We start from the raw sequence: 144,179 nt of genomic DNA, 5'->3' as shown, positions 1-144,179 counted from the left end.
ATGGCCTATACCTTTTTATATACCAATCGATTATAATTGATTTTGGTTACAATTTCTGGAAGAACAATTTTTATATTTTCTCAAAAATAGACAAAAGTACGTAGAACTACAGTAATTTCACTTAGTTGACAAATAACTTCAAGTATTCAAATCTATCACCTATGCAATTTATACACCAATCGTTTGTAATTGATTTTGGCTACAATTTCTGAAAGAACAAATTTTTATATTTTCTCAAAAAAATAGCCAAAAATACGTACAAGTACAGAAATTTCATTTAGTGGGTAAATAACGTCGAATTCTAAGGGATGATTTATACTTTTTTATACACCAATCGATTGTAATTGATGGCGGCTACAATTGTTGCAAAATAAACTTTTTATATTTTCTTTTAAAAAACGACAAAAATACGTAGAAGTACAGAAATTTCGTTTGATTGGCAAATAACTGCAAATTAAAAGGGATGACCTACACTATTTATACACCAATCTATTGTAATTGATGGCGGCTACAATTTCTGAAAGAACAATTGTTTATATTTTCTCAAAAATTAGCCAAAAATACGTAGAAGTACGGAAATTCGCAGTTATGTGCCAATCAGACGAAATTTCTGTACTTCTACGTATTTTTGTCGTTTTTTGGGAAAATATGAAAAGTTTAACTTGCAACAATTGTAGCTGAAATCAATTACAATCGATTGGTATATATAAAAGTGTAGGCCATCATTTTGAATTTGACCTTATTTGCCAACTACATCAAATTTCCGTACTTCTACGTATTTTTTGAGAAAATATAAAAATGTGTTCTTTCAAAAATTGTAGCCGCCATCAATTACAATCGATTGGTGTATAAATTGCATAGGTGATAGATTTGAATACTTGAAGTTATTTGTCAACTAAATGAAATTACTGTAGTTCTACGTACTTTTGTCTATTTTTGAGAAAATATAAAAATTGTTCTTCCAGAAATTGTAACCAAAATCAATGTGGTGTATAATCGATTGGTATATAAAAAGGTATAGGCCATCGCTTTGAATTCGACGTTATTTGCGAACTAAATGAAATTTCTGTACTTCTACGTACTTTTGGCTATTTTTTGAGAAAATATAAAAATGTCTTTTTTCAGAAATTGTAGCCGCCATCAATTACAATCGATTGGTGTATTAAAATGTATAGGTCATCGCTTCAAATTTGAAGTTATATGACGAATATTTTAAAATTCTGAACTTCTTCGTATTTACTGAATCGTCCTAACACACTCTATTATTAAGTAACTTACATACAATATTGTGTTTCTCCACGTTTGTGCAAACATTTTGATATAATAATATCCATGTATAATATGTAGAACTATTGAGTAAACAGGTAATTTTCAAACCGTAAAACTAACAAGTCGCAAAGAATTTCAATGCCGTATGCCACGTACATTGTAAAAATGTTATCTCCTAAAAACTCGAAAAAGTATAGTAATTTTTGAAAATCTACTATTTATTGCATATATTACAAGTCTAGAAGCTCTAAGGATTGCATTGGTGTAAGGAAAATTGAAATTGGCTGACAAATGGTCGTGATACGATTGTTTGAACAGAAAAACTCATTTCGTCTGCACTGACTCTCAATTACTTTTTTTACAATTACTTCAGATATACAAATTGGCTTTCCATCATTCTTTGTTCACTGTTTTTTATAGAAGATTTACCTATCCAATGGTGAAGAAAGAATTAAAATTGGTGAGCAAACAGCTAAGATATGGCAAGTCAAAGAAGCGTTCCCATTTTTTTTCTCACTGACTTTGTTATTCTCTTTTTACCGTAACTTACTGTAGACAACTCTATTCTTCTATTTTTTTAATTCGACATGTTCACAAAAGATATACCTTTCTATTGGTGAAGACAGATTTAAAATCGATTATGTAACGGCTGAGATATGACCGGTCAAAGTAAGCGTTCCCATTTTTTTTACCCCCTTGGTATTCCGAGTGTTAGTGTTGGCGCCGAGACACCACCAGTCGTGGGTCATTGGGGCAACCTGGCTGGTTGGCTCGGTTTTGCGAGAGCTACTCTCGCCGGGAAACCCTCTGTCGGGGTAGGCTAGATCCATCGTCGGGGACTAGACCAAGTGATTCGCGAACCGATCGGAAACTCAGTGGCTCAACGGTGAAGTGGTGCTAAATGGCCCGAGAAGAGAGCCAGAGCGCTTAAAGAAGTTGCAGTGCTAAATGGCACTGAACAGGGACCCAACGGGTTTAAGAAGTTTTGGTGTTGAAAGGCACAAGAAAGCCGCAGGACTCAGTGAATTAGACAATCTGGAGTTTGCCGCCCAAATTGTCCTCGTAAGGAAAGACCCACCCACTACCCAATCCGTGGTACTTATGGGAGTGACACTGAGTCTGGGCCTTCCGTTAAGTAAGTTCCACATCAACACTTCCTTTCTCATCCCAAGTTACGGTAAAGATGGTCGTGGCCCGCAATGGTGGGTCTCAGGCGAAACTCTCGCTTGGACTGGATCAATTGTTATTCCCAAGCAATGCTCCTCAAGTAGTCTTGCTGGAAATAAGAGTCATCTGTCTGCAATCTACGAAGTATACCGTGCTTACGCAACGCAACGCAAATTGTCCCCGTAAGGAAAGAGTACTTTATCTCTACTTACAGCTAGCTTTCGTAAGGCCGCTCGAAAATGGTCACTTTATTTGAATAGTCGAAAACTGATAGTGCGTCGAGGAGTGGTGCGTCAACCCTACCGAAGAAACTAACTGCTACGTAGTTAGACTAGTGTGGGTGCTATGCACATAAAATAACTTCTCCCCGAAGTAATGCCGGGGAGAAACCAGGTTCGGCGGCGGTGCAGTTGTTTTAGCGAGTCGAATAGCTGCCCAACCCCGTTTCCTGAGTAGGTTTTTGAACATTTTTCTTTACACATACTTACACAGACATCTTTGACCTTGGTTCGACAGCTTCCCAAGTCGCAAATCCGATGGCAGTAAACATTCTGTCACGTTTCTGTCGATCCTTGGTTTATCATCCTTGCCAAATTTTTGCGCTCATCCTGTCGGGACAACCAAAATCTAACAGGAACCGAGCAAAACCCTGCCATTTTCTTGTTAGTAGAACTATAGCAAAAATCGGCCATTTGTTGAATTTCTGGCTGGAATCGTACTAAAACGCTAGTCGTACAATTTTGTCTAAATTCTGGATGAATCATAGCAATACCACTGAGTTTGGCCGTTTCGGCCAGAATTGGTTTTTGCTTCTGAGTTAATTTTCTGCAAGAACTTTGGTAATACACATACAGAATGTCGACTGAATTCTGTCAGAACTGAACAGAACAGAAGTTTAGAGGCACTAAAGGTCACTACAATAATGAAACTTTTAATTCTTTTGACATGAAAATTGTGTGTTATTTTGTGCGAAAAACGCCAAAACGAAGTAAAGATAGGGTCTTAGTTTCCCAGGACATGTCCTGGTTTTTCACTGACTGTCCTGGTGTCCTGGGAAGTCAAGGAAAACGCTTGATTTGTCCTATTTTTGTCCTGTAAGCCTAAAATATTTTTCTTTACTAAGTCTTCGCTTTATTTTCTCTGGTTCAAATCGCTGTTATGACCGATCGCAACCATAATTGCAACAACACACTCAAGCAAAATACGACAAACAAAATTTTAAATACTCGAATCCCTCAATTGTACCATCCGATGTCTTTTTTAATCTCTCAACTTTCTTCTCTTACGTGGAAAATGAAAAGAAAAAGCATGAGGCGTTTGTACATAACATGTGAATGATCTGTACTACCGTGATAAGCATAACAGTCCCATATGTATAGAAAATCGATAGTAAATGGGACTCCCATGCGTATCACGGCAGTGTGATCCGTTTTCAAGGAAATTTGGCAGCCGAACAAATCGAAACTATAGCTTCTTCCCGGCTTAAATTGCCTTTCAATCCAGGATCCAAACAATTCCTTTTGGCGCTCCTGAGAATATAGAAGACGTTTTGGTGACTTTGCTTTTAGGGGATGATGGGGTAAAACGCACCCCCGGGGCAAAATGCACCCCTTGTTTATATCGAAAACTGCTGAAAATTTCTAGAAAAGGGTAAAACCAGTCGGAAGTCCTTCATAGTTAACTTACACTGTCAAAGTTTGATAACCGTTCATCAATTGCAACTCGAGAAGTAAACAAAAAACAATAACGTGCTTTTCTCGTGTAATTATTGTGGCTCGTGCAACAAGGATTTTCAGCTCTTATAAATGCTGTTTTACTATTATATCAGTGCATTCCACTTCTATTTATACCGTTGCTCATTATTCAGTAGAACTATATATGAAAAATCTACTAAATAGTTCACTTTTTGCTAAATTTATATCTCTGCTCCATCAGGGGCAAAATGCCCTCTTCTTTAATTTTGCTGATTTTTTAATCGAAAACAGAAAAATCGTTCTGAAAACATGCTAATTGCATAACCTTCGTCTATTTAATGGCACACTTTTGTGATATCCCGTTAGAAAACAAAACTACTTTCTTGTTCACCGAGCATTCTGCCCCGCTGTTGCAGTGCATCCTGCCCCGCTGTTGCGGTGCATCATGCCCCGTTGTTGTAGTGCATTATGCCCCGTTGTTGTGATGCATTTTGCCCCCGCACAGGTGCGTTTTGCCCCGCTTATTTTTGAAAAGGTAATTTTCAATGATTTTGAAAAATTGAATATGTTTCAAGTTTCTGAATACTTTGCAAAGCGTTATGAATGTGATTATAGAGGAAAATGTTGGCTAGACGATATCATTAATTAAATTCTTCCAATTGATGTTGTATAGCTGAGTTATGATCATATTTGCTTAGGGGGTGCGTTTTACCCCATCTTCCCCTACTTGGGTTCTCTTTCCAGTGGTATTTTTTCGTCTTACTGGAAATCCGCGAACATTTTTCCAATCCATGAAAAGGGAAATGGCTAAAAATCAATAACTATAGTGGGATAATTTCATTGCGTGCTTTCTCTAGCTGGTGATTATGGAACCACTTCAGAGTCAATGTTAGCAGTACCTAATCCACGATTGACATGGCTTCACTGGACGCTGAACAGCGACTATCCTGCCGAGTCTAGCATCCTACGTAACAGGGAGTATGGAAGGTCGCGCTCAAACTGATATTATTTACACCAACCAATGCGCTATTTTTCATATAACAATTGATAAACTGGACGTGTTTCTAATCAATGGTAGTTTTTGCAGCTGTTTTGATATCATTGTTCTCAGATCGTGAAATAATGATTGTCATTGGAGATTGCCAGCTACTTAACTTAAAATCAAGAATGGTGTAGGGAAGTTACTTTGGACCGTTGATGTTTCTACTTTTCTTCAATGACCCCTCGCCGGTGCTGCACAGATGATTTCACAATATTTCGTATCATCCGCTAAATTGGTGATAGCCGATGTATCCAACAACATCATGTTACCTTTGCTGATGGTAATGTAACAAGAACTGCGTGTGTGTAAATCCGAAAAAAGAGCTCGGTGATCGAATTCTCATGCAAGACTTTTTGGCTGAGCTATGTCTGTAAGACCCCAGAACTGTTTTACTGCCGAGTAGAACGTTTTAGCTACCGAACACGTAGGGAGAAGGCACAATCGATTAAGAGGTGATGAAGGGTGGTAGTCCCTTTTGGACTGTCCTGGTTTTTCACTCTCTTGATATGGTCACCCTAAGTAAAGATGACAGAAAGAACGCAATCGTATCTGTTCAAGATGGCGCCAGTATTCGATCATACTCTGAACAGGCCAAGGTTCCGTTCGAATCAATACATACTCGTGGAAAGAAAAGTTCTCGTGATCAATGAAAGCGCATCAGATATTTCGCGAGCGTTAACAATATAATAATTTAAGAGGTTGTTGAAGTAAATAATCGAAAAAAACATGATCGAAAAAAAGGAATTTAAAAAATGCTTCGAAGCCCAAATGGTGCCGTCCCACCACTAAGCAGCCACGAGAGCAGGAATGCACAACTTCCAATCCACACTCTGGCGACGACGAGGACGTCTAAGAAGTCATTCGCAATTACAAAACCAGACGCAGCTGCCGAAAAAACATGTTTTTTTTCAACATTACCTTCCGTGGTTTTGAGATTTTTCACATCATTTGTCACGTTCTCATTTTCTTACCTGAATGACGTGAATGGATTATTTGTGTTATTAATTTTCAACTAATCTGCAGTAGCTCTTCAAATAAAAGTTGGACCGCTAATTTCCTCTGCATGTATATTGTTTTATTTAACCTATCGTACCCCCAGGTTTTAAAAGCATCGAAACAAAACCTTTGCCTTATTGGATTTAGCTTCAAAAATATTTAGCCAAGCATAAAATCGCTATTGTCAAAATGTTATCAGATGTATAACCTATCCAACGAGTGCGCTTGTTTGTCAAAATCAGTGTAAAAATACCATCGCAGGAGCTCGCCAAAAAACTAACCTACTTGACCTTACTAATGATTTATTTTTGTGACTGAATCAGATATGATTCGGTCTCAAAATTGAACCAGTTTTGCTCATCTCTAACCTACACACTTCGAAAAACTCTTGTAATTTTACGTCATTTTTACAGGACACCAAATTATTCAAAAACGTAATTTTACATTATGCCGACAGTAAAATTACGTGCGACATGTAAATTTACAAGAACGCTGTGAAATTACATTTGTCTAGTAAAATTGAAGTAAAACTCATTTTCAACCTTAAAATAAAATTAACCTTACTGCAGTTCGTCACGTGCTTCTTACCAACAAATAATCGACCCATTATCTATTATCGTGAAAACGGAAGACACAAATAAAATTCAATTACGCATATTTTCACCAAAATTCAGAATGGGTCCACCATTTACTGGGTCGAAGCTTCGTGGAATTATAAGTCAAGAATATGCTGAACAAGTTGAACGATTTAAAAATGACCCCAAGGTGGTTGAAAGGGCACTCGAACTTCTTTTCTTTTTTGGGTAACCGAACATGCTTGATAAAAAACTCGACGTTTTCAGCGGATAATCCGCAGAACTTGCAATATAATTGTATTGTTATCTTAACGATTTTTGCACAGCCGACGGACCTTGAAGAATTTTTGAGATAAATACGCGCTTCACTTCGTTTGATGCGTTTTTGATTCGGGACGTGTAATTTTAATGCATCTTACACTGAAAACTTAGTCATCGAGTTCAAATTTTATTTCCTACACTTAAAAATAGTGCGTGTGACAATTGTTTTTGTTTAAAATGACGCAGTATTGAATTTATTAATAAAATATTATGAATGCGTCGATTATGACATAAAAATAGATCACATTTAAAGTTGCGTCATATGCAATTGCGTCAGATTTCTAATTGAGTCATTATTAATATTCAGATTTATTTAGTGTGTAGACCTGCAAATTCAAGTAATGTTGCATCCGTTTTAATAAAGTTTGCATGTTTTTGATACCATTTGCCACTAAGTTTTATATAAATCGGTTCAGCAATCTCTGGAAAAATTGTGTGAGTTTAACACATACACACAGACATTTTCCGAACCTAACGAACTGAGTCGACAGGTTTAGGACACTCGGGTGTCTGGGCCGGGTTCAGGTTAGCCAATTTCAGAGTGTCTCCACAATCCTTCTCTATGAGAAAGGCTAAATTAAGTAGTTTCCAATTCATCAAGTAAACTAGAGAGCATCCTAGAATGTTCGATTCGTTCAATTTATTTTAAATTCATTATGAAAAATTTAGCTTAGTATTGAATGATGCAGCGCTCATTTTTTGTGTATTCCATTTCACGCATATACCAACGACTTAATGGAAAATGAGATTATACACGCTAAAAAGACAAATACACACACGCGCCCAACATGCGGAAGCATCGAAACTTTTATTAATCTCCAATCGTCAGGAATTTGAAATCTTCCAACAAACAACTTCTCGGAGAAAAGACGATTTCTCCGCAGCAAGTTTTTGGACAACTTATAACTTTATGACAACCCCAACAGCCAACAACAGTTTCCAATTTCAGCGATGTTGTTCCACAGGCGGGTCCAGTGCGCCGGTGACAAGTGTGCCAGCCAGGAGGAACGGAATGTGAAACCTGTTCCCAAGAAGATTTTCTCCTCCGCCACCACACACTGGCATCCGCTTCGCTTTTCGCTCTTATTGAATATAGGTTTCAATCTCACAAGTGCCCTCGGGCAACAGATCGGCAAGTGGCGGTCCGTGCTTCCAAGTCAGATACCAACTATGGCAGCAGGCAACAAAAGCAGCAGCAGCAGCAGCAGCAGGGAAGTAGGCAGACGGGGGTCTCTTTCTTGAGGACCGCCGCACCGCAAACGAGCACAAGCAACCGGTCGGCACAAAACTACCTACACGCGAATCATTGATGAAGCGTCCAGCTAACGAAAAAGACTCATACACACACTGAAGGCAAAGCCAGGGCACAACCGTTCAAGAAACATACCAAACGACATTCCAGAGTGAGCTTGACTGTTTGGCTCAGGAGTGCTAGGGGCCAACTGATAGGGTGGTGCTAAATGTAAAGGAATTGTTTGACGATATTATACCTTAATATAAGAGGATTCAGGAATAACTCACATGAAGACCACCCTCGGAACCAATCCCAACCAGGGCACGTGATATCGCGAGATGGCGTGAGAGTGAGGTCCGTCCGTACAATAATAGGATTTCGAAAGTTGTGTGGAAGAAATTTTTCCCCCCTTCGCCTCGCCCATTGCCGGACATTAAGGTCTCTCAGGGCAACCGCGGCCGGCATCATCGGTCGCCGTGGTCCAACCGTGAGGTGATAATGATTGCGACCCGATGATAATTTCGGTTTTATTGGACCTGTTGCTACGAGTGGGGCAACTTCAAGTGGGGGGAAAAAAACAAACGCTAATCTGTATGATAATTCGAAGGAAACTGTAACAAATTAGACATTCGAATGGAAGTTTCTCCCGGAATCTGTTCGGGGTTGAATCGAAGTCTCTAAATATACGAAATTAACGTTTTAGATTAGCGAGAAATGATGCAAACGATTTTTTTTCTTATGTAAATATTTGGAACCTGATTTCATACGAACCGATCAGATCCAGTGTATTCGTTTGCATAATTTATCTTCTTGTTTCGTTTTAGAAAAATTTCATTTATTTTTAAATAATTTTTAAACTCTTTGGGTCTGGACGACCTGGTTGGTTCACGTTCCTTATAACCTACTATTCGTATTGGGGTTCGACAACATTGCAATGTTTTAAAATGAACCAGATTAAAGCTGTTATTAGCTTATTTTCGGTTATATTTAATTCTTAAATTATGCTTCAGCTTTTGTACTAGTATATTTCAAAATGACACATTGTACCTATGCCATGTGCAATTTTCAATATTAGTTTATTTCACAACAACAAGTTGATCTATATTTTGACTAAACAAACTATATTTGGAATGTTTATTTAGTGATTATTTGACAAACTAAGAACTTTATCCATGAGGCGTTATATATGCGGGAGAAATGTGCATGGTATTGTCTGAGTTGAGCGAGTAACTGTTGCAGCATTGATGAACGTATTTATTACTGGCGTGCGTGAGAGTGGCAGTGGGGAGAAGGAGGTAGACTCTCAATTCGCTCTTAATGTTTTAGTACATTTATTTTAAATCTTAAAATAGTCATAGTTTTACTCCATACTTTTAAAAATATACGTAATTTACTCACTGTTTATCTAATATTGTTTTTGCAGACTTAGCCAAGTATGCTTCAGGTAACTTACTGGTTATTGTGGTATAAATAATTTAAATAAATAATTTGATTGATGGGGAAGGGCATTACGTAGTTGGTAAATCGATTGCCTTGTACGCAGCTCACCTGGTTTCGAATCCCAACCACGCACATAGGGTTAGAGATTTTTCTTAAGAGATTTTTCCAACCCGAAGAGGTTAAAACCTCTATAATCGAAATAAAAAATGGTTGGATAACACTAAACTTCTAATTTCCGCTCCGTCATTTTCTTCAAAAAAATAGTCGCCTCCAAACGATATATTGTCTCGACAAGAGAAATAAAAATTATGTCAATGCCAATTACATTGAATATTATAGCTTTTAGTATAAGCTTTAAATCGGCCTTTAGTAAACATATGCTCGGAAAGACCTATCGTGAATTTTATTTTAATGCATAGTGATACGTTTAAATTCCAATCATGTGCAATGACCGAGAGGGAAATTTGCTGACAGACAATGGTGGCTGCTAGGTTGAAAGAGTATTTCGAGGTTTTGTTGACTGGCGGAAGTGAAAGTGTATCTAGGAACAGGACAAGCATTGAAAATGACGAACAAGCTGTTGATCCACCAACAGGGCCGGCGTCACACTTTTAGCCCAAGTGGGTAGTAAGCATAGGGTGAGGGTAATATAATAGGAATTTGTCTCACTTCCGCAATACACACGCTTACGTTACATTTACATTAAGTCACTTGCGGTGTGTTTGTGCAAATTGAATTGTCGTACATCGATTTTTTTTTCAAATGTGTGCCGGAGATACATTCGTGGCCGATTTCAAATTTAGGAAAAGGTCTAAAATTTCGAGTAGGTAATTACCCACTCGGGTATACTACCCACACTATCGGCCGGCCCTGTCCACCAACACTAGACGAGGTTGAGAACGCTATACGTGAACTGAAAACCGGTAAGAGCGGCTACACCAAATAATCCACCGCATTATTCTAAGAATATGGGCGGAAGAAGAATTGCTTGTAAGTTGGTGAATGGGCTCATTTGCCCCACATACAAGAAAGGGCACAGACTGGAGTGCGCTAATTAGAGGAGGATATCTCTCCTGAACTCGGCGTACAAAATACTGTCGCGTATTCTGTTTAGCAGACTGAGACCGCTTGAAGAGTCCTTCGTAGGCGAGTACCAGGCTGGTTTTCGTACGGGCCGATCAACGACAGCTCAGATGTTCAACCTTCGGATGATCCTAGACAAATTCCAGGATTACAACTTGCAGACCTACCATTGATTTTAAGGCGACGTACGACTCAGAAAAAAGAAATTTGCTGTAGCCGATTATGTCAGAACATGGTTTTCCGGCGAAACAGATTATACGTGCGACGTTGGATAGGTCAAAATCAAATATTCGGATTGCAGAAGAGATCTCAACCTCATTTGTGACCTTAGATGGACTGAAGCAAGGCGATGCACTTTTAAACTTGCTATTCAATATTGTTCTTGAAGGAGCTATAATGAGAGCTGGTGTGCAAAGGAACGGAACTATCGTCACTAGGTCGCATATGCGCCTTGGTTTTGCGGACGATATGAATGAAATTGGAATCGATCGTAGAGCAGTGAAAGAGGCCTTCGTGCCTTTTTAGAAGGAGACAGCGAGGACAGGCTTAGTCATCAACTCAGCCAAGACAAAGTACATGGTCGCAGGTAAAGAGAGAGGCAGGTTTTGTGGTTTTGATTCCGAGGTAGTGCTTGATTATGACGTTTTTGAAGTGGTCGAAGAATTCGTTTATCTGGTACACTTGTGACATGCGACAACGAAGTTTTCCGTGAGGCAAAAAGACGTATTGTAGCAGCCAACAGGGCCTTTTACGGCCTATGTAACCTGATTAGGTTCCGCAACCTGCAAACGTCAACAAAGCTCGCCTTATACAAGACACTGTGTTGCGAACAATACTCGGCGGGATATGCGAAAGTGGACTGTGGCGAAGACGCATGAATCATATATTGTTAAACAGATACAATACAGCAGACTGCAATGGGCAGGTCATGTAATACGAATGTCGGAAGAAAGAATTACGAAAACAACATTCAGTATGGAACCAGGAAGATGATGCCGACTGAACGTGCGGGGGAACTGGAAGGACGCCGCTCAAGACCGACAAAGATGGAGCTCTACGATACGCCTGGCATTGGCGAGATAACGCTGTAGCCAACAAAGTATCAAGGTAGGTACGTCCAATCATGAAATGCTACGTTGTGGCTGGGTAGTTTACCTTTTCGAATTTCGTCAGGATCGAGAATTCCAATGAGATTCACTCACTTTTAGGTGACAAACACTTTGCAGTAAATCTCAGACTTTGATTTTTTGGAACTCTGATCATCAACGACCCAACTTTGTATACAAGATTATTGTCTCACTGTGATTAAGGTTATCTAGGACAAATCAAGACAACACTAGAAATTCGGTTTGATAAGCTTATTGCACAAATGGCACAAGCTTTGAGAGAATCCGATAAATAAAAAAATCATTCATGTTTACTATGCCATATTTCACCCTAAGGAGGAAAATTTGGTAAAAACCAAAATTTCTCGCTAGGGTGAAAATTTGTTGGTAAAAACCAGTCTTTGTACAGGAGGGCACAAATCCTTATTTCATACTGTGTTGCGTTTCGGCTTCGGCTCATCAGAAACCAACACTAACTTATTGTCGGAATAGACGCATAGGCCTGCTAAGCCAAGACAAGTTTCGGTTTCACTATGTCTCATCGGCATAAACAGAACTTCTGCTCGAACGGGACATCACGTTTGATCAGTCGTTCGATTGAAACACAAAGTGTGTTTTAGTTTTAAGGGATTTGCGTCAAGCCGGCGCTAATCTATTCCGACAATAAGTTAGTGTTGGTTTCTGATGAAGCGAAGCCGAAACGCAACACAGTATGACATTCATGTTTATTTTGCAGCTAAAAACCGTTTATTAATTTATCACACACACACATCAACATGCCGCACTCGGCCCCAATGATGGAAACTTAAATCATTTACATCTAAAAAACTGCAGGAATCGATTTCTTAATGATATCCGAGACAAATCAAAGTTTAACAGGTGCGACACACGATTGAAGAGGCGTTGTAGTCCCGTGATCGCGGCATTAGCGGTGCGAATAGTTCGTCGAAATGGCATTCTCAGAAGAACGTTTCAGCGTAACGCTCTGGACCTTGCTTGGATGTTGGCTCGCTCTATTAAATGTGGAGAATCGATCCATCCTGACAGAAGATCAGAGATGAATAAGGCTCTTGCAATTCCTCTACGACGCTGAAGGGTATCGAACTGGATGAATTGACACCGACTCTCGTAGCTTGGTAAACGAAGAGGATCACGCCAAGGCAGGCGTCGAAGAGCATACCGTAAAAAATTTTCGCTAAATACCTTCAATTCGATCGCTGCTGTTCATGTAAATCGGGTTCCAGACTGCCGAACAATACTCCAGCATGAAGCGTTCTAAAGAGCAGTAGAGGCTTTTGAGACAATAAATGTCTGTAAAGGATTTAGCCGTACGGAAAATGAAGACTTCGTGATGCTTTACCAAGAACATACGAAATGTGATTCTTAAATGTAAGTTTCGAATCTAACAGCACTCCAAGATCCTTAACGCAGCTCACCCGGGAAACAAGAGCTCCAGACAAGTTATATTCAAACTCAATAGGATCTTTTTTTTTTCTGGAGAACGATATCACAGAACATTTCGCCGGATTCAGAATCATTCGGTTGTTTTCACACCATCTGCTGATAGTGTCAAATTGCTGCAGCAAATAAATAAAGTTCGTCCGTTCAGTTCTTAGATCTGTTGAAAATTTTTAGGTCATCTGCATAGGTTAGAGATAGTAGATTCGTCGACGTCGATCGATTCGGCATGAATCCGTGTTGGTCTTTAGAAATATATTCCTTACAGTGAAAAAACACTGACTCCACCACGACTAAGGGTGAAGCCAGAGTGGGCGCGATGCGTAACGCGACACGATGCGATGCGAACTGCGCGCGATTTCCAACGCGAAATGATAGCCAGAGTGAACGCGACTGGTAGCGATGGCCATATGCGTTATACGTAAACAAAAGTTGTTTTGACGTGTCGAAAAGATTGCGAGTTGAAAAGTTTCTATGAACATAGGCTCAGACGAAAAATATTTCATGTTCGAAGGCGTACGCGATTTCTTTTTAGAAATAAAGATTTTTAAATTCATCCGATCCATAGGAAAAGAGGATACGGGGAGTATCACCCTGTACCAATATGTGCTAAATGATCCAAACAAATGTCGCAACTGTACCCGTATGAGCATCGAAACATTCGATTACAATTTAAGTTATATTGAAGTTGTCCTTACTTAAGAGTGGGCCAACGTTATTACAACTCCAAAAGAACCACAAGATAAGCTTGTAATCACGCTAAGGTAATTCTATACCCCTACGTTCCACGTCGTAGTATATCTTCACGAATTTCGGAACAATCTGCCCTCAAAAATGATATCGAATTTGTATAATACCACAAATTAATTCTACAATCCCTACGTTCTATCGTGACAACATATTAGCAAAATGTCATAAACTATTTTTGGATTGAATTATTAAATATTTTTATTTAAATATCAATATAGTGTAATATTTCTAGGTTTTTCGTTCAACGCACTATCCTACACGTTTCGCAGTGGAAGATCTACAGCCGCTGAAATCGTTAAGGAGACCTGTCTTGCATTATGGATAAAGCTTTAGCAAATTCATATGCCATAGCCAACCCAACATTGATTTAACCAAAAAGCGCAAGATTTCTGGATTTTGTGGAACTTCCCCCATTGTTGTGGCAAGCATAATCGGGTGCAATGTCCACCACACTCTGGGACAATGTTCCACAACTACAAAAAGGTTTTTTTGTAGTACTTGATGGAACCGGGACAACTAGGTATTCCACCAGGTAGTAATCTCCCCGGAACAAACATATTCATGCCATATGTGTTTCTAGCTGATGACGCTTACCTGCTATTAAAACATGTTTTGCGATCATTTGCTCGACGATATATCACTGTTTCAGAAGAATATTTTAACTCAAGACATTCAAGAGCAAAGAAATCGATCGAGTCTGCTTTCGGGGCAATAAAGACTGCTATGAAAACAATTGAAAGAAATGACCGTAGATATTATCATAGCTATCTGTATGTTGCACAATGTTATCATTGATAGGGAAGGATATAGATATGTTATTAGCGAGGGGGAAGATTTCTTACAAAACATTCAAATGCCTACACATAATCCTGTCTATTGTAGCACAATTCGAAACCGAAGCTTCTTTGGGGTATCTTATTTCTTTACATGGGTAGCAGACTATCAAAGAAAGCTTCATCTTCATCCTTGTCGCGAGATGAAGCTTTCTTCGAGCAGTTCTAGCTTTCTCTGCTCAAACTCTAAAAGATGTTCTGCTTGAGCGCTCTTTTCGTTGTTCTTTTTATATCGTTTGGTGGGAAGCGGGACAGGAGCACTTGGTGATCGCCCAGTGGAACTATCAGCTGCCTCGACTGCTTCTACTTGACTAGTTAGGATTTCCAATGCCTCGACGTCGTCAAACACTTTGCTTTGCGGCTTGAGAATGCCACTTGTTTGCCGGGGCTTCATTTGTTGACGCAAAAGGTAGACTTTTGAAATGCGGTCAGCTAGAGGAAACGATTTAGTGGGCAGCATCTCCGAATCTCAACACCGGCAGCTTACGCAGTTCGTGACCAAAAGTGTTGCGCAAGTTTGTACACCTTTTCTTTGAAACATCGCCTGAAATTTAAAAAAATATAGGCTTTGTGAAAAATCAACTCGATCACTCACAGTACCCATTAAAAGCAATTTAAAAAATTGTTCATAAATTTTACTTACTAAGTATTGGTTCACAAGGTTCCGCTAATGGCGGGATTGTTGGTCCCACAGCGCACACCTTTGGAAGACAGGTCCAATGAGTGTTGCGACATCGACAAAAGCATCCTCATCCGTCATAGTGAAATGAAATTTTGAAATTGATCGCCTCATTTCGCGCGAAAAACCTGTGCATGTACTGGTTGGTCGCGCATCGCGCAAAAAATCGCTTGGCGCATTGCATCGCGTCCACTCTGGCATATACTGTATTATTTTGCAGGAATCAAATGAACGAAGCTCGTTCGTGCGTCGTCGCGCGATGTGTTAAAAATCACTTCGCATCGCGTCGCGTCGCGAATCGCGTTCACTCTGGCATCCCCCTAACTCAAAGAGCTTGGAAATGGCACAGAGCGCCGAAATTCCTCAATAACTATCAATGTTCCTCTTATCACCTTTTTTGTGGACAGGAAAGATGAAAGCTATTGTGGAAAGATGAGGAAAAATCGCGGTTGTCAGTGACATTTTGATTAGTTGACAGAGTGGTTCCACCAAACCAGATACACACTTTTCAAAAACACAGCAAGGACACCATCTGGCCCGGAAGATGACGATGCTTTAAACTTGGAGGCTGCTCATACAATATCCGAGTGCTCCGCACGAATCTCACTCACTGACCGTTCGAGTTGGGCCACGCCGCTAGCTGCAACGTCAATCTGCTGCGAGGACAGAGTCTCACTGACGACCACACTCGCAAATTTAGAGGCGAACAATTTGCATATGTGAATCATCCCAACTTCACCATTCAAAAACTTTGCAAGCCGGTTTCTTTCCGCTGCTCAGGGCCGTCGAGAGCCGCGCCGGGCCCCGGGGTTTGAAGTACTGACGGGCCCTTCCATATATGACTTCTTATTTCAATATCGATTAGAGAAACTATACGGATGCAACCGTTTCAATTAAACTATTTTTTATGAATATTGTTTATTTGACACGATTCAATGCGTTAGCTTAACAGAGTCGTCAGTATTTTAAATAAGTAATAGATTGAAAAAATAAAAATAATAAAGGAATATTTGTGGCTGGCCATTAGAATTACTTGCGTCCGATTTGCCATTGCGATTGGAAACCTTTTTTGCGGCATTGCCATACAGTCCATATCGCCATCGTTCATGCTCCCTTGACGCACGTTAATGCTACCATCGTTAATGCTGCCCAGAATCCGAGCGTAGAAAAATTGACATCCCTTTGTGAGCTTGAAAGAGAAACAAAATTCAATTCATGCCCGCCGCGATGAATCGAAGGTTTGTTTGTTTCCCTCGTTCTTCGCTTTTTCGGTACAACGCATATAATCGGTTTCAGGAGCAAACTGAATTTTGTTTCTATACTAGCTCTGAGACCATCAAGCAAAAGTGCACCAGATATAGATTATGCAGTTCAGTTATGCTCGAAAATGTAAAAAAGATGGGTAGGTAATGTCAGAGACATAACCGAAGTGAAGTAGAATACACATAAGCTGTTAATTCGAATGCTGCAATTTTTGCTATCTTCTGCATTGAAATCAGCTATTTCGATATTTGTTATGATGTATTATGTCCCGTTGTTGTGCATTTTACCCCTGCACAGGGTGTATTTTATCCCATCTACCTCTACATACGCTTGCATTACATTCACATAAATCACTTGCGACGCGTTTGTGCAAATGGAATCTTGAACATACCTCAAAAATTTCAAACGTGCACCCGAGACACATGCGTGGCAAAATTCAAATGTTAGGTTTGTTCCAAAGTTTCGAGTGGATAATTATTAATTACCAACTCGATTATTTTAAAGTGGACAGTGCTACCTTTTAACTACTCGCATTACCCACCGGCCCTGATTATTGAATATTTCATTACACATATGTATAGTGGGATCAAAATACATTCGTCTTGGTGAATATTTTTATAAATAGGCCACTTAAAAGTATGACATGTACAAATAAAGTAAATTAAGGGCCAAATCGGATAAAAAAAAGTTTTTGGACTTACTGTAAATTGTACTTACTCTACAGTTAATAACCAGCAGAAGGGCATTTGCGCGTGGAATGTCAGCATTAGAGAGTTAAGGCGAATGCCGTATACATATGTTCAAACCTTCACCAAGCAGGTTTCTTAGCGTGGAGTTTTCGCAATAAGCCTGCAATTGTCACGAATGATAATATCCCACAACGAATGTAGTGCCAGGCAGCGATGCCACATGTTTTTATGAAATGTCTGTAGAAGAATTATTAAAATGTTTGTAAATGTCTCTAGATGGTTGAGTAAATCCTAGTTACACTAGAATATTAATTTAAAAATTGATTGAAATTAGAATACTATTAGTGAAGGAATCACTCGTAGACGAATAGTTAAATTTTGCTAAATACTATTACTCTTTTAAAAGTCTGTAGATTTCCAACTACGTCTGTAGGAGGATATCAAAAGTCTGTAGAATTCCTGTTCCTTATTCCTGAAATGTCTGTAAATCTGGTATCGCTGGTGCCAGGACATTACTTTTAATGGAGCATTTCACTAGTTGAACTGCGAAATAAGTAAAATCATTTAGCTGAACATAAAATAAACCGATCTTAATGTGGATGTACAAATCCCGTCATACATGCAGCAGTTATACAATTAAACTGTGTTTATAACAGCATATACATAGATGATATGTAGAAAGTTATCCCAGTTTGCCCCAAATGAACGGCAGAAACATATTGTATCAGTATCCAATAAGCCAACATCATCTCCTTCACACAACAACCAATGCTATTAAAATCGTCATCGTCAATCATACTACCGCTTACCAAAAGAAAATTAAACAAAATCATTTAATGATGAATTTATCTGAGCCCGCCACGCATAATAGAGCAAGAGAGCGCAGTCTTTCGCACTCAACCACCCCTTCACACGCGCACACTTGCAATCCGCGTATTGAACTCCGAAAAAGAGCGTTCTGCCTTTTCTGCGATGTGCGCTGATCATTGTATGATCATTGCATTGGATGGAACGAAGCCTGGAGGCAGTCATTGAATATATTCCAACCGAAGAGTTTGAGCTGACACAAAACGTAGCAGCTACTACGAGGTCAGAAAGCAAACTGACAAATTTTCTCTTATGTGCCGTTTTTATACCTGGCGAAGTTCATTTCATAAAAAAAGAGGCAGTCTTAGCAACGCTCGCTGCTTGGTTGAATTGTACGGACCAATCAACGCAGATAATTACCACCTTAACAAATTACATTATTTTTGTTATCTATAATAGACGTACATTTTACGGGTTCAAATACAATATACGTGCACATATTACCGATCGGATAGTGCAAAAATATAGCGATTTCGATCAGTACAATGGAAGTTATTCGCATTTGAAAACTGGGAAAATATCTCAGCAGAAATTTTTGAAAAGGGACCCCCATATTGAAACGTTAGAAGTATTCTACTTCAAAAAACTGCCTACAAACTGTCCACATAATAACAAATGAATGCTTTGGTCAGTTTGGCAGTGAATTAATGAGGGAAGCATTGAAACTGAATGTTGAATTCAGCAAATTATTCAGAAATAGGCAACTGAATGTGAAATTTCGCGTTACTGATGCTACCTTGTTTCTTGTTGTTGGTACATGTTGTTGATTTTGAGGAACTGGATGCAGCTATTGCAGTTGTCAATATGACCTGAACGAATTTTCTTTATTGGTTTCTGAACATGGTAAAATCGGTTTTGGAATCATGTTACATTTGCGCTGACATTCAGAGAGAAAACATTCTGAATGCGATGACTGTGATCCAACAGCGAAGTCTGCTGTTAGAAAGACTGAGACAGAGAGTTGTGAGAGAAAGAGTTTCGACTTTTGGTGGAAACTAATGGGTAGAATAAGTATCTAGTTAAATTCCCATATTTTTCTGCATCACACTGGAACCTCCATTTACGAACCAAGCCAAAGGTTCGTAAATTGAATTAGTTCGTTTTTTGGGATTTAGATCGTAAAAAAAGTTCACTTCACATTCTTATTAAAATTCGTTGGTTGAGTAACATTATCGATTACCCTAACAATATGGGTATTTCCGGAACGGGCTTGACAACTACATGATGAAAATGGAAATTTAATACCTTTTGAAATCCAGGATGGAGACTTCCGATTGAACAATAATCTCGCTAACCCCAACAATTTGGGAATTTTTGAAACGGGCTTGACGAGTAGATGATAGAAATGGTACTTTGGAGCTATTTCGAACAATATCTGTATAAACTATGAGGGTATTTTTAAGCAGGTTTGACGAATAGATGAGCGATGCCCTTTTGAAGGCCAATATAGCGTCTTCTGGTTGAGAAAAGTTTTCTATAATCATATCATCCGTATCACAAATCAATATACCTATATCTCTACACAAACCTCTAAGTACCACCCCCTGGTAATTACGTAGCTTGACGGTAATTCCCCCCCCCCCCTTGTCAACGTAAAATTAAAAAAAATAAAAAACGATGTTAGTTATTCCCCTTTAAAAAAGCTACGTCGCATGACCTGACCCACTACCTCCCTGTCGTCACACATCATCACAAAATACAATATTCCCCCTCCCCCATATAATGCTACGTCATTTATGGATGATCCCTTATAGAGATGTCTTAACTAGAATTCGCCATCTTGGTTTTCAAAATCGCTTCATTCATAGATTTTCGTCATTTACTCGTCAACCCCATTCCGAAAATATCCAACTTTTATTAGTAACAGTTAGCTAAGAATATGATAAATTGTATACAACTTCATACTGTACACTTTGACAAACACTTGCGATAAATGAAACCAGAATGGTTCAATTGCACTGTTAAATGAATTTAATTGGGTTACGTTCACGTACTTCAGAAAACCATTGGAACGATTGGAACGTAGTTATATAATATATTTGCAGTGTCGACAGAAACAATAAACTTCAACAATTAAATTAAAATAAATTTAATTCAGTTAAAAATGCGGGCCCCCAAAACAGACCCGGGCCTCAGGGTAGTTGCCCCCCCTGACCCCCCCTCTCGTCGGGCCTGCCGCTGCTCATTGACGTATCTCCAAAACGATTTAGGATCCGATTTAAGCTTACGTTGCATTTTTCGTTGTTAGTTTGAAAAACAAAAACTGTTCAGTTTTTTAAAATCGTTATTGAGCCTATTTCTGCAATTACCATAGTGTAATGAATCACAAATATACATTACCATCTCAACAGCGTGTCGGTCTTACCCCAACAGCGAACATTTTTTCCAAAAAAAAAACAAAATATGTTGAATTCCTCAAACTCGTCTTAAATACACCCACTAATACTAATACTAAAAAAGCAGTGATTTGCAAAGCTTTTGTTAATTTTTTTGCCTTTCATATATTTTTCAACTTTGCACCCGACAGTATAACTTAGGATTTCATGTTGAATCGCAGTTTAAACCGCATCCCTTCCATATCCGTTTTATACACTGGAATTATGGCTATGATATTTTTACAGTGTATTTCATATGTTTAACATTTGAACTCCATGTCTCTCCATACGCTATAGTCGTGCCGTATCGTGCAGCTGAATCAAATTGAAGTTTCCATCTTAACGATTGAGGTGTGTGTTACCCGGTTGATCTAAAGTTTTTTAGTTTTACGATGGAGTGCAACGTGGATTCCCTGCGAAATGTTCTAAAACGTAAGTAATAATAGTTTGGTAGAAAAAATTGAGAATGTAATGGCAAAAAACCATAAATTTTTCAGAATACGGAATAAGTATTGACGACAAACCCTCCATTATTAAATTTATAATGGCAGCAGGAAGGCAAAATCCCTCACAGGTAACTTATTTGTTTGGTTGTTTATCTATTAAAATTAAGACTAATATATTTGGATTCTTTGGCGTTATATGTGACTTATATTTATAATTTTGTACCCTTTTTACAACTTCAGGCGAACAGGACTTATTATAAAACTTCGTAAACGCCCAGGAAATGCAAGCAGCGGGGCAGAGTTCCACATTACGGAATACATATCTCCGGAGGGCTTCAAGTTGGAGGAAAATCGGTCCACCTCAACAAATGAATAGGTATTAATTTTTTACCCCATTCTGATTCAACTCAATCGTATCCAAACGTTTCCATCATGTGATTGTTTTGTTTATAACGACTAATTTTGCATACAGACTATACGCTCTTACCCAGTTAAACCCACTCCAAAATAGACTCGAAATTCTGAATGGAATCCAACTCAAATGCAACAACCAAATCCGAAACTGTTTGAATAGGAATCGGTTGTTGCATTTGAGCTGGAATCCATACAGAAGCCAGGTTTCGGAATGGGTGTAACTGGGTAAAATTGAGATGTCATATTAAGTAAGGTGCCATTTAACAGACTGTAATAGGTGGTATGAATACCACCAATTGTTTCGTTTATGAGAAACAGTATTACAATAAAATTAAATAAGTAATGAAATTTGCGTTCCGACTTCGTCTCATTAAAATCCGACACTAAGCTAGCGAAAGGACCAAGCTAGCGCCGGATTGACGTTAGCTCCAAAAAACGGAGACACTGTTGGTGTTCCAGAGCAAACCCCTAGTCAAGCGTGATGTCCCGCAGGAAAAGGAGCTCATTTTAAACTGATGAGAACTAATGAAATCGAAACATTTAGTTTGGCTTAGCAAGCCAACGCAAGATGCACTGTGCTATATTCCTTCTTAGTGGAGAATAGCTTAGGTAAAAACTAGTTTTTCTCCATTAGGCAGACAATTGTTTAAAACTATCTTTGTGCGTAAAGAGCTCAAAACCTTTAGCTAAATTAGTTATGAACCACAGAAAACTCAGCTAAATTAGTTATGAACACTCACAAAACGCGACGCGAGACAGGACACAACACTTATTGTCCTTACTAACTTTAAAAAGGATTAAAAAATTACCTTTTTGTCGACCGGTTTCGGGCTCGATGTTGCCAATCATACTGCGTGCAGTACTCGTCGAGAAGAGAATTAAAAAAAAACACAAAAATTCACTGAATTTTCAGGTTTGTCAAGTAGAAAAGAGGTGATGATATTGGGGCATCGTCCTTGTTCATAAGCGCGTGTTCAGCATTGATTCCCATGCTTTTAGGTGTGCAGCTTTCCGTACAGTTTTCACGAGTTTCATGCTGTCCCAGTCTATTAGGGGAAGATGGGGTAAAACGCACCCTCTACGGAAATATGATCATAACTCAGCTATAGAACATCAATCAGGAGAATTTAATTAATGATATCGTTTTGCCAACATTTTCCTCTGTGATCACAATCATAATGCTTTGCAAAATAATCAAGAACATGAAAAATATTCGATTCTTCAAAATCATTAAAAATTGCCTTTTGAAAAATAAGCGGGGCAAAATGCACCGGGGGTAAAATGCACCGCAACAACGGGGCATAATGCACTACAACAACGGGGAAGAATGCACCGCAACAACGGGGCAGAATGCTCGGTGAACAAGCAAGTAGTTTTGTTTTCTAACGAGATTTCACAAAAGTGTGCCATTAAATAGCCTTAGGTTATGCAATTAGTAGGTTTTCAGAACACTTTTTTTGTTTTCGATTGAAAAATCAGCTAAATCAAAGAAGAGGGCATTTTGCCCCTGATGGAGCAGAGATATAAATTTAGCAAAAAGTTAATTATTTAGTAGATTTTTCATATATAGTGCGACAGAATAATGAACAAAGGTATAAATAGAACTGGAATGCACTGATATAATAATACAACTTGCATTTATAAGAGCTGAAAATCCTTGTTGCACGAGCCACGATTATGACATGAGAAGAGCACGATATTGTCTTTTGTTTATTTCTCGAGCTGCTATTGATGTACGGTTATGAAATTTTGACAAAGTATGTTTACTTTGGCGGACTTCTAACTGGTGTTACCCTTTTCTATAAATTTTCAGTAGTTTTCGACATAAGCAAGGGGTGCATTTTGCCTCGGGGGTGCGTTTTACCCCATCTTCCCCTAAGTGATTGTGAGCTATAGTGTGTGCTGCCACACTGGAGTCGTTGCCTCTTTCGTGGTCGACAGCATGTTTATGTTCTCGAATGCGGACTTTGAACTTGTCTTTTAGGTTACACAAGAGGTCTTTCAAGGTGTTACCACTTTTGTATGCGACTTGGTAACCATGCTGTTTTAGGACGGTTTGAACGGGGTTAGTAATTTTGGGGTAAAACGGCAAGCAGATTCTACGTTCCTGTTTTTTATCCGGCTCTAACGTTGTCGCGTTTTGTCTGTGTTTTTTCGTTTTGTGTTTCCTTAGAATTTTTTCCACAAATCCTTTTTCATACCCATTCAATTCAGCAGCTTTGTATATTTTATCTTGCTCGGCCTTGAAGTCATCATTTTCCATCGGTACATTGAACAGACGATGGGCCATGGAATGGAAGGCTGATTGTTCTTGAGCGCCGACATGGTTAGAGTCGGAAGCTATGTATCTGTCTGTGGATGTCGGTTTACGGTAGATCCCGAATTTTAGTTTCTTGTCCGCTTTCCTGGTTATCATCAGGTCTAGGAATGGCAATTTTCCTTCTATTTCCTTCTCTACCGTAAACTTTATAGTGCTGTGTCGGGAGTTCAATATATCAAGGGTCTGCGTGAGGTAGCGTTCTTTCACGGCTGCGAAAATGTCGTCCACGTAGCGTCTCCAAACTCGATAGAAGAGCTTTTCTTTGCCTAAAGCTACCTTGAAATCGCTCAAGAAAACGTCTGCTAGTAGAGGCGAAAGCTTGTTTCCCATGCTAAGACCAAACGTTTGCTTGTAGAACTTCCCTCTAAACGTGAAGTTCTGTTTCATGCAACACTCTGCCACTGAAAGGTAAGCTTCGACCTGATAGGGTAACAAGCGGTTTCGCTCCAGATGTCGTCGAAGACTTTCCAATGCGTCAGTTACTGGTACGTTTGGGAATAAAGCAGTCCCAAACGTACCAGTAACTGACGCCTTGGAAAGTCTTCGACGACATCTAAAGCGAAACCGCTTGTTACCCCATCAGGTCGAAGCTTACCTAGCTGTGGAAATGAAAAAGGATTTGTGGACAAAATTCTAAGGAAACACAAAAGGAAAAAGCACAGATAAAACGCGACAACGTTAGAGCCGGATAAAAAGCAGGAACGTAGAATCTGCTTGCCGTTTTACCCCAAAATTACTAACCCCGTTCAAACCGTCCTACACAACATGGTTACCAAGTCGCATACAAAAGTGGTAACACCTTGAAAGACCTCTTGTGTAACCTAAAAGACAAGGTTCCAACAGATAAAAAATCGGGGATCTACCAAATATCCTGCAAAGATTGCCCCGCAGTATATATACACTGATAAAATATATTCGCAAATCGATAGGCATTAGTTTCGTACAGAATATTTTCATAAAATATGCGAATTTTTCGTACATATCATGAATCGTTCGTAGTTCTATTGAAACACATTTATTTTTTATTACTAATTTTTCGTGAAAACCACGAAACGACTTTCGTTGGCTTATTACAAAACAACTTCGTTCGGCAAACGTATTGTTCGCTGTTACATACGAATATCTTTATTATATTTACGAGCATTATTCATCGAACCGTCCACGTCAAAAAGCTTCAATATGGAGTTATTGTTGCTATACGTCAGATAATTGTAGATCATAACGACGGTCTCGGTCTGACTATTTAGTAACCGTATCCGTGTTCGTCGGTTTCAGGAAGATTTCCTGAACCTCTTTCGCTTCCAGTTGTTCCAGAATCCGGAGCAGTACGGATTCAGTTGAGCCATCGCGAACTGCTCGTTTGTTTTGTATGAATTAATTTGAGCTTTCTCTGTCGGAGCAAAGCCAAAATAATATGCTACTTAATACGAAAACTTCTTTTAGATGAACGAAATAAATTCGTGCGACCGACGAGATTGTTCGTAATATACACAAACGTTTATTAAAATAAAACATTTCGTTTCATTCACGAAAAATAATTTCGTTTTCAACGATAACATTCGTGCAATATACACTAAATAAGTAAAATTTATAAAAACTTTCGTTTATCAAGCGGCCATTTCTTCATACCACAATAAAATCGATTTTGCCAGATCTGTTTTTTTAATTAAAAAAAATCGGTATTGCCAAACATCGATCCTAAAAGATCGAATGCAAAAATAAGAGGAAAATAAATACGAAAACTTTTCTAATATGAACGAAATGAATTCGTGCGACCAACGAAGTCGTTCGTAATATACACAAACATTTATTGAAATAAACGATTCATTTCGTTTGATTCACGAAAAATAATGTCGTTATCAACGATAACATTCGTGTCATGTACACAAGATAAGTAAAATTTACTAAAACTTTCGTTCATCAAGCGTCCATTTCTTCACACCATAATCTTTCTAGTCCTCAATAATGATGAACATGTTGAAATAGAATCGAATTTACCAGATCGATCCCTTTAATTAATAAAAATCGGTGCTGTCAAACATTGATCCTAAAAGATCGAATGCGACCAACGAAATCGTTTGTAATATATATATAAACGTTTATTAAAATAAACGAAACATTTCGTTTCATTCACGAAAAATAATGCCGCTATCAACGATTACATTTGTTCAATGTACACTGAATAAATAAAATTTACGGAAACTTTCGTTCATCAAGCGGTCATTTCTTCATACCACAGTAAAATCGAGTTGGCCACATCGATTTTTTTAAATAAAAAAAAATCGATGTTGTCAAGCATCAATCCCAAATGATCGACTGAAAACAATAAAAGGCTAATAAATACGAAAACTTTTCTAAGATAAACTAAATGAATTCGCACCACCAACGAAATCGTTCATCATATACTTAAACATTTATTGAAATAAACGAATCATTTTGTTTCATTCACAAAAAATAAAGTCGTTATCAACGATAACATTCGTGCAATTTAAAATAAATAAGTAAAATTTACGAAAACTTTCGTTCATCAAGCGGCCATTTCTTCGTACCACAATAAAATTGATTTGGTCACATCGATTTTTTAAATTAAAAAAATCGATGTTGTCAAACATCGATCCCAAAAATCGACTGAAAACAATAAGAGGATAACAAATACGAAAATTTTTTTAAGATGAACGAAATGAATTCGTGCGACCAACGAAATCGTTCGTAATATACAGACACGTTTATTAAAATAAACAAAACATTTCGTTTCATTCAAGAAAAATAATGTCGTTATCAACGATGACATTCGTGCAGTGTACATTGAATGTGTAAAATTTACGAAAGCTTTCGTTCACCAAGCGACCATTCTTGTATATGAAATGAACGAAACCTACTATTTAGAATGCACGAAAATACTTCGTTGCAGAAAACGACGAATGAATTCGTGCGTTGCATGATCGATACGAATATATATTATCAGTGTAGGACAAACTCGCCGAAAGTTCAAAGCCCGCTTTCGAGAACATAAACATGCTGTCGACCACGAAAGAGGCAACGGAGAGACTTTAACTCGCAGCAGTAAACTGCGTTAATAAGACCCAACGACGGTAGTTAGATGTATTTTTTTCCTTCAGTTTCTTCATATTGTAATTGTGCGATAAGCATGTCAACATACAATCGCTTACGACCTGTGCGATCATCCACACACACCTATGCACGCAATCTCGAAAGCATGAAGACACTCCTGTGATTAAGTGAACCCTTGAGCACATATATACTTATAAACGTGGTCTCAATCGAGGTAGTAGGCACTAGGCACCGTGTTCGCGATGTATAAATCACGTCCGGGAGTCCCTTCCTCTACCTAGTTCCATGCCTTCAGCCGATCATAAAAACGACTACATGACTGGGAACTCTAGTGATATGGGAAAGCTTCTAGCATCTGAACCGCACACTGAAAATTAAATATCAGAATCATAGGCCGCGCGATGATTCAAGAACACGCGCGAATATTCAAATGGCCACACGGTTATAAAATCGAATTCATACACGCGAAGTTACACACACACTAGCACTCGCGACATATCATATGATTTCGAAACCATCAACTTTGAAGGTTTGCCAACCTCGAAGAATGCTTTTCTACATAAAAAAGTGTATCTTTTGTTATAATATTTTTTATGATTAAATCGCCTAGATGTCATTATGGAGCAATAATTATTCAAAAATAGTAAGAGACTTGGTGTCTTCAACAAAGTTGTTAATAGTGTCATTTTAAAAAACTAAAGATATGAAGGCTACATAAATGATATGAAACGGTGTTTAAGACAGTTTCTTAAAGCCAGTTCATTTCAAGAAATCTTTTTGCCTTTCTCAATAGAAAGGTGCTCCAATTGCTCTGAAAACCGACTGTTTGACGGAGGCCCGGAGGGCCGAGTGACATATACCATTCGATTCTGTTCGTCGAGTTCGGCAAATGTCTGTTCATGTGTATGTATGTGTGTGTATGTGACCAAAAATGTCACTCATTTTTCTCAGAGATGGCTGAACCGATTTTGACTTAGTCTCAAATGAAAGGTGCAACGTTCCCATAGGCTGGTATTGAATTTTTAATGGATCCGACTTCCGGTTCCGGAATTACAGGGTGATGAGTACGATCACGCAGAAAATGTCGAATTTAATAAATTCTGCAATGAATATATATAGGTGAACATTTTTCCAACATATGACCACAACTACTTCGATTTGTAGTTTTGGGTCATTAACAGCCATTCAAAGTCTCTTTGGTCATAATGGTCACCATCATCGGTTCTGGAAGCCCCGGCGGAAGTATCTAAATTCAGAATAACAGTCACATCGGTTTCTCGGAGATGGCTGGACCGATTCAACCAAACTTAGTCTCAAATAAAAGTTGTTACGCCCCGTAAATGGCTATTAAATTTCATCTCAATCCGACTTCCGGTTCTGGAGTTACAGGCTGTGGCGTGCGATCACATAGCAAATTTCGATTCAAACCGATACGATGAAACCAAAAAAAGGTAAAAATTTTGCTAAAATTTCTCTCAAACGACTTAAAATTGCAGTTCTAGGTCATCGACGGCCAACCAAACACTCGTTGACTACATTGACCACCATAGACGGTTCCGGAAGTACCCGGGAAAAACAACCATCTTTCAAAATTAATGAACTCACATCAGTTTCCCGGAAATGGTCGGGCCGATTTTCACAAACTTAGTCCCAAATGATAGCTATAATATCCCCACAAATGTCTACAAAATTTCGTACGGATCGCTTATATGGGTCCGGAAATAGAGACTAAACTGTCCGGTCACATATGAAATTCCTATATAAGCCGGAATTCAATTTTTTTTGAAGGGGGACCCCATGAAATTTCAGAAATCGAATTCGTATTTTTGATGCAAAACATCTTTAAAATGCATGAAACCTCGAGATTTTATGTTATCTCGAAAAATTTTTTTTATGAAAATCGACTTTTTAGACTTAGCCGATTTCGCTCCTTTTTGCCTTACTCATATAAAGAAAGGCTATGCAATCACTCCAAAAATCGATTTTCCAACCGAAGCCCGGAGGGCCGAGTGTCATATCTCATTCGATTCAGTTCGTCGAGATCGCAAAATATCCGTGTGTGTATGTATGTGTGTGTCAAATAATGTCACTCAATTTTCTCAGAGATGGCTTAACCGATTTGCACAAACTTGCACTTGCACTTCAAATGAACGGTACAACGCTCCCAGAAGACGCTATTGATTTTTTAGTTGATCGGACTTTCGGTTCCGGAGTTACGGGTTGAAGAATGCGGTCACATAGCAAATTCCCATATAAACTGGTAACCCTATGATGTCCGAATGATGTAATACATATTGTAATACGTTTAACATTACTTCGATTTGCGGTTCTAGATTATTAATGACCAATCAAAGTAGTTTTGACCGCATTGGTCACCTATGACGGATCTTGATGCCCCCGAAGACCTCGCCAAGCTCTCGAGCTAATGTCACACCTATTTTCCTGCAACTTCTTAACCGATTTTTACAAACTTGATTTCAAAAGAAAGATTTAATACTCCCGATGACACCTATTCAACTTCATTCAGTTCCAACTTTTGGTTCTGGAGTTACAGGTTGGTTATTGCGGTCACATAGTAATTTCTCATATGAACCGGTACAATCGTAATACCTCATAGGTTTAAAATCTATTGAATGTTCATTTACTTCAAATTACTTCGATTCGCAGGCCTAGATCACTGATGGCGAATCAAAGATTATTGGAATATATTGTCCACTATCGATAATTACGGAAGTCCCGGGTTCCGGGCATATTTCGGTGAGGACTGAACCAATTTTCACTTATCTAGTCTCAAATGGAAGGTATAATATGAAATTCGGTGTGGAACCCTCCATCTATTCCTATAGAATATATATATATATATATATATATATATATATATATATATATATATATATATATATATATATATATATATATATATATATATATATATATATATATATATATATATATATATATATATATATATATATATATATATATATATATATATATATATATATATATATATATATATATATATATATATATATATATATATATATATATATATATATATATATATATATATATATATATATATATATATATATATATCCTTTACCTAAAACCAGGCTTGTTATTTGCTCACACAATGAGCCACAAAGAGCGAAATACACCGATTAAAAATGGAGCAGCACATAAACACTGCGATGTGCGCACAAAGAGAAACTTGAAATCAAAAAAGAGTAAGATCTGTACACCAATAGCTTCACAATTTCGTTCAAAGAGTCACCTTGTAGAGCCACTTTTTTGTACCTCCCCTCACTGGGAAGCAGGTAAGAAGGCGAATCAAACTACAATTCAGATAAAGTTTGATCGGAAGAACGTTTTAAAAATGTTTTTTGGTTACCTTCTCTACTTACGTGCGCGTGGGACCAAGATACACACTAAAGAGCCTCTTTATTGCTACTCTTTGTGGCGTGCAGCCATGGAGTAGAATACACGTGTGGGAGCAACACGTATCGGAGTGAAGAAGTATATTGTGAAAGAGAAGAGCGGTGGTTCGCATGAAAAGTGCAAAGAGCGTTTGTTATTCTTCTCTTTATTTGCTCTGAGGTGCATAACATCCCTGCCTAAAACTTAATTCTTTCTTTAAGATAAATACTCACAGTAAATCCAGCCATCGTTAAAATCCGAAAACGTATTCACAACAATACAATTCAGCGTCAAACGTGTTGTCCAGTTCGTAATGTGTCAACAATCCATTTATTGACAATAGTATTCCCAGCCAAAATCTGACCTTATTCCGATTCTAAGAAAACAACAGAATTCGAGTAATAAGGCTCAGAGTGTCATTGCTTACATCTGCAATAACCACTTCGATTTCTTTGAGAGGACGTATGGGCGTATGGGCTGCAAAACGGTGAGTCGACAACCTGGAAGGAGCGTCCAACATAGCTCTGGTCCTCACAAGTCCCTACCTCATGTTTCCCCGGGTCATATGATTACAACGACCGCCAGCTAAGAGTTGTGTGCTCAGCTGGTAGTGCAGCCTGGGCACCGTTGTCCTTCTGACTTCAGCTAGATTGAGGAGGTACGTCCCGAGCGTCTGTTCACCAAGAAGGTGGGGCTCAAACACCGTCTGTTCTGGCATCCAGCGGCTGAGTATGAAACGCTGTATCGCGTCAGCTATACCTAAGTTGGTAGCCCCACCAGCACGATGTAGGTAGCGCGACCCCGGTAAGGTAGCCTACCGAACCCTTCCACTTACCACGAAAAGGGAAGAAGAAAAGAAAGATGAACAATACTTTCCGCAACCGACCCGGCTACGAAATAAGAACAATGATTGGAAACTCGGAACATGGAACTTTGAATGAACCCTGACGAGTGAGTCTTTTGGCTCGCGAACTGCAGACGGTTGGAGTGAGCGTGGCTGTGATTCAGGAGATGCGGTGGCCTAGAACTGGAGAACGTGAATTCCGGGCGGTGAAACCCATCGCCAACACTTCGTTCAAATACAACATCTACTATAGCGGCGGCGAAAAGGCAGAACAAGGAGTCGGTTTCATAGTGATCGGTAAGCAGATGAAGCGTGTTATAAGGTGGAAACCGGTTAGCGAGCGAATCTGTGTATTGAGGGTACGGGGCAAATTCTTCAACTATAGCTTGATCAACATCTATGCACCGACAAACGATAAACCCAATGACGTGAAGGATGTGCCCAAAGCATGACGTGAAAATTGTTATCGGGGACGCCAACGCTCAGGTCGGTAGAGAGGACTTTTTCCGTCCAATCATTGGTAAGGAGAGCCTTCACTCTGTAACCAATGACAACGACCTTCGCTGCAGCTATAGGGATGGCCATCAGCAGCACATACTTTGCACGCAACGACATCCGTAAGCACACCTGGCTGCACCCGAATGGCGAAACTTGCAATCAAATAGACTATGTCCTGGTAGATGGCCGACACTTTTCGAATGTTATAGATGTGAGGACCTTCAGAGGACCTAACATCGACTCTGATCACTATCTCGTTGTCAGTAAGATTCGAGCACAAGCGATCTCAAGAACTCAGCGAACGTTGCGTTTCAATATCCAGCGCTTCTCAGCAGAAGATGTGACGGACGAGTATCGCCAGAAGCTTGATGAGCGGATAAGGGGAATCAACGTAGACGACAACCTCAACAATCTGTGGGAATCAAACCACGGAGCGGTGAGCACAGCAGCGCGAGAAGTAATGGGTACTGCTCAGAGACGACCCAGAAACAGTTGGTTCGATGAGGAGTGCCAGAGAGTGACGCATGAGAAAAATGCTGCCAGAAGCCGGAAGTTAGCGTCTGGTACCCGGCAAAACAGAGAGCGCTACAAGGAAGCAAGAGGAGCCGAAAAAAGAATTCAACGCAGAAAGAAAAAGCAGTATGAGGAGAACGTCATTACTGAGGCGCAAAACAGTATGGAACAAAATGATATGCGGAAATTTTACGAAACTATCAATGGCATACGGAGAAAAACAGCGCCGTCTCCCGTCATGTGCAACGACCGTGAAGGTAACTTGCAGACAATATAAAACTATGGTAGCAGCCAGGTGGAGAGAGCACTTCGAGACATTGTTGAATGGAGAGAATGTTAGCGCGTCAACGAACAGAATAAGGATAAGTGACGATGGACAAGCTGTGGAGCCTCCGACGCTAGAAGAGGTGAAAAAGGCAATCAAAGAGCTGAAAAACTGTAAGGCTGCTGGAAAGGACGAGCTCCCAGCCGATCTTTTCAAACACGGTAGTGAGCAGCTGCACGAAATACATCACCGTACTCTTTTGAAGGTATGGGAAGAAGAAGAACTACCTGCTGGCTGGCTAGAGGACCTCATTTGTCCCTTATACAAAAAGGGACACAGACTGGAGTGCGCCAATTATTATAGAGGAATATCGCTCCTCAATTCGGCGTACAAAATTATGTGACGTATTCTGTTCAACAGATTGAGGCCGTTGGAGGAGTCTTTCGACGGCGAATACCAAGGTGGTTTTCGTGAAGGCCGATCAATAACGGATCAAATGTTTACCCTGCGGCAGATACTAGATAAATTCCGGGAATACAACTTGCAGACACACCATCTGTTTATTGATTTCAAAGAGGCGTACGATTCAGTGAAAAGAAACGAGTTATGGCAGATAATGGTAGAACATGATTTTCCAACGAAACTGATTAGGCTGATTCGTGTAACTCTGGATGAATCGAAATCAAGTGTTCGGGTTGCGGATGAGATTTCGACGTCCTTAGTAATCTTAGACGGATTGAAGCAGGGTGATGCGCTGTCAAGGAACGGTACCATCGTCACTCGGTCGCATATGCTGCTGGGATTTGCTGACGATATTGATATCATTGGAATCGACCGCCGAGCCGTGGAAGAGGCATTCGTGCTTTTTAAAAGGGAGACAGCAAGAATTGGACTCACAATCAACACCAGCAAGTCGAAGTACATGACAGCTGGAAGAATACGCGGGTCTAATAGTGATCTGGTGGTGAAGTGGTGTTAGGTGGTGATAAATTTGAAGTAGTGGAAGAATTTGTGTACCTTGGAACTCTAGTGACGTGTGATAATGATGTTACACGCGAGGTAGAAAAGGCGTCTTCCAGCTGCAAATAAGGCTTTTACGAACTTCGTAGCTAGCTGCCGTAGTTTGCAGACGAAGACAAAATTCGCGTTGTACAAGACATTGATAGTTCCGGTTGCCTTCCCGAGCAAACGAAAAGCCCATAATACCTCCATGCTCATGGGGTTTGTCATGGGTGTTTGAAATGGGCTCAACCCATGAAAACACCATCACCATGGTCCTGTAAATCCCATATAAAATACCATATGTTGGTGTATTTATGGGTTATTGAGACCATTTTATGGTGTCTTGATGGTTGTGAATTTTGGTACGGACCATGTTCAAGGTCTTTTCAAGGGGCTATGTGGTGTTTGAACCCATGAATATTTGCTCGGGTTGTACGGCCATGAAACGTGGACGTTAAAGGAAGTTGATCGTAGAGCGTTCGGTGTCTTCGAACGTAAAGTGCTGCGAACAATGCTCGGCGGTAAAGAAGACAATGACATCTGGCGGTGTCGCATGAATCACGAGTTATACAAAGTATATAAAGGAGGGGATATTGTCAAGCTAATAAAAAACGGCAGACTGCGGTGGGCTTGTCATGTGGCACGAATGCCGAAAGAACGACAGGCGAAGATAATATTCAATAGAGAACCGGGAAGAGACCGACGACTCCGTGGCAGGCCGCGTACACGATGGCTGTTTGCAGTGGAAGAGGACCTAAGAGCACAGGATGACTGGAAGAGATTGGCCCAGGACCGGGTCCAGTGGAGGAGAATTCTTCACCCGGCGTAGATTCAACAAAGCGAATTGTTGCCCATCAAGCATCAAGTATCAAGTAAGTATGGGCCACCACACAAAGCGTTGAATAATATTAGCTAGATTGATTCTACATGTGCCCATGATAGAAATGACGCATTTAGCTATCTGTCAAAGTCGCTTCACTAGCGCCACACTCGGTAAGATGGCACATTATTCATAATTTAAATCGATCTTTTTTTCTTTCGGTGATGAATACTCGTCTCGTGTTACGTCTGTTTGTCTGTGGTTAAATCATGGAGTCTCACACTATTATTACATCGAACGGCGGGTAGCCTAGAACAAAGTTTTAATAGCTTTCCGCTCGCCAACATCAGGTCAATCCCAATTCCCCTTTAAAAAAGCTACGTAGCATGACATGACCCCCTACCCTCCTGTCGTCACACATTATCACAAAATACAACCCCCCCCCCCTCCCCCATATAATGCTACGTCATTTATAGATGGTCCCTTTTATTTTGACTGATTCAGCCGATAACATCCGCAGGATAATTAACAACAGTCGTCAAACAACTTAAAGTTGTCAAGTCACGTAGAATAAAATTGTAATGCATACATTTGAAAGCTTTTAATAAATATAAGAAACTAAAAAATTCTCGTGTTCATAATTGAGAAAGGCACAATTACACCGCTAGGTAGATTAAAACAGGTTTTTTTCGTGTAGCAGCTCAGGATCGGTTTTATAAGCATTTGATTTTTGTAGTATTATCAATTATAAGAAAAGCCTCTAACTAGGATAGGAATTAATAAAAATATCCAAATGTTTCAAGTTAATGGTTATTAATAATTAATATTTGAGTGCTGAATTGAATGACGTAATAAAATTTCGTACTATTACTTGTTATCAAGTTGTGAGCTAGAATAGTGAAAAGAGTAAAATAAATGCTCGAAAACTTGTTTAAGGTCACGAACACATTCATTCGAAACGGTCAACTTTCGATTTTAAGTACCGTGGAAGAATTATACAACGTAAAACAGCACATTTTCTAATAAATATATTTTGTGTTAAATCGTCCTAGAAGTAATTATAGTGAATTTACTCTTCAAGCAAATTTAGCTTGAGACATAATGTCTTCAGAAAACTTTTCGAAAATGCTATTTTGAACAATTTTGTTGAAGACATCAATACTCCATATATTCAGGGTATCGAAATATAGTAGACTATATACAAAAGAAAACCTTTAAAACAAGTTATTCTGATAGTACTGTATTTGATAGATCTCTTCTGTGGTTTATAAACAACAAAACTCACATTGCATTCCAAGTATGAATCTGTAAGGCTTACATAAAAAAGTAATATTCAAGAGAACTGGCTCTATTTTTTTTCTAAATAGTCTTTTTTATGCCGATATGCTTAATTTATGTAGCTATCATATTTTCAACAAAATTGTTTAAAATGACCTTATCAACAGCTTTGCTGAAGGTACAAAGTGTCTTACTATTTTTGAAGTGTTAGTACTCTATAATTACTTCTAGGAAAATAATGCACTGTTTTATGTTGGAAAACTTCTTCAAAGTTGTTAGACTTTTAAAGTTGATGATTTCAAAATTGACCGTTGAAAAAGTTTTCAAACAAAAATTCCCCTTTAAAAGTTCACATTCTTTGACTTCATTGACATATTATACAAGAAAATGATCTCTAGAGGTTTTAAAACTGCTTCATATTGATTCTCCTTGTTTGTAGACTGGAATGGCATCAGTTAGACTACTAATGTTCATGAATTTTCAATATTTTATCGAATTCGCAAAAAAAAATTGGAATTTTCAAAAAGTTAATGATTTTAATCAAACCCGCCCACGCTGGCTATGCCACTGAATAATGACAATGACAACGACTGACGAGAATAGAGTAACCCGATTTTTGAAATTGAGCCCAAGTGCACAAGAAGCGCATGCTAGAGCCACGAAAACATAGAAGCGGCACTCACGGCATTTTTTCTACAATTTTGTTGCTTTGAAGAACATTTATGCAACTATAACCATTATTTGACCCACTTTGGTTTGATACTTACCACAAATCCATTATCATACAAACCTCTTAGTCGAATTCGTTTCTGCTGACCATAACCTCTCAAAGTTACGTGATTCCTCTGAATACGCACATAAACGGTGAACAGTAATGATAATGGAAAATCGATAGCAATGGAGGTACATCGACCAAAAAAAAAAACGAACTCGACTATTCGACCCGAAAATCGTAAAATTTAAAGCTTCACTTATTTTCGACAAACCACCCATCCATTTCAAGCACTTGACTCGCTGGCTGACAACTTACCAAAAACCGCCGCCTCTGCTGCAATAGTCTCGTTTCCGTACGCAAAAGCAAAATCGAGTTCGTTGATCTTCGAACGTGGGTCATCCATCTCGCTACAAGTAGGTGCCATCGGGTAAGTGCGAAACGGATGCATTAAGGTACCATTCATAAATTACGTAATACAAAAATTGGTCAAAATTGATTTTCTCCTTCCCCCATGTAACAAACTGTCACAAATTTCTCACAATTTGTCGTTCTACCTCCCCCCCTCCTAAAAACGTTACGTAATTTATGAATGGCCCCTTTCATGGGGAATTTCTTTCTTTTCCATTTTGATAAGGATCCATCGGCGCGGTGATAAATCCATTTGTACACTTACCGAATGTTTACAGTATGATAATAAAAATTACAATTTATTAAAATAATTAGTACAGACGGGGGAGTTATACAGATTATGAGTTATTAAAGGTGTTGGTTGTTGGTCGGTTTTTTGAAGTTTTTGCCTGCACCGCGAATCCGGCTTTTCGGATGTGGCGATTTCATTTGCTGCGCTCGCCATAAAACAAAATTTAAGAAAGGCAAAAACGTGGTGGAAGAAACGGTTGACTCATGTGTTTTCTTTTATTCGATTTGTTTTTCACTTGCAAAGTAATGCGGCAATTTAAGGAAGTTTGACTGGTGGCCTCCGGGGCTAATGTTTTTGTTAGGTATTTTCGGCTGTCCATCTGTGGCATGCTGTTGATAATTGTCGGTACAACTGTCATGTTATCATTTTACTTTCTCCGATTTTTATTTTTTGCCGCACCCTTTTTCCCGTTTCTCTTTTAGCAAAATTACCTCTTGGCTGATGGTTGACGTTTACTTCTTTTTTTACTAGTGTGTTAAATTTAAATGTACAGAAATAAAAATATCAATAATTTCAACCGTTCGCTTTCGTTATATCTCTTTCTCTATCGCTCACTCTACCGCTTCAATCGTTCATCAATCTAAACCGTAGGTATTTATTGGTTATGTAAACTTTTTCTACGCGTTTTTTTTTCTTATCGTTCGTACATTTATTCAACTACCGCTAAAATAACTCCATTCTGAGGCGGCGCCTTGTGGATGCCCAACACGTGATTGTTGTAAATAATTAAATTATCTAATTACTTAATAAGGCACATAATTTTTCTTCGTTTCTTCGACTCGTTGTTTCTTTTCTCTATTTTCAATGTTATTCACGTAAATCTACTTGCTTACCCATATGTGTTGTTGTGTATGTATATTTGATACTCCTATATATTTATAACGTTAAAACTCATCGAATTTGGACGGCTGGTGTGGCTCGAGAACCCGACGCGCCTGCCTGCTGGCCGTTCTGGTTGGAAGCACTATGACGGATCCCGCAATGATTGGCGTCTTAATTGATTTTTAATAATAGAATTTTCCTGTTAGAACCTACTCCGCATGGGGCCTTCGATCGTTGGTTTTGCTCCTCTGGCTAAATCTAACCTAGAAGATGCATGGTTAAACTGTTTCAATTTTTTCCATCCAATTTACGTTTTTTTTGTTATCCCTAACACAATGACAATTATAGCACACTTTGATCGATTAAAAACGAGACTGGTGGAAAACGGATTTCCTGAGCTATGAGAATCAAGATTGGTGAAGTTATGAAAATGGCGACCGAGCAAAAAACAGTTAAGAAATGATAATTTGGAAAACTGGCACTCGAGGACTCAATTCTACTATTTTGATTAAATCGATTACTTTCTGTTGACCATAAAACCCTCTTTTGACAATCACAAGTGGTTTACTGAAAATCGTATGTAGTTTAGTACTGTAGCAGTGTAGAACACCCGAAAAATACTTTTCGAAGCATCACTGTGAACATTCTTTAAAAAGTCTATAGACAGACTTTTAAAACGATCTTTTCAAATTAAAATAATCGAGAGTAATATAGTGAATAAAGCTGTGACAAGATGTATTTTAAAAGATGGAAAATTTGTTTCACTAAACAGACATATCAAACAAGATTCTCACCCCTCCATCGACCCGTGTCCGCCATCCACTATACACCCCCTACCTTACCTCCAGCTACACCAATTGCATACACCCGCTCTCTCAGACTCATGGAATCCCTCTCGAACGCTCCTACCACCGCACTAATATTATGAAAAACAACTTGTTTTCCGTAAAAAAAAATCTGTACACATACGGCACCTCCCACTTGCCCGCTTCCCCCTGTCTTCATCACCCTCGCGGGGGCCTTGCTCATCTCCGCGGTTTACCGAACGTTCCGGACGATCCGGCCATCACCTCGGAGCGCCTCCGCTGGAGCGTCGACTCGTCACTCAGCTCTAGCCCGGCAACCATCTGAGCAATCTCCCGCTCCTTCTTCATATCGGGTGGATTGAACTGTAGACTAGCTAGCGAGCCGTGACTTCGGCTCCGGTGTTCTTGTCGGATCGAGTAGCTGAAGGCCCGCTCGTTGAGGTGTCCCTTGCGACGGTAGATACCGGTGCCGCCGGGTGATTCCGCTCCCGAGTTACCCGATTCGTCCAGTCCGGCGGCGGCGGATTGTGCTAGTTTTCGATTGCTCATCGAGAGCGGCCGGGGCTCCAGGACCGATCCGGGCTGGGGCGGGTAGGCGAAGATCGGTGGCACCACCGGAACGCCAATCGGAATGCCACCGTTCATCTTGTTTTTGTCTTTCTTCTTCTTGCTGCTTCGAGGATGCTGCAGGGTTGCGTATTGCTGAGGTACCATCGCCAATCCCGGATGCATTCCCGGGTGCATTTGAATTTGATGGTGCATCATCGGCGGCATGCCGGATCCGTTGTGACTGCGATGACCTATGGTGTGGAACTGGCGCCAACCGTGTGGCGGTGGGGGTGGTGGACCTAGTGAGTACATCATCATGCCCGGATGACCTCCGGGACCTCCGATTGGTGGTGGGGGCGGTCCGGGTCGACCTAGTGGATTCATGTGCATTGGTCGGGGTCTTATAAGCGTGCCAGATAGACTTTGACTTCCTACCTGAATCTGTTGTTTGGACTGTTTCTTCGCTTCTTTCTTCAGCTTCTTCAGCTCTTCCTTCGGCGGCGGTGGCACCGGTATTGGAGCACTGATCTGTCGTGCCCGGACGGGGCGTCCCAGCGTCGACCCGGTCCCGGAGTAAATATCATAATGGCCACTGTCACCCACGCCGATTCCATCGATCTGATCGGTTGAACCATTCCAAACCTTGTGGTTCTCGTCACCATTGTACAGCGATCCTTCGTCTCCGTCGTCCACCACTTCGAGGTCGGCGCTACTAGCATATACTGAAATAGAATGAGAGAGAGAGAAAAGCACACATTAGCTTCAACTCAGATGAAGAATCCCACGATGACCAGTCGAACTTGTGGAAATCATTCGCATTTCCACAGGGTTGAAATCATCGGTGAGCAGCAGAAAAAGAAAACAAAACTATCTTCACATCACATATGTGTAAAGGCAAAAATAATCACGCAACAGGGTACTTCCATCTTCCTCATTGATTGCCATTTCGCTAATAGGTACTGCTTTCAATAATTAAACGAGTTTACCAATCATCAGCAGTTCGGTCGGTTCGGTAATGATTGGCCCAGTTACCGTGGCGTTGGCGTTTCTAGTTTCATTCAGTAAATGAGCCACTTGGGAGCCGGTCGAAAATTGCCAAATTCAAGAGCTCTTCAAACGTTTAGTTTTTTTTGCACCAAAGATTGGTTAAATTTCGGAGTGATCAAGTATCCTAAAAGAGTACCCGATCTGAAGGTTCGTCGCTTGTCTTGTTCATGGTCCAAGTCTTTAGTGCCCGACACGCCTATTTGTGTCACTCGTAGATTGCGACAGGCTGAAAACTGGTAGCAGATAAGGTAGCGTCGTTGGTTCGTGGGAGTTAGTTGCAATGAATGGTGAAAGTGTTGAATTGCGAAAAGAGTTTAGAAGTGTATTTCGGTCAGGTGTTGAACTTGGGAGGCATTTTTGTTGAGCGTAGCGAAACTACTTAGAATTAGGAGCAACTTGGGAGTTCACTTAAGGTTGCACAGAGAATGGACAAAAATCCAAAACGAAAAAAGCAGTTTTTTTCCACACCGTTGGTTAGATCTTCATAAAAATCAATCAGCTTATGTAGAATATTGCTGCAGTACTGCTGATTAATTTTTATGAAGATCTAACAAACGGTGTGGAAAAAACTGCTTCTTTCGTTTTCAATTTTTTCCCATTCTCTGTTCAACCTTGCTCGGTCTGAAATTTATGGTTCGTTGTGCCTCAAATTTCATTGTGCAGTATTGCCACAAATATTGTCTGTGGTATTACGTTCGTAACCGTAGTTGCGGTGCGGAAAATAAGGGTTTGACTAATCTTTATTTTCCGCACCATATTATCGCAATCCTTACCATTTCCACGTCAGATTTTCAACAATTACCAAAAATAATTGACACGCATTTTTATATTTCGATATTTTTATTTTAATAAACAATTTTAAGCACGAAATAGAAACTTTTGGAGATTATAAAATTAAATATTATTCAATCACTGATAACTCGTAAACTATTAGATTTTTTTCAAAGTTGCGTTCTCGTACGAACACATTGGAAAAATTAATGCTGCTTTAAATATAGTTTGCTGTGTTTTCGACTGTTTATGTTTTATTTCTTTAGGTTAGGTATCGGCGTTTCAGTCTGTTGTTTAATAAAGAACTCCTGTATGTTCTCTTCTTCCGAGGTTTCGGTCCTTATTAGACCTTTCTCAAGGAATCTGCGAATTTTATTGTGTCCATTAAGCTATTCTAAATGACAATTCAAAAAACTTTTACCGAAATTTTGGTGTTCTCTTGTCGGTTAGTTCTTGCTAAACGCATAGCTGTCAGGTTCTGCCTAACTGTAGAGTGAATCGGTACATTATCATAAAGTTGGCTAGTCTTACGATCCTAATTTTATCGTGCACTTACGTTTCTGGTTTCGGCTTATGAAACCCCTCGTCGTGCGAAAACTGTTTAAATCAATCATATAATTTTGGACCACGATTGGCGTCACTGCACAACTTTATCAAGATGTCCGTTTACTCAGATTGTGTGTATGTTATGTCGTGTTCTTATTCGGTGTAGTTGGTGTGTGTGTGATCTCGCTCATCTGCTTGCTAGTTTTTCTCTCCCTATCTGTTTTGATTCTCTCTTCTCAACGAATTTAGCAGTCCGGCATATACAGCATGCAAGTTGTCCGTGTCTGTTATAAACTAATTAAATGTTGTTTTAACATGAACCAATTTGATTGCTTTTTATTGTAAATATTAGAAAGATTGGGCAATAAGCTCAATAATTTAGATTTGTTAAAATTTTCATTGGAAACATGATTAGAAGATTTTTTTTATTTCTACTACTTTTTGCCACTTTTGAACAATAAACATCTTGAAAAATGGCGAGGTAAATTTAAAAAAAACCTGGCGGCAAATGGGCCAAAAATAATAAGCACCATAGTTTCGAGGATGACATTAAATTCTCGATACGCTACATAATAAATCTTGAATCACGTCAATTCGTCGATACTTTTGGTCGTGACTACGACTAACCTTTTCAAAATATTGCATAAAACAAGGATGTAAGATTTTGAGCGTTAGTAACTTTCATTTCACAAAACGGAATCCCACCGTATATGTCTCAATCAGTTGGAAAAACGTTCACCAATTTTGTATTAAATATTGAAGTATGTCTGATTTCTGTAGAAAACGCAAAACACTGATTTCTAGAAAATCATTCGGTGGAATCAAATTTTCCCCATATATTTCAGACAAAGCCGTCACCAAGGAGCATCCAAGAGGCTCAATCGTATGTTGGGCAATTATATAAGCCTTTTCCTGTTTTATCGGTGCTATTGAAGAAAAGGTTGGAATAATACACATCCAATAGCATAAGCCGAAAGCTCAGCGGTTGGCAGATCAGGGAGCGACGGAAAAGAATTTTGTTTTCTTACGGTGTTCCAAAACGATTGCTAACCACAAATTCAACACTCGATGATATAAGGCAGTTTTTCGTCAAGAGCCATATATTATATATGTATATTATGCAGGCTTGTGTGCAAAAAAATGTCAAAGGAGGGGGTGGGTTGATATTTTACGATTCTCATAGAAGAAAGTTGTACAAAACCCCACAAACTAATTTTTTTTCAGAGGCCTAGTGGGTCTTGTATACTAATCAACTCTGCTCAACAAATTGGGACAATGTCTTTTATCGAATCTTCAACAGATATCACTGCCTTTTGGTTCGTCGGATATTTACTGCAGTGGTTTGTAGTTAGCCTACCTGCTAATCCTAAACTTCTTGTTATTCACAATCCGTATTCTTTCAGGATCATCGTTGAATATTACTTAAGAAGAGATTGTGATCTTACTCTTTGTGTTCTGTGTTAATCGTTCTTATTTTTCCATTGTTGCTGTTTCTTCCTTCGTGGTATAACTGATCTGCTCAGGTCTGCTGCAAACATCGTCACCTACCGAGATGCGATGCTAGACAAACTCGTTATTCATGGACAACTTGTGCGCTGGTTTCGATCCAACCTCGATGGAAGGCAACTCCAAATAAGCATTAAGGACTGTCTATATGCACCATTTCTCGCTACATCCGACATCCCGCAAGGAAGCCACCTCGTCCCAGTAATATTATTGCTCTATTTTAATGAGGTCAACATCAAAGTACAAGGACTTTCTTCCGCAGATGATATGATGATTTTTTGACGAATATGGGATACAGTCAATGTCGAATTTCTTCAAAGTGAACTAGACAACTTTAGTGCGTGGTGTGATCTAAGCTTAATCATGTCTGTCGTTGATGTAAAATCCGGCATGTAGGTATAAGGTATAAGGTGAAATTTTAAATTTATTCTGAAAATGGTGATACATCATAGTAATTAAACCTCTTGCAGATATTTCACCGCAATAAGTAGGGATCAGGACAAAATGGTTCAATCGGAACGGGTGTTTGAAAATAAAATGCCTTTTAGATGTAGGATTTTAAATTGGTTAATATTAGGTCATGAAAATTTAATTTTCCGTGACAAGTTTTTTTGCTTACGAAATACGCTTATGTATGCAATGATCCGCTGGGATATTCGAATTGCTTGGAAAATGCTTTCCAACGCTAAGCACTAGAAGATATTCATTTTACCACAACCACATGTTCATTTTACCTACGCGCTATAAACAGGTCTCATTTCAAACATGTTTGAAATCAAGAATAATATTTGAGAAAATGTGTTTATGTCAAAGTATTTTCACCAAATATTTACAAAACATGCCTAAAAAGAAATATATAAGGTGAATGTAGTATCTCGATTACTTATTAGTTAGAAAGTAATGACTTGGCTTAACGTGTTCATTTACCACCAGCTCCCTTCCTGCATAAACTCGCTCTATTGCGCGTTGATTCGCTCCGATTTCAGCTGCTGAGCTATGAAAACCAGCATCAGTTAAGGAGCCCTTCCCCTGGATTCGGCAGAAAATCAAGCAATATTTGAGAATTTTGTGCGGAAAAATGAAAAGACATAGGAACTTCGCTTTTGATCTTTTATTCGTTATTTATAGATAATAAGAAAATGACACATTCTTTCGTGACGTTACAACGATTTGGTGAATCTTCGTACGACAAATATGTTATAACTTTATCAAATGAACGCCTACATCAAAACTAGTTACAGATTCAGAAAGTAGACAAAATTTCACGAAAGATCAAATCAACATTAACTGAATATACTGGAAGAGGCTTGTTTTATGACCGATAGTGTAACGTGACGTTACAACGCGTGACGAATTAGAACTTTCAACGTATTTCAATAAAAGAAAAATCATCAAATTCTAGTATTTTTAGTTTATGTTAATTGAATCTTTCGTAGAATTTTGTCTACTTTCCGAATCTGTAATAAGTTTTGATGTAGGCGTTCATTTGTTAAAGTTATAACATATTTATCGAATGAAGATTCGTCAAATCGATGTAAACGTCACGAAAGAATGTGTCAAATATTTTTGGATGGAAAATTCAAAATGGCGAATCTCGTCGGCCTCTGCGCGCAAAACATCGTCCTACTTCGTCGAGTACAGGGCCTCTCGTTGTTAACCGAAATGAAGAATTGATATGATTTTTAAAATAGATAAAATTCCCTATGACTTGTGCCTAATTTCAATGAATTTAGACGAAAAAAGTCAATTTAATAGACTTTATAGAAACAAGGTGAAATTTGTCTCTTTGTTTTACTGTAATCTCGTTTAAAATTATAAATAAATGTCATACAAAAAGTATGTACTTCCACAGATTTTTCGAATCAAAGAAATCAGATCAATATAACAAGCCCTATTGTTGCAGTTAGAAGAAAAAAACTACAAAGGGGGTTGCACGAACTATCGAAACTATAAATATACAAGAATCGAAAACAATTTTATATATGGACAGGGATGCCACACACAAATCTGTGCATCAGTCAAAAATATCTTTTTACTATCTGTAATAACCAACATAGGAAAAAAATCTGTGAAATTCTGTAATAAATTTCCGGAAAATCACAATATTTACAAAAATCTGTAAAATTTTCAACAAAGCGTCAAAAATCTGCCATCTGTAAAAAAGAATCTGTAAACAAAAATTGTGAAAAAAATCTGTGAATATGATAACCCTGCTAAATTAGATATACCTCGCCTCAAACATTGAACCCAAGCGCACTAAACAAAATGAGTCAACGCTGACGATGATGGGTAGAGCGAAAGAGACTACTAGTACCACGACACTATGTTAATCGTGTTTTCAAATGTAGCTCGAATGTACAAGCAATTTTGTGTACGAATAATTGAGTTCGAGATTGTACATAAAAGTGTGCTGGAAACAAGCACAACACAAAAGAAAGCATAGTGTTTGAACGGACAAGCTCAGTCGCGTGTTGGACGGAACTGGGTAGCGTCCCTCCACAGCCAGTGTAACGGACTTCTAACTCAGCTACACTGGCTGTGAAAACACACAGCGCAGTGATCTGCTCCGCCTGCCGTTCAACAGGCAACTGAGCTTGTCCGGCCATATCCGTTCTTTAAATAGTCGATGATGACGTCATTCATGGAAGCGTAGCGCGCTAGGTACACACGGACTTGGGAAGTGCTATCTTCTGTGTGTAAATGCGCGATATTTGGACTAGGTTATACAAAATCAAAGAAGAGGGCATTTTGCCCCCGATGGAGCAGAGATATAAATTTAGCAAAATGTGAGCTATTTAGTAGATTTTTCATATATAGTGAGACAGAATAATGAGCAACGGTATAAATAGAACTGGAATGTACTGATATAATAATAAAACAGCATTTATAGGAGCAGAAAATCTTTGTTACACGAGCCACAATAATTACATGAGAAGAGCACGTTGTTGATTTATATTTCTTAGAAAAGAAATCAAGATTTTTTCCGAGGTCCGGAGGGCCGAGCCTTATATACCAATCGACGCAGCTCGACGATTTGGGACAATGTCTGTGTGTGTCTGTGTGTGTATGTAACGGACAAACTCTCATTCGTGTTTCTCAGCAATGGCTGAACCGATCTTATCCAAACCAATTTTAAATGAAAGGCCTATGGTTTTTGATTCTGATGTTTAGTTTCCAAGATATGAATGTTTGAAGGCGCAAAATCGCGTTTTTGCAGTTTTTTTAAAATTTGCTACCGCAATTGACTACATAACTAAACAATTTATATATTTTTAGAAAGCAAATACGAATACCTTTTCAACAAACTATAATTTGTTGAAATCGGACTATTATCAAATGAGTTATTTAACATTAAATGCGGAGGAAAGTTTTTTATCATTTCCCATAGCCAGAAATAAGACCAAAAACATTCAATGTATTATTACCGACAAAACGGAAAATTTTAGGTCAATACTACTTTCGTAGCATTTAAAGCGTACAATATGCCCTTTCTTTTGGTATTGTGATTTTAATGATTAATGCCCCTAAGAGTGAGATATTTTCATAAATTTTCTTGGAAGTGATTGTATTGAAAAACTGCCTTCAGCAAATTTATAGCTCTTACTTTTGCGAATAACTTTACTGAAGACATCAAATACATATTTCAAATACTTTAAAAGTTATGGCTTGTTGTTTGTCGATTACTCTTTGTCACCTATTTATTATTCAATATAGTAATAATCCATTTAAATGAGCCAAATATTGTTTCGATAAAACGAATTTCGTGTTTCATTTTTCAATCTTTAACCGCTAGAATAACCACCGAACAATTCCAAGTTCTCTAGATGAAACTTTATTACTTATAGGTGCGAAAATTTTCATTTGCGCGAACCTTCTGACTTATAATCATCGGATCGATCTGAAACATATCTCGTGCAATGAAAAGTGAAATGAACAGTGGTGTAGCCAAGAGGATGCTTTGGGATTTAACCCCCCCTCCCTCACACAAAAAAATAATTGGATTGAAGTTAAAAATTTATTGATGCTGACTGATTTAATTCAATATTACAATGAAAATTATCTGATCAGTACATTGATAACCTTTTGTTTGAAACATCATGAGGACCTTTGAAAATTGTGGGAATGCGATCCTGATCTGTAACTGATCTATTGGTCTTGATCTCACAGTTGTCTAATAACATCAATATCAAATATCTGCCTAAAAACATTCTAATAGAAACTCAGTTCTGAAATCAATCATAATCGTATTCATAATTTCCTATCATATTGAGTTCAATTTTGAGTTCAATTTTGTGGTGTACAGTAATATGGATTAGGGTCTTTTTTTAATAGGAAGCGAAACTGGAATTGCTTTAATGTCTATGAAACTTAATACTGCTCACCGGAAAATTGCATTACTTCCAACATTTACTGAAAATGATTTTATTTTGGGAATGCATCGAGTTGAGACGAAAACGTTATAGAATTAATAACGAGAAAACCTCCTGCCAAAAGTAGGGGAATTATTGAAAAAATGGCGTTTTCCGTTCCGCCAGTTTCGCAGGTTTAGTATCTTCAATGAATTTTACAAACGTTAAACAACACATCATTTGATAAAATAATTTTAGCGTTATATCCTCCAAGAAGGATTTATGGCGAATTTACTCTTCAAACAAATTTAGTTCCAGACTTAATGTCTTCAGTAAAATTTTGGAAAGTGCTATTACAAACCACTTAGTTGAAGACATGAAGGCATACATATTTTAGGCCATTTCTATTTAATTTTAAAATAAATTATTATGATTTTACTGTTTATGATAAATCTCTTCTATTGATTATTAACGATAAAATTTACTTTTTATCCAAAGCTTGAGTTTGTGAAGCTCACAATAGAAAGTTATTTTAGAAAACACTTCGTAAATATCATTTTATAACTCGATATACTTCATATACGTAGTATGCATGCCTACAATAAAGTTGTTATAAATTCAAGTCTCAACAAATTTGCTAAAGACATGAACTCTGTTACAATTTTTTTGAAAAACTTATTCACCATAATATTAAAACTTCAAAGATGGCGGTTTCGTAATTATGTAATTTGGACAGTAAGTTAGATTTTCACCAAATCCCCACCAAACCGAATTTCTAACTACCCCTCTGACTCCAAGTAAGTAGAAACAAAGTCGTTCTACACTCGTCCACAAGAAACTTCTTCGAATGCCTATCTATTATTATACATTGAAGACCCGATTTGAACAGCCCCCATTTTTATCAGCCTCATACGAAAATATGTTTGATGGGCTCTAGCAGACAAACAAGGCTGAAATTAAGTTAACCCTTTCTTGACCATGTTTTCTTTATCTTTTGCGCTGGAAGACTATATAAAATATTCAGAAATAGTTATTAGACTATATCAAGGGAAGGGAAGAATATTTTAACAGCTTCAGTTTATTATGAAGAAAAAAAAAATTAACGCTATTTAGTCAATGACCCCATTTTGTCAGCCTAAAATACACTATGGATATGACAAGAACGGGTCTTTACTGTATTTATTATTCACAGAAATACGTACAATCTTTCAATTGCATCGAACTAGACTAATTTTTAGGTAGATTTCAAAGGGTTATTTTATCGATTTCTTCCAAAATTCGGCGAACCTATTCCCATTCGGGCGATAGTTTATGTTGAAAGGGTATCCTAAATTAATTGGTATACTTAAGGGTTTATATGTTGAAGCTAGAGAAAATTCATAAATTTTCAGCTTTTCCTACACAATATTACAACAGCTTCTTAAACAACTGTTCCTAATAAGATTATGTAAATTACAAGGTATTTGAATTTTTTTAATAGAAGTGACGGAAGGTTATCGAAAAGTTTCGTGAAAAAGAAAATTCCAGTGATGATAATGATTTTCCCTAACGGGTTTCGAGAGTTTTTATTTGTTCTTTGGCATTAGGATTAGCGATAATAATTCAGATCAAAGATACTACTGGGAAGTCATTCTTAGAAAAATTCGATATCGAAGTAAAGTTTGAACTATGCACGCATGCACATCAGAGGTAGCGAGATAACAAGAGCTGAAATTTCAGTGTTTAGTTCTCAGCCGCGTTGGGAAGTTGAGCAAACGCTATTGAGAGTATGAACTTCAAATCCATTCGATTCGAAATTTGTTTTTCGGATTTTTTGACTCAGCACAACATATATAACACCTTTAGGAAAATTCAGTTTCCCCTACACAATGCATTGATTGAAGAATTCAGATATGTTATTAACGGAGCATTAGCAATAATTCGTTTTTATTTCTATTTGGCCTGTGTTAAGCCAAAGAGGACCAAGCGCCATTTTGAGGTACTTTATCTAAAATCGCTTTAACATCCAATGTAACACCTGGAACTCTAATATCTATTATGTTTTGGGAGCTCAAATAGCAAACGAAAGCAAGCAAGTGTTCTTTGACTTTCTACGTAAATGGTAAGTTATCGAAAAATGAATTTTGGTACGAAAAATACACGAAAAAAAATTATGGCGCTTAGCTCGGTTTGTCTTAACGCAGGCCATTTTAGGGACCATTTTTCCGCTTTTCCATTAGATTGCTTTAACCTTTGAGATTTCTTGCACTGATATTGTCCTATGCTAATTTGAGCGATTCTCTGAGTCCTGCCAGTATCCCATGTAGTATGTGTTATCAAAAACATCGCGAAACATCAAGTTCTAAATTTTCTCAATGGATATAATACCCGAAGAAAGTGATAAGAGTTATAAGAAATGAATCATCACACTGTTAGGTGGATTAAAAGCGTTTTTTGTTTATCTCTGGAGTTGCCGTTGATGTACGGTTATCAAACTTTGACAGTGTAACTTAACTATGACGAACTTCCGACTGGTGTTACCACTTTTTAGAAATTTTCAGCAGTTTTCGATATAAACAAGGGTTGCATTTTGCCCCGGGGATGCGTTTTACCCCATCTTTCCCTATAGGTCTTAAAATCTTTAAAGCATAAAAGCTTGTTTGTATGCATAAACTCTCGATGCACAAGACATTTCCCATTTGAAAAAAGAAACATTTTTTTTTGAATTTGAATTTGAAAAAAGAAACATTTTTTTGGGCAAAAAACTTTTGGAATGTTCATTGTTTCCATGGGTATGAAAAATAACTTTGGCAATGATTTACTTATTTTGTTCGCGTATCTGGTTGAAACGATAGAAAACATTATGTTATGCAATGAATGTTTAATTGTGATTCCTATAATACATTAAATTTTCTCATATTTGCTATAAATATTGTGAATTAATTATTTAAAAAAAAATCTATCCGCTCCATATACATTATATGCAACTGTCATTTTCGCCTGTCCAATGGCTCACCAATACATATGCGCTCTGCAAGCGCCCTATAGAGTCGTGATTACTTTTTTAATGCGAACGACTATAAGCACATTGCTATATTGAGCAGAAACGAAATAGGAGGAAAACACAATTTGTTCTGTAGCGCCATCTGGTGGGCAGATAATCCCCAACCAATAGCACACAAATACGCTCCATAACAAATGCCCAATTGTCTAGATGTTGAAATTAATTGATTAAATTTTCATTTGTTGGATTAGGTTTATGAAATATTTTCGTGTTTCAAAAGATTTATTCCTCTATCTGCTCCAAATTTTGGAGGATAACTGCAATCCTGTGATTAGATCCTCTTAGGTTCTTCCAATTACTAGACTAGCTGCTGCACTACGGTTTTTGCTGAAGGGTCCTACCAGACGGGGTGTGGTAACGATTTGTTCGTTGGACTGACTCAATCGTCCATTTCAAAAACTTTGTCAGCTTTTTTAAACGCTATGGAGGAAATTTTGGGTCCCTCGGAGATATAATTTTCAATGAGTGAAGCAGAAAAAAAAATGAAATAAATCAGGAATCAGGAATCAGAATATATTGGCTCAAATGGCACGTTCCCCGTACATAGTCGGGGATTTGTGCCTTGCCGTGTGTTTTCATCATTTCCTGAGCGGAAGGAAAGGACAAGGAGGTGTGGGGAAGTAGACTTGGAAGGGTGGGAAAAACAGCACAAAACAAAAAATAAACAACAGGTAAATTAAACTCACAAGTAGTTCAACTTGCCTGCGAATAAGCCTAAAGCTCTTTACCACATTGGATAAGAAACTTTAGTATGTCTCTGAGTTTCAGTCGACCAAACATGGTTTCGTCTATATAAGGACGGCTGAAGACTCGTAATCGCAATTGCGCTAGCGCTGGGCAGTTGCATATCAGATGATATGAAGTTCCGTAGTCGGATTCACAAAGATCACATGAAAAAGACTCAGCGCGCTGAATAGTTGCCATGTGATAATTGAGTTTTCAGTGGCCGGTTAAAGCCCTGGTCAGCATGCCGCAGTGGAGCTTCGAAAAATGTAAGAGATTTTTCGAAACCACTGGGCATGGTTGTTCTAGAAACGCCTTTGTTTGGCGACATGTTTGTAGATTTCTCCAATAATTGCGGTGCTCGGACGAAGCCCAGGACCGTATTTTTTCCCTTATCCAACTTGTCGAAATTGGCAGCGCGGGCTCAGGACCAATGAAGTCAATCGCTGAACCTGCCCTGGCCAATTCGTCAGCCCATTCATTTCCAGTAATACCGCAATGTCCGGGCACCCAGACAAGGTAGATAGTGTTGACAATGCTTAGTTCTTCGATTTGGGTTCGGCACGCGATCACTAGCTTGGACCGGGATTTGTCTGAGCTAAGGGCCTTGATTGCAGCCTGACTATCGGAGCAGAAGTTTATAACTCTGCCGGACAAACTCAGTTGAAGGGCCGATTGCACCCCGCACATAATCGCAAAGATTTCTGCTTGGAATACAGTACAGTATCTACCTAGTGAGTGAGATTGTTCCAGTCTCATTTCACGACAGTAGACACCAGCACCAGCACGTCCCTCCATCAGAGAACCGTCAGTGTAACAAACCACTTGCGTTTGTTGTTGTCTTTCCATAAAGCCAGACAACCACTCCTCTCGAGAGGGAATCTTAACATGGAATGTCCTGTAAGGAAAACTACAAGTGAGTGTAATATCGCTGGGAGCAAGAATATCTTCACCCCATGTAACCATTTGTGACCACAATCGTGTATGACTGGTAGCAAGATCAACATGATTACTGTTCCAAAGCCCAGTAACCTGCAGTCTGTATGCACATGATAGTGCTTCTTGTTTTAAGTGTATGTGTAATGGTTTGATATTTAGAAGTGCCTCAAGAGCAGCAGTCGGAGTCGTGGTGAAAGCACCAGTCAACGCCATGAGCGCCATTCTTTGCAGATGGTTTAGCTTTGACTGGACTGTCACCACCTCTCCCCTCTGCCACCACACAAGGCATCCGTATGACAGTATTGGACGTACAATTGTCGTGTAAATCCAATAGATGTATTTAGGTTTGAGACCCCAGGTCTTTCCAAAAGTTCGTCTGCACTGCCCGAAGGCCATGCACGCTTTCTTGACTCTGAACTCAAATGTGAGCAGACCAATTCAGTTTGGAATCCAATATGACTCCAACGTATTTGACTTGATCTGCACACAGCAGCTCAGAATCAAAGAACTGCAAGGGACGAACCCCGGTTGTTATTCGCTTCTTCGTGAAAAGAACCATTGAAGTTTTGCTTGGGTTAACTGATAGTTTGACTTGTCGACACCACTGTTCGACAGCTCTTAATGCCTGTTGCATTAAGTCAAAGATTGTTCCGATGCAAAATCCAGTAATTAGTATTTGGTAATCGTCAGCAAACCCGTAGGTTGGAAATCCAAGCTCATTGAGTTTCTTCAACAAGCCGTCAGCTACTAAGTTCCATAACAAAGGTGACAGAACGCCGCCCTGAGGACAACCGCAAATACTCAACTTCCGTATCTCAGCCTGTCGCAGTGACGAGCAAAGTATGCGGTTACTAAGCATTGCGTTTATCCAACCTGAGATACATGCAGGTATCCCATGACCGCGCGTCGCTTCCAGAATAGACTGGAAGGACACATTGTCAAAAGCACCCTCAATATCTAGGAATACACCCAAGCTAGATTGCTTGAGCGAGAAGGCTTTCTCAATGTTGTAAACAACATCGTGAAGCAGAGTGATCGTGGATTTCCCACACTGATATGCATGTTGCATTTTGTGCAGAGGATATTCAACTAAACTAACGTTCCTGATGTGATGATCGATTATCCGTTCCAAAGCTTTCAGAAGAAAAGAACTTAAGCTGATAGGCCTAAAACTCTTGGCTTCTTCATAGCTTGAGCGCCCCCCTTTGGGAATAAATCTAACAGTTATTTCTCGCCATGCTTTCGGGATATACCCGGTAGCAAGACTGGAAAGCCAAATCTTTTTCAAGACATGTTTAAGAATATCAAATCCCTTTTGCAGTAGCACGGGAAGTATTCCATCTTTTCCGGGTGATTTGTATGGAGCAAAGCTGTCAACTGCCCACTTGACCGATTCAGTGGAAACTAATGTGCGTGCTAGCGCCCACGAGTCCGAATCACCAGAATGAGATCTGTGAACATTGATCAACTCCGGATCGATACAACCTGGAAAGTGTGTGTCGAAGAGACAATTAAGAACGTCTTTTTCGTCTGTCACATAAACACCATCTCTGGTTTTCAAGGAGTTCATCTGAAAATCATTCGATTTGGAGAGAATTTTATTTAATCTGCTAGCCTCGTTCAGACTAGAGACATTAGTGCATAGGCTTTGCCAGCCAGCCCGTTCTGCAGATCTAAGACATTTCTTATATGCACTACGAGCTGACCTGAAAGCCCTGGAGTCATCACGCTGACGCCGGTTCCAAGCTCTTCTCATAACTTTCTTCATTCTATCAAGCTCAGCCCTCCACCAAGGGGTTCCCCTAGTCGATTTAACAGTACGAAGTGGACAAGCTTCTTCGTAGGATGCTAATATGAATGAGTTTGTCGTATCCACGACGTCATCTAAGTCGTCTAGTTGACTAATTGTTGGAAAATATCCATGAAATTTAGTCGCTAAGTTTTCCAAAAAGAGGTCCCAGTTTGTAGACTTAGGATTACGATATGTCACCACATTGAAGGTGACATCAAAATGCTCGAAAAATATATATTTATGATCGGATAGAGACGGTTCAGTTTCATTTGGAACCTGCCAATTTCCCAGTTCATGCAAAATTCTATCAGAGCAAAGTGTTATGTCTAACACCTCCTCCCTCCCAGACCTCGCAAAAGTTGGTCGGTTTCCCACATTCAGAATATGGAGATTTGTACTACTTATGTACTCCATCAGTTCAGAGCCCCTCAGATTGATGTCTGAGCTGCCCCAAATGATGTGATGAGCATTCGCATCACTGCCGATAATGAGCGGAAGCCCATTTCTGCTACAATATGATACAACGCTTTTGAAATCATCAGAAGGAGATGATTCGTTATGCGGTAGGTATGCTGAACAGTATATATATTTCTTGTCTACGTTTCCGACAGTCAATGTAACTGTGACAACACAGATATCGCGAGTTGTGAGCTCCGATATGAGACACGCGTCAATAGCCTTATTTGCAAGAATGCAAGCACGAGGCATTTCACGTGGGTTAGTCATGCCTGTCTTGTTGTAAGCAATGAAGGCAGTGTTAAGTAACTTTCCAAAATAGAAGTTTCCTTTAAGGAAATACGGTTCTTGAACCAATGCTATGGAAGCTTTACCTTCCTGCATGAGTCGAGATAAATTCATAGTTGCTGTACGTTTATGTTGGAGATTGACTTGTGCTATTCTAACCATTGTTGATTAGAGAACTGTACATTTCATCTCCAACACAAATTGCACAACAACTAGAGGACACCAAGCGAGTTGGGATGTTAACGCATTTAGCGAGCCATATCAGGTTTAAATGGGACATGATCATTTGATTCCCACGATTTGCGAAGAAAATAATGGTCCACTGTGTCAGAGATTCGCATAACACAGCAAGGGCAAAACCCAAAATGCTCCGTGCGCGACTGGCATATTTTAGACCCTCCAATCATTAAGTCCTCGGCACGGAACTACACCTTGACTTAGGGTCTCCTACTTTCAGTCGCCTCCTACGACATGGCAGCAGGACTCCAGTGGCTCAATTCTAGGCCGGATACCACACGGCCTCCGGGCAGGTTCATCTGTACACATCGAAATTTGATAATCGAGACTCAACAAAACTTCACCGAACTACCATCAGCCGAGAGTCTCTGCAAACCCCCAGCCAACAAAAATTCGGCAAAATTAAGTGGATCATCGGTGAAAAAAATCGGTGTGTAGAGTGAACGTTCCGCTGCGTAATGCAGCGTACTGGGGAGTTCGCCCGACTCTTCCCAGGCTCCGTTCGCCATTGAGAATGTTTTAAACCCCCTCAACAATTTTACCCATAGCACGGGTCGCATGACACTATGGAATTGGGGTTCCCTGTATGGTAGATTTTTACCACTGAAACAGGTAGTCCGTAGTGTAATTCTTAGCCGGTTGAAACAACCACTACCGACACTACATGGCTTATCTAGGCTGTTCGGTGAAAGAAGCTGACATTGAAGAACAGCTTCCATATTTAGATGGGCGAACAGCCGCAGAAGGAAGGAAGGAAGGAAGGATAACGGGAGGAGAGGGATTTGGGCTAAGCGCTTATTTAAAGGCGGCACTGGCTCGCCTTGTCACGGCTGCTTTAGGGCATGTGGTATTTAGGCCTAGGACGTATAGGGCCCACTACCTCGTCCTACCACACCCGCAGTCAGCCCCCGCTGCTGGTTCGGGTCGCGAATCACAACTAGTTGCTATCGCGATTAAGCATTATCCACCACCTATGACCCGCCCGGTTGCTTGCAGCTCAGCTTCCCACGTAGCGTTCCTCCACCACCACGGGCTCCAAATTTTGGAGGATAACTGCAATCCTGTGATTAGATCCTCTTAGGTTCTTCCAATTACTAGACTAGCTGCTGCACTACGGTTTTTGCTGAAGGGTCCTACCAGACGGGGTGTGGTAACGATTTGTTCGTTGGACTGACTCAATCGTCCATTTCAAAAACTTTGTCAGCTTTTTTAAACGCTATGGAGGAAATTTTGGGTCCCTCGGAGATATAATTTTCAATGAGTGAAGCAGAAAAAAAAATGAAATAAAGGCTGTATTTCGCAATAAAACTGGTTTTCCGGAAGTTGCCGGATGTGTTGACGGTTCTCACGTAAGAATAATCGCGCCACCGAGAGACCAGCATCTGTATTATAACCGTACAGGTTTTCATTGCTTGAACGTAATGTTGGTAAATATAAATAAAATAATTTCATACTTTTAAACGCGCAAAATTATATTTACAGCCTCAATCAATTGATCTAACATGTAGACATGTGCAATGCATATAAAAAATATTTTGTTTTCAATTTTTAGGTATGTGATCAAAATTTATATGTACGCTTTGTTGACGCCAATCATCCTGGTTATTGCCATGACTTCTTTATTTGGAACGGAAGTGAGTTGAACGCGCTCCACGCGAACGGCGAAAAGCGTACGTGGTTACTTGGTACGTATTTTTTAACAGGAATATCGTTCGCTTTGAGCAGTTTACTTTGTATATTTTTGCAGGAGATGCCAGATATCCTTTGAAACCATACCTAATTACACCATTTAGGAGAAGTTCTCATAGTTGTTCTGAACAAGAAGCAAGGTTCAATGAAATCCATTCCAAGACTCGAATTACAATCGAGAAAACGATTGGTGTTCTGAAGAACACATTCCGCTGCATTTTAGGAGCACGACAATTGCATTATAGACCAGCAAAGGCTAGTCAAATTATCAATGTATGTTGTGCCTTGCATAATTTAAGACTTAAGTTAAAAATGAACGTGGAGGACCAAAATATCGAACACGGAATAGAAACTTTTGAAGAAGCAGTGCAAACGAATGATGCGGTGGGAGCCTCAGGGAACAGCATAAGACAAGAAATAATGAGTTACCTGCTGTAAAAACAAGGGCGTATCTTTTAGTAAAAATAATGTATAACTTTTGAACCAGATAAGATAAAATTTTTATTCCTTTGCCCCTGATCATGCTCTAAAAGTCTGAGTGAGAAAAATCGCACTAAAAACTGTACGGATAAAACTGCTTTTTTGAGGGATACAAAGTTAGCATATTCAAAAAAAAGGAATAAAGTTGCTCAGAATTGATTGCTCTAGAATATGGCAGAAGGAGGTAGGGGAAAGTCCGCCAATACCGCCACGGTCGGTAAGATGGACACTTTGCGTTTCTCAAAAACAACAAAATTAAACAAAACTGTAATGAAACGGTAACAATTATAAGAGATTTTAAATGCTTCTGAAAGATACTGCAATAATCAAGTATGAGAAATATAAGATGCACGAGCAAAACAATTTTTTTTTCGACAGCGGGGTACTGGACATCATTTCTTGATAGTAGAAAATAACGATCAAAACTTGAAAATCGTTGATCTCGGCAAATATTTCTAATTGGGCATGAGGTACTAGGTATTTAACACTTGATTGGCGAAAAAACAGATAGGGTGTTGAGCCCATTTTCACCATGTTTCTATTATCACCCTACCCATTTGAAGCCGTTGGTTAGAGCAGTGTCTGCCATCTTTGTTCAGAGCATTGAGTCAAATGGAAGCGCAACAATAGGGGCACTCGATTCGAGTTTCGTTGCGCTCAAACACGAGAATCGTTTTCAGTGCATTTGTGTTATTATACTGGATCTTAACAACGAAGCAAAGCTGTTGATGACAATTTTTACGCATTCTATTGATTGTAGGCCGAGAAATTAATGAATTAGTGAAGCACCGTGCTTAGTATGGTAAAAATAGGCCCGTTACCCTACTTTACATATTCACTCCGAATGTAGACATATTTTTTTTAAATTTGTGTCGAGTTGGGTATGACGGACACAGTAGGGCCGGGAAAGATGGACATATCTCTTACGCCAATACAAAGAAGAATGCCGTCAAATTGCATACTATTGGGCTATTTTTTGTTATCGCTCGTTTGTGATGTACTGACAGAAAACAAAATTTATTGGTCGAGAAGCGTCTCACTCTAATCCTATGTCCAAATTTACCTACACTGCATGTTCATATCACCCACCCCAGGTGTCCATCTTTCCCATACCACTTTTGAAATGACGATTTCGGGCCTCTTTTTCAAAACTATTTTAAACATATTTCTGTTTGTAATTTTATTTATTTATTTTCGTCAAGCATATGTAGACTACATAGAATGGTTTTACAATATTTACTTATATACTATAGGGGAAGATGGGGTAAAACGCACCCCCGGGGCAAAATGCACCCCTTGCTTATATCGAAAACAGCTGAAAGTTTCTAGAAAAGGGTAACACCAGTCGGAAGTCCGCAATAGTAAACATACACTGTCAAAGTTTGGTAACCGTACATCAATAGCAGCTTGAGAAATAAACAAAAAAACAGTAACGTGTTCTTCTCATGTACCTAATTATTGTAGCTCGTGCAACAAGGATTTTCAGCTCTTATAAATGATGTTTTACTATTATATCAGAGCATTTCATTTTCATTTATACCATTGTTCATTATTCTGTCGCATTATATATGAAAAATCTACAAAATAGTTCACTTTTTGCTAAATTTATATATCTGCTCCATCGGGGGCAAAATGCCCTCTTCTTTGATTTGGCTGATTTTTTAATCGAAAAAATAAAAATCGATCTGAAAACCTACTAATTGCATAACCTAAGGCTATTTAATGGCACACTTTTGTGAAATCTTGTCGGAGAACAAAACTACTTGCTTGTTCGCTGAGCATTATGCCCCGTTGTTGCGGTGCATTTTACCCCCGTACAGGTGCGTTTTGCTCCGCTTATTTTTCAAAAGGTAATTTTTAATGATTTTAAGGAATTGAATTATTTTCACGTTTTTGAATATTTTGCAAAGCGTTATGATTGCGATTACAGAGGAAAATGTTGGCTAAACGATATCATTAATAATATTCTCCCAATTGATGTTCCATAGTTGAGTTATGATCATATTTCCTTAGGGGGTGCGTTTTACCCCATCTTCCCATCATGTTTTACCGCCGACGCCGGCGGTAAAACATGATGATGAGTTATGTTCTACCATAGACCATGCGGTAGACTTGGGTGAAACGCCCAACTCCTACTCTGCAGAAGGCAAAGAATTCTTCACATTTCCTTTCGATCATGCCCATATGAGCCTGCCTAGTTCTAGTTTTCCGTTCTAAGTTTATAACTGATTCGCTCTAGAATGCCTATCCGTCTTTCAATTTCATTGCTTTCGTTTCTCTTAGTCTCAAATTTGCCGAAAGTAGCCAACAAAATCGATACAGTAGAACCTTGCGGCAATTAAAACATAGTAACATTTATTTATTATTGTATAAAAATGTTCAACAAATGTAAGTTTGGAGTCTAAGATTACGCCTAAATCTCGTACAATTTTGCATTTTTCTTCTAGTTGGTTGCCTAAGTGTATGTCTATGGGCACATTTGAATTTTTTCTGCTGAAGGTTATTGAGTTGCATTTCTTTACGTTAAGTTGGAGTAGAGTTTTGCTACACCACGTGTAGAATAGATTGATTTCGTTTTGGAATATTTCAGTGTCTTTGACATTTCTTATTTCTATGAAAAGTTTCATGTCATCTGCATATATAAGCACTTTAAGATGTTTGAGTATAAAGGTAATGTCATTTACGTACAAAATAAAAAGAACAGGGCCTAAGTGGGAACCCTGGGGTACGCCAGAGGTGACAGAAATTGGTTCCGAGAGTATATTCTGAAAGCGAACTGTTTGTTCACGTTTCGTTAAATATGATTCGAGCCATTTCAATAGTTTATTTTCTATGCCATATTTTTGCAGTTTGAAGAGTAATAAAGGTATGTCAATACGGTTGAATGCTTTACCAAAGCCTGTGTAGAGTGTTTCCACGTGGTTGCCATTGTCCATTGCATTTACAGTAAATGTTACAAATTCTAAAAGGTTCGATGTTGTTGAGCGGCCTTTATAAAAGCCATGCTGCTTGCTTGTTATTTGATTTTTGATTTGCTGAAATATTTTGTCATTTGCTAGTTTTTTGAATAATTTTGGAATGCATGATATAATGGCAATCCCACGATGGTTTCGGATGTTAGATTTAGTGCCTGATTTAAAAATTGGCACTAAAAAGGATGATTTCCATATTTCTGGGAATGTTCCATTTTTCAGTGATATGTTGAAAATATGTAGCAATGGTAGAGTGAATTATTCTGCTAGATTTTTTTAAAAATATTGGTGCTATTCTGTCCGGTCCTGGTCCTTTTGATGCGTCTAAGTTTTTTAGTGGAGTGGTAATTTTGTGTTCAGATAGTTCGTGGACGGAAATGTCATTTGAAAATTCAGGTATAAATGAAAAGTAGTCGCGGTCTGTTTCGGAATATGAAGTATGGACTTCTTGAAAGAATTTTCCAAATAAATTGCAAATTTCAGTATTTCCTACATGTCCCTCAAAATGCATTTGGGATGGAAAGTTGCTACTTTTCCATTTCGTTTTCACGTAATTGAAGAAATTCTTTAGACAGGTCTTGATTTCAGTCTTGATTTTACGATTATATTCTTCATGTGCAGTGTAAATGGCTATGTCGAGTTGGGAGCAAATATCCAGATAGTTTTGCCGATTTGTAATGCTATGTTCTTTCTTGAAAAATTTCATGTGCCTTTTGTTTTCTATTTTTTAAATTTTTCAGATGTTGGTTGAACCACAGAGAACAGACGTCCATCTTCAGCATTCAACTTGTGTAAAATCTCTAACGGGTTTGAAGGTAGTTGGGATATCCAAACCAGGTGCGCTACTGTCGTCATGTTTTTTGTGGCTGAGTTCGACAGAATTGACAGCGGTTATTCCTCTACCCAATCAAACTAGTCCGGAACCGGTTCGGACTTCCAGCATGAATTCCAGCTCAAATGCATCAACCGATAGAGTCGGAATCGGTTGTTTTCTTTGAGCAAGATTCCACACTGAATCCATTCAGGATTTCGAACCGGTTCCGGAATGGATTTGACGGATAGTTGGGATAGGTTGGTGTGGCGGCGTTAGTGTTTATCGTATATTAATTCAAATTTTTACACATGTTTTTTAAATATTTTTGTTCGATCATGGATGTCTGTTCTCTGTGGTTGAACCATACAGGCTGTTGACCGCCATGAGTTCTTCTTCTTCTTCTTTTTACTGGTACTGTTTCAGAGATTAAATTCGTTACAATTAAATAGAATTTAGTCACTGCTTCGTTGACATTTCCTTCTATACTCAATACAGTTTGCCAATTTATTCTACAAAGTCTGCGTTTGACTTCTTTGAAGTCGATTTTATGGTATTCCGGCACTTCCTCATACTCCAAGTCGTTCGGGAAGAGTTTTGATGAAAGCAAATTGAATATTTGATTGCTGTGTGAAATACTTCATTTTTACATAATGGAGTTAAAGATGCATTAACACAGAAGTTTTCAGTGCAGTTCGTGAATAAGAGGTCTAAATATAAATTTTCTTTATTTTTTACATGGTTGATTTGGTGCAGGCCAAATTCAGATATTTTGTCAAAGAAGTATTAAAGTGTTTCATTTTCGCCTACGACTGGGAGTAAGGTAGATTCGTTCTCAATGTCTACGATGAAGTTAGTGTTACGTTGATTAAAGTCACCATAAATATGCAGTTTTACTTCAGGTTCCATGTTTGACATGATAGATTCTACAGTTTGACAAAATAGTTCAAATGATTTTTTGTGAGCATTTTCAGGTGGAAAGTACACAGAGGAGAACATATATATTCAAATTCTATATGTTTCATGGTTTCTATTTCTTCTGAAGGAAAGTCTGCGTTTATGGCTATAATGACTCCTCCTCCAGACTTTTTCTTACAAAGAGACAAATTACGGTCATGCCGAAACACATTAAATTGATTTCCAAAATTTTCTTCGCTTCTTACGCTTTCATCCCAGCTACTTTCTGTTCCAAGAATTATATTAAAAGAAGATGAAATTAGTTTTTGTTGGATTTCTTTCATTTTGGCTGGGCTTTTCATTCGATTAAAATTGTGGCAATAGACTAAAATTTCAGTCGAATTCTGTTGTGGATGCGAAGAAGTTTTTGGAAGATTTAAATTACTTACAGTTATATTTTCTTCCTCTATAGAGGGCGTCGCTACTATTGGTAAAAGTTCTTATAATGATGCAACACGACCTCAAATCACGGTTTATGTGTAATTTGCGAGCAAAGCATACATGGATGGGTCGAATTTGCTATTTAACATTAAGGTCTCCGTCCTTGGCACCATTCCCCTATGTATTAAAGAGGAGGGTGTATAGCACATTGTAACAAATGGGAGTAGAGGAGTAAGCTAGAACGTGACGTAGCATGTTTTACTGAAGATTAATAGCCTGCAGTATTGACACATTACCCGCAGACCATTACTTCATCGTCTCGGATAGTCTGAGTTCTATTGACGCTATTTGCTCGATGAAACATGGAAAGCACTCCTCGTATTTTTTGGGGAAAATACGAGAGCTACTGAGTGCTTTATCTGACAAATCTTTCCAGATTACCTTGGTGTGGGTCCCTTCTCATTGCTCCATTCTGGGCAATGAGAAGGCGGACTCCTTAGCTAAGAGGGGTGCCCTAGAAAGTGACGTTTTTGAAAGACCAATTTGCTTCCACGAATTTTTCAGTATTACTCATCAGAGAACCCTCGAAAGTTGGCAAACTTCGTGGAGCAGTGAGGAGCTAGGAAGGTGGCTACATTCGATAGTCCCTAAGGTATCGACGAAACCTTGGTTCAAGGGGAGGGATGTAGGTCGTGACTTCATTCGTGTGATGTCCCGACACAAGGCAAACCATTAAGCGCTGGATGCACATTTCCGGCGTATTGGGCTCGTGGATAGTGGTATCTGCGCATGTGGCGACGGCTATCATAATATCGAGCACATTGTCTGGGCGTGCACCGAGTACAGTTCCGTCAGGTTTTGGCTTATGGACACCCTCCGGGCCCGAGGAAGACCACCCGACGTCCCGGTTTGAGATGTGCTGGCAAGCCGCGATGTCGTCTATATGTCCCTTATATACACCTTCGTAAAAACCATCAATATACAAATTTAACTGCCCCTTCTTATTATCATTCTCAGAAGCGCTCTCTTCCATCTGTACCATACACCCACGATGGTTTAATGCGACTCCAATGCGACACAAAGCATCTTAATAAGGGGCCGTACACAAATGACGTAGCTTTTTTTCGACGATTTTTGTCCCCTCCCTCCCCCTTCGTAGCATTTGGTCACAAAATTCAAACCTCCCCCTAGTAAATAACGTAGCATTTACCTACCCCCCCCCCCCCCCCTCTCATCCTGTGCAATGCGGCCGGAGGATAAAAAACAAATACATATGTTTTACAATTATTTCAAATCCATGTTCTTTCAAAATGTTGTACGACTTTTATCAATATTTTCATTATAACAGCAAATTGCGTACAAAATAAACCCATTTCACGACAAATATAGTGTTGATAGTTTTGTTTTGAATTTTATATGTCAAGGGGAGCATGAAGAGAAGTTCTCTCAGGTCACAATCCTGCAGCTGCCAATGATTCTAACAAGCATAAATTACAAACATAATTTGTTTGGTTGAATCCGAAAAGAAAATTTAATTCAGCTACCAAACTAAGTTTACTTGTTAGCAAAATTAACTAACTAATGCAGCAAATTAAATCGGCATGCAAAATCTTTCCGTATTTTTACAAGCTTGTAATTCCACGAATCGCAAAATTTACATCATGAAAAACTGCATGAAAAGTAACTTGTGTGAACTTAAATTTATTTCTCTTGGGAATGGAGGAACATTAAATGTTTTTCTCTAATCAATGGGTTTTGATGCCCGCAAAAAAATTAATCGTAATGCTACGTCGCACAACTACTGACCCTACCCTCTCCCTCATCACACTTTGTCACAAATTTGGTATACCCTCCCTACCCCCCAAAATGCTACGTCATTTATGCATGGCCCCTAAGCCAACAAACATGCGACCTACAGCACGAACATCACACGCACAACTCGAAATGTAGCCGATCCACATCTGAGCCGTACTACGAAATCGTCTGGAGAAATCCCTGCCAACTTGAGGAGGACCACCCGGCGCGTCCCAGTACATAATTCTTCCTGATGAAGGCCACCCGGGTCTGTAATCCATCTCTTGATCTCCCGCTGCCTGATACTGAAATAATTTTCTCCCCCTGCCATCTTTGTCCACCCTCCCTCCCGTGACTTTTATACACAGAAGTAACAGCCCAACCAACCCCCCTCCAAATATCTTCACGAAGCATTTAGCTCTTTCTGTCTCTTCTAGTTTTAACTATTATATTTTATAATCTCGTTGAAAGTGCCCAACTCTACTGCCACATAAAAATAACTCTAAATTATGTCCCCGAATCTTTACAAAATTCAATCACGCCCGCTAGTTATTTCTACTTTGAAGATAGTCGTGAAAATTGTCCCCCCCCCTTAGTTAAACATTATTTGCTCCAATAATCTCACTGCTAAAAATGCCAAACCATATACATTAGCTATAAAATCTTATTAGTTTCATTTAAAAAAATCATGTAATCCCCTAGTTTTAAGTAATTTAAAATGTAAAACGAAACAAAATTGGTAACTTTAAGCTTTTCAAATAAACGAATTGAATAAAAAAAATAGCCTGCAGTCCTGAGATGAGTCGACAGTGTTGACAGATTAAAATTGATTCGCAAATTATATTGCACGCTCTTGAAAAATGCTACATTTTTAATGTCACCGTAGTCGTGTCCTGTACATAACCCTTTCAATTTTTTGTTGGCAATGACTTGAGTGCGGTATATGCTGTTGTACGACCTTCATTTGAATAACTTAGAAATCAACACCGTTTATTTGGTTCAACAATCGAAACCACCCTTCCTCCTACTGCAAAGTACTATTATTACCGTTCCACACCACTGACGACACTTTCGATTAGTTCAATTGCAACAAGTGTCAATCCGGCTCGGGTCGGGTAGGTAGGTAGGTAAATGAAGGGGGTGAATCGACTCGGACGCGTGAAGTAATACGTCATTACACGCCGACCACTCCGGTTAACGGAGCTGCTAGCACGTGGCTTTCCAAAACCGCCCAAGCCGGCTGACATCGCGGAAACCCTAATGGCATTTACGATCAGCTCGTTAAGTATATGTAGGTACTTTCCAGACCCACAGCGAAGTGTAATGAAGCGTGAAAAGCTTTTCGGTCTGTGCTACGTGTGTTTGAGGGACACAATGGAAAATTAATCACTGTGGCGCAGTGGCATTCGTGTCGAGTCTTGCCGGGGCTGGCATACCTACTACCGGTTGCGGTAGTGCTGAGACGGTGGCAATGTTGCTTAAACGATCGGAAGGGCTCCGTCGTTTGGGCTCTTCATTGGTAGGTTGGTTGCCGTTGAAAGGGGCCCGTGTCGTGGATAAAGCAATCCGCGCGGCAGTTACTTTATTGGGTATCTAGAGGAAATCGAAAGTTTATCGTGGGTGAAATTTGCTTTAAGAGTTATGGTCTATAGTTTGTAACTAATGACGCTGGGCAGGTGGATGGTCGGTCGAAGTTGGGGTTTCATTGGGTTTATTCAAAAGTAATACTTTGTTTGCTCCGACAAGAAATCATTCTAACGTATCATGACGATTTATATGAATTGATATTTTTTTTACAATTTTGTTTAAAGACCTTAGGGTTATTCGCCTCTTTTCGGGTTAGAGAAATCTCCTTTGGAAAAATCTCTAACCCTATGTGCGCGGTTGGGGATCTAACCCAGGTGAGCTACGTACAAGGCAATCGATTTTTAAATTACGGTATGCCCGTCCCTCAAATTGGTATTTCTGATATATATGAGGATGTCTCCAAAGCTGCTAATTTCTTTAAAAACCTGTGTAAACTTTCAAATTGATAACCATTGGAAATCTACGCAACTGTTTGCTACACGTGTTTGACAGTTGCACTTCAACTGCATTGCTTCGATCACTGCGCCACCTACAAACGTTTGCCGAACGTGTTTCAGACGTTTAATTTATTCAAAATTTCAGTTCTTTGGATAGTACCAAGAACGTTACTAGCCTAATGTCAATAGCCCTTGCCAGTTTTTGTGAGAAAAACTCGTGTACACCAAGAATTATTGTTTATAAATAACATTGACATAAAGAGATATAACATTTGAAACCTAACTAATAGGCGCTGCTTATTAGTATTTCAGGAGCGGATCCAGAAAAAAATTTCGGATGGGGTCCAAAATTGCGACTTTAAAATGTTCATTGTACAATACGTAATATGTAATACCCTCATTTAATTAAACTCAGCTTTGGTAATCGAATCTGGTTTGCAAAGATTTTGAACTTAGAATGAATTTTAAAAATTCTCAAGATGTTAAAAATCTTCGGGAGGGGTCCGGACCCCCAAGACCCTCCCCCTGGATCCGCCACTGTAGTATTTATGTCTTTGGCATTGATAGTTTACAATTGCTGTCAACTAGTCTGTATAATTGAGAAATATTTCAACATCGATTAGAAAACTACTTTCAAAATAATAATATTTGAAGCAAACAACCATGCCAACTACCTAATTTGTTTCAAGTGCGTACAAAGTTGGACTCGACAAGTGCAGCGAAATCTGTTTTATTATATTGCATAGTTTCACGACTGACCTCCTTTTACATGCACTGGTGCCTGTGGACTTAAACTTTTTACCAAGTAATGAAAAATTACAAACAAAACACGTACCAACTGCACTACCAACAATCGACACTGATCGATCCGGCAGACCAGTGCTAATATCGTAACACACCATGTACAATATTCACACCTTTTCGTCATAGTCACCACAGTCTTCGATGCTTAGTTGCGATCCGTTTTGAGAGGTTTGTACCTTTCAAAAAAATTTAAAACAAAAATCAAGGTCACTTCAGATAAGATAAGCCGGCATTCCTTTCCCGGCGCTTATTGTTGCCAGTTGAATTATTGAATTAGCTGTCCTCGTTTGGGCTGATTCGGAGTAAATCTCGGTAGCAATTACCGCAGATTACTGCACATCATTTTAGTAAATTATTTCGTCTGATCGGTACGATGAGCAAATAAAAGATGACTATCGCCATTAGCGTTACGGCACGGTATGGGAACGGAACAAAATTTGCCGAGTTGATTAAATCATGACTGTGAAGATTTTCTGTTCATTGAGCTGGGCCGGAACATATCAGGTTGTTGTTTTGAAGGACTAGATGTATGATGGGTTTACATAAATAGTTCACACACTTGAGCGGTCGTTTTCCACCTAGGTATCATTTCCTACTTATTTTTACGATCGTTCGTTAAGATGTCTACATATCTCAGTCTGTTGCACACGACAAGATCATTCGTGGCCCTTGGGCACTGTTGAATTTGGCCACAGCAATTTCAAGCATTTGACGGCTGCATAACGCTGTTTTTGCGCAAAGAAAAATTAACGACATACAGTAGCAATGAAACCGGTCACGGTACATGGATTGTTTTTCTTTCTCGTTGAACACTACGAGTAACAGTCCTGCACGTTCACTACTTTTGAAAATACCCGATCAGAGCGAATTCGTATATTGCGGGCTATTTTGGGCACTTAAAATGTCATTTAACAGAGCTCGGTAACACTGCAATCCGTTTCTGGTACACATATATCTCAGGATTACATTGATAATACATATAATACATATAATTGAAGATAATTATGTTGTCTATTGTTTGAAGTAGGCAACTCTATTTTATATTCTCCTTAATGTAAATTATCAATGAAACGTTTAACTGTTCAATAATGAAAAAAATAATTAGAATCGGTCAACAAACCATTGAGATATGGCCATTTGAAGTAAACATTCCAACTTTTATTCATTTTTTTAGTTTCCACATTATATTTAACGTTTGGTAGACAACCCTTTTTTCATATTTTTTCAGTGCACCATATAAATAACACCTTTAGTACATTATATTTATGTAATTAAATGGTAAGGTTTTCCTTTAAAAACCGCGACACGTATAAACGATTTAAATAGTCAATGAACAAACATGGATTCACGCTTGAAGGCTGGTAGAAAACCCATCCATGGGGCCATGCATAAATGACGTAGCATTTTGGGGGGTAGGGAGGGTATACCAAATTTGTGACAAAGTGTGATGAGGGAGAGGGTAGGGTCAGTAGTTGTGCGACGTAGCATTACGATTAATTTTTTTGCGGGCATCAAAACCCATTGATTAGAGAAAAACATTTAATGTTCCTCCATTCCCAAGAGAAATAAATTTAAGTTCACACAAGTTACTTTTCATGCAGTTTTTCATGATGTAAATTTTGCGATTCGTGGAATTACAAGCTTGTAAAAATACGGAAAGATTTTGCATGCCGATTTAATTTGCTGCATTAGTTAGTTAATTTTGCTAACAAGTAAACTTAGTTTGGTAGCTGAATTAAATTTTCTTTTCGGATTCAACCAAACAAATTATGTTTGTAATTTATGCTTGTTAGAATCATTGGCAGCTGCAGGATTGTGACCTGAGAGAACTTCTCTTCATGCTCCCCTTGACATATAAAATTCAAAACAAAACTATCAACACTATATTTGTCGTGAAATGGGTTTATTTTGTACGCAATTTGCTGTTATAATGAAAATATTGATAAAAGTCGTACAACATTTTGAAAGAACATGGATTTGAAATAATTGTAAAACATATGTATTTGTTTTTTATCCTCCGGCCGCATTGCACAGGATGAGAGGGGGGGGGGGTAGGTAAATGCTACGTTATTTACTAGGGGGAGGTTTGAATTTTGTGACCAAATGCTACGAAGGGGGAGGGAGGGGACAAAAATCGTCGAAAAAAAGCTACGTCATTTGTGTACGGCCCCTATGACCGCATACCACATCCAAACCGTTATAAATTTCGATTCCGTGAATGAAATATTTTCAAACTTGCAGGGGATATACTTGATTACTATGTCTTTCGAATGCCATGTACTAAATAAGTAGACAAAAAAAATTTTGTTTGTAGAGATAGGACCAAACCCGTGGGTGTTTGCTGGTAGCCCTATGAAACGTGTCATACAACTTCAAATTGCAATTTCTCTCGAATCCCTCGATGGATCATTTTGAAATTCACTGAGAAGATGCTTGGATACTGTATCTTTCGAATGCCGTATGGAAAATTTATGGTAATTTTTTTGATAATAACGGGTTTAGGAACACCGTGTAAAAAGGCTTTACAGAGTTCTGGTGGAATATTGGATTCTGGTTGAATCATCTTCATGTTCTAATAAAATCATGAAAGCAGGATATTAGAACTATGGCAGCATTCTGTTCAGTATTTCGGTTTAATCTTATACACAATTCTGATACTCTCCCCTTTAAAATTGGGACGAAAAGCTGCTCAGAATTTTCACGTTATTTAGCTCATGATTCCAATGAAATCCTGCTCAGAATACTGATGGATACCGCTTGCAGGGCTACCAAATTGTTTGAAACCAAATTAAGGACACGTTAACCCTTTCATGCCCAACTTTTTTCTAGTGCATGCAGGGTTTCAAAACTATTTTTCCTTGTGAACGGTGGGGTCAAGAAACACGAAAAGCCTTTTTCATAAAGATAGGTGCTTCCTTTGCAGTGCTAGAAGCTGCTCAATTTTTATCTTCCAATGCTCAATACAATTCTCCTAGAATATTTACAATAGTCCAATTGCGTGGAAAATGTAGCCAAAGACAGTCTAAATTGATAAGTTTTATCAATTTTCAATAATATTGCAACATAATGATGATATATGAAAAATTCATTTTCCGTCGTCAACGCAAACTGTTCCTGGCAGCACTGCTCCATCGGAATCCAATCAGACTAATTGCCATAACTTCAGTTCTAGAACTGGTCCTTGCAACTATTAATACTCAAATGAAAGGCAATAGTCACATTTATTAGCCTTACTAGTTTTTGTGAGCAAATTTTGCCTTAATCAAAAGTTATAGCTGTTTAAAAACGTTGTTGTCCACAAATAACGTGGGCATAAATGGGTTAAGTGTCGACCGAGACAAGTTTAAATACTGCAGTTTCAATGCATAATGAAGCGAACCCGCTATCTCAACCCCCTTATTGAGCTATTTATCAAATGTTTAAGGGTTTATACATGTTGAGATGCAGGAAAAAAGGGAAGAGTTTGAATTTTTATAAAGGTATGTAGCCATATTTTTATGAAATACTTGTTATACGTTTAGCGTAGTACAATGTCCAATTTGCAAAATCCACTTGAGAAAATAAAAAAATATTAATAATTGTCGAAGCTATAGCAAAACGCGTTTTTTTTCAAAGAGGTTTGCCGTGACTACGATCCCAGTCCAACAGCTCAACATAAACCATCAAACTAAAAAATATCATTAGTATATGTACCTGTGGTGTCCTTGAATGATTGATTAAAAACAAATTTCTTCTTTTTGGAAACGGGGACGATTTTTCCATAAAAATCACTATTTTCACCTAAAAAAATTATTAAAAAATTCATAACAATAATATGAAAATATTGACGAAAAAATGGAATGGTTCAGGGACACGGCAGTTAAATTACGAACAAGTAAAAAAAAAAGTTTTGAGATCGGTTGAAAATTTTTCCGGCAATCGTAGTCACCGCAAAGACGCTTTTGGGAAACATGATTTCGAGATAATCGCGTTTAAAGTTTCAAGTATAAGCAACACCTCCATACGGGAGCAAGATAAAAAAAACGCTATAACTTTACGTCCACTGCTCCGATCTCTACAAAAATTTGAGGTAACATTCGTAAGAACCTGAGCTTTACGATAGAAGAATAAAAAAAAATCGATTTTTTGGCCGACCTTAACATATATAAAACTTCTTAAGCCTCTTGCACTTAGAATTCGTATACTATATATATTCTGTAGCGCATCGACTTGGAAAGTTCTGACTGCTAATTTCTTGGAAAATGCACGTGTTCCAGTGGTGAAAGTTATGTTTGGAAACAATCAGTAAACAACTGTGCTAGATGGAAGACGAGAGCAGAAAATTGATCGAGAATATCGTAGTTGGTAAATCGATTGCCTTCTATGCAGCTTGCCTGGGTTCGATTCCCAACCCCGCACATAGGGTTAGAGTTTTAAAAAAAAAGATTTTTCTCTAACTCGAAAAGAGGCGAATGACCCTAAAGTTAAAACCTCTATAATAAAAATAAAAATAATGAAAAGAAAAAGAAAATTTATCTTGCGCACACCCACGACGAAAACCCGTTTCTGCAGGCTCTCGGAGAAAAGTGTTATCTGGCTACAACACGAGGTCCCCAGAAAATTCAAACTTGTTTGTACTGATAAATTTACTCAGAAACGGATGATCTGGCAAGGAATTTGCAGTTGCAGAATTAAAACCAAAATGTTTATCCTAGAAACGATAAACAGGAAGCTCTATAAGCAAGAGTGCCTAGAAAATTGAATACTATCATTACGGGTAAACTGTGTTGCTGTCGACTTCTCGAAATGTCCGTTAACATCATCGAATCGTGAAATAGAGCAAATGTTGAAGGTGAACATAAAGCTCAACGTAGCGGAAGTTAATGCTGTGCAATTTCACCATCTACGTCATTCGGTACTGATTATGTCCAAAAACATTTGTCAAGTAGAATTATTTGCTTCGCAGAACAACATGAAACATGTCGTTGAATGTAATGACTTTTAATACAGCATCCTTATGTATATAGATAATGACAAAATACGGAGAGGTGTTAAGCAAGATACTTGCAGGAACTTTCTCCCAGGACTTCGCGACGGCGTTTGTGTGGTGAGAATGCTTCTGACAAAACGGATTCCCTTCTCCTTGACCGCTCCATGCAGATCAGTCACTGCACTGGTCACTTACCCAGGGCAGATTCCTATGTGCCAATACTGTGGTCAGTCGCTAAACCACGGAAAGCCTTGCGCCGAGGCTGCTAAGGAAATTCCAGTTGTTACAACTAAAACCAGTATAGAGTCGTCGTATGCCCCACCGAGCCCAATTGCGTTTGATTTGATATTGCATATAGTTCCCAATACTGCACAGTTGGAAATGAGAAACTGTATGGCGTATTTGTACGCGCTTGAGACCGCGTTAATCAGATTATAAGTGCTAAGAACGCTAGTTCGCTAACTAATAGAGCGTTTTTGTGTTTGCGAAATATTGGGCGAAGTTATGCGTGGATTATTGCATATTCGTCTTTGTGTATCATCGCGAAGGGCTCGAGCGTTAGTTAGCGTGTTTGATGTTACCTAATTTTCAGTGTACTGTTCGGATACTATCGCTAAAGTTCACGGTCATGTCGTCAAGGAACGTGTTGTCTAGTAGATATATGCGTCTTTTTTCTGATCCGTCTGAGTGTAGGAACTGTTGAACGTAACATGACCATGCGGGCACGGGCATTTGTAGGTTCATCGCGTTTGTAAATTTATAAGTGCTAAAACGTTCACTTAGTCACCGGGATGTTATCCTGTTTGTGAGATCGCGTGCGTAGGTGTACGTGGATGATCGCGAATGGCTCGAGCGTTTGTACGATAACGTGCTTGTCGCGTGTGCTAGTATATGTGTAACTTCGCGTGCGAACTGTGCATCTGATACTTAATTTTTAGTGTATGATTCAGATGCTAAGACAAAGTAAGCTTCCCCATTTCACCGGAGTTCCTGGTCATGTCGCCATGGAACGTATTTTCTACTGAATATGGGTGTCATTTTTTATTGGTCCAACTGAAGCCATGGACCTATGCTACTAGGGCCGCGGGTATGAATTTTCAGAGGTGACTGATTTATGATCGCGCAAACACATGTGTTTGTAGGTCTGCGGTTGAGACCGCGTTTATGAGTATATAAGTGCTAAAAGGTTTACTTAATCAGCGGGGTGTTTTCATGTTTGCGAGATCGTGTGCGTAATTGTGCATGGACGATGCTTAAAAGTTTGTATATTAACGTGTTTGTCGCGTTAGCTACACACCGAAAAATAATGAAATTTAAATGGCATGTAAATCGATACGAATGTAAACATACAAAGCTCGAATCAAAAATTTGATTGAAAATTAAATTCAATTCGATGCACTCAATGGGAGCATAAAAAACATATGATAGTACAATGTCATTCGTGCGATATAACATGTCATATTTTACAACAGTATTGGATTAAAAATACATTCAAGCGCATTGGTATTCCATTTAATGAAGCTTTAATTTTAGATTGAAAAATGAAATGAAAAATTATAATAAAATTCGTTGAAAAAAGCATGACAAGTTGTGTGTATTTGTGGTCGAACTTAGTTTTACATTTATATTCATGCTCCAAATATGTACATTAAAATTAAATTTCAAATTGCAAAATATTTTTTTCTGTGTAGCGTGAATAAATTCGATTTTATAACCGCGTGATCATTCACATACTCGCGTGTGATCTTGAATGATCGCGCGGATCGTGAATCTGATACTTAAGTTTCAGTGCACGATTCTGATACTAGAAGAGAGTTACCCCATCTCACTAGAGTCATGTCGCCATGGAACGTGTTGTCTAGTGGATATGAGTGACATTGTTTTTTTGTAGGTCCAATTAAAGGCGCCAGTCTAGGCTGCCAGAACCGAGGGTAGGAACTTGCGGACGTGACCGATTCATGATCGCACGAACGGTGGGCTAATGCTTGGGACAGCTTTTGTGAATTTATAAGTGCTTAAACGTTTACTTAATTTTGAGATCGCGGTCGTAAGTAAGTGTCGATGATTAGAATTGCATATTCGTGTTTGCTACCAGGTTAGTGTTGTCGCGAAGGTCACGAGCGTTTGTACGTTTGGAATGGAAAGATTATAAGTGTTGACACCAATCTGCTCAGTAATTGGTTTGTTTGGTTTAGTTTTGAATAAAAATAATTGGCTCTTGTTTTTTTTAACATCATTATTAAGATTGGAAGAGATGTACGATTTCTTGAAGAAATTTATAATGTTTCAAATAGAGTTGTTGCACCTAACGCATCAAAATTGTACGGACAACGAAGACGAAAATGTCGTTGTATTCAAACCGAAGTGAGAAGATCAGAGCGAAATTCCGAAAGCACTAATGTTGCGTGTATAGAAAAGATAGAAGGAGTGCTCGAGTCGATTTCGGTTGGTTTTTCCTCTCTTTTATATCTGATTTAAGATTATCTCTATCATTTTATTCCATGACTAACAAAACTGAACGAAAGACTGTCACTTACTGAAACAATAAAATAGAAACATTTATCCCAAGTAATTGGCTTATAGATTCAATCGGGTGTGCGACGTTTGGCATAAATACGTTAGGCATAAGTACGTTAGGCATAATAGACGTTAGGCATGATGGACGATTGGCATAATATACGTTAGGCATAATGGATTATTGGCATAATGTACGTTAGGCATAATGGAAGATAGGCATAATTCACAAAAATATAAAAATAATCGCAAAGCTTTCGTTATTATAGAGATTTTGCTTGGTTTTGTCAGATTGGAAAAAAGGACGCTTTTCTGTACCATACCTTCGCATAAATTTAGCAAGATATTTAACCCTTGCAAGTGTAGTTTTTTTCTATTTTTCTGAAGACGAGACAAAGAAAATATCCCTTTATTTAAGTGTACAGTTTTTGTACAAGCACATTTCAAGCCTCTTAGATTTACTACTAATACAGTTGCATCCAAATATTTTAAAAAAAAAGCAAAATAGTTTACAGACATTAAGGTTGCATAGAGAATGCGCAAAATTCGCAAACGAAAAAAGCAGTTTTTTCTACACCGTATGTCAGATCTTCATAAAAATCAATCAGCAGTACTGTAACAACATTCTACATACGCTGATTGATTTTTATGAAGATCTGACATACGGTGTGGAAAAAAACTGCTTTTTTCGTTTGCGAATTTTGCGCATTCTCTGTGCAACCTTAAGTTTTGGAAGTTTTGTGATGGCCTCGAGAATACAATCATTGTGCTTAAGAATATGGGAGATTATCAATATAGAACCAGCAACATTCGTATATTCGTTGAATGAATAATAAAATGCATCATTCTTTCTTTCATGAGCTGTTCTTCAAGGTTATATATTTTCTTCTTGGACAATTTAATTATACATGCATGAAAAACTAATCTAAGCTAACCCTTACATACCCAACTTTTTTCTAGTGTTCATAGAGTTCAAGAAACACGAAAAACCCGCTTTGAAAGATGCTTCTTTCGCAGTGCTGGAAGCTGTTCAATATTTACCTTCCGGTGCTCAACACAATTCTCCTAAAAAAATTTCAATATTCTAAATGCTAGAAAAGATAATCGAAGACGGTTCAAATTGATACGTTTAATCAGTTTTCAACAATAATGGAGAATAATGAAGATATATCAAAATTTCATTTATAAACGCTAACTGTAAATATCTCTGGTAGTACTGCTCCAGCAGAGTTATATCAGACTAATAGCAATAACTTTAGTTCTAGGTTCTAATAGTACCAGTTACTGGTCATACTTGTTTTTTGAGTGAATTCTGTCTAAATCAAAAGTTTTATGGGCATGAAGGGGTTGATGTGCGTTATTCATGCCTTAATACAAAATAGACCGATTTTAAACAAGAGTATTAAGTCTATTTTAGAGATGCGCAATTTGTTTATTCGTTCATTCGATGTGCATTCGTTCTGCATCTTTTATTTGAGTTAAGCTTTTTTGAGGTATTTACAATAGAATAAAATGTTGATCAAATTCTATCAGCTTCCAGAATAATCCTACAGCATCAAAAAAATTCAAACATTTGCTCTCTTACACAGATAAAAATATTTTGTAATTTTAAGTTTTTTTTCATGCACATATTTGGAGCATGAATATAAATGTAAAATTAAGTTCCACCAAAAATACACACGACTTGTCGTGCTTTCTTCAACGAATTTTATTATAATTTTACACGTGGATTGAAAATTACAGTTTCTTTAAACGGAAAACCAATGCACTTCAATGTATTTTTACTCGAATATTGTTGTAAAATGAATAAATGTAATATTACACGAATGAAAGTGTAAAATTGTATGCTGTTTGATGCACCAATTGATTTTAACGTAATTTTCAATCAAATTTTGGATTCAATCATTGTATGTTTACATTCGTATTGATTTACATGTCGTTTAAATTTCATTATTTTTTGGTGTGTACCAGCCGAGGCTGTCACCCCCAACATGTTATTTGCGTAAAGGATACTTCAACATGATAATTTATGCCTAACGTCCATTATGCCAATCGTCCATTATGTCTAACGTCCATTATGCCTAACGTACGTATGCCAAACGTCCGTATGCCTAACGTATTTATGCCTAATGGGGTACACCCGATTCAATCAGTCACAACATTTCAGTCGCTCTTCATGATTACCTGCTGAAGCCTGTTCGCTGTATTGTCACATCATTTTCAAACTTACATGAACATTAAGGTTCAATTGAGAAATATTGAAAAAGCGACCATTTCGGAAAATGAAAAAAGCAGTTATTTCTCACATCGTTCGAAAAATATTCACGAAAATCAATCAATAGTTCTCTAACGATGCTCCGAATACATTGATTCATTTTCATGAAGATTATTCCAACGGTGTGAGAAAAAATTGCTTTTTTCGTTTTACAAGACGGCCACTTTTCCAAGTTTTCGGTTTCCCAAGCTTTTAGTTGAACCATAATCGGATACCACAGAAAATGACATTGCTACTGTGTAGGTTTCTTCATATTAGAAAAGTTAATAATACACGAGTGTATTATGTTTTATGTTTTACCAATATTTGACTTGCTCTTAGGAGTGTGGACTTCCTCAATGATGGTACTGGTTGTAGATTTTGAGGTACTTGACGCTGTTGCCACAAATTTTGCAATAATTTATATTCAGTGGCTTCTAAACGAGTTAGACCGTAATGCGCCGTTTTTTCACGGAACTGGCTCGTATTAATTTGACCTTGACCAGTGCAAAGAATTCAACGGTACAATCACATTATGTTTTGTACTACAGGGCCAGGTAGAAGCACATGCTCACCACATGAACACTATTTGGAATACCGGGAAGTATTTCCTGAACGTGCGCTTCGGAATGCGCTCCTTTTCTTCCAAATTTTTCATAAATCTGCAAGTAAGCTGTCCGATTTTGTAGCGGAACATTGATTTTCTCATCGTCCACATATAGGAGGATATTAATTGTAGCATTGTTAAACACATAACCATGTGTTTTAAGTTGTTCAAAATAAATGATTTCGTGTGGGCTAATTTGTTAAGCGCTATGAGCGCTGAATGCCTGACATGGTAGAACTCGATAAAGGCGGCTTCCGCAAGTCTAATCTCCATTTACACCTTCAGGAAATATTCCACATTTTGAATGCTCGGTCCTATGCCAGCCACCAATAATTTAATCATCTCCGTATTTGGCCGGAGCACCACTTCTTGCTTCTGCTACTTACTCATCTCGACATATTGCTACAGCAAGAATTATAGTAACAGTTTATTTTGTGCTTTAGCCAAGGCACACAATATAAAAGTAACTATTTCTTTCGTTCGCTTCACACTGGCTCGAGCAAAAGCATAAAGCACACTGAATTTCGTGACCATTGTCATTGGTGGTTGGAAGTAGCCTTCGTCAACTTTTTCTCAATAATTTGTTCAAACCAAACGAGCTTGTTAAAAGTCGCAGGAAAATACGTTCATTTTTGTAAAAAAATCCAGGGTAGGGCCTTTGTTTCAAAATGGGGAATTGACCACTCAATTATTATCCATTCGTTTTCAATTCCACTTGCGAATTGAATGTCTTTTCATGCCGGCACTGATTTGGATTTTCGATCACTGTTGATTATTCACCACACGCAGTTTGATGTTGATCAACATAAAAAAGACTAAAAGAGTCATTACTGGATTGGAATTTCAAACATCGAAACCTTCGACCAATCAAACTCAAATTAGCAATTTTAATCGCTCCAATCGACTGTGCAATCGTTGTCAAAAATCGGTTTGATGGAGCACTTCGTATTGTACACATCAATTGAGGGCCAATAAAACTGAGTTATGTACATCTGAAGGCCCCTGCCCGTTTGATCCATCCGCGCTTTGCCATTCATCATCAATTCACTCAGTTCAACTTCAGCAAGCAGTCCGTTCTCCATCCGCCCATCGTCCGTCCTGAAGAGCCAACCAAAGTTGCCACGCTGCTGTCGAGCTCTCACGGTACACTTTTCCCTTCAATGAATGCAGCCCGGCCTCTTTCTCACCTTTCGCATTCGGCTGTTTATTGTACATTACGAACCCCTCTGTCCTCGGAGGAAGAGGCGATGGAGCAGCAGCAGCACTGCTCCGCGGAGGCCTTAAGATCCAGCGAGAAATTAATCACCATGTTTTACACACGGCACTCGAACTACTGATTCAACGAGGAAACCGGCATGCGCCTTCTCCATCCAACTGGGTCAATGAACAATGCTGTTCTCTGTGACGGGCAGTCCTCTCTAGATTAATTGCGGATGATCGTCATTGTCATTGTCGTCGATGAACTTTTCCGACCCCCAACTAAAACTAAATATCATCTCTATAGTGAACTCGAGAACTGAGCCGGATGGCTCCAACTTCAAAGATTTCCACAGTCGACCTCAACTACTGAAATCACGACCATAATAATAGACTATGGTCTGGTACGATCGCCGGTGCGGCGTGGCGCACCGGTTTCGGAAGGCGCCTTCGCCATTAGCGAACCCCCCTCTCACGCCTTCGTCGCGTAGTACAGTTTCTTGTGAGTTTTATGGTGCTTCGTTTCACGCGGCTTCCGATAGTTCACTCGATCGGTGTTTCTGGTGGTATGGTGGTGTGCATTAGGGTGGCATCGGCTTTAGGTGGCCACGTACGGGAAGCTGTAAAGGTTTCACTTGTTTAAAAGGTCTAAACAAGGCGAATGGGGCGCTTTTCCGTGATATTCGATACATAAGCTTTGGCACATTCCACGAGCTTGCTTATCAGAAAGACGTTTAGACATTCGTTACGTTTGTTACATTAAAATGTTTTGATGGGTTACTGTGATTGTTCCCTGGATATGTTTTTTATTCATAATTTGAGGATACACTAGTTTGTATAAACTATATCAACTAAAAGAGCCAACAGTTCAATTAAGTTCATGGTTTCAGGAGCTTAGTTCCGATTTTTGAAATTCTACTCATATTTTCGTCCTGTTTTATTCAAATGTTCCATGTATAATATTGTGAAATGGCTCTACGTGAAATTTTTAAGACCATATGGTAGGTGTTAAGTCAGACCGGACCAAGTCGCAAAACATCAAAAAATGAGTTAATGATAGCACTGGATAAAGAATTTCTTCATCTACATTCCACTTTTACCAGATTTGAAATATGAAACAATAAACAAGAATTATGGTAAAAATTCTTTTCCAATTATAATGTAAAGGATGCTGCGAATCAAACTTTAAACGCGTTTTTCTCGAAATCAATGCACTGTCACTTAGTCCGGTCTGACCTAACACCGACCATGTGTAGAACTATATGAAAGTGATATCTTTTAAATATTAGACGCGCGCAAGATAGAGCGTGAATATTGTACTATGAAACAATAACTAGTTCACAAATCTATGAATAAAGGTTCATGATTCATTCGTTATCGAGCACTCAGTCGAGATAGAAGTCTTTTGTCATCGTTCCGTACACTCTATAGCGACAAATAGTGTTAATCCGCGTTCAAGGTTATTTACACACTCTGCGCCTAGTTGAGGTTTCAGTATTTTTTCCCTTCTTTTGTGTTTCTGTTTCTGAGTACCGTTAGCCGGTCAGTGAAGTGAAACAGTGTTCTTCTAGTAAGCCGTCTGGATACCGTTACATACACAAGCTAAGTATTAGTTTTCGTTTCCCCTTTTTGGTTGTCTTAATAACGTGCACTGGGCAATAGGCCCGTGCAAAAATGACTTCCCCTGACGGAGGTTCATCTCAAGGTGAGATGGACGTCGAAATAAAATCGGCTCCCCGGCTCAAGGTATATCCGAGCTCGGCCACCGGGCCATTTGTGATCTTCTTTCGGACCAAAGAAAAAAAGTGTTTGAATCTGTTGCAGATTTCTCGAGTTCTGACGGATCGGTATTCGGCCGTGACAGAAATATCGAAAATTCGGCCTGATAAGCTTCGGGTGGTGGTTAACAGTTCAACTCAGGCAAACGATATTGCTGGATACGAGCCCTTTACGAGGGAGTACAGGGTGTATATTCCAGCTAGCAGGGTTGAAGTCAGTGGGGTCGTTTCCGATTCGAGTCTGAATTGCGAGGACCTGCTAAAATATGGGACTGGCTGTTTCAAAGACCCCATGCTTAAGCCAGTGAAGATACTGGAATGCAAACGTTTGCATTCAGCATCAGTCGCAGCTGACGGGAAGAAAACATACGTCAACTCAGACTCTTATCGGGTGACCTTCGCCGGCTCTGCCCTGCCTAATTACCTCCTTTTTGACAAGGTTCGTCTACCTGTTCGCCTCTTTGTGCCGCGGGTCATGAACTGTACTAATTGCAAACAATTGGGACACACAGCCTCCCATTGTAGCAATAAAGCCCGCTGTGGGAAATGCGGTGGGAATCATGCGGATGATTCCTGTGGTAGAGATGTCGAAAAGTGCCTCTACTGTGGGGGAAACCCACATGATCTCCCTTCATGTCCCGCGTACAAACAGCGCGAAGAAAATCTTAAGCGTTCCCTTCAGGGACGCTCTAAGCGATCTTTTGCAGAAATGCTTAAGATAGCTACGCCACCTGTCTCTATGAACATCTTTACCAACTTGTCTACTGACGAAGGCGACTGTGATGAACCCCAGGAGGGAACATCTTCTGCTGTGCCTAGAAGTAGTAGAAAAAGGAAGAACATTTCCTCTTCCAAGCTTCGTCGTAAAGGCCAGAAGGTGTCACTTCATGGTCCCCCTAAAATAACTACTCAAGGAAGTACTGGTGCAAAACCGAAGCAAGTCGCTCCCGGTCTCAGTAACCTGAGCTCAGAAAAGGAGTTCCCAGCACTTCCAGGAACATCAAAAATCCCAAGTGTTCCCATATCTCAGCCAGAGAAAGAAAACAGTGCTGGCTTAATAAATTTCTCTGACATTGTGGACCGTATTCTTACAGCGTTAAACATTTCTGACCCCCTTAAAAGTATCTTGATAAGCTTTCTCCCCGCAGTAAAAACATTCTTGATGCAGTTCACTGCGAAATGGCCCCTCCTTTCAGCGATTGTATCCTTCGATGGCTAATTCATCGAACGAGGTCAAGGATTTAATCACTGTTCTACAGTGGAATTGCAGAAGCATTATCCCGAAAATCGATTCGTTTAAAATCTTACTAAATAATTTGAAATGCGATGCATTTGCCCTATGCGAGACATGGCTCACTTCAGAAATAACCCTACACTTCCACGATTTTAATATTATTCGCTTGGATCGAGAAGACTCTTACGGAGGAGTACTTTTGGGGATCAAAAAGTGCTATTCTTTCAATCGGATCGACCTCCCCTCGACACCAGGCATTGAAGTTGTCGCTTGCCAAACCAGAATTAAAGGCAAAGAACTTTGCATTGCTTCCACCTACATCCCCCCTAGAGCCTCAGTTAGCCACCGACGGCTTTGCGATATTGCGGAACTCCTCCCCGCACCGAGGCTAGTTTTAGGTGACTTTAACTCCCACGGCACGGCATGGGGTTGCCTTCATGACGATAATCGATCTACCCTACTCCATGAGCTTTGCGACAACTTCAATATGACTATTTTGAATACGGGTGAAATGACACGGATTCCTGTCCCTCCAGCGCGACCGAGCGCCTTAGATCTGTCCCTCTGCTCGACATCGCTGCGGTTAGATTGCATGTGGAAGGTAGTCTCTGATCCCCACGGCAGCGACCATCTGCCAATCGTAATTAATATTGCTAACGGTTCAGGGCCACCGAATACAATCAATGTTTCGTATGACCTCACACGAAATATTGATTGGAAGAGCTACGCGTCCGCGATATCCGAAAAAGTAGAATCGACACAAGAGCTTCCTCCGGAGGAAGAGTACGGGTTTCTGGCTGGCTTGATTCTCGATACCGCGATTCAAGCTCAGACTAAACGCGTACCAGACGCGAATTCACGCGGGCGTCCTCCCAATCCATGGTGGGACAAAGAGTGCTCAGACGTGTACGCGGAGAAGGCCGCTGCGTATAAGACCTTCCGGGACGACGGGCTGCCAGCTAGCTACCGACAGTACGCGATGGCGGAAACGCGCATGAAGAGTTTGATAAAAGCCAAAAAACGTAGCTACTGGCGCCGGTTCGTCGACGGACTAACGAGAGAAACATCGATGAGCACTCTTTGGAGTACGGCCCGACGCTTACGAAACCGAAACAGTACTAATGAGAGCGTGGAATATTCAAACCGTTGGATATTCGATTTTGCCAAGAAGGTTTGTCCGGATTCCGCCCCGGCACAGAAGATCTACCGCGCCGCGTCCCCTCACAATAACGCGAACGAAACACCGTTTTCGATGGTGGAGTTCTCACTTGCTCTCTTATCATGTAACAATAAAACCCCAGGGCCAGACAGAATCAAATTTAACTTGTTAAAGAATCTGCCAGACTCTGCCAAGAGACGCTTGTTGAATTTATTTAATAAGTTTCTTGAGGGTAATATTGTCCCTCATGACTGGAGGCAAGTGAAGGTCATTGCCATTCAAAAACCAGGAAAACCAGCCTCCGACCACAACTCGTATCGACCGATTGCGATGCTGTCCTGTATCCGAAAGTTGTTCGAGAAAATGATCTTGTTTCGCCTCGATAATTGGGTTGAAGCAAATGGCTTACTGTCAGATACACAATTTGGTTTCCGCAAAGGCAAAGGGACGAACGATTGTCTTGCGTTGCTCTCAACAGAAATTCAAATGGCTTATGCTAGCAAAGAGCAGATGGCATCAGTTTTCCTAGATATAAAGGGGGCTTTTGACTCAGTTTCTATCAAAATTCTTTCTGAGAAGCTGCACCAGCATGGTCTTTCACCGACTCTAAACAACTTTTTGCTAAACTTGCTGTCTGAAAAACATATGCATTTTTCGCATGGTGATTTATCGACATCACGAATTAGCTACATGGGTCTTCCCCAGGGCTCATGTCTAAGCCCCCTTCTCTATAACTTTTACGTGAATGACATTGACGAATGTCTTGTCAATTCCTGCACGCTAAGGCAGCTTGCAGATGACGGTGTGGTCTCTATTACAGGTCCCAAAGCCGTCGATCTGCAAGGACCATTGCAAGATACCTTGGACAATTTGTCTGCTTGGGCCCTCCAGCTAGGTATCGAGTTCTCCACGGAGAAAACTGAGCTAGTCGTATTTTCAAGGAAGCGTGAACCAGCGCAACTACAGCTTCAATTAATGGGTCAAACTATTGCTCAGGTTTCAACTTTCAAATATCTCGGGGTCTGGTTCGACTCCAAAGGTACCTGGGGATGTCACATTAGGTATCTGAAACAGAAGTGCCAGCAAAGGATCAACTTTCTCCGTACAATAACCGGAACATGGTGGGGTGCCCACCCAGGAGACCTGATCAGGCTGTACCAAACAACAATATTGTCGGTGATGGAGTACGGGAGTTTCTGTTTCCGCTCCGCTGCGAACATACATTTCATCAAACTAGAGCGAATCCAATATTGTTGTTTGCGTATTGCTTTGGGTTGTATGCACTCGACACATACGATGAGTTTAGAAGTGCTGGCGGGCGTCCTTCCGCTGAAAAATCGATTTTGGGAACTCTCCTATCGATTGCTCATCCGATGCGATATCTTGAACCCGTTAGTAATTGCAAATTTCGAAAGGCTTATCGAGCTCAATTCTCAAACCCGATTTATGTCCTTGTACTTCGATTACATGGCACAAAATATCAATCCTTCTTCATACTATCCCAACCGTGTCAATCTCTTTCATGCTTCTGATTCAACTGTTTTCTTTGACACATCCATGAAAGACGAGATTCGTGGAATCCCGGATCACATACGCCCGCAAGTGATCCCAAGCATCTTTCATAGTAAATTTCGAGAAGTCGACTGCAACAAGATGTTTTACACCGACGGGTCAAGCCTCGACGGCTCCACTGGCTTCGGTATATTCAATCAAAACCTCACCGCCTCATTCAAACTCAATGATCCTGCTTCAGTTTACGTCGCAGAACTTGCTGCTATTCAGTATACCCTTGGGATCATTGATACTTTGCCCACCGATCATTACTTTATTGTCTCGGATAGCCTCAGCTCAATCGAGGCTCTCCGTTCAATGAAACCTAGAAAGCACATTCCATATTTTCTGGGGAAAATCTGGGAGCGCCTGCGTGCTTTGTCTGTTAGATCGTACAAGATTACCTTAGTTTGGGTTCCCTCGCATTGCTCCATTCCAGGTAATGAAGAAGCGGACTCTTTAGCTAAGGCGGGCGCTTTACAAGGTGACATATATGAAAGACCAATTAGCTTCAGCGAATTTTTCAGTATTACTCATCAGAGAACCCTCGAAAGTTGGCAAACATCATGGAGCAATGGTGAACTGGGAAGGTGGCTACATTCGATAATCCCTAAGGTATCGACGAAACCTTGGTTCAGAGGGATGGATGTGGGTCGGGATTTCATTCGCGTGATGTCTCGGCTCATGTCCAATCACTACACGCTGGACGCACATCTCCGGCGTATTGGGCTCGTGGATAGCGGTATCTGCGCTTGTGGCAACGGTTATCACGAAATCGAACATGTTGTCTGGGCATGTGCCGAGTACTGTTCTGCCAGATCTCAACTATTCGATTCCCTTCGGGCCCGAGGAAGATCACCCAATGTCCCGGTTCGAGATGTACTAGCAAGCCGCGATATTCTCTACATGTCCCTTATATACACGTTCCTCAAAACCATCAATATCCAAATTTAAATGCCCCTATCTTTTCTCTTATCATTCCCAGAAGTGCCCTCTTCCGCCTACCGTACCCCAACTATGGTTTGATACGACTCCAAGACGAGACAAAACATCTGTCGAATGAACCAACAACACGAGATCTACAGTACAACATCACACGCGCAGCGCGATGTGTTCCCGATCCGTATCTGAGCCGTACTACGAAATCGTCTGGAGGAACCCCTGCCGGCTCGAGGAAAACCGCCCGGCGTCCCAATACTTGATACATCTGTTCGAATCTGTAATCCTGGCCGTTGATTCCTGATGCCGGAAACTGAAGTTTATATCCCCCCCCCCCCGTTCAGTCTTGTCCACCCTCTCTCCCATGTCTCTGATACACAGATGTATGTCTTCACCCCCTTCTCCCCTTGAATATCTTCCCAAAACTTATGTGCCCCCCTATCTTCTAGTGTTAGTTGATCAATCCATTCGAATCTGTAATCCTGGCCGTTAATTCCTGATGCCGGAAACTGAAAGTTTATATCTCACCCCCCCCCCCCCTTCAGCCTTGTCCACCCACCCTCCCATGTCTCTGATACACAGATGTATGACTTCACCCCCTTCTCCCCTTGAATATCTTCCCAAAATTTATGTGCCCCCCTATCTTCTAGTTTTAGTTGAACAATATTTAATCTCGTTAAGAAATGCGCAACAGTACCACTACTTTAAAATAGTCCTAATTAATTCCCCTTAATCTTGAACCACTCTTTCTAGTTATCTCTAGTTAATAAGCTTGTAAAATGTTCCGCTTAGTTAATAATTATTTTTTCTACAATCTCCCTTCTAAAAATCATAAAGTGAATTACTATACAAAGAACACACAAATGACCCGTCCCCCAAATCTTACGAATATTATATTATACCCTCTTTATATGTATAAGTTAGCTGTAGTTTTTTTTTTTAGTTTTATTATATAAAACAAAATAATATTGAAATGTGTATCCCCCTAGTTTTAAGAAATTCAAAATGTAAAACAATGAAAAAATGGCACCTTTAAGCTAACGCATAAGTGCCTTATCAAATAAACAAATTGAAAAAAAAAAAGGTTCATGATTTTGTGAACAATTTCTCAAGCACGAATAGTGAATCGTGTGTTCAATTTATTCGCAATCATGAATCCATCTAAGCAAACAGTTATAGGAGATTTCCAGAATAAAGACACGTCAAATATTTGTAACACTAGGCATTCAAGAAAATGGGGAATCAGATTTCTGTAAAAGCGTTTTAGAAATAGGGATATTCAACAATTTTTAGATTTTGGAAGCAAACAGCCCAGAAATGTTTAAGTATTCTTAATAGCTCAGATGACAGGAATATTTCAGGAATTTTGAAAAATCTCTAACATCTAATAATATCTATAATCTAATAATATCTAAAAAATAGAAAAAATTTCATTTATATTTTTTACTGTAATTGTTGCATTGTAGATAACAACATATTAATATGTACTGTACCGATTTTGTTAGTTATTTTCGGCAAATTAAACATTAATAGAAACGAAAGTCATGAAGTTGAAAGGCGGATACTTTAGAGCAAATCAGTTAAAAACTTGAAACAAGTCTTATATGGACTGAAAACGCTTCCACCATTAATTCGAGTGCTTGATTAGACAATTCACTCTATTGAGATATACTGAAGGATTGCTGAACAACTCCGAGAATGAAAAACAATAGAAATCTATAAAAACGATTCTTTTGAAAACATTTTGGCTACGATCTTAATTGTGAACATAAAGCCACAGGAAAATGACACTTTGATATGAGAAGTAATAAAAAAGATTCTTATTTTTCTGTTCAATTATGCGTCACTCTATCATTCATCTACTTTGTATCGAGCTTGCGAGATCCGCTTCTGTGATATTGCAACTATCGATCATCTATATTATTCAATGGAAGCGGTCTGATTGAGCAGATACAGCTGGCTAACGATTTCTTCAGTGATGGACTAGAGCTGGCGTATAAGGAAGTACAGGAAGCAAACCGCTCACAGCAGCATGGTATTTGCTGTCGACACTTCATTATTGCGCCGCATTCACTCTAGTCGTTTTCATTACGGTAATTAAACAATTCCGCGCCAGTTCGCTGGTGCTATTGGATAGTAAAGTAGTATCGAGTTCGGATCTGATGAGTGTGAAAATACGTGCTCAGTTGTAACAGTAAATTTTTAGTTCAAATTGGACAACGTCAAATTTTTGAGGTAGTGGAATCCATGGCTGCTCTGCGTCTGATACTGGGAGACTTCAACTCGCACGGAGTATTGTGGGGTTCCCTCTACAATGATAATCGATCCTCTTTCATATACAATGTTTGTGACGAATTTAATATGACAGCTTTAAATACTGGCGAAACAACACGTATCCCAAGACCTCCTGCACGTCCAAGTGCATTAGATCTATCTCTGTGCTCGACATCACTTCGGTTAGATTGCACGTGGAAGGTTGTACCTGATCCTCACGGTAGCGATCATTTGACAGTCGTTCTTTCAATTAACGGTGAATTAGGCCTTACGAATTCGATCAATATTCCTTGTGACTTGACACGAAATATAGATTGGAAAACATACGAAACATTAATTTCCACTTCACTTGCTTCGACAGAAGAGCTAACCCCTACCGAAGAATATGAATTCCTAGCGGGTTTGATTATTGAAGCAGCAGAATAAGCCCAAACGAAATGCAATCCTGGCATGACAATAAATAGACGGCCCCCTAATCCTTGGTGGGACAAAGAGTGCTCTGATGCATATGAAGCTAAAGAAGTTGCCTACAAAGATATTATGAAACAGAAAGGGGATATACCGAAGAACTTCGAAAGTTATTTGATTTTGCAAAACAAATTTGACACTATACGTCGTGCCAAAAAGTCTAGTTAGTGGAGACGCTTCGTTGATAGCTTGTCAAGAGAAGCATCAATGAGTACTCTTTGAAACACAGCCAGAAGAATGAGGAATCGAAACGTGACTAATGAAAGCGAAGATTCCTCGAATCGTTGGATATTTAATTTTGCCAAGAAAATTTGTCCAGATTCTGCTCCTACGCAGAAAATCATTCGCGATGCTCCCACAAGTAACGATTTCATAGATTCGCCTTTGACAATGATGGAATTTTCAATTGCACTCCTCTCATGCAACAATGATGCTCCCCCGATCAGAAACACATAACAAAAATATTTGAAAACTATAACTCGCATTGTTACTTGTTATAAATTTCTGTTATTTTAACTACTAACGAGACCTAATTTATAACACAATATGTTACAAAAAATGTGTTCTGTTATAATCTTGTTATTTCATTCTGATCGGGCCGGGACTAGACAGAATTAAATTCAACTTGGTGAAGAATCTGCCTGATCTAGCAAAAAGACGCTTGTTGAATTTATTCAACAAGTTTCTTGAGCAGAACATTGCCCCGCGTAACTGGAGACAAGTAAGAGTTATCGCCATTCCAAAACCGGGAAAACCAGCCTCCGACTATAACTCGTATCGACCGATTGCAATGCTATCCTGCATCAGGAAATTGTTGGAAAAAAATATCCTATGACGTCTCGACAATCGGGTTGAGGCGAACGGCTTGCTCTCAGATACCCAGTTTGGTTTTCGGAGGGAAATGATTGTCTGGCGCTACTTTCGCCAGAGATCCAACTAGCTTACGCAAAAAAGAACAAATGGCGTCTGTGTTCTTAGACATAAAAGGAGCATTCGACTCTGTTTCCATTGATGTTCTCTCAGAGAAACTACATCAATGTGGTCTTTCACCAATATTAAATAATTATTTATACAACTTATTGTCAGAAAAGCACATGCATTTTTCATATGGCGATTTGGCAACATTCAGAATAAGTTACATGGGCCTCCCACAAGGTTCTTGTTTAAGCCCCCTTCTCTACAATTTTTACGTGAATGACATTGATAATTGTATTGTCAGCCCATGCACTCTAAGGCAACTTGCAGATGATGGCATGGTTTCTGTTACAGGACCAAAAGCCATAAATTTACAACAACCACTGCAAGATAGTTTGGATAATTTATCAAGTTGGGCATTGAAGCTAGGCATCGATTTCTCTACGGAGAAAACAGAGCTGGTTGTTTTTTCAAGGAAGCGTGATCCAGTTCAGCTTCAGCTTCAGTTGGTTGGTAGAACGATAGCCCAAGTCATGACCTTTAAATATCTCGGAATTTGGTACGATTCTAAAGGTACATGGGGAGGCCACATTAGGTATCTGATAAAGAAGTACCAACAAAGGATAAATTTTCTCCGAACAATAACCGGTTCTTGGTGGGGTGCTCATCCAAGTGACGTGATAAGATTGTATCAAACAACGATACTTTCAGTAATGGAATATGGGTGCTTCTGTTTCCGTTCAGCTGCAAACACTCACATTATTAAATTGGAACGAATACAGTAGCGTTGTTTACGAATCGCCTTAGGTTCCATGCGATCGACACATACGATGAGTCTTGAAGTACTAGCGGGAGTTCTTCCCTTAAAAGATCGATTCTGGGATCTCTCCTCTCGTTTACTTATACGATGTGAGAATATGAATCCATTGGTAATTGAAAATTTCGAAAGACTTGTCGAGCTTCAATCCCAAACCAGATTCATGACAGTGTACTTCAATCACATGTCACAAGAAATAACGCCTTCTAGTTATGTTATGACACGTGTTAATATACAAGATACTCCCGATTCCACTTTATTTTTCGACACGTCCATGCAAGAGGAAATTCGTGGAATCCCGGATCACTTGCGCTCTCTGGAGATCCCTGAAATATTCATAAGTAAATACCAACACATTGACTGCCATAAAATGTTCTACACTGATGGGTCACGAATCAATGAGGCCACGGGCTTCGGTATTTTCAACAATAACACCTCGATCTCTTTCAAGCTTGCAGAACCTGCCTCTGTTTACACAGCCGAACTAGCAGAAGTTCACTATAGTCTGGAAATCATTGATACTTTACTTCCCAGCCATTATTTCATTCTCACAGATAGCCTCAGCACAATTAAGACACTACGCTCATTAAAGCTTGACAATCACGCTCCGTTCTTTTTGAAGAAGATACGAGAATACTTAACTAAATTAACAAATAAATCTTATCAAATTACCTTAGTGTGGATTCCCGCTCATTGCTCCATACCGGGTAATGAGAGAGCGGATAATTTAGCCCAAATAGGAGCACTGGACGGTGACATCTATGAAAGACCTATTGCCTTCAATGAATTTTATAGCGCTTCTCGTCAGAGGACGCTTACTAGTTGGCAAACATCATGGGACAATGGTGATCTGGGACGGTGGTTGCACTCAATTATCCCTAAAGTATCAACGAAGGCATGGTTCAAAGGGTTTGGGTGTAAGTAGAAACTTCATTCGTGTGATGTCTAGGCTCATGTCCAACCATTATACGTTGAATGCGCATCTCCGCTGTATTGGGATCGCAGAAGATAATCAATGTGCTTGCGGAGAGGGTTACGAAGACATTGAACATGTTGTTTGGTCTTGCACTGAATATCGTGAAGCCAGATCCCAATTAATAGACTCCTTACGAGCCAGAAGAAAACCACCCTATGTTCCTGTTCGTGATATCCTCGCTTTACGAGATCTTACATACATGGGCCATATTTATCATTTCCTGAAAACAATAAATATTCAAATATAATTATCCCCACAATGTTTCTAGTTTTTTCCCTTGCTACCCACAAACAATTTATATTTCTTCGCAGTTAGTTAAGTTAGATAAAACGATATAAATAAAGAAAAAAATAAACAAAGTTTACAGAAAAACTATCAATAGGTTTACAATGAAATTCAAGAAAATATAGTATAAATAAAAATATTCAAAATGATGATTATCCTCAGTGTTAGCACTAGAAAGTGAATTTTTATTATAACGTGATAGTCTTAAGAACTTTTGTAACATGTTATGTAAAAAAAAACCCCGGCGTAAAAAAGCTTTTGCAAATGCCGTGTCAAATAAACGTTTTATGAAAAAAACAAACATAAATAATGACAAGAAAAATTGTGGACGAGCGTCTGCAATTATCCAGGATCCCTACATGTATTGGCTGTGTATGTGTAGACTAGACTAGACAAGACAAATAATTCTTTGAAAATTGCTTCTACTTACTATTTCTAGCTTCAGGATCAAATAAAAATTTTAAATCTCGCTAAATCGAACTGCCATCTCTGAGAAAATTTAGTCATTTTATTTGATACACAAAAACACACAGAGACATATATGACAGTTGGTACTCCAGCAGAGTTAAACTTGTCGATTTTCAGAATGTTTTAATTACTTTTCTGTTTGAGAAAGGCAAAAACCTATCGAGACTGTAGTTAATGTACCATTTTGTCGCCCAATCCCAAAGTTATTGGTTTTGTACCATTACCATGGTTTAAAATGGTTTTCTTCTTAGTGGAGAAAAATAGTTTTTACCAAACTGCTTATCAACTAACGAGAAATATAGCGTAGTGAAGAATCATTAAACTGGTCACAAGTGACTTTGCATTGCATTTGACTAGTTTATTGATTTTCTGTTCTTTTTGAAGCACCGTGATGTTGTAGCATATTACAATTGGACACATATTTCAAAACGGCCTAGGCCACTGTGCAGAGCTGAGTTAGAAGAGAATTGAAAATTATTCGGCAATTAAACATTGTATTTATTGAATTGTTAGGTCAACGAATCATTTTGAGTCTCAAAAAGGAAAAAAACGAAGACAAATGTACCGACCATTTCAGTTTAAAGAGATTTGATAAATCATTGGAGGTTCTTTGAAATAAAGAAATCATATGCAACGAAACAGTGAAAGTGTCTATAAAAATAAAATAGAACAACAGAATTCACACTTTTCATCATTTGTTTTTTCTTCATTAGTTTAACTTCCAGTATCTTAAACGAAAGCGACTAGAAGGGACAGACCCAGATTGAATTGACTTGCTACACATGGCCAGATATAGCAAAGATTATCCCGGAGTTTTTAAGACACTGGGAAGATAAACACTGACAAATGAACGAAGGAAAACTCATGTGATACAACAATGCGTTAAAGACGCATAAACTCAATGTAAAAGTGCCCTACTGTCTCCCACGCTATGGGAGGATGAGCCCAGTGAATCATATTAATGTTCGAATTAGTATGCATACAAAACTCGATGAGAGAGTTACTAATATAAGCAGTAGTGCAAAGCTTACTAGCTAATCTCTAGGCTTTGCTTAGCCAGTTGTGTACAAATGACTATGTAACACAAATCGACTATTTTCCACAATTGACAGAGGTGCGAGTTTGTTTTTGAAAAGCTATCCTTCTCTCTGCAATCCCCAAAGGAAGCGACGATAAGTAATGGAATCAAAAGCGCAATTCGAAACAAGAATCGTTGTTTAAGATCCGCATTCGTATCTCAAATTTTGAGGCGCTGTGAGATTTTTTTGCGGATGCGGTGCGGGAAAAAGAAAAAAAAATACCGCGCGGCATTATCGCAAGCGCACTTTTCATCTTCCATGAAATGTAAATTGTACATGTACATTGGATCAGGGAGAGACAGTGTTTTCGAATTTTAACAAAACTATTGCATTTAATTATGATTGATTTTTAGGCCACGGTATCCAAGATCAATTTGTAGCTCGCACTTGCATAAATAAAAATTAAGTATGCCGCAAAACAGAAAATCAAAAATAAATCAAAGAATAAGACACAGTGGTAGCACTGACAAACAGACATAACACTCTAAAATTCACCATCGCTCATGTTGAGATTAGTTATTTTGAAAACATATTAGTGTGCAGGAGTGCCACACTCAGTATGCACAGTGTTTTAAAACATCGTTTTTGTGCTCAACATTGACAGCATCTAAACCGAAATATATTGTTCAGTGATATACGAAATTTATTTCTGAACTAATTAAGATAGAAACTTTCTGTCTTCTGCAAACTTGTATAAAATATTACTACAAAAGAAATTGCTGAAGACACCATATATACCATTCTACATTCCACAAAGTTGTTTGTGATGTCGAATCGCATATTTTTGCGGAAAAAAGTAACTTCCTATTCGTTGTATTTGAAGATTTTCCAAATTTTGCGATATTTTTAGGGTAACTTCCACCTGAAATAACCCGTTAAGAAGCAAACATAAAACGTTGAAAGCGCTAGTTTTTTTACTTTCATATAGTGGCTGACTGAGAATCGTGTCATCTCCCCGAGTATTATGTTCAAAACAAAATGCCATCGCAGGGGTATAAAATGGAACATTCAAGCGCACTATGCTTCATCTCCTCGTGGCAAATTATATTGAACACATTCATCGGTGATATACCATATCCAAAAAAAGAAAAATGAACTTTAATCACATACAAGATACAAATACGGAACGTGGCCAATCGGGCCAGAAGCGAGAATCGTGCATATTATTGGAAATTACACCAGCAGGTTTGACACAATTTTAATTAGTATTTTATAATTTATTCATGTCTTTAGTGACATTTATAGTGGAGCTTGATAAAAGTCACCTGTTCACAATGTGGGTTCATACGAATGAGAGCACGGTAGGAAAAAAATGATCAGTTTACGCGCACGACTTTTATAGTACACATAGGTATTTAGACGCAAATCCAGTTTTTCGTTCTGAAGCGAAATTAAGAGTTCGCATTCTTTGTTTCTATTTCCAAAGACTTTGGATTAAGCAGTATCGTTCGGAACTGAAGGTTTCAGCAAGTTGCCCCAGATAATTGAATAAACCCTTCAAATTTTTATGAAAACACTCAGTCATCATCGGGAGTGAAAGCTGAACTACATTGATATCGAATTTAGAATGAAAATATTAACATTATTAAATACATTCAAATCTATGCTTCAATTTTTGGAAAGAAAACCATATCCACTGCATGTAATCGATGAATGTGATCTATGTTATTTGCCATGAAAAGATGGAGCTGCTTGTCACAGTGCTCTCGATTTTGTATTCCTGCGATGGCATTTTGTCATGGCCGTGGAGAATCGTCTCGACAAACAAATCAGCCAGTATATGAAAGTAAAAAGCTGGTACTTTCAGTACCTTATGATGTTGTTTGCTGCTTTTTGCTTCTAAACAGGCTCTTTAAGGTGGAAGTTACCCTAATAATATCGCAAAATTTGGAATCTCATTTTTAATACAACAGATGGGAAGTTACTTTATTCCGCAAAAATATGCGATTTGACATCACAAACAACTTTGTGGGAGACTCCAAAAACGCAGGAGAATGACTGAAAAAGTTAACATGAAAAAACTAATTTAAAGATATCTTCCATATAACATGGTCCATAACTTGAAAACTATTAAAAATAGATATATGGTGTCTCTAGCAATTCCTTTTGTAGTAATACTTTCTACAACTTTGCCGAAGACACAAAGTTTCTATCTTAATTAGTTCAGAAAATAAAGTTCGTATATCACTTATAAGTAAATTAATCACTGAACCATATATTCCTGTAGATGCGCAATTATGAAGGCAAGAACTTCTCCGAACAAACTATACTATACTTTTTATCTATAGCCAACAATTAAAGTTTTTCTGATTCCTTATGTCAATAGCAAGCGACGTATGTAGCATTTTTTCGTTATTTTGTTTTTTAACCGAATTGGCGCGCTTTTGAAGGAAAAAACATCGAAAAGGTCATAAGAATCGACACAAAATCGTTAATTTAAAAAAAGTTAAGCAATAAAAAATAAAGTCCTACGTACGTCGCTGGAGAAATCAATTCTGAATATACTGTGAAAATTTCGAAGCAATCAAAAATCATTTGTTCGAGTTACATTTTCGGCCAGCTCAAAAAAGTGGTTTCGAGAAAAACGCGGGTAAAGTTTTCAGTACATATGGGATATAGGTGAGAGTGGGGATACTTGAACCACGGGGATAGGTGAACCATTAAGGATTTTACACTACAAACATACAAATGAAATTATTTTTTTGCGAAAAAGACAGAATGAACGAACTTTTTTCGTATGGTTCTACGTGTTTTTATGGTGGTCTGGATAATGGTTCAAGTATCCCCAGCCGTGGGCATACTTGAGCCATTTGACATCTTTAACAAAAATGCATATAATTTTATTTATTATTATTTACAAATGGTATCGCATATAGTAAAGCAATGTTTGTTCTTTCATATTCATATCTAAAGGCAAACACGAAATTATTGCGACACATTCAACAGGGCATAACTTTTTTACCATTGGGTAAAAATCAACCAAATTTTGCACACTTTCTCATTGATGTGTGTTGTTTACATGCTGTCAAACTCGAAGTCGTGTTTTTCGATTCAACGAAAATGGAGGTGAACCAACGCGAGTCGAGAGAACAAATTCTTTCCAATTTCCTGACCTGTCGCACCGGCAGTTGGGAAAAATGTTGAACATTCACCATTCAACCGTCTCCAGAGTGTTGAAGCGGTTCCAGGAGCGGTTGACGTTGGACCACGGCAAAGGAGCTGGAAGAAAACCGGGACCGGAGAACAAAAAGACGGAGGGAAAGGTGAAGCGGATGATTAAAGCAAATCTCAACGTCTCAAGCCGTGATTTGGCTAAAAAGATCGGCATGTCGCAGAGCTACGTCCAGAATGCAAAGAAGAGAGCTGGACTACATACATACAAGGTACAGAACTTCCCAAACCGCGATGAGCGGCAACAATCGACGGCTAAAACTCGGGCACGGAAGCTCTACGAGAAGATGCTGACAAAATATGGCTGCTGTGTGATGGACGATGAAACGTATATACAAGCCGGTTTTAATCGAGTTCCGGGGTTGGAGTTTTTCACCGGCAAGAGCAAGTTCTACGTGGACGACAAATTTAAGAAGAAGAAAATGTCGAAGTTCGCCTCCAAATATCTCATTTGGCAGGCTATCTGCTCTTGCGGACTGAGGAGTGAGCCTTTCGTGACAAAGGGCACAGTAAATGGCGAGATCTACATATCTGAGTGCCTCGAGAAGCGTCTTTTGCCGTTCTTGCAGCAGCATGACGAAGCTCCGCTATTTTGGCCAAATTTGGTATCATGCCACTATTCTAAAAGTGTCCTGGAGTGGTATGAGGCCAATTCTGTCCATTTTGTTCCAAAGGACATGAATCCGCCAAACTGTCCGGAGCTGCGCCCGGTGGAGCAATACTGGGCAATGATGAAGCGGGAACTTCGGACGAGCAAGAAGACAGTCAAAGACGAGAAGGACATGTTAAGAAAATGGAAAAAATGAGAAACTGGTACCGGATGACACTGTAAAGACTTTGATGGAGGGCATCAAGCGAAAATGCGTTCAATTTTACACTCAAGGCTCCATCGATTAACTTTTCTTTTGATTTTTGAAGTAAATATATGTATAAAACTCCCCTAAAATTTTGATTTGATTTTAAACATTATAAGAAAATTGGCATGACATTTTCGGTGTCGCAATAATTTCGTGTTCGCCCTTTACAGTAGTGTAACCCCTTAAAACACTGTACACTAGCGGCATCGAGCTTCGAACAGTATACATATTTTCAGCTGTTGTTGTCATGCTCCGCGTGATCAAATATGACTGTACAAAAACAAAATTGTAGAACGCAAAGTTAAGGTGAAATTGGAAATTTGGAAAAAAAATTAGTTGACAGTTTTTTTTTAATATTCTCGGAAAATTTCGAACAAATCGGAGTGTTATTCATGGAGATAAAAATCATTGAACGGAACCGATTTCAATCTGCAAGCAATCGTATGCAAAACTTTGCACGTGTCATTCTCTAAATCTTGTCTTGGTAACATGAATAACTCAAGAACCGTTGATGCTCTTTTCTTTATTCTTTTGTTTAAAAGCTTATTAACATATCTAGTGTTTGGCCCATCCTTGTAGCGAAATTTGAATATTTAACTTTCACCAAAACGCATTTCACACTTACGAAAAATACCAATCCATTAAATTCGCATATGTGACAGAATTGAGTTCAATGAACTATTCTTTTGACTACTCCACATACTCGAATAATTTGCACATCACGCACTCCATCCCACGACTCTCAAAAACGCGCAGCTTTGTATCCACACAAAATTTGCCTAGATTGGTGCGTTCAGATGCGGGCGCGCTTCGAAAAAGGAAAGTTTACAAAGTTCAACTCGTCATCCCGTTCAAGACGCCCAAAACCACTCATCACACCGTGAAAACTACAATGACGTTAGTCAAGGGATCGCCCAATCGATACGTTCGGAATTTGTTGGTGAAGCTGGTTAACAAAACAATTACTTTCAAAACACAGCTTAGTTTACAGTTTTCGATTTTTGTTCCTCGTAACTCCAAAAAATAAAAACCAATCGTAATTTGCGGATACACCTTAAAGCGTACCAAAAATACTCCATGAACTTGAAATGGCCAAACGCAAGCATAACGCAAAAAAATCCCATCTGCAATCGAAATGGCTACGCGGCAGCGGGCGAAGATCAATTGATCATCGACTCTTCGACTCGCTTTAGCCGTGCTGATTTGAAAGAGAAAGCATTTTATTTTTCAGCAGCAGGAAGTTGTTGATAGCTAGCGGGCTATTGGTTGAAATTTTAGGCATCGCGGTGATTCGAAGTTGACTAAAAAATTCGTAAAATTCAACGCAAACTGTTGCCAACATGTTAATCCGACTTCCAAGTTGTTCGCCAAACGCTTATTTGAAAGATCAGTGACGGGATGGTTGCGGATATGTTGCGGTAGTCAAAAATGGAAATTAAATTTTATCTGATAGTTAAATATTTGAATGGACTCACTGACTCATTCACCTATAACGGCTTATGAGATCATCATACAAAGTTTGGGAATTAATTTAAAAAATCAACCGATCTTTGGCCGACCCTCTGGTGATGTGTAAGTGTTCCAGAATAGACAACGTATAACAAAAGATCTGACAAGAAGTAAATTCGTAATAGCCTGAGTTGGTGGGAGGATTCCTAGAAGAAGCTGTTCCACAACACATGATGTTATATTAAAGGTATCCACATTTATCTACATGTGAACCGGAATGTGTCAAAGGGTAAACAAAAATACGTGGTGTATCGTTCTGATTGGTTAGATGTGAAAAAAATTACACTTTGCGGACATGGCCGCAATACCTATTTTCACCCTCGTGCTTGGAAGTTTCGTTTGGGTTGTTATTACGTTCCGTGGATTCGACCAACAATTCCCTACCTTTCTATTCGTACATCTTATCATAGAATTGTGGAAGCTAAATGCATTGATACATGTATTAACATAACCTACCTCGCATCGAGGCCGAAGGCCAAATTTCGGATGAAATGTGGTGTGACGAAGACAAAAATTGAAAAAAATTAGGAATTCAACAAACGTGAAATGAAGCGACTGTGCATGCAGTGACATTTAGTGGTAAAAGTGTGCAGAAAATAAGCACTAGTCGCTGATTTCTACTTTCTGAATTTAACTTTTCTGTTTATTTCCATCTGCCTTCCCATCGCATCGCTCGGCTCAAGTTAAGCAAAAACCGTGAGAAACCGATTGTAGGCAATGCGGCTGCAATAATAAAAAGAAAGAATACCCCTGTCCGGAGTTCACCTGAACTACCGGGGGGATCCCATCCGCATTATGTTTATGTACTCGAGCAGCTACCGGGGATGGAATTTCAGGGTTTGCTTGCGATGACAATGGCCAATCACTACGGGAAGCGAGGAAGTCCGATTATGACAATGGGAAGAATATGTAAGAACTATGCACATATATAAACCTGCAACAGGTCGAAAAGGGGAAAAGAAACAGGTTACACTGTCTGCCGCCGGTGTGAACGGGACATGGTTCTGTTTAATTGTGAGGGGAAATTTGCACCGAGTGACGACTCGTATGACCACTGCCTGCGGTGAAGATATCGTTGACATGGTTTGGTTGTTTGCAGTATAACAGCCATGTTCAAGTTTAATTGTACAATGGATATTTTATCGAGTTTGTTCATTTTGCTACTACTTTGAAAGGAATTACTGCTTACCAAGAATTTGACAACATTTATTATGTAAAGGTTTGATTAGACTCCTCAAATAACCATAAGCATTAGGCCATTACACAATATTGGACATAAATTATTACCAATATCGTATAAAATCCTATTTTGGCATTTATACTGCAATCGAGCTCTACAAAAGCATTATCAGTGCATACAAACACAGGCCAGCTGTAGCATTAATTGCAGTGCATACAAAACTGATAAAACGCATGCAAGCCAAAAGGTTGTTTAGCCCTTAAAAATGCAACGGGTCTCAGAGGCCCGGCTAGCTACAGTTCTCTAGTTTCAATGAACTTGTAATTTGAAATACAAATGATCCAGTATGTGTGCTTTACATATGCATTTAGTGCTATTATAGAGCGTATATAAAGCCAATTTGGTGCTAACCTAATATTGTGGTTGTATTCTTGATGCATTTTCTCTTGAGTATTGTATTCGACATATTTCATTTTTTTCGAGCATATGCAATATATCCCAGGCAGCAAAAGGACCGCACATGCTGTGAATAACGAGGCAAGGTACCGCTGTTCGAGACTTCCCAAAAGTAATTTTCGTAAAATACGTTTGTTATCACATGAAATCTAAATCCCGTTACAATATGGGTCATTGCGCGAGAAGTGATCAAGGCCCGTGTAATCAACTGTCACGGATTTAAACCAATTTTGGAGGTATTGTTCATTTAGGGTTAATATGTAAAAGACCAAATTTTTGTGTTGGTCGAACAACCCCTCGGTCCAAGAGAGCACCCTCGTTTTGATAGATTATCAAAAACCTTGATGTTCTTTTAAATATATCTGCGAAATTATTTATTTTAGAAGCAATCTGCGAAATATTTATTAAAGAGAATTGTGCAAGAGTTCTCGACAAAGTGCTGATCTTTAGCGGCAGTGCTGACAACTATGCAATTTTTCAGCCAAAATGTAATTATCTATTTCTCTCGCAATACATGAATTTTAAATTGTAATGCAATCGAGTTCTCCGCACATTTTTACCCAAAGACACTCATAACCTAAATATAATTTGAGCTTATCCCGAGATACAATATTTTCAACCAATTTTTTATATAGAATCGCAACCGCACAACTACAAAAACCCAACTTGAGTATGCTAAGCTCACACAGAATTTATCGTCAAGTAGTCGAGAAATGATGAGACTGCGTTTTTCGTTTGCCTCTAGCGGATCAGGGTCGGTTTTTATGAAACTTTCTTAATACTGACCAAAATACTGGAATTTTATCAAGGAAAAATTCGATTTTTTCCTTCAAAATACTGTATCTCGGGATTAAATCAAATTCGCCGCCGCCAAAAATTAGTATTTTATAATAGATTCCTTGAACAATTTCTTTCAAAAAAACATCACGCGGTTTGGTTAAAGAGTAAAGGAAACCGGAGATTTCTAAACGTAAAAACTCTTATAAACTGTCCTATATACCGCTCTAAAGCGCTGTTGTAATGCTTATTGGTTACTTGGGTTTGGGCTTGCAGATCTCTTTAAAACTCCTTGTAGAGTTGAGGATTTTCAAGTACCTTGAACATTCTCAATTCTCTCATCGTGCATTTATAAACAACTCGGTAGTGAAACCGTTAAAGCGGTTCGGTTAGAGATGTGGCCAAAAAGCTGAATCTGTCCAATCCTTTCGTTCAGATGCCGACGAAGCCGGATTGTCGCATCATGGATTATAAGACTTACGTCAAGGCGGACTTCCGGCAGATTCAGGGGCTACTGCTCTTCGCCGCCCAGGAGAAGTTTGATGTTCCGGAAGAAGTAAGGAAGCAGAAACTTTCAAAGTTTGCAATAAATACTTGATTTGGCAAGCGATCTGCACATGTGGCAAACGGAGTACGCCGTTCGTGACTACCCGGACTGTAAACGGGGAGATCTACCCCAAGGATTGTCTACAGAAGCGTCTGCTTTTTTCTGTTGAAGCAACACGAGGGTCCAACGATTTTCTGGGCGGATCTAGTTTCGTGCCACTATTCAAATGTTGTCCTGGAGTGGTACAAAGCAAACGGGGTTACTTTTGTATCCAGGGACATGACGCCCCCCCCCCCTTCTAAGGCCTATCGAAAATTACTGGTTAATTATAAAGCAGGCACTATGGAAGCATCCCAAGGAAGTCAAATCTGATGAAGACGTGAAGAAAAAGGGGGTTTCCGTGAGGAAGAAGCTGCAGCTAGATGTTGTACAGAATCTAATGAGGGGAGGTAAGCGTAAGGTGCGAGCGTTGTTATGGTATTGAAATTGAATGATATGCCAAAATGGATTATATTTTATTATCTAAAAGTTTGACAAAAGGATCTACCCACTAGGTAATTTTCTGCTGCGTTTTTTTCCGTGATGCAATTTGATGTGGGACACCCTTTATTATTATTATTTTTTCATTTACCATATGTGGTGAAAATGACAAAAGAACGACACTATTTTCTATACCGCAGTAGTCTAGGACAAAGCATGTGTGTAAATTGAAAACAGAGCGTTTTCGTTATTTGCTCGCAAAATCGTTTTTGCTTTAAAGGAAAATGATTTTAAACTTATTTATGAGGAAACGAAAATACACTAGTAATCATATTTATTTGTTGCTGTTCGATTCCGTAGCTTTACGAGTTAGCGATGATATTGCATGATTGGTGAGCAAATATATACTAAATTTACTTCGTTCCAAATATGTTCGACGATACATATTGTTTTAATTTCATTTTTTGAGAATTAAAATGAGAATTGAAAACTACTGAGTGTAAAATAGAACAAGATGGAATATGTGGATTGTTATAGGAAAACGAGAGTGGCTTCTTCTGCTACTCGTTTCCGTAGAATGGAAAGAAAAGGTGGCTTTGACTTTTTTGTTTTGTTTTGTGTGTGTTTCTATGTTTAGTAACGAAGGATGCAGTGAAAAGGGCATTGAATTTCCTCGTCCATACAATAAATATGAGAATTTTACGCTTTGGTAATAAAAATTCTAGAGGTACTAGTTCTAGTCTTTAGTAGTTACGCGAAAGAGAATGGAAACGGTAGTATGTTTGTCATACAAAATTAGTCTGTGTTGACACTTCGTTGGATAGTCATTGCTGAATTACTGCACAAAATTATTGTCCCTAGCTACCTGTGCAGAATGTTGAGGAGTTTTTTTTTTCAGAATTGGGTTCTGGTCTACGAGATGCAACATTTTTTTTCCAAAGGAAAATATTGGATAAACCATTTTGCGTCTGTTACACACATGTTTCGATTTAGTGTCTAACTGGAGCCAAATTTGATGTTAGTTTGGATATATCGTCTAACTGACAGCAAGTTGGTGTCAATTACTGACGAGTGAAAAACGAAACATTCAAATCCAAGGGAACAGAAATCAGTTTCAATCTCGTTAATCCCATAAGGGTCTATCTCGGATGCCACCACAAAACGGAGGTGCATAGTGCTTAACTTCAATACCCACGCCGGCTATGCCTGCGAGAAGGCGACCAACACTGTCAACACTTTAGCTAGATTTATACCGAACAACGGTAAGTAGTAGCAACAAGCGTATTCTGGCTAGTGTATCGTCATCGGACAGCGAATGTTACTACAAGTTACAAGCGGAAGATGACCAGGATTAAAATTAGGCGGAAATAGGCAGAGGACAGCGCACTCATATCGGTTCTCTCAATCTGGGAGAACAGGAAGCGTGGAGAGGTGCGTCTACCTGACGCACTTTTTATGTGGTCATGGTTGCTTAAATAATAGGTAACATCATTCTTATAACCAGAGCGTAGAAATTCGGAAAATACCAGATTCCTTGGTTCTTGACTGTCCTAGATTTGCGATTGCGCTAAGCGACCTTGAGCGATTATCGTTGCTGAGATGTGTAAAGTTTACGACACATGGAATATCGTTTGCAATGCAGTTGCACTAATAATAACGGATATACAGCGAAGTAGCACTACGAACAGCGAGACACCAACTACACCCAAAAAATATAGACGAGTAATACTAAGCCGGTACATAAACTTTGTAAGAATGGCTGGGAAGCAATGTAAGTTGTTCAGGCGAAAAAAAAGACTCCACTTCGGATTTCTCCGTCGTAGTAAGGTAGATTCACCGTCTGGAGCTATCCAAGCAGATCGCGAAAAAATAAGGAGTTCAATGGTTCAACGTAAGTAGATTTAAATAGTTAAATAGCGCAATGCATAAAGTACACCGTAATGACTTACAAAAGGGAGGTGAAGACTATCATCGGGTTCTATCGATGATATCCTGCGTAATGTGAGTGTGGTGATTTCGGTGGAATCCAAGTGGGATTTGACACTGATGGGACAGACAGTGTAAAATTTTGTTGTAGGTAGACAAATGGCTCACGAAAAAACTGGATATCGGTTTCTGGATTGACTTGCATCTGCGGACGTCGCTGTAGGGAGAGGACATAACAGAGGTCATCGATTTCGGGAAAACTATACAGCCGGATAAAAATATATAGCAGATAGGACAACGAATGAGCAACAGTTCTAAGTCGGAGTAGATACTCTGGGTTAAAGAATCGAACCCTCGAGCTTAGAAAAATTGACATCCCCGCGCAAGCTTGAAAGAGAAACAAAATTCAATTCGTGCCTTCCGCGATGTCTACGTTTGTCTACGAGAGGGGAGAGTTTTTTTTTGCAAAAGTCTACGCAGAGCTTGATTTTTTTTTATAATTCTCGTATTACTAGTTGTTAATAAGATTTAAAGAGAGTTATGTTCAAAACACTGGTCGATTCAACTAGATGTATTTATGCAGTCACTTCATAGCTAGTACACTCCCAAGTAACAATTGAAGTTTTATAGAACGCTACAAGTGCGATCTAAGTTTTATGAGTTGTTGAGTAGTTACTAGGACTACTCTTTAGGTGACTCAACCCAAAAACAATGTAATTTGTTGAACAAGACAACAACCTGACAAGTTGTTGTTTCTTGCGTATACTCTTAGAAAACATGAAAGTTACATTTAACGTAAACAAAATTGCAACGTATTTTCCTGTCTAATAATGGGATTTTACATGTTTTGACACGTGAATTTGATGTAGAACTTGGTTGAATGGAGATGGAGAATTGAGCTTGAGCTTGACCTTGAGCTAGTGCGACCACCACTGGCTGCTACTCCGTTATCGATCTGGACTAGCTGAAGTTGTATAGAGAAGCAGTTGATAATTATGCTTGGGAGTAGCGAAACATCTTTCAATGTGCAACTCCTGATAATTCTAAAGTATTGATCAATACCGGGCGCCGGCCAGGCCCGAACGTAGATCGCGGAAGGAAAGGGGAGAAATGGTTAGTCCGATACTTACTTTTGCTAGAGGCCGTATATACTACTGCGCACTCCACAAGTATCACAGGAGAAGGATATTTTTGTTAGTAAGAGTATAGAATTGGATCACTTCTTCTTTACCGACACCAGAGAGGTGACATCACTATCTGGACTAGATATCGATCCACCAAACTCATAGACCGGGGACCAACGACGGCTTTACCTCCCTTCCGAAGGAAGGCGTGACCACAGATTTTTTCACCTCAGAAAAATCTCAACGACCTCGGCTGGAATTGAACCCAGGAAATTGGAATGGATGGCGGTCACGCTTACCACTCAACCACTGGCGTTGGTTGAAGGGAGATGGAGAATGGAACAAAGTGCATTTTTTACATGTTCTAGAATGTAAATTCAAGTGAATTGCGACGCTCCTTTTATGTACGTCTTGCGAGATGTAAATATTTTTTAGTGTGTATAAGTAGATATAGTTTTAGTTTCATGTAAAAATTCTAGGAATAACACAAAATGACAGTTCCAAAGACGATCTCCCAATTATCCTCTCCGCGGAAGATTTGGACTGTAAAAATCCTGCAATCGTGAATTATTATCTAAGATATCACTAGTCAGCAAACATGCATGGACCTTTAAATGCATGAACCATTAAAAGTTCAAAATTGGACAAAATTTTGAAACTAGGCTCTGTATTTAAAAGTAAAAAGCACATTACTTTGAAAGTTTGCTGTATCTGTTCTTCGTCTACCGAATGTAATCATCTGTCTACTCCGCTCATTGGCTAAGTAGAAAGCAAACGGAATTAGTAAGAAATTAAATGAAGTTGTGAATCACTTACGGCACCATGCTCCGTAAAGACCGTTCCGGGGTCAAATTATCAAATTGTCCCATAGCGATTATTTCCAAAAAAATTTAACATCCATATTCCAATAATGCTTTCAGCCTCAGCCTACTGAAAGTTATCAGTATTGGATTACGTATATAATGAAACCGTATGAAGATGACTTCCGTAAGTTCCAGTTTCAGCTAACAGAAGGGTGGCTACAACAATATTGAAAATCAATCGATAGTGTGTTGAACCGAAGTTTGCTTCCATTTTACTGCGAAGCTTCACCCATATCAGAGGTAGATTGTACACTGATGCACATTTTTGTTTGCTTCTATTGTTTGATTGTAGTTAAAATCGCTTTATTTAAATTTATTCATTTGTATATATGGGTCATTCCACGCGAAGTGATCAAGGCACGTGTATTCGACCTTCACGGATTTGAACCAAATTTGGAGGAATTGTTCATTTAGGGCCATTATATATAAACCCAAATTTTTGTGTCAGTGGTTCAATTGAAAAAATTGCATAGTTGGCAGCACTGCCGCCAAAAATTAATATTTTTTTCTAGACTCCTTGAACAATTTTCTTCAAAAGCCATCTTGCGGTTTGATTCTAGAGTAAATAGAACCTGAAATATGATCAAAAGAAAATCAAGGGTTTTGGCAATTTGCCAAAACGGGGGGTGCTCCTGTGACCCGAGGGGTGGTGCAATAGAATTGGGTTTTTATATTTTGGTTCTAGATGAACAACTCCTCCAAATTTGGTTCAAATTCGTGAAGGTTGATTTCAAGTTTGCATCTTTTTTTGATCACTTCGCGTGGAATGACCCATATGTATTATATTGCAATTGACCTTTTTAGACCCGAAATCTCTGAAATGACGAACAGGTAGGCAAATGGGAGGTTAAAAACCTTTTTTAATCCACCTAGCGATGCAATTGTGCCTTTCTCAACTTTCTAATGAATAAATTACATATTTATTATACATATTATATCATATTATGATATGACAGTTATATATAAGAAAATTAGTTATTCGATTTCCAGATTCTTGTAAAAGAAAAAAGATCAAATCGAAAACTTGAACCATAAGAACCACTAATCGACGGTTTGAGACTTAGGTTGTCTTGATAAGCTGATAGGAGAAGAAGGGTAATGTTCGCTCTACGTTAGAGATGGTCGGGTTTAAATTCTTTCGAACCCGAACCCGACCCGAACCCAAGAGCTTGAAAATTGCAAAATTCGAACACGACCCGAGCCCGAAATTATAAAACTTGAAAAACCCGAACCCGACCAGAGCCCGAACATTTTAAAATTGAACAACCCGATTTTTAATTTTAGGCATCCGAGCTGGATCCTAGGCTCATATAAGAATTATAGAATCTCTTAAACCTGAAGTAGCGCCATACGCGTCTAGTTATATCTGCCTATGGCAAAACGAATTACTTGCGAGGAGAATTTGCATTTATATTTACTATTATAATAGTAAATATAAATGCAATAATTATTGGAGTTCGAATTTTTAATGTTCTGAGAAAGTTATAAACCGTCGATATCTTAACTGGAAAGTAGAATAACTCGGCGGCTAACTCATGGGAAAACAAAAAGCTTAATGATGACAGTTTCAAACAACCGTACCCGTCGTTCTTAACCAAAAAAAATATTTTTATCGAAAACCATTCCTGCAAGAGTAGTTTTGTATAATTTATTACATGTATTTAATTAAGCTATGGCAATTGGCAATTCGTATTCGACAGTTTACACGACGTCGCCCGCGTTATTGGTTAATACGGTCAAACTTGTGTTGAACGGTGTCAATCAAGATTTTCTGACGCGTTCTTGATGTCACATCATTTAAGTTAGGATGATCGTCTACGACGGGGTATATAATTTTTTTATGCTTCAGATAGTACGGTATGCGCGCCAGTAGAGATGCTTCAACATCTCCAATGTTGTACTCGGAACGACTCCAAACTTCAACAAATCCGGTAATGGCTTGAACAGAAGACACATTATTTTTACGATCAAATCGTTAAGATCGTGGAAATTCACGCATTTTCATGGAGGAATTCGGGTCATACAACGGCCCAGCCCGAGGACCAGCGGACAGAAAGCGCTTGTTTCATATATGCACCATTGATTGGATAGTGGCGCTAGTATAGCATCACCATACGAGTGTCGTCGTTGTTCATATCATGTAAAATAAATCGCAATAAATAAATCTCTATTTTAGATGCATAACGCTCATTGTTGAATACTGTGAATGTGAATAGGACAAATTTTAAACATGAATAAAACAATACAATATTTGAGCATCAGAAAATATGACGAACTCTAGCGATTCAAAGGTGGTTAAATTTAGTTAAATTTAGTTATGTGTTATCCATTCGTATCACGAAGTAAAGTTAATTGCTACAAAAAAGACTGGGTGTTGTGTATAGACGCAAACAGCATCAAAAATGGTTGGGTGTGATCTGTTCAAAACCCGTACCCAACCCGTACCCGACCCGATCGCGAAAGTTTAAAATTTCAAAAACCCGGAGCCGACCCGAACCCGAGAATTTCAAATTTGAAAACCCGGAACCCGACCTGAACCAGAGAAGTTTAAATTTATAGAACCCGAGCCCGACCCGAAACCCGCCTGGTTCGATTCGGGTTCAAAAATCAGAACCCGACCATCTCTACTTCACGTATAGGAAGAGTACCCGAGCAAACGAAAGGCCATAAAGCACCCATGGTCATGATCCAAATTCACCCCCACTGCATGGTGTTTTGATAGTGTTTGGAATGTGTTCAACCCCCGAAAATATTATCAGCATGGTCCGGAAGATCCCAAATAAAAACCACATTCTGGGTTTTTGAGAGCATTTCATGGTGTTTTGATCGTTGTAGAATTTGGCACGGACCATATTTATGGTATTTTTCTGGGGTTTGCGTGGTGTTTGAACCCGTGAGAAATTGCTATATTTTATGCCCAAAAGGTTTAAACACCAAAAATTGTTCACAAAATTTTTTTCTAAACAGCCATGTTATTATTAAATTGAAAAAATATGCAAAATTCGCCAAAACAATTTTTTTCGGCAGAACATAAAATCTAGTCATTTCATGTATTTTGGAGATATTTCGGCGCTGTTGTGCTATCTTATGACAAGCGCCATTTAGCACATTTCGAGAAAAACGATTTTTAAAGTTAGCAAAGGCACAAATCCCCGACTATGTACGGGGAACGTGCCATTTGAGCCAATATATTCTGAAAACAAAAGTCGCGCTCACACGTGTCATAGGTGTGTATTGATGACAAAATTTGTATGGCGTGTCGTAATCGTGAATGGAAAATTTTCCATATAAAAAAAAACATCAATCATTAACTTTTATTCATATCTTTGGCTTCATTTGGTCTAGAAACAATCTGTGAGATACATTTTAAAGGAAATGAGTCAGGGAATCTAGAAAAAATAGTTATATTTGGATACAGGGCTGCCAATTATACTATATTTCCAGTTTAAAACTTAAACTGCATTTTTCTCAAAATTCGTGAATTTTTGTTTTGAAAAAGATTATGCCATTGTGTTTCCCAGATAGTTTTACACATAAAAACATGTTATACATCAAGATAACTTGAGCCAATTCCCAGACACAGTCATTTGAAGCAAAACAGTAAAAATTTCTCAGCATGTTTCTCGCTATATTTCAATAACCAAGCAGAATGTCAAAATTCTGAAAACGCCACTTTGTAGAGATTTTTTAGTTTAGTAATGTGGCATATCTAACTGAGTTTACCCCAAAATGGCGTTTGTCATAAGATAGCACAACAGCGATGATTTGTCATCGAAAGTACGAATTCGATTCTTGAAATTTCCTGTAGTCCCCCAATGAAAAAAAAATTGTTTCGGGTTTTGCGAGAATTTCATATGTGACCGGGCGGTTCAGTGCATATAAACTAATGTGAATTTGCTAATTTTGATAGGTGCCAACTTTTTCCGGGGAACTGTGGTCGATGAGACTTCGGTTGGCCGTCATAGATCTAGAACTGCAAATGCAAGTTTTTTGACACACATTCACATTTTAGCGAAATTTTTACCTTACAATGTAAATTGATTCTTTTCGACTGTGGAAATTGTAAGAACGGGAAGTGATTTCGGCAGTGCAGTCACGTAAGAATTTGTGTCGATTCTAAATTATCTTCGTCGACGTTTCGATCCGTGGGGTCTTCTTCAGGGCCTAATTTATTGCAGAAAGTAACTGTTGTATTACACGTATTACATAAACATAATGTTCGCGAAGTGCTACTCACTCGACAATATTCGTCAATGTCACGGTTCGTTTTGCAAACGGGAAACTGTCAGGTCTGAGAGGGTTAACATCGGGTGTTTTCACTGTGCACAGTGGCACGACTTAGAACAAAAGGTGGACTAAAGTCCAAACTTTGCCGTATCGGTTCAAATAGGACGATTTTATGTTATTTTGGTACGCTGAATTCGTTTTTGATATTAAAACATTTCAAAAATAAGCGTTTACTAATCATTAGGGTGTCCCAAATGTATTTTTTTCGAAATCGTTCTTAAAATTAGTGTATATTAATTTTCGTGTGCTAAATCGTTATTGATATTAACACATGCAAAAAAAAATCATTATACGTTAGGGTGGCTCAAAAAATTATTTATTTGTGAAGGTTCAAAAATTTGTTTAAAGTAGTTTTTGTGCGCTGAATTTCTATTTTAATTATCAAAATAGAAATTAACTTTACTTCTTATTAGAGTGGCTCAAAAGTAAATATTTTGTCTTTTATAATGATTTTTTTCAATAGTTATTTTGGAATTTATTTGCTATATTGAAGCGAATTAATGGACATCTCATTATGGGATTTCAGAAATTACTATTTTGTTTTTACGGATCAAATAAGATGTGTTCGACTAATTATAGAACATTTAATTCATTAGTGGGTTACTTGATATGAAAGCTACATTTTCTATCATTTTCAAAACAAACATTTTGAGCGTCTTAGTGGAATGTTTTATTGCATTCACTAATCAACAAGATGGTCAACGATTTTTTTTCGTAGGTGTGTTTTAAGTTACTTAGATTGCTTATTTCATATCTTAAATGAAAATAAATTCGAAACCCTTTTTTCGTGTATATGGTTTATTTAAAAATAATGTTATTTTATTTGGATAGTATCGCATACCCTCAAGCTATATCAGTGCTATACAAATTCGGATCAAAATACTCTCACCAAACGACTAGAGCTCAACTGTATTCACTCTATTTGACAGTTATTGCGCAAGTTAGCAAGAAATAGTTCCAGAAACATTTTATAACCTATTTCAGATGGTTGAAAATTTTCACTGATTTTCAAACATTCTTAATGCCTCTACCATTTAAAAAACATACTTCCCACTCGGCTCCTTACTCTTGATCACTAGTAAAACCCTTGTTCATCATACTCTCAATACTATTTGGCACTTGTGCATGCATTCGTGTCATTATTCTAGCTATAAAGTGATTATTCAAATTCAGTATCAGTAATAACCATGCGTCTCCATTCACAGTTTTTTTAAAATTTTGACTGCTTATCGCAAGTTTTCGCAAAACTAGCATATACTCATTTTAAAGAGAAAATTAAAAGCTTTCGACTGAGTATAGTGTGATCGCGGGCATTCACGGGCGTCGTTGTTGTTATCGCATTAGAAGTTCGAATTCAATAAAAATTTATGACAAACAGTTATCTAAACACTAACTAAACCAACTAGTGACTTATTTTTGGCAATTTTATGATGTAATTTTATCACACAGATAATTTTGGTGAAGTAATGCAATGTATAAAATCAACCATTTCTTTGAAAAACGAAAATAACCGGATGTAGTTCCTATGGTCAAATTATGCAAAAAACACCTGAAGTATGCCCTTAAAAAAGATGCACAAAATTCATTTTACGTTCAAATGTTTTAAAATCTCGCAAAAATGTCTCTTTTGGCTCAGCTGATAGGAGAAAAATACTAGCGACACTATCGCATAACATTCATATATGGACTTAAGTCCGGGCTCGTCCCACTGTGCTGTGGGACATAACATAGTTTGGGGGATCATCTAGTATGGATTTTCGTAGCGGTTAGACAGTATAACTTACGGAGTTTATTCATCGAGTTTGTTTGTCGACCTAAAATCAATTTAAAAACACTCAAATAGAATAATTCCTCTGAGAACTCGTACTTGGTCACTATAGGCAGTAGTAAAGGTTTGAAACTATTTTGGGTGGGTATTTGTGGCGAATATAACTTAGAATCGACGCAAATTCTTACGTGACTGCACTGCCGAAATCACTTCCCGTTTTCACCTTACCCTGCATTCATCGCAGTATCAGTTTGAATCGGAAGTTTCTATGCCACAACCCGTAACACCGCAACCATAAGTCAGATCGGAATGAAATTTAATAACTGTTCACGGCGTTGTAAAAGCTTTCATTAATGTTTGGTCCAATCGGTCTAGCAATTGCAGAGAAATCGATGTAATTGTTATTCTATTTTGGATACTTCCGGATCCGTCGATGGTGGCCAATGTGGTCAAAGAGACTTTGAAAGACTGTTAGTGACCTAGAACTACAAATCCAAGCAGTTGCAGTGGCGGCGTTAAGGGAGGGGGGCGAAGGAGGCAGCCACCCCGAGCGGCAAAACCTGGCATTTCCTACTAAACGAATTTCTACTTCAGTTTGCAGTAATTCTTCAAATTTCGTTAATCACGATAATAATCAGGTGCGGGTGAAACGCTTGAATTTATATTATTTTCGAGCCTGTTGACAATTAAAAAGGCAGGGGATCAGGACGGCGGATGCGATCGAACAAAATTATATACATATTGCTCAGTCTCAAAAGATTCAACGGAGATGAGTTTCCGAACGTACCTGAAGTTGTAGGAGTATGCAGACTACCCAGGTAACCAATAAGCATGCAAAATACGCCTTAACGCCTACCTGGTAAGCATTTAAGTCGTTCTAAATGCTATTTAAAAGTTGCTTTTGGCAAAATATACAGCTACATTACTACTGTGCCATAAAAATGCTTCTTTACTGCTGTTGTGCATTCAGAATGCTGTTTACCGGCAAGAAGGTTTTAAACAGTTTTTTGAATGCTGATTAACAACAGCTATGCATAACGAATGCTAATATACTGCAAGAAGCATCTGAAATGCAAATTATATGGTACTTTACTGCATGCACTAATGCTTACTGGTTACCTGGGTAATTTATTGGGATTAAACAAGGGAGCTCTATCCTATACAGAGTGTTTGGTTCATAGTTAAGAATCTCTCGAGCGGTGGTAGAAAATCATATATGGGAAAACTTAGTCTACAAAAACTATCAAATCTCAACTGTTACAAAATTATTGAACTTTTGTTGTAAACAACCTGTTTGTTTTTAAATGTCTCAAACTCAAAAAGTATACTTTGTATTTTCAATCTTTTAATTCCATTGGAAAGGTGTTTTCTTTCCCGTCAAATATCGGGTGCGTTGGTCTAGCATAGTCGATAAGACAACCGGTCTAATAAGTGTTTTATAGGTTACCAGCTAATACCCATCGCGCGTTGCTGCGACTTTCAATGAAATAGGAGGAAAACACAATTTGTTTCGAAGCGCCATCTGGTGGGCAGATAATCTCCAACCAATAGCATACAAACACACTCAAGAACAAATGCCTACTATGTATAAATTTTGACGCCAATCGGTTGAGCCGTTTGGGAGTCCATGAATCATATACATACAAATATTCATTTTTATATAGATAGATAGATAGATAGATAGATAGATAGATAGATAGATAGATAGATAGATAGATAGATAGATAGATAGATAGAAGGTTAGTTTACGCTACTATTCGATCGAAGAGTTTTTTGGAGTAAGTAAATCCGGCGATTAGCAATGGATAAACAAACCAGCTTTTTTGTTCACTGATTTCTAGATCTGCTAGTCTCTCGTGTTCTGTTGGGGAGATTGCGCCTGTTGGCTGAATGCTCTGTTGGCGATTATCAAAGCGGGTTTCGAGAAGGACGATCAACGACGGACCAAATGATTACTTAGCGGCAAATGTTTACCTAGCGACAAATTCTGCGAAGTTGTCATCTGTTTGTATATTTCAAGGCGGCATGGAACTATCATCACGAGATCTCACATGCTTCTTGGCTTCGCGACCGACATACAAATCATTGGCGTTGATCGCAGAGTAGTGAAGTAGGCATTGTTACCTTTTAAAAGGGAAGCTGCAAGAATCGAACTGACTGTAAATTCTGACAAGACAAAGTACATGGTAGAGAACGTGGCAGTCGTTTTGGGTTCGAAGTGAAAGTCGATGGGGTACAAATTTATATATCTTAAAACACTAGTGACATATGATAACGATGTTAGCCGTGAAGGAAAAATGCATGTTGCTGCTGCGAATGTGGTTTACGTAGTAAGCTAAAGTCCCACAGCCTAAGGATGCGCGCAAAACTTACTCTATTCAAATCGCTGATACTCTCTGTTGCGCTGTACGGCCATGAGGCGTGGATGTTGAAGGAAGTAGAAAATCGAGTGCTCGGTTTGTTTGAGAGAAGAATTCGGCGTTCAATACTCGGCTGCACAGTAGAAAATGGAGAATGGCACGGTCGCATGAACCCCCAACGATACCAAGGAAGGAGCGCATGCAGTAGGCGTACATAGAAGTTGGAAACTGGCGGTCCAAGATCATGGAACTCCAAAATACATTCAATTATGATTCGGATTATCTGGATTGTTCGGTCACTAGGACACTAAGATAATGATGACGACCGTTGGTTTGTTACGCAAATTTGAAGTTATGGCCGATGCATTTTAATCGTCCTTTTACCTAGGGTTGTTCAGATTAAAATGTCGTCAGTAGATATCTGGCAAGTCAGAAACTGCGTAATAGCCGGTTCTTGAAGGTAGTAGATGACACGTTGAAATCGAAATCCGCAAACACTTCGTTGAATGTGGCAGGCATGAAGAGAATCGGATCATGATCACCATACAGGGAGTTCCTATGTTCCAACAGTAAAAAGCTTCGTTGACAGAACACACGTTCCAGTGCATAGATGTGGATTTGACCCAATAATTCCGACGTATCTAACTCTCCTAGAAGAATCTTCGCGACGAAAACTGCTTGTGCTACTCTTCTTCTCGTATACCTAATAATCTGCAGCGGTCTACGTATGGCGGAAGATTAATAGGGTCCTGTCACTGATGGCGTCTTAGTGCATAACGAACGAATTTTCTTTGAATTGCTTCCATTCTTGCTATTCATGTTCCTTGATACGGACACCATATTACGGAGTTTGATTCCAATATCGACCGGAAAGGGTCATTAGATTCACTAAAAAAATTTAACATAAATAGTCGAAATGAGGTCGGAAAGTGAGTACAGAATCCAAAATGACTCCAAGGTCACACACTTGTAGTACACGCTCAAGATTCTGATCTCCTATACAGTAGTCGTATGAAATTGGCTTGTGCTGGCGATGATACGATATTACACTGCACTTGTGAATGCTAATTGTAAGCGAGTTTAAGGAGCACCAGTCACTGAAAGTGTCCAAGAGCTGTTGTAAAGCTGCTTATCCTTGATGCACTTGACTTGACGTTCATGTATAATTGAACGCCATCAGCGTAGAATATACGACATCCTGGTGGTAACACTGTAGTTAGATCATTGATAAAGAGTGTGAATAAGAGTAGGCCCAAATTAATTCCTTGAGGAACACCCGAGTTGTTCGAAAACTAGTTTGTACAATGTTGTCTTCCTGCTAAGTAATTTTGTCATGCGAGGGTGGGTGTGTGAGGAGGATGAATAAGTCACGAACGAACCACTCCCTAGCTTAATTTGGTATGCCTTGTGATATAGCGGTGGTGTAAAGATGACGAGGTTGAGAGAGGGAAGGATATGAGTGATGGATGGGGTGGTGGTCTGAGCGGTGATCTAAGGGAAATTAAAATGAAGTGTGGCCAGTGAGGGGAAGGCGGTGTAACCCTTCTCCGTACAACCCTAGCTACGCCCCTGTTCAAATCCAGAAACCGTATGTCAGTCGAAATTAGGGTGGGGATTTTTTGAGTAATTGCATATCCTTTCTATATGAGAAAGGCAAAAAATTCTGTGTCGTCGCACTCTCAAACCCGTTACTCCGGAACCGAAAGTCGGATCAACTAAAAATTCAATACCAGCTTGAAACTAAGTTTGAGCAATTCGGTTCAGCCATTTCTGAGAAAAGTGAGTGAAATTAGAATATGCATACACTCAAAACAAAAATCTCTTGCAATAATTGCAAACGACATCGCTTGCAAATTTGCAGTTACAGCCGCATGCAATGTTTGCAAGCATATAAAATCAATTTATCTATTGCTATACGTACAATGTACATACGTTTCTTCAACACACTGTCATAGGATTGCCACCACATTCACGTGCCTATGCTGGTAGTTATAACAACGCACGCCGAGTTTTTATTTACTGTCTGCGTTTTATTCATTCCACACCGACATCATCAAACGCAGTATTATGGCTTATTCATTACACCCGAGACAGCATCGAATTGTGGATATGATGATTGTACGAGTTTTAACGTCCTGTTCTTATATGTAAGAATAGATTAGTGCTTACAGTCAGTGCTACGATGCGTAAGGGCATGAGTTCAAATCTGGTTGCGTCTTTACTTTTATCCACTCATAACTATCTGATAGCGTGGTTGGATGGAAAAAGGATCAATTAGTAAGCTGCCCGTGCGGGGCTCATTTTCTAATACCAGCGTCTTTTTAATCTAACGCATATTTGTCACCAATACACATATATCGCTAATATATAGGAAAATTCGTTCTTCTATTTCTTGGATTCTTGCAATTTTTGCACATTAACAGAACGCTTGCAATTTTCGCTCGTAATTATTGCATTAATGTAAGCTATTCTTACTGGGTACGTTTTGGGTGTAACGAGGAAGAAATAACCTTATCAACGGTATACTATGTGATGTTCTATTGTTTATAGTGTTATGCGGTATTTTTAATCACAATCAGTTGAAAAACGTCAGCGTTTCCAAATTAGAAACTTGCTCACATGAACGTTCAAGTGGACGGTTTCATATAAAATAATTTGAAAGCATGTTTGTAAAGTTTAAAGTTAAAGTTTGAAGTCTAACGAATTTGGAGATAAGATGATCGTTAGATGCAGAATTAAATCTCTCTAAATTTTTAATAAAATAAGAATGCTAAGTAATTTTCCTTTTAGCGGAGAACGTCCCGAAAATACGAAAATTTTTGGCTATAAATCAAGATTTTGATGGTATACAGCATATTTCGTACATTATCTTGTGTTGTAATGGATTTAATAAAAAGGTTGATCGCCAGTAGCTCACAAGAATAATATTTTAAAATGTTTTGTCCAATTCTTTAATCAGTAGTATAAACCAAATGAAGAATGGCTCAAACAAGAATATTTTAGGCACCAATTATTGCCATAATTAAAGCCCGAGATCACGGAGCGAACATGTAAACGAAGTTGTAACGCCACCTCTCGCGAGGAAATTTATGCGCAACATTACCGCCAGAACAAAGCATTGACAATAAAATATGAAAAAGATTATTTTTGCGTAGACTCTTTATAATACTTTTATCATATTTGATTCATATGAAATGATGGAAAATAAAATCGAACTCTTTTGAAAATTTATTATAAGAGGGGCGGCAAATTCAATTTTTGGCCCCGAGTGCCGCCACTGAGCAGTTGTGTTCATATTTTTGAAAAAAAAATCACCTTTATACATTCATCGCAATATCCGTTGAAATCGGGATTTTCTGCGTGATCGCACTCATCGTCATGTAATTCAGGAACTAGAAGTCGAACACACATAAGATTCAATAGCAGCCGATGAAAACGTTGTACCTTTCATTTAAAACTAAGTTTTCGAAAATCGGTTCAGAAAATTCCGAGCAACCGATGTGGACAAATTATAACAAGATTTTCTATGTAACAGTACTCTTCAACTCGTATCTCCTGTAGTAATCTAGTAGACTATGAAATGTATTGAGATTAGATTGACATAATAAAATCAAATCATAATCATCTTCATACCGAACCAGAGAAGACGTGTTTCCGTATTCCTACATTTGGCGACGAGGATAAAATAGTGGAGCTCAGAAGAGATGGCTTGGCCGATGGTTTGTATATTGAATATAATGTCCCAAATCCAAAGGTTTGCCGTGAAAGGAAATATATTGTGGGACCTGACGAATTAAATTTGCAGGCTGACTCTCATAACACATAAAAAACGATGAAAATTGTGGATCCTGGCAATATTTGCAGGTTGATTTCCACAGCTACAAAAGGTATGGAACCTGGCAAATTTTCAGGCTGATTTCTATAGCTACGAAAATTATGGAACCTGGCAAGTTTGCAGGCTGATTTCCACAGTTACAAAAAGTATGGAACCTGGCAAATTTGCAGGCTGATTTCCATAGCTACGAAAATTATGGAACCTGGCAAGTTTGCAGGCTGATTTCCACAGTTACAAAAAGTATGGAACCTGGCAAATTTGCAGGCTGATTTCCATAACTACGAAAATTATGGAACCTGGCAAGTTTGCAGGCTGATTTCCTTAACAACGGAAAAAAATTGTGGAACCTGTAAAGTCTGCAGGCTGATTTCCATTCCTAGGAAATTTACGGAACCTGGCAAAATTTGCTGGCTGATTTCCATAACTAAGGAAAATTTGGAACCTGGCAAAGTTTTCAGGCTGATTTCCATAACTAGAACACCTGAAACTTACAGGCTACAAATTGTGTGCGAAGTCCAAATACTAACATAATGATTTTCGTGAAGGTAATCATTATTTTAATTTGTAAAGGTAAACCCGTTTGTGCCTCCTTTCATCGAAGATGCAGAAGGCTCTATTCCATTACGCTGGGAAAAATGGAGAGAGCATTTCGATGCATACCTAGCGTGGAAAGATATTGATGATTATGAAGAAAAGTATAACACACTAATGTTGTTTGGCGGTCCAGATGTTCGTAAAATTGCTGGCAAGGTACAACAAGATGAAGAACATCCCTTGGAGAATAGATACCATGCAGCCATACAACTATTAAATATATATTTCATACCAAGCGTATCCAAAGCATGCGAGCGACAGAAGTTTAAGCAAATGTCACCAGGTCCACACGAGAAGCTTGACGCCTTTATCAAGTTGAAAAAGCAAGCGGCTAATTGTGACTATGGCAATCAAGATGATAGCATCATGGTGGACCAAATCATTATGACAACTAAGGGCATGAGCCTGAAAAGGAAATGTTTGGAAGGAGATCATAGTGTAGAAGAGGTATCAAATAAGGACAAAGAAAAAGAAGTGTTTGATCTATTTCATCTTGGCGCTAAGAAGCGATCCGTAAAGGCAAGTGTAGGAGGACTATACTGCTAATCATCGATACTGGAGCAGATGAGGACGTTCTAAGTGAGGCGGATTAGAAGTTATTGAAACAAATAGGATTTGAAGCGTACTCGACGAAAAAGGCAGCAATAAGGTTTTTAACGCCTATGGATCTAATAAGCCGCTACATGTACTAGGAGAGGTCGAAACGGAGGTTTCATTCAACAACAAGCGTGCATATACCAAGTTCTATGTTATACAAGGCGGAAAATGTTCTCTACTATCTGGGGCTAGTCCAATTTGTGCAGACTCTGAACAATTGGGGATCTGGGGCTAGTCCAATTTGTGCAGACTCTGAACAATGAGATTTTCCCTTGTATCACTGGTAAGGATTAGTCCTGCTTAGTCAATCTGATTTTATTTACTTCAATATAATATTTATTCTGAGATTAAATGCTGATGTTTTAATCAAACAGGGATTGATGCAAACATAAAAATCGATAAGTGTCCCCCCAGTTCGCTTAGGTTTGAGACGCATCACATTCCCCCTTGAAGAGTTGTCATAAAAAAAACTAAAAGTGCTTGAGCAGCAAGATATAATTGAGTGTGTAAATGAAGCATCTGAGTGGGTCTCTCCAATGCTAGTGAAGCGAAAGAGTTTAGATGAAGTTAGAATTATTATTGACTTGCGGGAAGCGAACAAAGCTGTTATTCGAGAAGTGCAAATGATACAGAAAATCGGTGGGAACAACATATTCACAAAACTAGACATTAGACAAGCTTTTCATCAAGTTTTGTTGAGAAAGAAATGTCGTTATATTACCACCTTCATATCTCCGCTAGGCTTGATGCGCTACAAACGACTCATGTTTGGTCTCTCAGCAGCCCCTGAACTTTTTCAGAAAGTGATGGAGACGATTTTTTCCGATTTCTCGTTGCTCATTATATTCATTGACGATATTCTGATTTCCGCCAAAGACGAAAATGAACTTGCACATAGAACTAACATGATATACAAGCGATTACGAGAATACAACGTGCTTATAAATTCTGAAAAAGTCGAGAAAAACATGAAAGAAATTGATTTCGTTGGATATCATATCTCCAGTAAAGGAATATCGGTATCTCGTAAAAAATTAGCAGCTATGGAACGATGTTGAATTGCAAGAACTTATCCGTTGGTTACCCTACAGTCCACGACGCTGGCCGAAAACATTAATCAGATACAATAAGTTAGCTGAAAGACTCACGAGTGACGGAATAGTGGTCATGAAAGCACAACGAATCATCATACCTAGATCGCTACAGAAACGTACTTTACATCTAGCACATGATCCTCATCTTGGAATATCTTCAATGAAACGTCGACTAAGAGCGAAAGTATGGTGGACCGGACTGGCCGGATGATAGAAGCATTTGTCCAGTGCTGTTCAGGTTGCATTCTAGTATCTGAACCGAATATCCAATCAATTTCCAGAATTGAAATGCCCGCCAAACCTTGGAAAAAGATCGCGATAGACTTCACAGAAGTTCCAGGAGGTCCAGATACATCGAAGTTGTGATCATGGCTTCAATGACAGCCAAAAACACGATTGTAAAATTAAGAGAAAGTTTTGCACGATTTGGTTACCCAACAGAAATAGTGTGCGACAATGGACAACCATTCTCTTCAGAAGATTTTTCATAGTTTTGTATTTGTATTTGTATTTTTTATTTTATCATTTTTACGAAAGCCTGTTAGTTTACACTGTATTACAGGTCAAGGAAATAGTTTAGATGGTTTGACAATTGGATAGAGTTAGAGGTACATATTTTGTTAGTCTAGGGAATTTGGTTTTTAAGCGCAGCTTTAAAAGTGCTCATCGTTGGTTGTTGTCTTGTAATTAGCGGGAGTCTATTCCATAAGAGTGCTCCATGAATTATTGGACTTTTCCTGCTGGAGGTTGTGTTGTGGGGTACCAAAAAACTACGTGTGCGTTCGCAACGACCTAGTTGCAGATGTTGTGTGATGTTTTGCTTTTCAAATGGAATTGCTTTTAAACACACTGTCCTATAAGCTCCTTTTCAAAATGAACTAGTGGAAAGGCAAAATCGTACAATACTTAAAACAATAAAAATACGTGTGGCAATGGGACGTGATTGGAAGACGGACCTTCAAAACTACGAATTATTCGCCTTCCGAGCTTATGTTTGGATTGAACATTCGGGACAAATTACCAGAAATAAAGCGAACGGTAGATATAAAAAAGCAAAAGAAAATGACGAGCGTTCAAAGGAAATAGGAAGGAAATAGAAAGAAAATATACAAACATGAAAAAAGGAGCGAAGCCATGTAACACTGATATTGGGGATCACGTTATTGAAAAGAACTTAATAAAAAAAGAACAAGATAACTACCACATTCAATCCAGAAGAACACGTTGTTATACAACGAGAAGGGATAAGATCATACATCAAAAGCTTAGAAACTGGTGTTATTACTAATCGCCACATTAATCATACAAAGCGGATCGTTAACAATAACCCATTAATAAATACGGCACATGAAAAAGTCTCAAACCCTGAAAACAATCCTAAGACAGAAATGGTACGCGAGCCATTGATTATCGAAAAAAATTAACGAATCAAGATTACCAGAAACTAGCGACAAAAAATTTACAATCTGAATCAAACCAGAAAAGACCACATCCGTTCAGCGAAAGAAGAAGCAAACGAAAAATTTGCATCCCATCATATCTTAATAACTATCATTGTAATTAAATAGTTAGAAAAATTAGAAAATTGTAAATCATATACTATTAAAAGATGGGAGAGATTGTAGTAATCTAGTAGACTATGAAATGTATTGAGATTAGTTTGACATAATAAAATCAAATCATAATCATCTTCACACCGAACCAGAGAAGACGTGTTTCCGTATTCCTACATCTCCGGAACCACAGATCGTATCACAATGAAGTTCAATAACAGCCGATAGGAACGTTGTATCTTTCATTTGCAACTGTAAACATTGGTTCAGCCATCTCTAGGAAACCGACACACATACATACACACAGATATTTTCCGATCTCGACAAACTGCGTCGAATAGTAAGAGAATGTAGTCTAGGTTGGGACGGGTTTGTTTAGAGGTTGATATCTTGTTTCCATGACAATAGCCATTTTTAGCTTGTAGTACACTATTTTGTAGATATGTTATGTGGCTTAATGTCTGCGAATGGAAGATGTTTACTTGCAATTTTAAATAAGACTCAGGATCAATTTTCTACATGACGGCAAAATGGCAAAAAAGTGTCGTATAGGTTGGGACACTTCAGACAATTTAAATAATTTAAGGCAATTTAAACATTAATGCATTATATTTATTTTTTGGTTAATATTTATTTGTTAATTGGTATTTTAGAATAAGAATAAGTAACTGAAAGACTTATTTACTTCCATTTGACAAACCCTGGTCGGTAATAATATTTTAGTTACTTCTTAACACTTTAAAATTATTTACGTTGAAATTTCGACGAAAAAGATTCAATTTAAGATGGCGCAAAAATCAGCACAACAAAATATTTTTAGCTCGTTTTTTGACATTGCTTAGTGCAGCTGTGATAATATTGAACTATAACTTCAACTTGGTATAAAAAGTGAGCTACGATCGGGTCTAGTATGTGCTAAAAATAACAGATGGCAACACTGCATAGGAACGAAAATATCGAGCTGTTCCAACCTATACAGCGTCCCAACCTATGCGACAATCCCTTATATGACACTTGGCCCTCCGGGCCTCGGTTAGAACGTCGGCTTTAACTAAATTAGTTATGGAATTTGCATTTCGACCGACGTAGTGACAGGACTGAACTACCACCGTGTTGACGGACTCATTAATTCTCATCGGCTTAATCAGGACTCCTTTTCTTGCGAGACGTTGCGCAGGACTAGGGGTTTGCTCAGAAACACAGTGTTTTCGTTTTTGGAGCTAGCGTCAATCCGGCACTAGCTTAGTCTTATCACTAAATTAATGTCAGATTCTGATGAGACGAAGTCGAAACGTAAATTCCATAAGTGATTCACTACATGTTATAATATCAAACAATAAACATTGAGAAATGTAAACTTAATTTGTTTGAGTGCCCTGGAAAATTTGTAAAAAAATCTGAAAAATCAGGAAATTTTATTGTAGAAATGAGGACACGACACCCTTTTTTTGCGACACATCATTGGAGAGGTACAGCTGTATTCTGGCTCGGGCACAATTAGAATTGGAGTAGATTTTGCTTCATAAGAAATTTATAAAACAGCAAATCACAATTTATTGCGTTACCAATCTCCGCGGCGGTCGCTCCGTCTAGACACGAAACGGTGTCCACTGCCAAACGAATATAAACGTGACTTCACCGTCGCCGCTGCCAGGCATCCGGGGAAACCGGTTATCCGCGTTGGTAGTCATTTACCAGCAGCCTAAGTATCTTCGACAAACAAAAACCAGCACCAATGGCGGTGACGATGACATTGAAAACTGCAACCGAGTGCAACCGCCCAGTTAACCCCAGCTGCACCTCCACCACGACCATACCGATTGCTTCATTTATGCCAAACGAGTTATCCTATGTACAGCTCGCCGTCTTAGACGGCATACTGTGATGGGGCATAACCACAAATGTCCCGGTACGTGAAAAATTGCCAAATTGTGTGCTGTGTTTCGATTCGAACACCTTCGAACATTTAGGTAAATTCCAGAACCAAATAAGCTGTTGCGAATTTTTCGAGGTGAAACTATAAAACACCATCAGGTATGCAAAACAACGAACCTTTGCTAAAGGCGAAGACTAATGAGCAATTTTATAACCATGACACAGCATGTGCTTGTTGTCAAGGTTACACCTGTATTCACTGTAAGATGGCATCGCTGCATTTTTTCGGCTATAGAAAATTTAGCATCACGTATGTATAGAAGGGATTGGTGCCAATAAATTGGCTTATTGTTCGACGTGCCTTTAATATTGCCAGGTGTTTATTACCGAATGGCTTGTAAAACGCTGCTCTTACCGCAGTTCAGCAACGTTCGCAATTGTTTAAATTATTGGACTGGCAAATAAAATGCTATGAGTGTTTTTTTGTTTTCAAACATGGAAAAAATATAGCTTAACGCATACCTGTAACCAATCACGATGAAAACTGAAAAGAAGCCGGTCTTATGCCATGTTGAAGAATTCATGAAACGACCTTTACCGTTAAGGGACCACATTCCTAAAATGAAACATCGCCTTAAACTATTGAGGACGGTTTGCATTTGTATAACCTTTGCAACCTCAGCTCCATTCAGCTGATGGGTTTTAGGTATGTCTAATAAAACGTGACTGAATGTCCGTCGCATACGACGGCGCTGGTGCAATTTGAAATGTCGTAATATTCATGAAAACGATTTGCTTGCACCGCCGCAAAGTAGGCCGCGTCATCTACCTCGGAAAGAGGCATCAAAGTCCCAATTTCATACTCATATTTGCAAGCTACTTGTACGACGCGTGTCACCGCGAAAGGGACGACCGGAAGCAATCAGCAGTCCATTAGCAGTGCCAAGTTCTACTTTCCTACTGCCCCGTTGGCAATTAATTTCAACCCCTACCGTTACGCCCTAGTAGGCGCAAATCGGGCCCCACTTCCCTGTTCACGCCCAGCTGAACCAACCGCACCGTGCGATGTTTTCGAAAGTAACCCAGGTTCCGCCAGGGTAAAACGAAGAGGCAAGCAAATTGCGTATCCAAAAATACTTACGATTTTTCACCGTATACGCCTCGCCAACGCCGTTAATTGCCTGCCGACTGTTAACACCGACGCTGTTCAGCGTCGTGGTACTGCCGGCACGTGATCGCCAGCCACCTTCTGCCGTGCCGTTGGATTTTCCACCGATCGTTCCGTAGACGCTGTTTGAACTTCCGCTGCCGGAACCTTCAAGTTGGCGTGCGTACGAGTTATCCGCGTAGGCGTGGAAACAGCAACGCACCAACGCATTGGCCGCCGCTTCCCGTTTGCAAATGAACGTGTGACACTCGAGCACCTTGATTCCGGTTGTTCGCCTCAGGATCGCTGCAAAGATCGGCGGATGCTGAGCGCGAGGTGTCCGCGCGAATGGCGAATCCAGAGGAAGGAACTTTGGTTCCGGATTGTTATTGCCTCGCTCCGGGATCAGAACCTGCCGAACCGCAGCACAGTAGTGCAGGGAATCGATTGGGAAGAATCTGGTAACCTGTTTGCGATTCTCATCCACATTTTCCAGCAGTATTCCGTTGGACCAAACACTTAGCCAGGAATCGATCCCTTTGGCACCGATTGCTCCTTCTGAAGGGTAAAGGCTTCTGAGCGGCTCCTGGATTCCCTGGAGGCCATCCTTACTCTGCCGAGGTACAGCGCTACCGAGATATAGTACACGACAGCGACAGATAGGCGTCGAGTCGCCCATGTTCCGAACTTTCATAAGAACGGTCGAGGTTCTGCTTCAGAAGAACACACTTCTTCTTAGCAATCAAAGAATCAAAACTTATTATTCGTTTCCTCCGTTTCGCTTCAAGACAGTGCGTGTCTGTCCACAACAGGTATCCAGCGGTGCGAAACCAATGGCCACTTATCCGAGAATATCCAGTGGACGAGGAGGAAGAAAACCACACTAGCACACCGCTACGATTCTTGCGCTGGGTCTTAATCCGTGCACTTGGGACACCAACACTGCCGAAAAGCTACACCCGTAAATAAATACACTCACTGGATTGTAAGCCTCACAGGCACCACATTCCGATCACGTATCTTCCGTGCTCTTTCTCACCACCGTACCCACTGAGCGACTCCTTTCAGGCGAGAACAAGACAGCAAACGAAAAGTTAAGCAACTCAAATATGGCTGAATGATTTTCCCTCGAATCTTGGAACCTTTTTCTCACAATTTGTCGATTTTCTTTAAAGCACAAAAAATCAAACCAAATTCCACACGGCTCACCCGGTCATCTCCGTTATCTTTAATCACGATACACGGTTTTGAACACTTCCAGCCACAATCAGAATACCTCCCCTCCTGCGTCGGAGGTAACTTTAATACCGTCCGCACTTCTCACTTCCCGCCGGACACCACACAACGAATATTCCAGATTTGGACGTCACTCGGCGACACACGCAACATGCAAGACACGTCGACAGTTTCCGTCCAGTCATCAATCAGCCACGACACTTTCTTCCGGTTCTAATCTCTACAGCGGACAGTCCCCGCTCCACCATTTACGTGTTCCGCTGTCTACTGCCGCCGTCACTGCACTTACGGCTATTAGATTCCTCTCTACTCCTCCACTTCTCCTTAAGGTAACCCGCAGACGGAGGATTCGCGAGCGAGCCACTACGAACGGGCGTCTGATCGCGATGCAAGTTCACTCTGGAATAGCTGCCGACGTGTATTTTTTCTTTTGCGCACCGAATTGCCAGCCATCACTGTAGCACCTATACACCAACAGAAGCCAGGTGAGAAACTCACCTCTCACGACCGATGACGACGCGATGAGGCAAGTCAAAGCAAGACAAAAGAGAGCGTGCAAAACTAAGACACCTGTGGGTGAACGCGGTTTACCACCAGCCCAGGTTACGATCAACTGTGGCCCTTCTTGGAATTCCTTCGTTGCGAAGGCTCCCGCTCGCTCTCGCAAGAGAATCAACAGGTAGAGCGTTGCAGTGTGCATGATCGCGAATTGTGAGACACCTTTGGAGAGTGTGTGTGTGTGTGTGGGTACGATCACGGGGTTTCGATTATCTTGACAGGTGACTGCTGTGGTTGAGAATGAATGGTAAGACAGTAGGGAATCGAAAGATTTGCCGGTAAAGCGACGAACCCAAGGTTCGATGCAAGTTAAAGCTTATTACTGAGTCGATGAAGTTGATTAATCGGTTCGTGTATTTGCTTATAAGAAAGCTTATTACGTTTTTATGCTTATGCATAAGATGAGACGTCAAAAGCTGTTTCTGGTACACAAAAGGGGGCATTGACTAAGGCTATGATGTCGCATAAAGTTTTGTGCCAGGAGAAAATCAAATTAATGGAATTGCATTAATCAGAGAGATATATAAATCATGTTAGTGTTTGAAAATATTTAGATTGCATGGTGAGAATCTTACATTTTTGCAGCAGATTTGCAAAAGACGGAAAAAAATTTCCTCGTTATTTTTAAAACTAAAGATAATATAAACGTCTCTAAGCTTACCGAAAGCGTGTTTTTGTGCAACACTCGTCTAGTGTAATGCGAATGACTTTGTCTGGTAAGTTGTTGGTTTGAAAACGTGTCTTCTGTTTGCAGTTTTTTTTAAATATAAGTCAGTTTCCTGTAATCATGTAAGGCTTGCTAGGGTAAAATATTGTTTACTACTTCCTCGTAGAGTTGCATTTTAGGAAAATCATACGGTAACTTGTAAACAGCACGTAATGATTTATTCTGTACAAATTTTAGTTTTTGAAGGGCAGTTTTTGGTGCAGCTCCCCATACGCTCACTAGGTATTGACCTTGGTAGCTGTTAACTAGATTACCTGGAATTCCCCGAATGCCTAATAACTCTAGTTTTACTTTCAGAATGGTATGGTCTATCGTGTCAAAGGGTTTCCGTAAATCTTAGAACAATGTCCCTACAATATTTTTCGTATCGAATGCGCTAAGAATATCATCAATTGACTCCATGCAAGCAGTTTTTGTGCTGGAACCCAGGGCCGGCGGATAGCGTGGGTAGTATGGGTAGTACCCATTCGAAATTTTGGACCTTTCCATTGGTTTTTAAACAATTTGGGAACTCTCCTTCCGATATGGCTTCGTTGAAAACTCTGGACAAAATATTTGAGAGAATAATTCTATTTTTTAAATCCGAAACTGTTATTTTATCTGGGCCTGGACATTTGTTGGGCAACAACTTGTTGATAATGTTACTAATTTCCACATCTTCTACAGGTTCATGGTAAAGGGATCTTTTAATTCTACTAATTGTTCTATATTTGTTAAAATTTCTATTGCTATTCAGGCGACTAGCCAGTTCCGAACCGACTGAAGTAAAATAGTGATTTAATTGTATTGCCATTTTCGAAGGTTCCTGTTCCTGAAATTATGAATAATAAACCTGGTATTCATGAAACTATTTGTGTTTCCAAAAATCTAGTTCACGTCAAATATTTACATGGCCATACATTCGAATGTTTGATAGGATTACTGTGGTTGTTCCCCGGACATTTTTAGTTTTTGTTTTGATCCTTATTCACGACAGTTCAGGATTGCAGAAGCTTATTCGTGATTTTTGTGATTTCCCATCAAGTTACCGTGATATTTATTTTTCATGAGTTTACGATCGGATTTTTCTGCCAGGCTGGCGGGATTTATGTTCTTGATTTCAGGATCTTAGTCACGTTTTTCGTAATTTATATTTTGTGGTATTTTAGTCACGATTTTTGTGTAAGTAATAAGATTTATATTCATGATTTCAGGATCTTTTTCACGATATTTTTAATTTCTATTCGCGCTATCGTGATATTTTTGTAACGAGTAGAGTGATTTATGTTCATGAATACAGGATCTCTATTCAAGATTCTTAATATTTTTGCTACATAGTATGATTGATGTTCTACATTTCGAAGTCTTATTCACGATTTTCGCAATTTATTTTCACGTTATCATGATACTTTATTCTAGAGCTTCCTTTCGAATTTTACACACGGAATGATGTAACTGATGTTCGTGACGTTAGCAGTCTTATTATGATATTCGTGATTTCTCTTCGCCTTTTCGCGATCTGTTATTTTTTGGTTATTATCGGTTTTTGTACTCGGAGTATTGCGACAATATAAACAGGAACATAAATGTGTGACTAATAAGCGGGTTCTTGTTCCATGAGCTATATGACTATCACGATTTGTGGCTCTATAATGTATTTTTGGTGCCAAACACAGGTTTTTTTTCCTGTCAAGACATCACACTGAAACTTATTGATTGAATAACGATGTTCTAGGTCCTGGTAGTTTTCGCATATCTACTGCTAGTGTCTCTTATTGCTAGTCGCTAGCAGCTGGACATATACAGGGTGTTTGGTTCATGGTTAAGAATCTCTCGGGGGGTGATAAACTGCCATATTTGGAGAAAAAAATTGTTCTACAAATACCATCAAATCTCAACCGTTACAGAGTTATTCTTTAAAAGTATACTTTGTATTTTAACTTCTAACTTTAAAAGTATACTTTGTATTTTAAATATTTCAGCTCCATTCGAAAGGTGAGAAAATTTCGCATTGAGTGATGCCCTTACTTGTTTCAGCTAATGAGTTTAAGTAGCCTTTTCGAAGTAATTTATTGAAAATTAAACAATTTTAAACGATTTTTCGTTCATTTCCTGAAAATCCTAATAGTTAACCTCATCATTTAATAATTCAGATTGTTAGTCTTGATGAGCTCCTTAATTCGTTCTTTGACATGATACACTTACCTTTCTTTATTTTCACGATTTTGGGTTATTCAACTTGGATATTTTTATCTCATTTTCACTAGTACCAGCTCTAATTGAAATATTATGGCACTTATTGTACTTTTTTTTTATTCGAAAGCCAAGAAAATTTTACAGTGAAAAATGTATTAATACCTTTCAGTTAAGTGAATTTAGTATTCTTTTAAAAGTAAATTAGTTTAAAGTTAGTGCTATTATTAGCATTTTCGTTAATTTTCTTTAAATAGTAAATAATAAACATCACCATTATTATCATGGAAATAATGCATCTCAGCAAGTTCTATAGTTCTTTGTTTGACTCCATTCAATTATCTCTTTTGGTTTCGACGCAAAATCGTTTTTATCACATCGTTTCATATGCAAAAATAACGATTTCAAACCCACTACATTTTTGGCGAGCTCATGCTGTGTTAACTATTAAATAGCAGCAAAATGAAAAGAGTTATAGACAAAGTGTCAAACAAAAAGTTATAGAGAACATTAAGGGGCATCAAATGTACAATAGTAACTATAAATTTTGTTGATTAATAATTAGAATAATTAAAAAACTCCAAAAAAACACAAATATTGAGTTATTTCGTTAGTAAAAAATCATTTAGTACACTTAACTAAAAGATATTTGTACATGCACTGATAGGATTCTCAGCTTTCCAATGAAATCTTGTAAATAACGATATAAAGCATATTTTTTAGATTAGAGTCTTTTAAGCACTTGTAAGTCGGTTACAGGAAAAGTATAGTAATGAAATTACAAAGAAATGAGAAGAGATAGAAATATGACGTCCAAGAACAAATTATGAATTGTCCTAAAACCCAACTTTTGGATAATAGATATAGCTATAATCATACTTCATTATTTCGAGAAAATTAGCAAAAAACTCCTCAAAAACACCAACTTGTAACTACTTTACAGCTAAAAGGTAATTAAAACTAATTACTTAAAAGATATGAGAACAACATTCAATAGGAAATTTTCTCACCTTTTGAATGGAACTGAAATATTTAAAATACAAAGTATACTTTTAAAGTTAGAGGTATTTTAAGACAAATAAGTTTTTTACACAAAAAGTTCAATAACTCTGTAACGGTTGAGATTTGACGGTATGTGTAGAACAATTTTTTTCTCCAAACATGGCAGTCTATCACCCCCTGAGAGATTCTTCACCATGAACCAAACACCCTGTATGTCATTTCATGGAATAGTGGATGGAACGAAAATGATTCTACGAATAATACTCTAGATTTTGTGGAATAGTTTCCGTGAAAATTTCATAACCATTTACGAAATTTAAAATGACCACGCCTAAAATTTAAAATTAATATCTTCTAAATATCTCAAGACCACAGTTTTCCTGTAGTATGCAGCTAATTACATAGAAGTATAGCTCATATATAGTATAGTATATAATAAATAATATGAGAGAGGGGCGGATCCGATGAGAGTGGGGTGATTTAAGGGGGTGAATTTCGTTAATCATTATTGATCTACACTGGCAAATCCAAGTAATTGTGCAACCATTTTAATAAGTTTTGCATCATTTTAATACCATGGTGGCTCCAGTTTGTATACAAATTTGTTGAGTGACCGCTGTCTTCAACCCGTAACTCTGGAACCGCAAATCCGATTAGAAAACTAGGAGTGGGTAATGTTCGGGACATAACCGCGGTGTTGACGTAGGACTAAACTTGGGCATATCATATGACATTCATGGATAATTTGAACCAATGCACTTTTTGAATGAATGTTTACGGAAATTTCATGTCGAATGAGATTGCCACATTCACTGATTTTCTAGGACTTGCAAAAACCTTCGGGTTTGTAGATTAATTTGATAAACATTTGCTTATATGAATCACTGGTACATGTACAAAAGAATTGACAGGCGCAAACTCAATCCAAGTTATTAAATGGAACTTTCTAATTCAATTCTTTCTCCATTATGTTTTCATCCTAATAAGAACGGTTTGCAGATAACTATTTTTGGTGATACCAGACGAGAATCCTTTCTAACGATTCGAACCTTGCCCGAATTCGCTTCTGCTGCGTATATACATGAACCCCTTTCGCAGCTCACATCGAATGAGCATTGTATATCGCAATGCGATCTCTTTTATAAACTTCTTAGTGCAGATGGAAGTCCATCCTTTTGTGCGACAAATGGAAATATTTTCATCATTCTTTTTGGTGTAGCTTTCGCTTAGTAGCAGGGTTGCCACATTTACTAATGTTCTTGAAAAATTATCAAAAACCACCAATCAAAGCAGGCTAATTATTGCTTTTACAAAATCTATCAAAATTTACGGTAAAATCTACGGAATCTACTACACAATTGTTTTGATTATTTCCCAACGAATCGCGCAAAAATCTGTTTGTTCCGTACAACACAGCGCAAATAATTGACGTTGGAAAACAAATCGGCAACTTCAGCTGCCAAACACTTAGAAACGATCGAAGCATTTTTCCGTCAATGTCACTTTTCTGACTCAAATTTTTGTAGGTATTTTCTTGCTTCCGTCCAATTGGTCAGTTTATTAGTTTTATCGTACATTTTTCGGATATTATTATAGAAAATAACTAACCCGATAAGAGGGAAGTTATTTTCCAAAGCACGAAATGGAAATTTCAATTGTAATTCTTCTGAGAACGATTTTGTGGTCCTAATTAGAACCGTTTGTTGTGAATATTATTTCGCCGTTTCCCGCTCGGCATGATGATTATTCGCTTGGTATGGATAGCGCACAGATTGGTATCTTCTAACAAACTAACCAGGCAGGCCTCGCTGGCTTCTTAGAGGGCCATTACGGCCGAGCTCCGGAAGAGTAGATCGGTTTTGAAATGCTGTGCAATCTCACGGACCAGGCACTGGAAGAGCAGCTTGTGAATTAGTAACTCTGTCCACTTCTGAGAGCGATGAATTTCACGCAGGGCGACGACAGTTCTTGGTTGGCAACAATAAGGCAGTAGCTATGATTTGGTTGATAGTCCAAATGCAGCTTCTCGTTGAGCAGCACACGTACGTGTGTTCTGCTCTGTGGCTTAGACACGTCTGGCTTTAAGAAAAACTGTGACACCCATATTTATAGGTTCTAGCATTAATGTTGATTCGCATTAAAAGTAATTTTTGAACTTTTTAAACAAGTTTTACATAGCAAACAAGGTATCAATAGCAAGCGTTGAACGTTTTCCTTTCGATTTATGAAACAATATTAGTAATTCCTTTAGTAGGAGAAAAGTTATTAAGGTTCAAAGTGTACGTAACGCATCCGTTTTGAAAATTTTGAAATGACACCCAGTATAGTAAAGAAAGACGTAAGTCCTACGTCAAAAAAAAATTAATAGCAGCCCGGCCTCGGTAAAAAGGTCAATTTTCAGAGGTATTGCATATTATTTCTATAAGAGAAAGGCATAACGCATCTTTAATTCATATCTTCGGAACCGTATCTAAATAAAATTCAACAGCAGTTGATAAGAATAATATACCTTTCATTTGGAAATAAGTTTGTGAAAATCGAGTCATCCCGGAGAAAAATGATTGTATTTAATACAAGGACTTTGCCTTTTCCTCAAAGCTTCCGTTTCCATCGTAGGTTGTCAAAGCCGTCAAATAATATTGTAGTAACATAGTAAATATTTTATTACTTTTTGCGTCATTTAGATAACAAGGTGATACCGGTTAATATGAAATTTGGTTGTGTGACCGTACTCTTCAATCCGTAACTCTGGAACCAGATATAAATAAATGAAATATAATAGCTGCCTATGGCCTTTCATTTGACTACAATATTGTTAAAATCAGTTCAGTCAGCTCGGAGAAAAATGGGTGAGTTGATTCTATTTCTTTTTTTAGTATATGGGACAATTGTCGAAATAAGGATTAGGTGCCAGGTCATGTAGCTTTACTTCAATACTGTCATTATCTACATATGATGGTATGCTGTAAAAAAATATTACCTTCGACGACGTATTTCAAGTTGTTCTGCGTAGCAAAGGATTTTGTTTGAATAATGGTTTTAAACATAATCAGCACCTCATGACGTAGATGGTAGAATTTCATAGCATTATCTTCTGTTACGTTGAGCTTCATGTTCTCTTCCAACAATTGCTCCACTTCACGTATCGATGGTCTTGCCGGGTATTTTGAGAAGTCAACAGCAACCCACATCGGATTAGAAACTTGCTTTGTTCGGTCACTTGTTGTTTGGTCTCGTTTCATACACTAGGTAGAAGGAATAAAATTTTGCTTTTGCAAATAGACAAAGCGGCGCACGGGTAAATTTGATTGTATGCCCAGCTATAGCAGCAGAGAGTTTTTTAGTTTCTGAACTGAGCAAGATAAAAAAAGATGAGTAGGTAATGTCAGAGACAACCGAAGTGAAGTAAAATACACTTAGGCTGAAATTTTTGCTTTCTTCTGCATTAAAGTCAGCTATTTCGATATTTGTTATGATGTTATGCCCCGTTGTTGTGGTGCGTTTTGCCCTGCCTATTTTTCAAAGAGAAATTTATGATTTTGAAATATTGATTTTTTTCATGTTCATGAATATTTTGCAAAGCGATTGTGATTTCAGAGTTAAATGTTGGCTAGATGATATCATTAATTAAATTCTCCCAATTGATGGTTTATAGCTAAGTTATGATTATGTTTTCTTAGGGGTGTATTTTACCCCATCTACCCCTACATACGCTTGTATTACATTCACATAAATCACTTGCGAAGCGTTTGTGCAAATGGAATCTTGGTTATACATTGAAAATTTCAAACGTGCAAAACGTACAAAATTCAAATGTTGGGTTTGTTCCAAAGTTTCAAGTGGGTAATTAGGGTAACAGAGGTATTTTGGCCACCTCACATATTTTGGCCCACCCAATCACTTTTTTATGTTTATTAAAGGAATTTACATAAAATTTTGAAAATCTAGTCGCAGTTTTCTTGAAAAACTCTTATTACAGTTATTTTATACCAAGATTATTGTTGCAGATACATATTACCATTATAAATCGCAAAATTGTGCAAACTCATCAACCTCTATACAGGAATGATGGAAAAACTGGAGGAAGTAGCAATGTTGCGAATTACTTTCAAAACATATTGTTATTAAAATACGTCATTTTTGTTGAACAAATCATGTTACTGTAATCATAACTAATTGACGAAAGTAAAATTGCGTAAATTATACGAAAAATTACATCGCAGATCATACAATAAGCTATGACCACAATATATTGTACGATTTAGGGATAAAACACATTTCTGCCATATCTTCTGCAATTTACCTTTTCATCCGTTTCTTGACGTTAGTTCTACTCAATGAAGAATGTAGGCGGCAAAGCTTGTTGTTTCGCATATTTTTCCTTCTTGTTTATTTGACACGGCTCGATGTGTTAGCATAAATGAGCCGTGGGACTTTTTCGATTTTTATACCATGTAAAAATTAAAATTAACTTTCTAAATGCCTGCCTATCGGGTCTTGTTGCCACAGCTCGACGCTGCGTGTTGAGATTCTCTTCCTTGGCTGTGAAACATTCTGTGTTGTCGCCCGGACTATGGAGATCATTCGTTCCGTCTTGTCACGCGTTTTTGCTCACGTCCATGTCGTCTTCGGTACTGCATTCATGATGCTAACAGTCGCATGTTTTTATTTGCTTCTTGAACTTATAACTCGCTTTTGTAAATCCGTTTCCATCGGCATTTGATTCTGTATTGATGGTGTTTTTTTTAATTCGTTTATTTGGCACGGGTCAAGGCGTTAGCTTCACGGAGCCGTGGGTCTTTTATATATTCACATGATGTAAACAATAAAAATAACAAACAATTAATGCTAAGATCGATGCCGTACGCGCGACTTGCCATTGCGCGCGGACATCCGTTTTCGTGTCGGGGAAATCCTTGCATTCACGTCAACTATATCAAGGGGGTCATTTGTATCTTTGTCGTCTTCGTACTTGTTCGGGTCATCATCGGGGTTACTGCCTTGATGTTCGCGATCAGGTGTTGTTCCTAATTTCTTTCCCTTTCGGGTCACGATCGTGAACCCTACGTCATTGCTAGTAGCTTCCTCGTTGCTAGAATTAACTGTTGAGTTTGTGGTACTTGAAGCGGCTTTCGCAGTTGTCATTATTGCTTGAACAGCAGCCACAAATTTGGCAACTGTTTGTGGCTCATGGAATGATATTGGAGACTGAGTGTTGGTATTTATTTCTGTAGATGAGCTTTTCTTAGCGGTTTCTGGGCAGGGTTGTCCGTAATGTGCCGTTTGTTCACAGAATTGGCACGTGTTAGTTTGTCCTTGATATGTACATAGAGTTTGCTGTATAATGGTATCACCCCTTCTGTTGTGTACCGCAGGGTAAGGTAAGAGGGAATGGGTTGGTCTACCCGCATTCTAACCACAAAAACACCATTTGAAATACCTGGAAAGTAGTTCCTCCACGTATCCTCCGTGATTGATTCCACTTCTCCGAAATACGACATGAATCTTTTAATGGCCACTTTGCAAGTACGTGGTGCCAAATCATGTAATTTAACTTCCACGTTTCCGTTATCCATATACACAGGGATCTTGATTTTTGCGGTGTCACAATCCAGAACGTGTTTCAAGTTGTTTTGCGAAATGATTTTTTTTGCCTGGGCGAATTTCTTGAACGTTATCAGCACCGCGTGTCTGAAGTGCTCCAACTGAATGAAACTGACGTCTGAAAACCGAAGCTGCATTTTCTCCTTCAGCAAATGTTCCACATCACCAATACTCGGTCTTATGCGGAATGACCGGAAGTCAATGGCCACCGTGTTGGCCCGAGGAATCACATTTTGTTGTCGAGACTCAGTCATCTTGATAGAATAATAGTAACGGTTCTCTTTGTTCTTCAGACAAAGCACACAAGAAAAAAGCATCTGCTTGCGCTGGCTTGGGTAGCAGCAGAGAGCACACTGGTATTGTGACTGATGCCTTTGGTGGTTGAGAATAGACTGAAGCTTATTGATGGTGTTGGTTGTTAGTTTGGAGGCATTTGGTGTTATCATTGTTACTTCACTCTTGGTAATGGCTGTTTGTTTAGTGGTACTGGGCCCGATCGTTGTTGATCTCGTGTTTGTTGCTGCTCGCGGCATTATTCAGCTCATTTGAATAAATACTGTTGTTGCATATAATAGACTTCCATATTCGAGAAAATATGTATAAAATACTTCCGTAAACAATTGAATGAAATTCCGTTGAAACACTTTCGCTGCCGTACCAGTATATTCCAAACTAGCGGTATAAGCTGTCAATACAGTCAAAAGGCAGTACTTTTGAATAATCCATTCGATCTTACTCAAATCAATAGCTCGAGATGGATGTTCACCCTGACATTTTCTATAGTAAACCAGTAGTTGAAACTGACGTAAGATTTAGAAATCAACTAAATTTGTGCAAATAGCCTTCTACGAGAAAAATAACCATATTAGACATATTAGACACGAGTATTTTTATTCAGTTGACGTCATCTTGCAATGGTCCATAGAAATAAAGACGTTGAATCTCTAGTATGACGACTTGTCATTTCAAATGTTTGTTTACCATTTACCTAACAGTGTCATTCCAATCGAGAACGAGACGTGCCAATGGCCCCATGGTATGTTATGCGATTGGAATGACTTGACAGATACATGGTAAACGATTGAGATGGCGAGCCATTATTCAGAGATTCAGTCACATCAATAGGAATAACATGGATGAATCAAAAGAGAAAGCTGGAATAAAAATAGAATTTGATAATTCTCTATTCTTTATTTCTGTGACGGTAGTTTACTACACCAATATTAAATTACTGCGAGTATACACGAAGTGGGCGACAATATGTTTGCAAAATTGTTTCCATGGCCAAAATATATTTCCGCCACGGGCCAAAATGAAATTTGGGTGGCGGAAATAGAAAAAAAAGTATTTTATGAAAAATACAACTTTTATTGATTTCTTAGTAAATTATACGTTTTTAAGGGATCTGTATTGATGGTCAGATGTAAGCCGATGTTGTGTATGAGTATATTTACCAACCTTTGCAGTCTTTATGTCTTATTCGCAAAATTTTAAAAACTATGTCCTAAAGTGGGCCAAAATACCTTTTTTACCCTACCAACTCGATTATTTTCAAGTGGACCGTCTACCGTTACTACCCACATTACCTACCGGCCCTGATTATTGTATATTTCATTACACATATGTATAGTGGGATCAAAATGAATTCATCTCACTGAATATTTTTAGAAATAGGCCACTTTAAAGTATGGCATGTACAAATAAAGTAAATTAAGGGCCAAATCGGATAAATAGTTTTTGGACTCACTGTAAATTGAACTCACTTTACAGTTAAGAGCCAGCAGAAGGGCATTTGCGCGTGGAATGTCAGCATTAGAGAGTTAAGGCGAATGCCCTATGCATAATATGTTCAAACCTTCAGCAAGCAGGTTTCTTAGCGTGGAGTTTTCGCAATAACCCTGAAATTGCCACGTATGATAAACATCAACAACGAATGTAGTGCCAGGACATTACTTTTAATGGAGCATTTCACTAGTAGAACTGCGAAATAAGTAAAATCATTTAGCTGAACATAAAATAAACCGGTCTTAATGTGGATGTACGAATACCGTCATACATGCAGCGGTTAGACAATTAAACTGTGTTTATAGCAGCATATACATAGGTGATATGTAACAAGTTGTTCCAGTTTTCCTACATTATATCAGTATCCAATAAGCCAACATCATCTCCTTCACACAACACAACAACCAATTCTAATCAAATCGTCATCGTCAATCGCACTACCGCTTGCCAAAGAAAATTAACCAAATGGTGAATTTATCTGAGTCCGCCACGCACAATTTAAAGAGCAAGAGAGCGCACCCAACCACCCCTTCGCACGCGCACACTTGCAATCAGTTTATTGAGCTCCGAAAAAAAGAGCGTTCTGATTTTTCTGAGATGTGTGCTGATCATTGTATGCATGAAACTGGCACGCCTGTGCATCATTGGATGGAATGATGTCTGGCGGCAGTCATTCAATATATTTCAACCGAAGAGTTTCAGCTGACACAAAACGTAACAGCTACTACGAGGTCAGAAAGCAAACTTCTCTTATGTGCGGTTTTTATACCTGGCGAAGTTCATTTGATAACAAAGAGGCAGTCCTAGCAACGTTCGCTGCTTGGTTGAATTGTACGGACCAATCAGCGCAGACAATTACCACCTTTACAAAATACATTATTTTCGTTATCTGTAATAGACGAACATTTTACGGAATCAAACGCAATATACATGCACATGTTTTCGATTAGATAGTGCTAAAATAAAGCGATTTCGATCAGTACAACGGAAGTTATTCGCATTTGAAAACTGGGAAAATATCTCAGCAGAAATTTTTGAAAAGGGACCTCCATATTGAAACGTTAGAAGTATTCTGATTTAGTCAGAATTATTAAGTCATTTCAAATAAAGAGACATCTAATAAAGGAAATAGGTGTTATAAGCTGCAATAATGACGTCCTTATTCACCATCGTGGTGACTTTCACCCGTTACCTCTATATATTTAGTTTAATCATCTTAATATTTCTTTTCTACATTTTTTCCATTTTTGGTAAGTACTACTACTATCTTGTTGTCATTGTTATTTCTCTGTTTTAGTAAATAATTTTTAGCGATTAGCAAGAGGAATTCTATATTCCTCATTTCATTTTCTTCTATTTAAGCTAATTTTCGTACGCCACTTTTTTATTACAATTGCCTCATTATTTCCATTTATACTTTTTATCTTTCTTCCTCCATATTTTTCATTTCGTGTAGGTCTTTTTTTATATATCCAAATCTATCTTTTTGTCTTTATTTATAACACGGAGTTTTTCTTAAATTTTTCATTTGTTTGATATTTTTATTTCTTCTTTTATGTAGTTTAACCCATCTTTAAATTTTAATATTTGTTGTTTTTCTTTTTTTAATGTTTAAATATTTATCTTAATTTTACCGATATGCACGTTTTGCTTTGTTTTACATTTTATCCGATTTTGAATGTGCTCCATTCATATATACTAATAATTATGAAAGTTGTAGCAATTTCCACAAAACAAATTGATTCCAGTCCAACAGCTCAATTGAAGCATAAAATAAAAAAAAATGTTATTAGTATAGTGAGTTGTGGTGTCTTTGAACGGTAAATTGAGGAGATTTTTTTGCAATTTGGATTTTTTTTTGAGATTTTTCTAGTATGTAAGTTTTTTTCATCTGAAATATTTATCAAAATTTCACGTCATTGATATGAAAAATTGGACGGAAAATTTGAATCATTCAAGGCAATCGGCGAAAAAATTACGAACAAATAAAACATATTTGAAACCAGTCGAAAACTTTGTCGGCAGTCCTGGTCACGGCAATGAAGTTTTTGGGAAAACATGATTTCGATCGATAATCGAATTTAGAAGTTTCAAGTAAGAGTCACACCCCCGCAAGAGAGTAAGTCGAAAAACGCTATCACTTTACTTCTAATGCTTGGATCTCTACATAACTTTGAGATAACATTCTATGTTTTAAGATAAAAGAATGATTAAGAATTTTAATTTTTTAACCAACCTCAACATATAAATATAACCTACATACTGTAGTACCTATTAGAAGAATAAGAAATAAATGTTTCCAATGAAAAGAAATTTGATTTCAATTAAGATTATTTTCATTTAGCGTGAAATAAGCTCCTATTTAAGTTCAACCCTGCTTACTGGATTACATCAATACTTTGACAGCTTGCAAGCGCAGGTAGTGTATTGACAGAGAATTTGTATTTGTATTTGCATTTGTATTTGTAAAAAAAATTTATTCATCTAACATTTAATGTCTTAATGAAATTTTCTAAAATTAGTGTGATTCAATTCGTCTTCTAAATCCAGATGCGGTGAGGTTAAAATCAAATAATTCGGAGAACTCGTTGAACCTCCGAACCACCAATTTACCAATACTACCTTGACTTGGCGCTTCGAATTCGAAGCGTTGCGATGAGGTGATCATTCACTCGACTAAGTTTGGGCGATAAAGTCACGCGTGCTTTCCGGGTAAAAATGGAGGCAAATTTGGAGAATTACGGCACATACCATTTTAATTTTTCTACTATTTAATGCTTTCCATCATGTCCTTTTGTTCCATTTTTTGCTCATTTTATACCAATCGAATTTCTTTATTTTTAGTCTTTCCGACTTTCGTCTTCATTTCGATTTATAGATTCTGTCCATTAGTTTTATTTTCATATAAATTTTTGAATATTCATTTATATCTATTCATATTTTTAACATTTTGTTTATTCTTTCTATAGGTTTAAATATTTATTTTTATGTTTTTTCCAGTTTTTACATATAATAATTTTCATACAGTTTTTCAGTTCTATGCAGCTTTTATATCATACATGATTTTATTTTGTTTATTTCGTTTCTGTTTTCTTTTATTTACTTAGTTTCCCGTCTCTTTCTTTTTTTTTCGTTTTTGCTATTTTAATTTTTTTAATTATTCTTTCTTTTTCGACCAATTCTGTTTTGTTTATTTGTTATGTGTTTTCTGTTCCATTTTGTACATTAGAAAATACTTCCGATTTTTGACTTTGGTATACTTTTCATTCATTTCTAGTTTTGCGATCTGTATACTGCTCTTACTTGAGTACTATGGCTCTAATTTTCATAACTTCCCTACCCAGTAATCTCTAGCTAATTGAATGTCGTTAAAATGTAAAAAAACTTTTCATTAAATTCTTTCCAATTGATCGCCTCTACTAATATTTATATGTAGTTTATCTTTTTAAATTTTTGAGCTCATTATTTTTTTTTTTCTTTTTATGCATTTCTTATATTTTTAAATTTTACTCTTTTGACACATTCTTTCGTGACGTTACAACGATTTGACGAATCTTCATTCCACAAATATGTTATAACTTTATCAAATGAACGCCTACATCAAAACATATTACATATTCAGAAAGTAGACAAAATTTCACGAAAGATTCAATCGACATAAACTGAATATACTGGAAAAGGGTTGTTTTATGACCAATAATGTAACGTGACGTTACAACGCGTCACAAAATAGAACCTTCAGCATATTTCATTAAAAGTCAAAATATCTGCTCTATTAGATTTTTTATCAAGAACCAATCTTCTATAAAGTATTTCTAAATAATTTACGAATAATTAGGTGTCATTAAATATAAAGTTTATTGTTTTGTTTCTTTTTAAGCATCTTTTACTTTCGTGACGTTACAACGCTCCTTTCTCAGGAAAAGCGATATCTCATTGCGTTGTAACGTCACGAAAATCTTCAACTTTTCTATAACTCTGTAAATCACGCTGGTGCTATTGTTTTGAGTGAAATTTTAAATATTTATTACATTTAGCCATATTAATGATATTTTACTCGAATAAACATAAGGGGTTGTCCAAAAATCACGATACAGTTTTTTTTAATTGTGGTAGAAATAATCGATCAAACCAAGAATTTTTTCTTTCATATCTGTTATAGATGGATTTGAGCCATTTGACACATTTATTTATTTGACGGCTCAATATGGTAGTTTAACTGAGCCGGAAAAGTAGGTTTTATAACATATTTCACAAATGAAAATAAACTGGCAGTATTGCTTTGTTTAATTTGGAATCAGGTTCCCGATCCGAGTTTATAGTATGATATTTGTATTGTTAGGCTTAAACAAGTGGATTTATATGAGAAAGCGAACACAATTTAGCGCCAGACAATCGATAGGGCTCGGTACACTGAAATATTGTATATGTTATAGTTACTTTTTACTTTTAAAAAAGTTATAGTTACAAATATACAGGGAAAAACAACACGTCACATCACCGTGATGTTACGAAAGGATGTGTTACATCCAGTCGTTGATTCGACGGGATTTAAAATGTCGGCAAACTCCAAAAAACACTCTCCATCTATCTTTTTTGTGCTCATTTGAGACCATGCCTTTTTATCCGACTCTAAGCAATTGGGATGATTTAGTGTGGTCAACCAGAAAGGTCTCTGTAGCCCCTACTATTGCGTTGCAGTCTCCTGTAAATTCGAATAGATAATCGTCCATAACGGATTTAATACCACAGGCAATTCGATGATGTAGCTGCTTCAACGATGTGTTCCGGTTTGTAACGGAATAATTGGTTGGTACCTGACTGACAGCACGTTCGACTACAACGGTGGTTGCGGACAACCTTATAACAGGCGGCTCGTCGAAGATAGCGAAGTGTGAAATGGTTGATTGCTGGGAGGAAAGAAGTATTGAAGGAACGAATTACTATTCATGCCTAAATAGTACCCCAAGTACAAAACTCGGAAATTCCCTACGTTGCTGTTAGCGCGAGTGTATCGAAATGTATCATATGACCAGCCAGTGTCGAGGAGAATACAGCGGAGGTGAACTTTAACCCTCCGGCACTCGCGCCGTTGTATTTTGTGTAACACCTTCCGAAACTCTAGCGAAATCTTCTTCCAGCACCAGTGGTTGCTCTTTCGGGGAGCCATCCGCACGAGTGCCGGAAATATAATGTGACGTTGTACAATCGTTTATTAAAAATACCTCGCCCAGTGCATTCGAGTTTTGTAGATCGAATCTTGTATAAAAAATTGTTTATTTTCTGAATCTATAATTAGGTTTGATGAAAGATTTCATTTGAAAAAGTTATAACAGATTTATAGAATGAAGGTCAAATCGTTATAACGTCGCGTGTGTTGATGGTATATAACCCCTTAAGCACTTGAGGGTATACATTCTGAATTTATAAATATCACGCTAGTATAATTTCCTGTTTATGAAACAACTTAAAAGCGTTTTAATAAACCATTCGAAGTAAGCTTTAACACTATATCTGAAAAATCATTTAAGCGTCTGATAAAAGTTGATTTACGTGACGTTACAACGCAAAGTGTATCCTGTTGTAACTTTTGTTCCGCACGTCCAATAAAAGAAGTTGGAAGCTTTTTGGAAAAGTATTTTTTAATACAAAGAGAATCCGGAATATAGATGTGAACAAAATTGTAATCTTTTGATAAACTGAATAAATATGCATTTTTCGTGACGTTACAACACAGAAACAATCAAAACTTCATTCGTTTTCGAGCTCTCCATCGAGACAGAGGTTGTTTTTTCTAGTCCGTAGTGCTGTGTGAGGCGATAAAGAATAGTTTTAATCCGCATTCAAGGTTATTTTGCCAGTTCGGTTCGGTCCTCAGTCTTTTGTTCGCGTGTGAGGATTAAACAATAGCCAGCTGTATAAGCTGGATCGGTTCGTCGTTGGACACCAGTTTAAAGCTAAGTGGTTTTTGTCTTTTGTAACACATTTATTGCTTTCTTCCGTCTGCGCGGGCGCTGACCCCGTGCGTTGACGTTTTCTATGGTTCCCTCTCCGGATGGTCAAATGGAAGTTGAATCGGGTTCAACTTGTAAGGCTCCCCCCCGGCCCAAATGCTATCCAGAACTCTCAACTGGTCCATTTGTGGTCTTCTTTCGGCCCAAGACTAAATCACTGAATCTTCTTCAGATTTCTAGAGACCTGACGGAACGGTTCTCGGCTGTGACCGAAATTTCAAAGGTCCGCTCGGACAAGATAAGGGTGTTGCTAGCCAACTCAAAGCAGGCAAACGATATTGCTTGCTGTGAGCACTTTACGCGGGATTATAACGTGTATATTCCGGCGGTAAGAGTACAATCCGAAGGCGTCGTAACCGATGAAAGTTTGACGTGCGAGGATCTGCTGAAGTACGGGGTTGGCCGATTCAGAGACCGCTTACTTCTGCCAGTTAAAATACTTGAGTGCAAACGTTTGCACTCAGTAGTAGTTGCGGGGGATGGTTCAAAAACGTACCCCCAATCAAACTCTTATCGGGTGACCTTCGCTGGTACCGCTTTGCCAAATTTCGTCCTCTTGCACAGGGTTCGTCTGCCTGTGCGTCTGTTTGTGCCGCGGGTCATGAATTGCACAAAGTGTAAACAACTGGGTCACACAGCCACCCATTGTAGCAATAAGGCCCG

At 38.6% G+C, this 144,179-nt stretch overlaps 2 protein-coding genes across 2 annotated transcripts; both read right to left on the bottom strand.

The window, feature by feature from the left end:
• Positions 1–15,095: 15,095 nt before the first annotated feature.
• Positions 15,096–24,351, bottom strand: LOC131680747 (uncharacterized). Its single transcript, XM_058961455.1, has 2 exons — positions 23,805–24,351; positions 15,096–15,382 (listed from the first exon to the last, which is right to left on the bottom strand). The coding sequence occupies exons 1-2, from the start codon at positions 24,349–24,351 to the stop codon at positions 15,096–15,098; spliced, it is 834 nt and encodes a 277-aa protein (XP_058817438.1).
• A 14,347-nt stretch (positions 24,352–38,698) lies between these two features.
• Positions 38,699–126,043, bottom strand: LOC131684501 (uncharacterized). Its single transcript, XM_058967435.1, has 2 exons — positions 124,413–126,043; positions 38,699–40,047 (listed from the first exon to the last, which is right to left on the bottom strand). Exons 1-2 carry the CDS (start codon positions 125,110–125,112, stop codon positions 38,996–38,998), a joined length of 1,752 nt encoding a protein of 583 aa, XP_058823418.1. The 5' UTR covers positions 125,113–126,043; the 3' UTR covers positions 38,699–38,995.
• Positions 126,044–144,179: the final 18,136 nt, after the last annotated feature.

Source organism: Topomyia yanbarensis, chromosome 2 (assembly GCF_030247195.1).
Source record: "Topomyia yanbarensis strain Yona2022 chromosome 2, ASM3024719v1, whole genome shotgun sequence".
NCBI lineage: Eukaryota > Metazoa > Arthropoda > Insecta > Diptera > Culicidae > Topomyia > Topomyia yanbarensis.
The sequence above is the reverse complement of the archived record's forward strand: the minus strand, read 5'-3'. Positions and strand labels throughout refer to the sequence as shown.

Excerpts from the sequence above, each read along its gene's own strand:
- LOC131680747 (XM_058961455.1), bottom strand. The coding sequence starts at position 24,351 with ATGGGAAACAAGCTTTCGCCTCTACTAGCAGACGTTTTCTTGAGCGAT. Across the intron at positions 15,383-23,804 it reads GCCGGATAAAAAACAGGAAC|TCTACCTTTTGCGTCAACAA; the intron begins GTAGAATCTGCT and ends GCATTTCAAAAG.
- LOC131684501 (XM_058967435.1), bottom strand. The coding sequence starts at position 125,112 with ATGAAAGTTCGGAACATGGGCGACTCGACGCCTATCTGTCGCTGTCGT. Across the intron at positions 40,048-124,412 it reads GGCGTATACGGTGAAAAATC|TATATGCTAGTAGCGCCGAC; the intron begins GTAAGTATTTTT and ends ATTCTATTTCAG.